Below are 144,179 nucleotides of genomic sequence, written 5' to 3'. Positions count from 1 at the left end.
CTTTTCAGGACCCTCGTGTCAAAGTGGATGTGGGTGAGACCTCCATGTCTGAAATCCCGCTCGAGATATTTGATCCTAATCATCCGATTGGGGCGATTATCAGTCCGTCTCATTTAGGTTACATAAGGCATGATGACATAGGCCGGAGCAGTCACAAGGAGTTACTGTGCGCCTTGGCAGAGAGATGGTGGGACACCACTAATACATTCCATTTTTCTTGGGGCGAGTTGACAATGACCCCTGCGGATTTTTCAGTGATCTTCGGAATCCCGTTTGGCACTCGTCCGATCGAATTATATGACGACTGGAGGACAGAGGTTTCTCCTGACCGGATGGTGGAGCTGATCGGGATAGACTTACCTCGGATCGTCGGGCTAAGCTCTGCTACTCCGGCTTTGAGCATCTCCAGACGCTGGCTATATCTCCAAGCCCCCAACACTTACGCTAAATACAGGCGAGGAGAGCTGACGGCTACTCAGGCAGCTAGGTTCACTTTTTTGCCGCTGTTTGCTTCGACCTTCTGGTCCAACAGGAAGGAGAGTTTTAACCCTTCTATCTTGAAGAGTTTAGAAAATCTGGCTCATCTCAAGGAGTACGATTGGGCCGGTGCTATTCTGAGCCGCATGTATGATGATATGTGTGATCTGAGTCGGGGCCACTGTAAACTCAGCGGGACTTGCTACTTCTGGGAGGTAATGTAAAGGACGTGTTTCCTTTCTATGCCTTTTTATTCCTTTTTCCATTGACTTTCGTTTCTTCCCTTTTACAGACTTGGGCATATGAGTACTTTGCTTTCACTCACCCCGAGCTGGTTCATGCTGATCTTGGATTGGGGCTGGTACCTTTGGCTTGGAGATGGTACCGATCAAACCTTCATACTGTTCAACACAAGAAATCGCTAAAGGATTTGAGAGCCTTTTTTGATACTTGTAGACTGGAGCAGGTATGTGCTTAGTAATTCTTGAATATGTTGAATAAAAAGGATTTATTAACATATTTGCATTTTTCATAGGTGGAGATCGGGGCAATGATTTCCCGCCTGCAGAACTGGATTCAAGTTAACCCCCAATTCCAGCGGTCGGATGCCTTGTGTCGGCGGAGGGTGGTCCTGTCGCACCCCGTCCTGAGACGATATTACTTAGGTGAGAGAGTAAACATTCAAATAAGAGGCTGTCGTTCTATTCCTTATTCCCCTCCAGAAGACATGTGAGTGGGCAAGCATATGACGCTGACCGACGCTCATACTGAGGGTGTTTCGCATGTGGAGTTCATCCTGGAGGGAGATTATGACGAGTTCTGTAGAATTTTCCTGATGCAACCCATCGGATCCCGGCTTGATAGTTTTCAGAGATTGGCACCTTCTCAGCCACTTGGCACCCGTTCTTCTCGGGCTTCGGGTCCCTCGACTAGGACTCCAAGGAGGAGGCCCATGACCGATCCCACTTTTTCCACTCCGGTTGAGGGTCCATCGCAGGCCGGGCCTAGCCGATCGGCCGGTCCTAGCCGATCGACCGGTCCTTCTAGGGCTCCCCGGGCTATCTTGGAGGCTACCGGGCCGCTTCACCTAGACCTGGCCAATCTACGTCTGCCATACAGTATTCCTTACTATGTTCCTGATAGTCCTCCATCTTTTCGAGAGGTCTCCCTGGAGAGTGTGGATCGCTCGGCTCTTCCTTCCGAGGACATCTTTGAGGTAAAACCTGACACATTTCTCACAACAGTGATTCATAAGTGTTTTCGCCGAAATCCCAAAAACCCCGGAAGGATTCTGAAAAACATCTTTTTATTATTCATTTTTTATTGTTTTGGAAAAAGGTGATAAAAAATCTTTTTGGATCGCGGTGCCGATAAATCGGTCTTATAAAATATTTGAGTCGCCACCCATTATTTCTGCAATGGGGTCGTTTCCAATTTTATTTTATAAAAGTGACTTCATTTAACCCAATTTTATTCAAGGCCGAATTATTTAAGAAAAACTGGTCAGGCGAACCAATGAGGTTCTAGGTAAGGGAATTGGGTACGTCGGCCCATTGGAAGCCGACGCCCGAAAAACCGGCCTCTTTTTGTAACACCCCTTCCCGGTCCACCCGTTAACCCAAATGAACCGAGCCGAGACGCTACAATCTGGTTGCACTTATATCTTGTCATGCTGATAGCATACTGTGTGCAAAATATGAATATAAACACTCCCAATTATACTCTAAACTTCCAACAAACCCTTTATATAAATATCTTTACATAATTATATAAATCCTCAAAAGCATTTAATATCTAGCAATTAATTTCATTCAGAATCTATATCAAGTTTTCATGACCTAATCATATCAACTATAGTAAACTATTTCATCTTCAATCATTTCATAAATATTATTCTTATCTCCAACTACTTACACCAAAATAATTACATGTTTCACTTATCTTTACAATCACATAAGCTCTAACAATAAAAGAATTATACATGCCATAAATCTTAATACATGCCATAATTCTTAATTATACATCTCTCAATCTATTATGACCAAATTAAGCACTTCTGCTTTGATAGGACTCCTCAAGTCTTCAAGTAGCAATCACGATCTTCAACCTGGGCGTGATGAAAATCGACGCGCTGAGTATAAAACTCAGTGGTTCTTATACGTCACATACTAAACAAAGTGCGATGGCAAGTAACTTCAAATACCAATTTCATAAAGCACTGATACTCATAGAATAAGTAAATTTTAACATGAATGTCTCTTTGTAGCAACGAATAAACTTCTAACTCATAAACATAATTAATCTACTTCTCTCATAACTCCTTTACATGAACCTTATATTACACCTTATGATACTATCATGGTCTTACCTGCTGTTCATTGTGTTGTCTGCATGAAATCAATAAATATGTATGAATACATAACATTATATTTCCATTTTCTTACTTGCTGTTCATTCTGTTGTATGACTGATGCACTTTAGTCACAGCATATAAGGTATGATTAACAACATTGCATAACTGTATGGCTCATTAAGAATTAAATAAATAAATTTGTAAGCATATATAACATGATACTTTCATAATCTTACCTGATGTTCTTTATGTTGTATGAACTCTGCAACTTTGATTAAACTCAGGGAATATCACAATGAATGAAGAAACATATAAGCACATACATATGTAGAACTAAACATTTACTTACATATGGAATGTAAGCACACATATCATGATACTTTCATTTTCCCTTAATGATCTTTCTTGCTGTTTAGTATACTGTATGATTATGCAATTTGTAGTCGATATAACTGTATAGCTCCATAAGGTTATAGTGAAACCTAAGTGATAAGATAAACTGTATGAATACTGTAGGCTATAGGCCCCGAACCGGATTCGCCTATGCCACTGTATGATCTAGTGAGATACTGTCCGCTTTGGTGCCCCTAACCGGATTTGCACCGCACGGTTTAATCATATTCACTCAACGGCCTGTAGCCGGAGTTCCAAACTGTATGGGGCGCAGATCTGCTATTCTATGTCGCGACATAGCCTTATCTACATGGTTTCTCCCTAACCTCAATGGAGCTTATTATGTACATGTCAATAATATAACATCATAATACATAAATGGTTGCATAACTTCATAGTTCATCATGTTGATTTGATTTCACATCATATGAATGCTTACATGTTGTTTTAATCCATGTTCTTATGTTGTATTTTTGTAGTAAACTGATTGGATGCATGCATGTTGAGCAAAGGAATGTAATTACATAGCAAATGAAAGGCAAAAGAGTGTCACAGCATCAGTCGCGAGCGCGTCTTCAAACCTCGCGAGCACGAGAAATGCATTTGAGAGTCAGAGGGTTTTCTGGCTCAAGTCGCGACCGCGTATGTGGAAGTCGCGAGCGCGACTTGTGCATCCTGAGAGTCAGTGTGTTTCTGGCTGAAGTCGCGACCGCGCAGCACAAGTCGCGAGCGCGAGATGAAGTCGCGAGCGCGCTTGTGTGATTTGCGAGCGCGAGATGCGCACACTGAGAGTCAAAGAGCTTCTGGCCAAAGTCGCGACCGCGCATGTGAAAGTCACGAGCGCGACTTGCTTTCCAGACCGCGCGAGCGTGCGACGTGTTTCCAGATTGTGCAGTCTGTGTTCTTTTGGCCATAACTCTCAATATACAACTCCAAATTGAATGATTCAAAAGCCCACGTAAAGATAACACATAGAGGAACAAATAATTCTTCTATGACAATTCCTAGTTCCATCATTAAATGGGGTCAAAATCAAGATAAAGTTGCTGGTAAAATTTCCAGCAAACTCTGGTTCAGCATAAACTCATTCCATCCCCTGTTTTCTCACCATTACCAGTCCTCCCACTCAACGTGAAGCAATATTATCTCATTAACAACACACCACACAATTTCTCATGCAAAGATATTGATTAAACTAAAAGAGATAGCACACCTTTACGCCAATAAGCTTAAGCTCTTCTTTTAGCTTCCTTCTACCTTTGGCTCACCTCTCCTATACAATAAAGTTCTTATAAATTATCTAACAGGATCACCAAATGAATCAAGTATGAAATTCAAGAAGGTTTACTTACTTGGATAGAATAGAAGTTGAATTAATGCTTAGCTCCCATTAAAATCTTCCCCACCATTAAACGTGATGGAGAAAAGAAAGTATAAGAGGAAAGTAGAGGAAGAAGATGAAGATAAGGATGAAGAAATGAAAATGAAATGGAATCCACGGGTAGTCTCTAGAATGTCATTGATTTATATATGAAAATTACCAAATGGTACCTCAAGTATCAAAATGATACAACTCAATACCTCAACTTTACACTTTAGTGAAATCAAGTCCTAATCCTTATACTTTGATCTTTTTGTTTCCTTCAAGTAGGTCCACTTCTTTTCCTTATTTCAATTACATCCCATTCTAGTCCACTCTAGAATCTAATGGATCGAACCGGGTTTTGGATCAGCCCGACTCGACTCTAAGCAACGACCCGATTCAATAGAAAATGGGACGTTACACTTTTAACCTACGATTTCTAATTGATTTTATTTTAGAAAAGCCAATTTATTTAATTAAACCTCAACCCGATTAAATCGAACCGAGTTCCTATGTGGAAAATTAATTAATCGTCCCAATCAAATCTAATTATCACATAGCAATTATTCAAATTAAAGCAATTAAATCAAAGCGATCAAACCAAATAAATAAAAAGACCCGCTCTTGCCTTATGGTTCAAGGCGGGCAACAAACCAAACCGAAAATATTAAATCAAATAAATAAATGACCCGCTCTTGCCTTATGGTTCAAGGCGGGCAACAAACCGAACCTAAAATACATTCTACCCGATTTAAATCCAACCCATAAACCCAAAATCATGCATATTTATTATTTAACACTAGAAATGCAAATTGTTAATAAACATGCAAATTAATCTTAAATATAAATAAATCAACAAACTTAATTTTATTTTTCATTTAAACATAAATTGCAAAATTCATATAAATAAACACATAAAATTACATTTTAGTGTTCTAAGTTTATTTAAACTGTGATCTGTTCATAATTGGGCATTTTCAAATTTATTGAAGAAATTAGATTTTACTTTCGTATAAAATTTATTATTATTTTTTTTATTTTTCTAGAAAAATCGATGAACAGTAGCGTGACGCAACTGTTCTTGGATGAACAGTCGTGTGACGCAACTGTTCTTGGATGAACAGTCGTGTGACACGACTGTTCTTCATGAGCCATGAATAGTGAATAGTGAATAGTGAATAGTGCACAGTCGCGTGACGCAACTGCACAGTCGCGTGACGCAACTATTCTCGGATGAACAGGTGCGTGACACCACTGTTCTTCCAGGAACAGTTGCGTGACGCAACTGTTCTTGGATGAACAGTTGCGTGACGCAGCTGTTCATCCAGGAACAGTTGCGTGATGCACTGTCCTAGCCCAGAATTCATTTTTAAATGTTTTATTTACATTATTTCTTACTTAAATACGATTTAAAGACATATAAAATGGCCAAATATGAACAGAACATAATTTAAAGAAACTTAGATTACTAAAACCACAAAAATATTACTAAAATCACAAAAATATATAAAAAAATACAAAGAATGTTAAGGAAATTACCTAATCCTCAGATTGATGCTTGCAAATGGATCAAATCTCTTAACAAATGATAGTTAAGATTTCCAGAAGCCTTTTTTTTCAAGGATTTAATTGTGGTTTCTTTATAGTGTGTTTTTTAGGGTTTCAAAATCGTGTTTTTCCTCTTTTTTTTTGTTCTGTTCTGTGTTTTTTTTATTCTCTTTTTCTGTTCTCCCTCAAAATTGTGAGAAAGAGATGTATTTATATGGTAGGTCAGGACACAACTGCGTCACGCTACTGTAGCTGCGTCACGCAGCTCATTTTCACAATCGCGTCACGCGACTGGCAGTGGGGTGACGCGACTAGCAATGGGGTGACGCGACTGGCAGTCGCGTGACGCGACTGGCAGTGGGGTGACGCGACTGGCAGTGGGGTGACGCGACTGGCAGTCGCGTGACGCGACTGGCAGTGGGGAGACGCGACTGGCAGTGGGGTGACGCGACTGGCAGTGGGGTGACGCGACTGGCAGTCGCGTGACGCGACTGGCAGTGGGGTGACACGACTGGCAGTGGGGTGACACGACTGGCAGTTGGGTGACACGACTGACAGTTGGGTGACACGACTGGCAGTGGGGTGACACGACTGACAGTTGGGTGACACGACTGGCAGTGGGGTGACACGACTGCCAGTTGGGTGACACGACTGACAGTTGGGTGACACGACTGACCCAACCAGAAACTTAAAATTGGTTTGATTTATCCTTGGATTAAAAGACTTCTAGATGGCATTAACCCATTCATTTTGCATCCTCGTATCATCATTGGATCAGGTGGGGCATAAAAAACACGCGTCAACAGTTTGCCCCCCCCACTTTATCATTAATTGTATAAACGATTAATGTTAAAGTGGTCCATTGACGCGCCTTTAATCTGGTAATCATCCTCGAAGCTCGGTTTGGTCGGTTCGAAAAATGTTGGATTGATTTGATCATCTGGCCACCTATTCAGCTCAGTTTGATCGGCTTTCATCGGCTCCAGTCGGATTTGTGAATAACTCCAAAGCTCGGTTTGATTGGCTTTGAAAACACCTTCGAGGCTCAGTTTGATCGGCCTGAAGGATTTGAATGCCATGGCCAACTTCGCAATACACCATCATTGACCGGGAAGAGAACCCAAACAGCTTCGTAATACACCATCACTGTTCGGTCACTGAAATTGTCCTGATCAGCTTCGCAATACACCATCACTAATCAGGATTTGAGTCAACTTTGAAATACACCATCATTGACTCGATTAAGGATTCCAAAGCTCAGTTTGATCGGCTTTGTTGTCCACCTCCTCAGCTCAGTTTGATCGGCTTTAGAGGATTTGAATAGAGATTGTCTTGATCAGCTTCGCAACACACCATCACTAATCAAGAAAAGGTCCAAGCAGCTTCGCAATACACCATCACGGCTTGGTGGGATTTGAGATTGTCCTGATCAGCTTCGCAATACATCATCACTAATCAGGAAAAGGATTGACTCGATCAGTTTCGCAATACATCATCACTAATCGAGAAAAGAACCCAAACAGCTTCGTAATACACCATCATTGCTTGGTGGGATTTGAGATTGTCCTGATCAGCTTCGCAATACATCATCACTAATCAGGAAAGGGATTGACTCAATCAGCTTCGCAATACATCATCACTAATCGAGAAAAGAACCCAAACATCTTCGCAATACATCATCACTGCTTGGTGGGATTTGAGATTGTCCTGATCAGCTTCGCAATACATCATCACTAATCAGGATTTGAGGATTGACTCGATCCGCTTCGCAATACATCATCACGAATCGAGAAAAGGATCCAAATAGCTTCGCAATACATCATCACTGCTTGGGGGGACTAATCGACTTCGAAAAAACCATCATCGGTTGACCTGAAAAATTGTTCAACAGAAAAAGAGCAATATCTGTGTACAAACAGACCTTGCCTTTGTGTTAGAAGAATGTTGGGACATCATAAGCCCCCATGCATTAATTATAAATTTCAAAAGTTTGCATCAGGGCAAAAGATTATACTTTTGCCCCCAGTCCGGAATTCCGACTTAGGACCAAAAGTATCATCTTCTTAGGCAGACCTTCAATGTTTATTGTCTAAATTTGGTTTGAAAGGTTTGCAAAAATTTAGTAAAAATTTTAGGCCAGAAGAATTTTAAGCCTGAATTTTCAGGTATACCCTTCCTGATGCAGTGTTTGAGAGAAAACTTACCTGAGGGTAATTTGGGCAATTTGATGCTTCTCCCCCCTGTGCGGTGAGTAGACAAAATCGCTGAAGTGTACGAACTGCATATCGATGTCAAATTGCTTGAACGGGTCACTATGGGCTTTTAGATGGGCCACACGGGCTTGTTGGGCTCGAAAGGAGATAATGGGCCCGTTGCTTTGGGCTTGAGGGTTGTTGATGGGCCCCTCCTTCTTTTGGACTTAGAGAGGTGGGGCTTGGGCCCAGCGCTTACTTATAAGTAAGTTTCTTCTAACCATTTCATTTAGCAATTGCACCAAATGTTCTTTTCTGTGCTTGTAGGTGCCTGCTCAGAGGTATCAGGAGGTTTGCCAGCGGTTCGGCTTCGCCCGGTCTTACATCGCTCGACTCTACGCTGACCGCGGCGAGAGGGTATGTATCTCATATGCGTTACTTTCTTCTTCTTTTGTCTGCATACCCTTCTTACATATTTCTGCTCTTACAGGATTTGGAGATTGGGAAGTTGCGGAGGCACCAGTCTCGCCAATCCAGCGCCGTTACCCGATTCCAGCTGGAGGTGGATCGACTTCGGACAAGGTTAAAGGTGGAGGGGATTCCGCTAGACTTCTCCGGAGAGGATGATGATGGTTCCTCATCCGATGACGCACCGCCATCTCCACCCCCTTGGGCAGCTGCTGGTCCGAGCCGGAGGCGTCGCTAGCCAGGCTCCTGTTTTTTGAACATTTTTGAAACATTTTTGTAGTTTGTAGGATTATATGTACAGTTTTATTAATTTTATGACATTATTTTACATTTTTATAGTATATTTGCTTTTATTACAGTATCGTTTATATGTGTATTTCTTACAACTTGTGAGATTTTATTCCTGCAAAAACAAAATATAAACACAAAAACACAAAATAGCAGGGTCCCACTTATTCACAAGAGTGGTCCACCTTGTTAGTGATCAATGAACCAATTTATTGTAAATGAATAAATGGAATGAAATGAAATAAAAGAGTAAATGAGGAACTTGAAGTGAAACACGACAAAAATCAATTAGAAACAGAAGTGGATCGTAGTACTTACCTGACAGGGCAGTCCACTCGGTAAATGCGGTCGTAATGGCTCAACCATCCTTATTGTACAAACCGTCCTTCTTATTGTTCAATGCGGGTTTAAGTGCTCACCAACCCAAGCAGTCCATACATGAATACCTTTCCAACTACCCTTGACAGCGGACATCAAGTCGAATAATGACAATGCTTCGCTCATCGGTCCCTTTACCCTTCTATAAATGAAGGCTTCCTTTTACGGCCTCTTCACACCTAGCATTCAAAACAAATCCATTCCTTAGATAATCCTTTTCCATGGCTTTCAGGAACCAAGTTTCATCCTTCGTCCAATCCATCCCTGACGACTTATGGCAGATTCCCCCTATGGACCAACTCGCCTGGTTGAAATATTTCAAAGACCTAAAACCCAACCCTGGCTTCTTGTCTTGGCTCGTTACGCACTTCAATCCTAACACCATGGTTTTTCGGTTTGAAGACGCTGAAATAACTCCGACCTATGAGGAAATGTGCGCCGTGATGGACCATCATCTTGCACAAAATGAAACTCCGGCCCTGCCCTCAGGACCCAGATATGATCTAGCCGAAATTGCGGCCCTGTGCCCGGTTTACCTTCCTGACGGCATAAACACGGATCAAGGTCTTCCTTTAGAGCCTTTTCTGAGTAAGGTTCTGGCCATGGATCTAGATCCCTCTTGGATTCAAGCTTGTTGCTTCTTGCTGTTAAATGTGTATGCCATGAAGAACCGTCAACCCAGAGTTGGAGACTTCTGTCTTCTGACGGTTGTTCGTGACATGCAACTGTATCATCGTACCGTATTCATGATGATCATGGGAGAAACGATGTGTTGGGTCAGGGATATTGCCCTTCACATCACCAACTTCAATGTTCATCATCGTGGTTGTCCAATGTTGCTGCAAGCCTGGGCTCTAGACAAGTTAAGCCTACTTCTTCCGATCCCAGCTCGTTTAATTCCAACCTACGGTCCTGCCAACTTTCAATCTCGGTCTCGGAGACACTTCGATTTTGGGGATAACCCGACAATTCGGTGGACTTGTCCTTGGTGGAGGATCAGGCTGGTCACTATTGGAAGCATGAATCTCAATTATGTGCTGTACGCTAGTCTAGACCGTTCCATGGCCTATTTTCCCGATAGGATCAGCCGTCAATATGGAACAATTCAACGTGTTCCCAGGGTCCATAACTTTGAGAGCGGTCCAATGACACTGCATCTGCTGACCAATTTGGCTAACCGTTGGCAAAGCCGAAACACCAGGTACTTAGGTGAAGGAGTGATGCAGGACACTGTGACACCCGAGTATGTGAACTGGTTTTTTACCCCATGATGATGTTAAGTTCTGCAAGGATCGGTGTCTGATGGTAGCCCTTACTGAAATAAATGTTATTATTACTTTCTCTGTCTTCTTTTGAGCTCAAGCTTTGAACTCCTATTTAATGTATCTACGTTCTTTGAATCAATAAATTTGCTGATTCTGCCTTTATTAATTCCTGCACACATGGATAACACCAGACAACAAAACTTTTCTTTCGAAATTATTTGTCGTATTAGTTATTCGGGCCTCCTGCCCTTGGGTTAATAAAGAAATGCTCATAAAAATGAATTATTTGATATAAATACAGAAGCTTACGCTTGGGGAGAACAAGAATGGTATGACTATTTATTACCTGCACAGATCAAACAAAAACAACATATGCAACTTCTTTATGTATGCATGAACCTACATGAGTACTAAGGTTTTATCCATGGTTTTATTGATCTTTCCAAGGAAATTGCCGAGAAAATGGCACTTGACCTTCTGATCACTGTCTAAGAGAATCCAATACCTGGGCAGGACCAACAGCTACACATCTTCAAAACAAATGAGCAGATGCTGACCACATAGGCAGAGAGGAATGTCTTGTAATCGACGATCATGCCCCAGAAACAAAAGGGAAGAAGAATTTGAGAATCAAGCTCTTTATTACTCTTACTTCTTTCAACATTATACAGAAGCGAAGAGAAATTATTTCAACGCAATGGTTATTCATTCTAACTACTCATTCGCCTATTCTCCTTCTAGTCAAGTTGATGACATTGAGCAACCAGTTACAAGCATGTCACAAATGCATGGCATAGATTTCGCATTTAAACTAAGCACCATGCGTTAATCTCGAAACTCTTTATTTCATTTTTTTTATTATTTTTATTATGCTCTAACTTTTGCCTAGGCCGCCCTTTCGGGTTTTCAACCTAGCGAGCTCATTTCTCGCCTAAGCCGCCGTTTCGGGTTTTCAACTTAGCCCTTTCTTTTCTTTTTCCTTTTCTTTTTTTTTTTATTTTTTTTAATCGAAATCATCATTTCAGACATTGAATCTCTTCATTTGATCCTGACTGACAATCCGATTGACAGGCTTCCCTTCTGAAGTGACCAATTCAGCGGCACCCTTATCCGACAGCTTCTGGATTTTGGATGGTCCATGCCAATTGGGTCTGAATTTCCCTCTAGGGTGACTCTGGGATTCGTGGTCTAACAGTATGATTAGCACTGAATCTCCACTTTTCGAAGTCCTTGGATGTACCCACTTACTGTAGAAACAAGCAATCATTCTCTTTTTTTTTTTTTTCATTTTTATTCATTTCATTACTATTATTATTATTATTATTATTTATTTTATTTTTTTTTGATAACATGCCATTCCTACAGTGCTGTTACTCAGGACATCCATATGTGGAAGAAGGAAGTCATCTTTGGGCGAGGCTGTAGTCGACACAGGTTGTTAGTCTCCCCCTTTCTTGAGCATAGGGACTATGTTCGCCGACCACTCAGGGTAATGCATTACCTTCCCAGAAACTTGCATCTAGCTCTTTCTGAACCACAGCCTTCATCTTGTTTTGCCACTTCTAGTTTGACCCATCTCCTTTTCCGCTTTACTGGCTTGATATTTGAATCGGTAGGGACGACATGTTCTGTAATCGGCTTATTGATCCCCCGGTATATCAGCATACTGTAGACGTTCTTGGAAATCGTTTTTGATCTCAAGCTTAAAGTCTGATCCGATTTCGATTATTTTTTTGAGATTTTGGATGGTGCTTAGGTTAAATGCAAAATGATACAATGCATTTATGCCAAATATGCGTGTGGTATAATCAATGCCATGAACATAACAATCAGGAGAAGTAAGAAAACAAGTAATCAAAATTCATTCCCATTGATTGAAATAGTAAATGAAGTTCATTCAAATTGTTCTTAAAGCAATATTCAGAAAACAAACAGAAAGATTAAAGAGCTTGTTCAATTCGCCCATCAGCTAACTTTAACGGTTTCCGGGCGCTGGCTCATTATGCTTAGGAGGCTTGGTGATCTTCCCGCTATCTATCAAATCTTGGATATCATGTTGGAGCTTGAGACAATTATCAGTAGAATGACCTTTACACTGATGATATTCACAGTCTTGATCAGCGAACCTACCCTGAATAGGCTTAAATGGATTAATTGGCAACTTTGACAATACGCCATTCTCAATGCAGGATCTCATGACTGCGCTTAAAGGCATGCCCAAATCAGTGAATTCCCTTTTCTTTTTCTCCTTAACAGCTCTAACTGTATTGCTACTCCCTAATTGGTTTGTAGCTGCATGACCAACATTTTTGTTATGATTATTGCTGGAAGACCGGTAGTTACCAAACCCTTGGCTCTTCTTTTTCTTTTTGTTGTACAGTTCTTCAAAATTCAATTCAGCCCTCCGTATCCCCAGATCCAGGCCTTCATATCTTTTCCTATAGTTCTTGTACGATGTCTGAGGAAATCCTCGCAACACATCCTCTTCGCCGTATTGGTTCATCTGAGCAACACGGATGGACTCCGACAAATGGGACCTCGGGTCATCATTCTCCGCGAACAGGGTATGCTTCGAAGAAGTAGAATTTGTGGGCTTCAAGACATACTCTGTCACATGAAAATTGATGACTTGATCTTTTTCTTTCGAAACAGATATCCTCTCCACCTTGTCCTTTAGTTCTGCTATTTGCTTAATCAGCTCATTCTCAGTCGGACTAGCATTATCAGCTAATGCTTGACTACCCAAGGTGTGTTCTGGAGCCTCTCTTCCCTCCACTATAGGCTGATTACTTGAAGTAGGCGGCACTTGGTTATGGGCTCTATCTTGAGCAAGAGCAGCAGCTATTATTTCAGAAATGGTCCTTATCTGGCCTGGAGAGAAACCCGTCTCATTCACAGTGTTATCAGCCATTCCAACCAAATATGAATCAGAAATTGAATCCGAAGAACTTGAATGAATCACAGGACTAAACGGAGCAGGCTCGGGGATTGGGATACTCTGACCAAACGTTGACCAGGGCGCCGGTGCCAAGCTCTCAAGGTGATTTCCCGGGAAGGATCAATTATGATTGATAGATATAAACACCTGAGTTAAAGTAGGTCCTGCATGTATGCATGAGAAATAGCAGCACATAGAATGAGAAATACAGTTCTAATGTGCTAATGACCGGTATGGAAATAAGATCTCGATTTCAACGACTGGACCCAAAATTTGGTGTGAATAACATGGCAATGACTTATTTTGTATTCAAACATTTTCAGCATTATCTGTCATCGACCGTCCCTTTTTGGAATTTACAGTCGACTATTTTCTCTCAAGTCCCTAACTTTTGCCTCGGAATGAAAGAATTTCCGAGCGGGATTTTATTATTTTTTGTGTCCTTAATTTTTGCCTTGGAATGGAAGAATCTCCAAGCGGGATTTTTCTTATTTTTACTTTTTTACTTCTTTTTTTTTTCTTTTTTTTTTTGTTTTTGTATCCTTACTTTTTGCCTTGGAACATATGGTCCCAAGCAGGATCTCGTTTTGTTTTGTTACAAATTTTGTAATCTCTTGTTCACTTATTTTCAGATAATGCGAGAAATGTGACAATACAAAGGAATCGCAACCCCCTTATAACTCCCTTTTCTTTTGGGTATTGATTCACTATAAGTGATTGCATTATATTATTCAAAACAAATTTGAGGTCCAGTCTCAAAATCAAGGTCAAACGTCTATACCGAAAATTAGCTCTTATTAATGCATGGCTGAAAAGAAAAATGTTACATGGTGCATGAATGTCACAACATATGCACAGTTTATATCAAACAGGGGAACGGGAGTTGGGAAATGCATGCCTTCCAACCTTATTTCTCCCACACACGGATTCCATTGGTATAAATTCCGACATCTGTTTCCTAGGAATTGGTCTAATCTCGACAACCAACAGGGGGTTTTGAGATTGACGATATCAACTCTCGGAAATGAATGCGGCATAACAACAGCAAATAGAACCGGGTATACCTTAGGGAAAGTAACTACGGTTTTTAACTACATGCATTGGCTTTAGTCTTATTGGGCTTAACAAAGTCTGGGTTCCGCAAACAGGATTCGGGCTTTGTTGGGCCTACTCCTTTTGACGCACCTTTGAGGTACTAGGCTTGCGGTTGGTAGTAATGTTAATTCTCGGATGGATGCACCTAAATCGCATGGTCTAGGCTAGACCCACCGTCAAACTTAACACCAGTACCGAAGGGTAATATGGGTAGAATGAGGTGAGAAGAGAGAAATGCGAATGAATGCAAAAATCCTAGAAAGAAAAAGGAAAGCATTTAAACATATACGGACGATTAAAAATTTTCCATCGGCTTTTCTAATCAATTTTATTTAAAAAGTAGGCTTTTTTTAGAGTCAATTCCTAATTGCAACCACTAAATTATTTATTAAAAACAACCGGGATTAGTGGGTGCAAAATCCCCAGTGAAGTCGCCAAACTGTTTTCGCCGAAATCCCAAAAACCCCGGAAGGATTCCGAAAAACATCTTTTTATTATTCATTTATTATTGTTTTGGAAAAAGGTGATAAAAAATCTTTTTGGATCGCGGTGCCGATAAATCGGTCTTATAAAATATTTGAGTCGCCACTCATTATTTCGGCAATGGGGCCGTTTCCAATTTTATTTTATAAAAGTGACTTCATTTAACCCAATTTTATTCAAGGCCGAATTATTTAAGAAAAACTGGTCAGGCGAACCAATGAGGTTCTAGGTAAGGGAATTGGGTACGTCGGCCCATTGGAAGCCGACGCCCGGAAAACCGGCCTCTTTTAACCTACGATTTCTAATTGATTTTATTTTAGAAAAGCCAATTTATTTAATTAAACCCCAACCCGATTAAATCGAACCGAGTTCCTATGTGGAAAATTAATTAATTGTCCCAATCAAATCTAATTATCACATAGCAATTATTCAAATTAAAGCAATTAAATTAAAGCGATCAAACCAAATAAATAAAAAGACCCGCTCTTGCCTTATGGTTCAAGGCGGGCAACAAACCGAACCGAAAATGTTAAATCAAATAAATAAATGACCCGCTCTTGCCTTATGGTTCAAGGCGGGCAACAAACCGAACCTAAAATACATTCTACTCGATTTAAATCCAACCCATAAACCCAAAATCATGCATATTTATTATTTAACACTAGAAATGCAAATTGTTAATAAACATGCAAATTAATCTTAAATATAAATAAATCAACAAACTTAATTTTATTTTTTATTTAAACATAAATTGCAAAATTCATATAAATAAACACATAAAATTACATTTTAGTGTTCTAAGTTTATTTAAACTGTGATCTGTTCATAATTGGGCATTTTTAAATTTATTGAAGAAATTAGATTTTACTTTCGTATAAAGTTTATTATTTTTTTTTTATTTTTCTGGAAAAATCGATGAACAGTCGCATGACGCAACTGTTCTTGGATGAACAGTCGTGTGACACGACTGTTCTTTATGAGCCATGAATAGTGAACAGTGAATAGTGAACAGTGAATAGTGCACAGTCGCGTGACGCAACTGCACAGTCGCGTGACACAACTGTTCTCGGATGAACAGTTGCGTGACACAACTGTTCTTCCAGGAACAGTTGCGTGACGCAACTGTTCTTGGATGAACAGTTGCATGACGCAGCTGTTCATCCAGGAACAGTTGCGTGATGCACTGTCCTAGCCCAGAATTCATTTTTAAATGTTTTATTTACATTATTTCTTACTTAAATACGATTTAAAGACATATAAAATGGCCAAATATGAACAGAACATAATTTAAAGAACCTTAGATTACTAAAACCACAAAAATATTACTAAAATCACAAAAATATATAAAAAAAATACAAAGAATGTTAAGGAAATTACCTAATCCTCAGATTGATGCTTGCAAATGGATCAAATCTCTTAACAAATGATAGTTAAGATTTCCAAAAGCCTTTTTTTTCAAGGATTTAATTGTGGTTTCTTTATAGTGTGTTTTTTTAGGGTTTCAAAATCGTGTTTTTCCTCTTTTTTTTGTTCTGTTCTGTGTTTTTTTTGTTCTCTTTTTCTGTTCTCCCTCAAAATTGTGAGAAAGAGATGTATTTATATGGTAGGTCAGGACACAGCTGCGTCACGCTACTGTAGCTGCGTCACGCAGCTCATTTTCACAGTCGCGTGACGCGACTGGCAGTGGGGTGATGCGACTGGTAGTGGGGTGACGCGACTGCCAGTCGTGTGACCCGACTGGCAGTGGGGAGAAACGACTGGCAGTTGGGTGACACGACTGGCAGTTGGGTGACACGACTGACAGTTGGGGTGACACGACTGGCAGTGGGGTGACACAACTGGCAGTTGGGTGACACGACTGACAGTTGGGTGACACGACTGGCAGTGGGGTGACACGACTGACAGTTGGGTGACACGACTGGCAGTTGGGTGACACGACTGACAGTTGGGTGACACGACTGACCCAACCAGAAACTTAAAATTGGTTTGATTTATCCTTGGATTAAAAGACTTCTAGATGGCATTAACCCATTCATTTTGCATCCTCGTATCATCATTGGATCAGGCGGGGCATAAAAAACACGCGTCAACAATAAGAGATTTGATATTGACTCATATTTTCCTTTGTATGATTTCCAGGTTCCTGTCGGGCTGGTCAATCAGATGATGGAGCTGGTTCTCGGGATGCAGCAAGAACTAACTACGGCCTGGACTCAGATAGCCTTCGATGATCAGAGGGGGAGGAGGCCCCGTCGTTGAAGCCATGGTTGCCAGTTTTTTTTTTTTTTTTTTTTTTTTGTACCGAATTCTGACTGTACTTCTGTACTGAATGTTATTTGTACCTGCAATCATTTAGCACTGAAAATATGTATGCATGCTTGAAATGAAAATGGGGTTTCACCATTTCGGGCGTACTTTATTGTTTTTTGTTTATTTATTTACCCTCCCTCTTTTTTTTTTTTTTTAGTGGCCCCCACCGTCGGCGGCCGCTGCCGCTGTTGTTTGGCGGCTGCTGCCGCCATCATTCGGCGGTAATTTGGCGGCTGCTGCCGACGTCGTTCGGCGCATTTTTCTATAAAAACTAGTTTTTTTGGTTTGGTCCTTCACTTATCCTTTCTTTTCTCTCTTCTTCTTCTTAATTTCAAAGAATGAATCCCTTTTTTACTCACAGCATGCACAGCTGGATTAGGAGTCTCTCCAAAGTCGAAAAGATCAACCTGGGGAGGTACGGTCTCTCTCCTATCGTTACCCTCAGGGGGGTAGTAATCGACTGGAACTTTTTATGGGCCTGTATCAGACTTTGGGACCCTGAGGCCCATGTGTTCCGGTTCGGAGCCATGATGGAGGAGATGTGTCCTCTTTTTGAGGAATTCTGTGCTATCATAGGGTGCAACCCCAATGCTCCTTTGGTCAGGCATGAGGTCAAGATTGGGTATGTTCGGTCGTTTGAAAGCCTGTTTCAGTTCAGCCGACCTCAAGCTAGGGCTATGATCGTTGGTGATCAGAAAGCAATTCTACTGCCCCTGATTGATGAGTTTTCGGAGGTCCGTTCAGACGATCCGGACCGGATGAGGCTGAGAATGCGGGCCCTAGTTTTCTGCTTATTAGCTGGTTTCTTGTTTAATAAGGATCCAGGCTTCGGGGATCTGCGACTCTGTCCCATGGTTCGGCAGATGGAGGATATGGGTTGCATTGGCGGCATTGTGCTGGCAGAAACTATCAGGAGTCTTGACAGAGCCGCTTTAGGCTTCGAGGACTGGACGGTTTCCCCGATTATTCTCCAGGTACTTCTCTCTTTTTTTTTCTTTATTTTTTCTTCTTTTGGCCTATCCCTTTGTAATAGAAAGGATCCATTACTCAGGTTTGGTTAAAGGACCACCTCCAAGTGGTTGCTGTTCCTACTTTACTGCCTTATAACCCCGTCCAGTACCGTATGCGGAGGATCTTGATCACACACCTGTCTGCTGATGCATGGACCTCATGGCTGATTGAGTTGGGTCCAAATGAGGTGTTGTGGTTCGTACCCTGGTATGACATTACCCGCTTTATCCAGGTTAGCTCTCGCCATACTCGGGTTTACCTTTTAGGCCTTACCCATTGTACTTGGTACTATGCTTCGCGTGTTATGAGGCAGATGGGGATAGATCAGACTGTACCGATCGTGGATGACTCTTTATCTGATTCGGCTATCACTCCGGGGGTTACCCGAGCCGTCCTTAGAGCTTGGGTTAGAGACCATCAGATGGTTAGGCCTTTACCTAATCCTAGTGATATTCAGACTTCTCCTGAGTATCGGGCCTGGTTCATGACCGTTGTCTGGCCGGTTGAAAGGCTGAGGAGGAATGCATTGCTGAGTGCACTTGAGGGTTGGACTCAGACTGACGCTGGTGATGGGGTTAGGACTGATGAGGAGATTGTGTTGCCTCCTCGGACAGGCGAGGCTGGAGGGAGTTCAGTAACGAGGGATGACTCGGAGGACATTGCCCCACGGAGGCGACGGGACACCTAGACTCTGATAGGCTTTTGAATTTGCTTTTCTTTGGCTTTGTATGTCTTCTCTTTTTTTTTTATTTTTTTTTTATGGACTTTGTTTTTCTTGGTTTCTTTGGCTTTCTACTTGTACTGTTTGACTTTATTGCTTTTCATTGGAGTGTCATTTGACTTTCAAGCTTTCCAAGCATGTTTCCACTTTATTCATTTAAGCTCTAATTTTTGCCTAAGCCGCCCTTTCGGGTTTTCAACTTAGCGAGCTACCCATTTTTGCCTGAGCCGCCCTTTTCGGGTTTTCAACTTAGCGGGTCCCGACTTTTGCCTAAGCCGCCCTTTTTGGGTTTTCGACTTAGCGGGTTTTTCTTTGTTTCTCTTTTTTTTTTTTTGTTGGCAAAGAAGAAAGAATGATGAAATGATGATTTTTTTTTTTTTATTAATGTTTAGACCGTGCCCAATGAGGGCTGCCTACATATCTCCGATACATAATTTCTTTTTTCCGAAGAGAATCAGGTCTAATGTAGTTCATTTTACATTATGTAATGCTTATTACACAAAATATCTTTTTAACTGATCTAAATAACATGGATTCGTGAATTCCAAACCATCCAAATCAGTCAAGATGACGGCTCCGCCGGACAATATTTTCTTCAACACATAGGCCCAGCCCAATGAGGGCGAAACTTTCCACGTGGATCTAGGATTGGCTGTCTAATTTCCTTCAGGACCAAACAGCCTTCTTCCAATTTTCGATCTTTGACCTTCTTATTAAAATGCCGTGCCATTCTTCTCTGATAGACTTGAGTTTGGTGAATTGCTTGCAACCGCCTTTCATCCATACCCAAGAGTTGCAAATGATAATTCTTAGTCCAGTCTGCTTCGCTGATCTGGCTTTCTTGGATAACCCTTGCCGACTGAACTTCCAGCTCGATAGGCAATACTGCTTCCATACCATATACCAAAGAATACGGGGTTGCTCCGGTGGGCGTTCTAATTGAAGTCCTATATCCCCATAAAGCATTCGATAGCTGTTCGTGCCAAGCTTTGTGCTTTTTAGCCGTCTTCTGCAGAATGACTTTTATAGCCTTATTCGCGGCCTCTACAGCCCCGTTTGTTTGTGGACGATAGGGCGAAGACTTATGATGTTGAATTCTTGTTTCCTTCAACAAGTTAGAAAATTCACTCTGAAAGTGAGACCCATTATCCGTGATGATCTCGAATGGCGTTCCGTACCGACAAAGGATGTTAGTACGAACGAACTGTGCTGCCTTCTTGGCATTTAAAACTGAATAGGAGGCTGCCTCGATCCATTTAGTGAAATAATCTACGGCAACCAGGATGAACTGATGACCGTTAGAAGCTTTCGGGTGGATTTTTCCGATCACGTCTATGCCCCAAGTTGCGAAGGGCCATGGTGAAGCAATGGGATTCAAATTGATCGGAGGCTGTCTTTGCAATTTAGCAAAAATTGACATTCGTGGCATTTCTGCGCGTGCCTCACGCAATCTGCATTCATGGTTGACCAGTAATAACCCAGGTTCACAATCTTCCGAACCAAGGCTATCCCGTGCATGTGTGGACCAGACTCCCCATTATGTAAGGAATCCATGATGGTTTGAGCTTCTCCCTCATCCACGCACCTTAGGTGCAGGCCATTCGAACTTCTCTTGTACAGAACTCCCCCAGTAAGGAAATATCCGGATGCTAACTGTCTCAATGTCCGTTGATCAGTCTTGGTGGACCCCTCCGGGTAAGCTTCATTCTGAAGATAATTCTGTATATCCCAGTACCAGGGCTTGTCATCGACCAAATTCATGACATATGCTGGCTGTTTCTGTAGCCGCACTGTCAAAGGTCGAATGACTCGATCTCCTTCTACATTGACCATGGAGGCTAAAGTAGCCAGAGCATCTGCAAACTGATTTTTGGCTCGTGGCAAGTAGTGGAAGGATAAATCCTCAAATTGCTTAGCCAATTCATCCAAGCGTTGTAGGTAAGGAACCAAACGCTCTTCTTTAATTCTCCATTTCCTTAAAGCTTGGGAGACTATTAAGTTGGAATCTCCGAAAACCTTGAGGACCTTTATCTCTTTTTCCAGGGCTGCTTCTAACCCTTTTATGCAAGCTTCATACTCGGCTTCATTGTTGGTGTAGTTGAAATCTAATTTGACTGCGATTGGGACATATTCTCCACAGGGAGTTTTGAATACGACACCAACCCCATTTCCATGGTAGTTTGAAGCTCCATCGAAGTACATCTCCTAGACTTCACTTTCCAAGCTCACCAAGTCTTCATCAGGAAATTCCACCTCCGGCATTTGGTCTTCGACTGGTAATTCTGCTAATTGATCGGCCAAGGCTCCGCCTTTCACTGCCTTCCGTTGTATAAATTTCAAATCATAAGCTGCGAGCACTGACACCCACTTAGCCATCTTACAGTCAAGAACCGGCCTCTCCATAAGGAATTTCAAGGGGTTTGATTCAGAAATAACGTAGGTGGTGTAGGACGAGAGATAGTGCTGCAGCTTTGTACATGCCCATACTAGAGCCAAACACAACTTCTCTATCTTATTGTATTTTAGCTCGTAGTCTAGCATCCGTTTGCTGAGATAATACGCAGCATTTTCTACCCTTGTATCTTCTGCTTGTTGAGCTAGCATTGCACCCATCGCTTCTTCTGTTACTGATAGATACAACAGCAAAGGCTTTCCTAGCCTTGGTGGCTGTAAAACTGGCGGGGATAACAGATACTGTTTGACTTGGTCGAAAGCTTTCTGACAATCCTCATTCCATTTGACGGCTATTCCTTTTCTGAGCAATTTGAAAATCGGGCCGCAAGTATCGGCCAATTGATTGATGAATCGACTGATGTATTGTAGCCTCCCCAGGAAACCCCGAACTTCTTTTTCCGTCCTCGGTGCTGGCATTCCCAGAATGGCTTTGGCTTTTGAAGGGTCGATCTCTATGCCCTTCTGGCTGACCATATGCCCCAGAAATACTCCAGATGTAGCTCCGAACAGACATTTTGCCGGGTTGAGCTTTAAATTGTACTTTCGAAGTCTAAGGAAGAACTTCTCAAGTGCTGTTGTATGTTCGCCAGCTGTTTTTGATTTAACAACCATGTCATCCACATACACTTCTACTTCTTAGTGAATCATGTCATGGAAGATGGTCGTTGCCATTCTTTGATAGGTTGCCCCGGCATTTTTGAGCCCAAAAGGCATGACCCTGTAGCAGTAGGTTCCCCATTCTGTGATGAATGCCGTCTTTTCTTTGTTTGGCAAATGCATCATTATCTGGTTGTACCCGACAGCAAGATCGGTCAAGGAGACCATCTCGTGTCCCGCCATTCGGTCTACCAACAAGTCAATATGCGGCAGGGGGAAGTCATCTTTCGGACATGCTTTATTCAAGTCCCGATAGTCTACACACATTCTGACTATGAATTTATTTTCCAGTTGCTTGGCCACTTCCTCCTTGATTTTCAAGGACCATTCGGTCTTCAGCCTTCTTAGCTTCTGTTTCACTGGCTTAGCCTCGGGATATACTGGAATCTTGTGTACCACTATTGCCGGGTCAATTCCCGTGATGTCACTCGCCTTCCACATGAAGCAATCGGCAAACTTCTTTAAGCATTCACTGATCTGCTCCCTGTTCACACAGTCAGATGCAATGTATGTATGTTCGTTTTCTTCTTTGCCAATTATTTTTTTTTCTTTTTCATTTTTCATTTCATTTATTTGATTTTCATTATTTTTGCTTGGAAATGCTTGGAAAGATAGACACGCGGGGTAGTCAATAACTTGCAAACCTTTATTGATCATGACAGAATCGTCTTCAAAGATGACATCAAATTTGAAATCTGGATTTTCAAAATCCGACACACACGACCCAGAACTGGGACTGGACTCTGACTCGGTTTCAGACTCGGGGTCAGACTCAGACTCAGTACAGGACTTAATTACAGATTTCGACTTTAGGTTTGACTCGGGAGGGGGGGTTGTCAGCAGCGCGCTCTTCCTCAGCGTACCAGTTGGTGAGAGGCCCTTCATCCGGTTTGATTAGGCTCAGCAGGTCTTGATTTTCTTCATTTCTTGTAATGACCGCAACCTCGTCAAAGAGACTTGGCAGCATGAAGTCTTCTACTTCCAGCTCAGCTATTGCTTCAGGCTTGTTACCCCAGACATCAGAAAATATTTCTAACCCCGGCAGCATTTTCTTAGCATTTGGGCAGTAAAATGGCTCTTGGAAGCCGTGATAAGGAACCGTCTCTCTCGATTTGCGGAAGTGGCTATTCAAAGTCAAAAGGTGTGATGGCATCTGCATCTTTCTACCTCTGTTCCTGGTCCCCGCGGCCAGGTCTTCCTCAGTGGGCTGATATCCTAGCCCAAAAGTCCCTTTATTTACTGGACATTCCCAGGCTTGCAGTGCGGGGTATGTCTTTCCGGACCTCGTCATAGCCATTCCCGGCAGGTAAGACATCCTCAACATCAAAGGAACTATGCAGTTTATTTGCACCGTCCCAAAATCAAAGAGAATTCGGGAGTTTGTAGTCTTTCCTTCTATGAACTGCACAGTGTCATACTGAAATCCCGAGAGGGGAAAATTGGCATTTTCAGGGTTGACCTCAAAGAGAGGCTGACCCTTTGGCTTTTTGAGCTGGCTGTAGTCATCTCCTTGAACTGTTATGATTTTACCTTCGTAGGGGAATTTGACCTTTTGGTGTAAAGAGGAAGGTACTGATTGGGTATGGTGTATCCATGGGCGTCCCAAAAGCAGGTTGAAACTAGTGGGCACGTCAATTACTTGGAATGGTACTTCTATTATGGCTGGCCCAATTGCTAATTTTAGTGTAGCAACCCCCAATACTTCCCTTCGGGTGCTGTCATATGCTTTCACTATCTGGTCAGATGGAATGAAATCTGTTTCCTCCAAAGCCAGACAGCTGGCTACCCTCAATGGACAGACGTTTAGTGCTGACCCATTATCAACGAGAACCATGGGCACAGTTTTGTCTCTGGTCTGAACAGTAATGTAAAGGGCATCATTGTGACTACCTCCTTCCGTGGGTAAGTCATCATCAGAAAACCCGATGCTTTGAGTTTTTGATGATTGGGTGAGGGTGGATACCAACACTTCAGGGCTAACCTCCACCGATGTTTGAAGTTGACTCAAAGCCTTGCAAAGAGCTTGGCGATGAGGAAAGGATGATGCTAGAAGTTCCCAAATCGATACCCTAGCTTGGGTCTTCTTTAACTGCGAAAGTATCGGGTCTTCCTTTGGTTCGTCTGTCCTCTCGTAAGGCTTATTTCGGATTTCGTCCAAGACCAATGGTTCATATTGTCTCCCGCTCCTGGTTATGGCATCGAGCTCCTAGTCAGGTCATTTAGATCTAGGACACAGATTTCGTTCTTTTCTAGGAATAGCTCGAAAGGATCGATCAATTCCTGGTCAGGAACAATAGTATTTACCCCGTGATTTGGTAAAGGATTAGTGCTAATGTTTGGGTTCCTTCTCGGAATAATAGAACCGTTGTCTACTAGATCTTGGATGCGGTTCTTAAGCGTCCAACACGCTTCAGTCTGGTGTCCATTACCCTGATGGAACTCACAGTATTCGTTGGCTCTGTAGTTCCTTGGTAAGGGGTTGGGTGGTGGCCTTGCTTCCAAAGGCTTGATGTAGTTTGCTTTGACAGCCTCTCGGAATACCAAAAGGATTGGCATGCCGAGATCAGTATATGTTCTTCTTGACTGGCCGCCATTTCTCATGTTTCCCATGTTTCCCACACGTAAAGGATTCGTGGGGGTGATGCTTGCCACTTCGTGGACTTTTCCGGGCTGGCTAGGTTTTTTGTATTTTGAGGTTCCCGAGTCTTCCTTCAGTTGCCCCATTTGAAGTAAATCCTCTACCTTCGTAGTAGTGGCAATGAGCGACTGAAACGTTGGTAGGTATTGTGTTTGAAGCTGTGACTGGTAGATAGGCAGTAAATTCTTGATTATTATGTCAACTTGTTCTTGTTCAGAGGGTCGGTTGATCATTTGAGCGGCCTTGGCCCTCCACCTCGTAAGGAACGAGGAAAAGGGTTCATTGTTTTTTTGTTTGGTGGTTTCCATCTCTCTTCGAGTAACATCCACCTCCATATTATAGCGGTACTGTGAATTAAATGCATTACAGATGTCTTCCCAGGTCTTCATCTTAGACCAATCTAGGCTGACAAACCACCTCAAAGCAGCACCGGTGAGTGATTGTTGGAATAACTGAGCAAGGAGCTCGCTGTTCAGTCCAAACCGGTTCAGGGCACCCACATACATTTTCAGATGCGTTTTAGGACAAGTGGTTCCATCAAATTTGTCCATGTTGGGCATCTTGAATTTTGTAGGTAATCTTGCTTCGGGGAACAAGGACAAAGAGTCCATGTCCACCACCTCTTTGTGTGTTTTAAAGGCAGTAATAGATCTTTCTAAGAGTTCTAGCTTTTCTCTCATTTTCTGAGCTTTGAGCTCAGATGCAGTTTTGGCGGGTATGTCATCCAAGTTATGGTTTGAAGATGATTGTGCAGCATTAGGTCTTTGGCTAGAGGCAGCAGGACCCTTTCCTCCAACCGAGGCCCCATTTTCATTACCATTACCCAGTTCAGCTATTAAGGCGGTCCTTTGGGCAGCCAATGCCTCATTCATCCTAACTTGCATTCTGACTTCTAATTGTTCCATAAGGGTTTGGATGTCAGCTAGTGATGCCATTGGTTTAGTTGAAGTTGATGAGATTGATGATAGCACTGTAGGTGTGGCTGGCACTAACGTCGGCACTTGAACAGTGGGTACCTGTAAGTATGAGGGTAGTTGTATTAGGGTACAGTAGGTGGTATTGTGTATCAGGGTAACTGATATGAGGTAGATCGTCTCTTTGTCCAACTGTGCATGCTTAGAACAAAAGAATGTTTCGTGTCCCTTTTGTGTTTATTTAGTGTTTATGATATGTCGTGAATGCGCACAACAACATGTCATAATCCGTTTCAATGAGATGATTCGCATTATTTGGTGCATACAGTCCTAAAGGATAGGTTCTATAGGCTATGACACAAATAGAGAATCGGTTTATTAAGGGACCCTTGAACCTTGAGCATGGATATACCTAACCACATGTGAAACAAAGAGTTTCGCGTGGGTCCAACGGTACGCATACTCATGGGCCACCCCCAAAAGGATTAGGGATGGTTTGCGGTAACAGGGAGGACGCTTTGGCTGTCTGTCGACATAATCAAAGAGACCTGCCGATCAGCGCTACTTGCTATCCAGACTTAGAAGTTTGAACAGAAGGAGAAGAAATTCATTTGAAATTCATTTTTTATGCAATGGAGAAAAAGATTCTCAATCGTGCAAATAAATTAGCAAGTTTTAATGTTTTAATCACATTTTATGATTAAGTCCAAATTTCCTTATCAAGTATTCTTAAAGAAAGAACACTTGATTCGTGCTAGGATATCCTGTAAAACAAGGCACAACAAGATAATACCCTAAAGAAGGGCAAGTTAGTTGATGCAGCAATTGTAGTCCACTTTATGCAAAATGATTACAAAATTCCCCAGCAGAGTCGCCAAACTGTGAACCCCTCCCCAAAACATCAATGCATGTGAATGCATGTGATTAAGGGCAGAAATGCACGTGAATGTATGAGTCGCCACCTCGTTTAATTATTTTCGGGTAAACTAGGAAAAACCCTAAGTGACTCCAATTTTAATTAACCTAATTACTAGATTAATTATCCCAATGTTAAGGCATGGTCTACGAACCCGAGGTGGATCCCGAGACTATGTCATGCTGATGAACTAACCAAATGAATGAATGCTTTGCAGGGTAAATGATGCAATTGGACCAAATGAAATGTTTAAGTGATTTCGACTTGCCACCCGGGGTTAAATCCCGAGCGTGCCTACGTACTTCCGTTTGAATGGAAGATCAAAGTCAATGTAGTTCGATAGGCCTTCTTTGAAGGGCTTTGAAGGTGTATGCTTAATGCATGAGTGTGTGTATGCTTTGTGCATATTTGTTTAGGCATTTTGCCAAAGGATCGATTGATTCGATTAGGCGTTCGTTGCCAAAAATGTTGGTTTTAAGGCATTTGTGCCAAAAATGGTTGTCGAGCGATTTGTCGCCAAAGTTGATATTTGGGCTTATTATTGCCAAAATTGATGTTCGGGCTTATTATTGCCGAAATTGATTTTGTCGAGCGATTTGTCGCCAAAATGATTGATTTTAAGGCATTTTGCCGAAATGAGTTGATTTAGGCAATTTGTTTGCCAAAAGTGTTGATTGGGCGATTGTCGCCGAAATTGATTGATTTTTAAGGCCTTTGGCCGAAATGTGTTGATTTAGGCAATTTGTTTGCCAAAAGTGTTGATTGGGCGATTGTCGCCAAAATGATTGATTTTAAGGCTTTTAGCCAAAATTGGTTGATTAATTCAAGGTATTATGTCAAAAAATTGATTTAAGCGATTGTCGCTGAAAATGGTTAATCTTATTTGTAGGCGATTTGTTTGCCAAAAATTGATTAAACCGTAGGCAATTTGTTGCCAAAGTGTAATTGATTAAACTGTAGGCAATTTGTTGCCAAAACGCGATTGATTAAAGCTTTTAGCCACAATTATCAATTAATTGGACTTAAGCCAGATTTGTTCGAAATAAGGAGATTGAACCGTAGTTATTAATTAACTAGATTCTTTAACCAAAATTGTCGGATTTAAGATCTAACGCCATGATTATTAATTAACCGGGCATTTAAATTTAATCGTGCTTAATTAAAGTAGTTTATTTACCTAAATAATGACATGAATGCATTTATGCAGTTGTAGAATTATTAAGAGTAGAAGAGAAATATGCATGAAGTGCTAAAATTAAATGAGCAGAGTTTCGTTTATGTACCTGATTTAATCGACGACCACTTCATAGCTCCAGATTAAGCTCCTCTTTCGGGGAATATCAATTAATTAATTAGAATTTGTTTAATTTTAGTGGCCAAGTATCACAACACATAAAAAAAAATAAAGACTGAATTAAAAATGCAAAAAGCGATAAAAGAATCGCAAAAGCGTGAGGGAGAAAGATCGTCCGTCAACACAGACAGGAGTGGCCAAAATGAAGACCCGGAGGCCATTTTTATAGGCAGAAATGGGCATCCGGCGGCAGGTGCCGCCGACGCCGGCGGCAGGTGTCACCGGAGGCCCGACGGCAGGCGCCGCCGTGTCCGGCGGCCGGAGCCGCCATGCTCGGCAGCAGCCCCTTGGGCCTTTCGCTTCAGAGGGGTTTTCAGGAGTTTCAGATCTCCGAAAAATATTCCGGGACCTGTTCCGCGATCCTCGCGACATTCCGGACGTTTTAAGTACCATATTGGCATACTTTCGGTGAACTTCCAAAATGGCCTTCGGTCCGGTCGGAGTGTCTGTAGTCTTAGAAAAACAGGCTTTTCAAGCCTCAAAATTTGAGTATTCACAGATAGCAATGTGCAGGCTAAGGGAAAAGAGATTGCTGTTGATGGAACGAAAAAGAAAACAACAGAAAAGGGCGGAGAAGAGCCAAAAGAAAAGAAAAAGGAGGAAGAAGTAGTGAAAGTGCAGAAGAAGACTGTCGAGGTGGGTGAGAGCAGTCAGAACCGAGCACCCAGCGGCGTAACTGCTAATTCAGTGTTAAGCCAATTGCAGAGGACAAGAGCAGATATTTCATTGTGGGATTTGCTGATAGCATCCAAAGAGCATAGGGAGTCTCTGTTGGAAGCCATGACTTTTGTCAGAGTGCCTGCTCGGATCCAGAGTGTGGACATGATCAATGTGCTGCAGCGCAGAATTGGCGAAATCACTTTCTTTGACTCAGATCTCCCGCCAGAAGGAAGAAACCACTTCAAGCCCTTATACATTTAGGTTGCCGTTAATGGGCGTAGCACCCGAAATGTGATGGTGGATAACGGGTCAGCCCTATGTGTGTGCCCATTGAAGATGCTATCCAAGTTTAAAATTGAGGAGTCAGAACTTGAACCATCAAACATGGTGGTTAAAGCTTATGACAACATCATGCGGAATGCAAAAGGAACTTTTAGAGCGAAGATCTCCACTGGGGCTGTAGAGAGCTGGGTAGATGTGGTTGTTCTTGATATCTTAGCCAACTATGCTCTTTTGTTAGGAAGGCCATGGCTCCATCCTCTAGGTGCAATTCCATCTACCCTGCACAGAAAAGTAAAGATTCCATGGGGTACGGATGTGGTGACCGTTAACGCGCAAGAAGACCTGAATGTGGCAACAGTGGAAGGCTTAGAGGTGGCAGTGCCGTTCTCTGATTTCCAAGTGGCAATGATTGATACGCCAGTTAAGGAGAGTAAGAATGCAGTAAACAGAATGAGTCCTTTTTCAAGGAAGATGATGAAAAAGATGCAGTGGCAGTCTGGCAAAGGGTTAGGCCGGGAGCTGCAAGGAAGGTTTGAACCTCTCTCATCTGCATATGGACAACAAGATAGACGTGGGCTAGGATATTCGGAGAACAGGAAGAAGGAAAAGTATGAGATCCGGTCTCCAGTTAAAGGACCAAATCTGAATCATATCTTCTTTGTCCCACAAGCTGCAGGGGAATTTCAGAGTAGGGGGAAGACTTACCCGGGGTTGGAAATTTTCATGACGGATTTTGAGGAGAAATTGATCAAGTCTCCTGAACCTTCCTTGACACAGCTGGTTGAAGGAACCGAGTTCATGGTGGGTATGATGCAACCAGATTCTGAATCTGAATGGTCGAAGAAGATATCCGAGTTTGCAGACTTTTTGGGGATTGGGGATGAAGCTTCCAAGATGGTGCAAGAGCAGAAAGCCAAGGCACGGATCCTCCAGTCAGTATTAGTTGCTGAAGACACCGAGGAGGCAGAGAGGAAGGTGCTGAAGATAAAGTTTGAAGAGGAGAAAGCAGAAGCTATCCCGGAAGAAGAAGAAGATGCAGATGCAGACGAAGTGATTCAGGCAATAAAGAATACTTGTAATGAATGTATTGACCAGGCAATCAATCCTATATTTTGCTTTTCTGATGTTTGTTTTGAGAACAATATGGATGGTTTTCCCTTTTTATTTTCATCAATGGAAGTGAACTTTGACTATTTGTTTTCTTGCTTTCCTGATTGTCACGTTCATGGCATTGATTATACCACGCGCATATGACATAAACGCATTGCATCATTTTGCATTTAATTTAAGCACCACTGAAGATCCTAAAATAATCGAAATCGAATCAGACATTAAACCCGAGCTTAGACAGGATCTTCAAGAATGCATCAGAAGAAATTCAGAGGTATTTGTCTAGAGCTATGCGGACATGCCAGGAATCGACAGATCAATAGCAGTGCACTTCATTCCTACTGATCCGAACATGAAGCCAGTGAAACAGAAAAGGAGATGGGTCAGACCAGAGTGGCAGGATAAGGTCAAAGCTGAAGTTCAGAAACAATTGGATGCGGGATTCTTGGAAGTAGTACACTATCCGGAATGGTTGGCCAATATAGTACCTGTACTGAAGAAAGATGGGAGGATAAGGGTCTGTGTCGACTACAGGGACCTGAACAAAGCCTCGCCTAAGGATGACTTTCCACTTTCGCACATAGATGTTTTGATCGACAGTGCTGCCGGAAGGGGATGTTATTCTATCATGGACGGATTCTTCGGATACAACCAAATACTAACGGCCTTAGTCAACAAGCACAAGACGGCTTTCACTATGGACTTCGGAACTTTTTGCTATAGAGTAATGCCATTTGGACTAAAGAACGCTGGGGCAACATATCAGAGAATGGCTACAACACTATTTCATGATATGATCCATAAAGGGCTAGAAGTATATGTAGATGACATGGTGATCATGACAAGAACACAGGAAGAGCACGCAGAAATGCTGGAGAAGTTCTTTGCACGGGTCAAGCAGTATAACTTGAGACTCAATCCCAAGAAGTGCGTATTCGGAGTAACAAAAGGGAAGTTGTTAGGTTTTGTTGTAGGACCTAACGGGATTGAGGTTGACCCCGACAAAATAAAAGCCATTCAGGATATGGAACCGCCAAGAACAGAACATCAGGTGAGAAGCTTCTTAGGTAAAATTCAGTACATCAGCAGGTTTATTTCGAGGTTATCCATCACTTGTGCTCCAATTTTCAAGCTACTTAAGAAGAATCAACCAGTTAAGTGGAATGAGGACTGCTAGAAAGCCTTTGATCACATAAAGAAGTATTTGATGAATCCACCAGTGCTGAGTTCGCCTAGACCAGGAGAACCTCTGATCCTGTATTTGTCTGTAGAGGATGCAGGAGTTGGAGCAATGTTAGTACAACCGGACGTCGCTGGAGTAGAAAAGGCAATTTACTACATTAGTAAGAAGCTACTGCCTATCGAGGAGAAGTACAATTTGGTGGAGAAAACATGTATGGCAGTAGTATGGTCGATAAAGAAGTTAAGGCCTTACTTTGATTCCTTCAGAGTTACTTTCGTTTCCAAAATTGATCCTATGAAGTATCTACAGAAAATGCCTACTCTAGAAGGACGGTTGTCTAAGTGGTTAATTTAGATGTCTAGTGTGGATGCAGAGTTTGTAACGAAGAAAATGGTCAAAGGTCGAGTTGTGGCAGAGTTCCTAGCCGAAAACCCAATTACAGATGACGAACCATGGGAATTGGAGTTTCCAGATGAGCACTTGCTATGTATCGAAACAGGGGCCTGGAAATTGTACTTTGATGGATCAGCAAACAGAAATGGAGCTGGAGCTGGTATTGTAATTGAAGCACCTAATGGCGAGGTCACCACAATATGCAAGAGATTGTTGTTTTCGGTCACTAACAATATGGCTGAATATGAAGCATGCATCATGGGAATGAAAGCTCTTCTTGCATCGGTGCTAAGGAAGTCAAGGTAATAGGAGATTCGTTATTGGTTATTGAACACGCCAACGAGAGATGGAAAGTAGAAGAAGAGAGATTGAAGCCCTATGTTGAGTATTTGTTGAAGAAGGCAGCACTTTTTGACAAGATCACCTTCACTCACATAGGAAGAACCTATAACAGAATCCCGGACGCCTTCGCAAATTTAGCATCGGCTTGGCAGGATTTGAGTAAAGTCCCGAAAAAGCCATTTATCATTACCGCAGCTAATATCCCGTGCTATCAAGAACATTTTTTGAACCAAGTGGAGTCGGAGGAAGAACCCTGGTTTACGGATGTTCTAAGGTATATGAAAGATGGTACTTTTTCTGATGATGCGACGAAAGAAGACCGTGCAGTTCTCAGAAAAATGGCTTTGAATTACGTCCTGGCTGATGGTGAACTTTATAGAAGAGGTTGGGACCGGATGCTGCTAAGATGCGTGAGCAAGAAAGAAGGAGAAGAAATAATGAAGAACGCCCATGAGGGAGTTTGCAGTACTCACTTAAGTGGCATGAGCTTAGCCAGACAAATCATGAGGCAAGGTTATTTTTGGGTGCAGATGGAAGGTGATTGCGTCAATTATGTGCGTCATTGCAAAGCTTGCCAATATCATGACAACAGAAGCCACTTGCCTGCTGTTGAGCTCCATCCGACAGCTCCTTCTTGGCCTTTTTCCACATGGGGCATAGATATTATCGAAAAAATCACGCCAACAGCATCGAATGGCCATCAGTATATATTGGTTGCAGTGGACTACTTCTCTAGGTGGATCGAGGCTCAATCTTACAAGACTTTAACCGCTAAGCATGTGGCTAGATTCATTGAACAGAACATTTTCTGTCGCTATGGTATTCCCCATCACATAGTTACAGACAATGGTTCTCATTTTCAAGCAGATGTTGGTAAGTTGCTTTATAGATATAAGGTTGAGCATCACCACTCTTCTCCTTATCGCCCTCAAGCTAATGGTGCAGTAGAAGCTGCGAATAAGGAGATTAAAAGAATCCTGTCGAAGATGTGTGAAAGATACAGAAGTTGGGCTGAGAAACTTCCTTTCGTGCTCTGGGGGCATCACACTACCTTCAAATCAGTAAATGGAGCCTCTCCTTTTGAACTTGTATACGGGATGGAGGCAGTGTTACCGATAGAGCTTGAAAAGAAGTCTCTCAGGGTTTTGGTAGAAGCTGGTCTGACCGAGGAAGAATGGGCCAAGAATAGGTATGAAGATTTGGCACTCTTAGATGGAAGAAGACTGAATGCTCGATTCCAGGACCAGATGAGAAAAAGAAGGATTGCTCGTTTCTACAACAAACGGGTACATCCGAGGGCTTTAAAGAACGGAGATTTGGTATTGATCAGATTATTGGATCACGAAGCCCAGAATCATCCTGGTGGGAAATTTAAACCCAACTGGCATGGACCGTTCAGAGTTCAGAAGTTATTAGCTAAAGGTGCCGCTAAATTAATTACCATGGAAGGGAAGCCTGTCAACCGGATTGTCAATCAGGACCAAATGAAAAGATTTTATGCCTGAAAGGATGATTTCGAAAAAAAAAAAAAAAAGGACGCTAAGTTGAAAACCCGAAAGGGCGGCTTAGGCAAGAAATAAGCTCGTTAGGTTGAAAACCCGAAAGGGCGGCCTAGGCAAAAGTTAGAGCATGAATAAAAATAATAATAAAAACAAAATTTTCGGGATCAACGTGTGGTGCTTAGTTTAAATGCAAAATCTATGCCATGCGTTCGTGACAGATTTGTGATTGGTTGCTCAATGCCATCAGCTTGACTTAAAGGAGAATAGGAAAATGAGTAGTTAGAATAAACGACCATTGTATTAAAATAAATTTTCTTTACTTCTGTATAATGTTGAAAAGAAGTAAGATTAATAAAGGATTTGAATTTCAGAATTTTTCTTCTTTTTGTTTTTGTTGTTCCGGGGTTACGGTCAAAGAATGCATGACCTTCCTTTCTGCTTATTTGATCAAGTTCGACGCATCTGGTTTAAAACGTTCCGACTGTTGGTCCTGCCTAAATAATGAATTCTTTTAAACATTGATCAGAAGGACGAACACCATTTTCTCAGTAATTTCCCTGGAAGGATCAATATAAAACCATGAATAAAACCTTAGTACTCATATAGGTTCATGCATACATAAAGAAGTTGCATATATTATTTTTGTTTGATCTGTGCAGGTAATAACCACCCCATTCTTTTGTTTCTCATTGTAAGTTATGTCTTTAAATAATAATTCATATTTCTATGAGCTTTCATTATTAACCCGAGGGCAGGAGGCCCAAATAACTAACACAACAAATAATTTCGAAAGAAAAGTTTTGTTGTCTGGTGTTGTCCATGTGTGCAGGAATTAATAAAGGCAGAACCAGCAAATTCATTGATTCAAAGAAAGCAGATACATTAAATAAAAGCTCATGGCCTGAGCATAGAAGAGACAAGAAAATCAACAAACAACATTTTATTCTAGCAGAACCTATCAGCAGAGGTCAAGCTTCACAGAATATGACATCATTAATAAGGAAAAGAACCAATTGACATATGCGGACGTCACAGTGTCCTGCATCGCTTCTTCATCTAAGTACCTGGTGTTTCGATTTCGCCGACGGTCAGCCAAATTGGTCAACAAATGCAGCGTCATGAGACCACTCTCAAAGTTGTGGATTCTGGGAACGCGCTGTATCATTCCATATTGACGGTTGATTCTATCGGGAAAATAGGCCATGAACGGTCTAGACTGGCGTACAACACGTAATTGAGGTTTATGCTTCCAGTTGTGACCAATCTGATCCGCCACCAAGGACAAGTCCACCGAATTGTCAGATTATCCCCAAAGTCAAAATATCCTCGAGACCGAGATCGAAAGTTGGCTGGGCCATAGATTGGAATTAAACGAGTTGGGACCGGAAGAATCAAACTTAACTTATCTAGTGCCCAGGCTTGCAATAACATTGGACAACCGCGATGATGAACATTGAAGTTGGTGATGTGAAGGGCAATATCTCTGACCCAACACATTGTCTCCCCCATGATCATCATGAAGACAGTACGATGATACAGTTGCATGTCACGAACAACTGTCAAAAGTCGAAAATCTCCAATCCCAGGTTGACGGTTCTTCATGGCATACACATTCAACAGCAAGAAACAGCGAGCTCGAATCCAAGAGGGATCCAGATTCATGGACAGAACCCTACTCAGAAAAGGCTCCAAAGGAAGACCTCGATCGGACACAAAGCTGCAATCTCGGCCAAATCATACCTAGGACCTAGGGGCAAAGCCAGAGTTTCATCCTGTTCAGGATGATGACCCATCTGTGAACCCCTACCCTAAATATCAAGCATGTGAATGCATGTGACTAATGGCAGAAATGCACGTGAATGTATGAGTCGCCACCTTGTTTAATTATTTTAGGGTAAACTAGGAAAAACCCTAAGTGACTCCGATTTTAATTAACCTAATTACTAGATTAATTAACCCAATGTTTAAAGCATGGTCTACGAACCCGAGGTGGATCCCGAGACTATGTCATGCTGATTAACTAACCTAAACAATGAATCCTTTGCAGGGTAAATGATGCAATTGGACCAATGAAAAAAATGTTTATGTGATTTCGACTTGCCGCTCGAGGTTAAATCCCTAACGTGCCAACGTACTTTCGTTTGAATGGAAGATCAAAGTCAACGTAGTTCGATAGGCCTCTTTTAGAGGGCTTTGAATGGGGATGCTTTATGCATGAGTGTGTGTATGCTTTGTGCATTTTGTTTAGGCATTTTGCCAAAGACTTGATTGATTTTTAGGCATTTGATGCCAAAAATGTTGATTTTAATGGCTTTTAGCCAAAAAGATTGATTTAGGCAATTGTTGCCAAAATTGATGTGATTTAGGCAATTTATTGCCAAAAATTGGTTAGGCGATTTGTCGCCAAAGTGATTAAGGCATTTGTGCCAAAGGTTGGTATTGGAAGGCGTTTAGCCAAAAGATTTAGGTAATTTGTTTGCCAAAAGTGATTATTCGGGCGTTTGTCGCCAAAATGACTGATTTAAGGCTTTTAGCCAAAATGAGTTGATTTAGGCAATTTGTTTGCCAAAAGTGTTGATTGGGCGATTGTCGCCAAAATTGATTGATTTTAAGGCTTTTAGCCAAAATGAGTTGATTTAGGCAATTTGTTTGCCAAAAGTTGATGTGATTTAGGCGATTGTCGCCAAAATGATTGTTTGAAGGCTTTTAGCCAAAAGATTGATTGATTCTCAGGCATTTTGCCAAAGCTTCTGATTTAAGCGATTTGTCGCTAAAAAGTGGTTAATCTAATTTATAAGCAATTTGTTTGCCAAAAATTGATTGAACCGTGGGCAATTCGTTGCCAAAATGTGGTTGATTTAATTGTAGGCAATTTGTTGCCAAAACGTGATTGATTAAGGCTTTTTAGCCACAATTATTGATTAATTGGACTTAAGCCGGACTGTTCGAAATAAAGGCAATTAAACCGTAGTTATTAATTAACTAGGCTTTTTAGCCAATATTGTCGGATTTAGCATTAATACCACGATTATTAATTAACCGGGTATTTAAGCTTAATCATATTTGATTGAGGCAGTTTATTTGCCTAATTGATGACATGAATGTGTTTATGCAGTTGTAGAGTTATTAGGAGTAGAAGAGAAATATGCATGAAGTGCTAAAATTAAATGAGCAGAGTTTTGTTTATGTACCTGATTTAATCGACGACCGCTTCTTGGCTCCAGATTAAGCTCCTCGTTTGGGGAATATTAATTAATTTTAATTTGTTCAATTTTAGTGGCCAAGTATCACAACAGAAATGCAATGAAAACTAAATTAAAATGCAAAAAGCGGTAAAAGAAATCGCAAGGAGCGTGGGGGGAGAAGGAGCGTCCGTCAACACAGACTGAGCAAGCCAAAATGTTTAGGTAAGTGGCCTATTTATAGGCAAAAAATGGGTCCAGGGCGGCAGCTGCCGCCGGGGCCAGGGCGGCAGCTGCCGCCACGGTGGGGCGGCCACCTAGGGCGGCCACCCAGGGCAGCCGCTGCCACCGCGGCGGGGCGGCCGGTGCCGCTGTGTGCGGCGGCTGGAGCCGCCGTGTGTGGCGGTGGCCATCGTGTCTCGTTCTGGGGGCTTTTTCGGGAGTTCTGGACCTCCGAAAATTATTCCAGGACCGGTACTGCGATCCTCGTAAATTTCCGGACGTTTCAAGTACCATATTGGCATACTTTTGGTGAGTTTCTAAAATGGCCTCAGGTCCGGCTGGACTGTAGCAAAGTCAAATTTACTGTAGCAAATTTTATTATAACTGTAGCAAATTTTATTGTTCGCAGTCCGGGAAAACTGGCTTTTTGAGCCTCAAAATTTGAGTATTCACAGTTGCCCCCCACTGGCTATCAGAAAAATGATTTATGAGAGCCAGTGGCTGTCTGAAGGAGCAAATTTTGAGGATAGGCAGAGGAGGACACCCCGCCGTTGGTTTTTTTTTTTTTTTTTTTTTTGAAATGAAATGATCAAATGCATGAATTTATGTTTGCAACTTAAAGATGTTTTTGCCTCTCTGAGGACTTAAAAAGAAATTTTGCCTCTTAGAGGACTTGAAAAAGATGTTTTCCCTTTAATGAGGGCTTGAAAAAGATGTTTTCCCCTTAATGAGGGCTTGAACAGAGATTTTGCCTCTTAGAGGACTTGAAAAGATGTTTTGCCTCTTAATGAGAGCTTGAAAAGATGTTTTGCCTCTTAATGAGAGCTTGAAAAGATGTTTTGCCTCTTAGAGGACTTGGAAAGATGTTTTGCCTCTTAATGAGGGCTTGGAAAGATGTTTTGCCTCTTGACGAGGGCTTGGAAAGATGTTTTGCCTCTTAATGAGGGCTTCAAAAGATGTTTGTTTTATTTTTGTTTTTTTTCTTTGAGAACCAAGGGTCCACCTAAAGTCGAAATGATCGAATGGCTTGGTTTGGATGAAAAACGGTTGGTTATTGGTTAGGGTTTCACCCTAGGTTTTATGTAGAAAAAGGTTAACCATTAACCGGGTTCTACCCTGGGTTTGTGTAAAAGAGATTGACGATGGTTGGGTTTCACCCTGGGTTGTGTATGTTTTTTTTTTTTTATAACACTTGCCCCTGAATCCGACTTGGAGGATTTTGCCCCCTGCTTGAGAGAATTGATGCCCTTATTAGCTGAAATAGAATTTCTTCTTAATGAAAGACTAAAAATTCCGTGATTACTTCTGTGATGGGAGAATGGTGAAGGTTCTTATCACTTCTTGCCCCCAGAATGGTGCTGACCATGGAATACTTCAAAACATTGGTGTTGTACTTGTCCAATCGATTGAGGAATCAAAGAGAACAAAGCCACTTATATGACTCGAGGAAACGGACAATGTGGATGACATCACTCGTCTGAAAGGATCGAAGAAACGATGGTCTGAGTGGAGACGAGGTATTAAAGGATTGCCTCTCAACGATTGTGTTTGACATTTTTTAGGGTTGTTTTGGAAACCTCGGGGATTGAATTGACATTTTCCTCTCTCTCTCTTTTTTTTTTTTTTTCGAGGAATGACTCAAAGAGTGATGCTTTCAAAACGAAGTTTTGAGAATGACTCGATTTTTGTGACTCGTTGTGGAATGACCACTGGTGATGGAGACTTGATTTTAGAGACTCATTGGAGACTCGATTTAGAGACTCAAATTTTTCTTATAGTGAATTTTGACTCGAAGGAACTCAGTGATTCCTGGAAAAAATGATTTATATACTCCCAAGGAGACCATTGAAAGGGATTTTTTTTTAAGGACATACTTTGTTGTTTATCCTACAAAAATGGACTCTCTACAGGAATTCATGAAAGCACTTTTTTATTTGTTTTGTTTTTTTGTTTTTTTTTTTTTTACCTTAACTTTTGCCTAGTAGCCGCCCTTTCGGGTTTTCGACTCTAGCAGGCTCTTTGCCCTAACTTTTGCCTAGACCGCCCTTTTGGGTTTTTAGCCTAGCGGGCTCAATTCTTGCCTGAAGCCGTCCTTTCGGATTTTCAACTCCAGCTTTTATTTTTCTTTTCTTCTCTTTTTTTTTTATTTTTTTTTATTATTATTTTTTTATATTGGCAAAGAGAAAATGCTATTTATGATGCAAACTTATGTTTGTGACCGTGCCTTTGCGGCTGCCTACGTATCTCCAAGAACTCTTTGGGGGATAGGGAGAATCAGGTCTTTCGTAGTTCCTTCCGGGATGCGAACTTTGTGCTCGGCTGGTGTGAAATTCATCTCCGACTTGATGTTAGTGCGGAATTCCTTTCCGTCTTGATGCGGAATTTATTTCCGACTTGCTGTTGGGGCAAAATTCAATTCCGCCTTAATGCTGATTGTGGAATTCATTTCCGATTTGATTTCTTCGGGATTCCTTCCCGACTTGATATTAATACAGAATTCATTTCTGACTTGATTTCTTCGCGGGATTTCTTCCCGGCTTGATGTCTTTACGAGATTCATTCCCGACTTGATGTTGATGCAGAATTCATTTTTGGCTTGATTTCATCGCGGGATTCCTTCCCGGCTTGATGTCTTTACGAGATTCATTCCCGACTTGATGTTGATGCAGAATTCATTTCTGGCTTGATTTCGTCTCGGGATTCCTTCCCGGCTTGATGTCTTTATGAGATTCATTCCCGACTTGATGTCTTTGCGGGATTCCTTCCCGACTTGATGTTGATGCAGAATTCATTTCTGACTTGATTTCTTCGCGGGATTCCTTCCCGGCTTGATGTTGATGCAAAATTCATTTCTGGCTTGATTTCGTCGCGGGATTCCTTCCCGGCTTGAGGTCTTTGCGGGATTCCTTCCCTACTGGATGTCTTTGTGGGATTCCTTCCCGAATTGATGTTGATGCGGAATTCATTTCTAGCTTGATTTCATCGCGGGATTCCTTCCTGGCTTGATGTCTTTACGAGATTCATTCCCGACTTTGATGATGTTGAATCAACTTATTGACTCAAGCTCTAGGCGAATCTGACTTTGTTGTTGTAGTGGTTTTACCACTGGTTGACTGAAATATGACTTGTATTCATCACAGAGAGTTTTGAATACCCACATTGTGGTGGTAACTTGAGTGTTGAGTGTTGAAGAAGCTTTTATGCTTTGAGTTTGTGGCTTCGCCATGTTTGAATTCTTGAGGTTAATTTGATTCCTTTTCTTGAACTTTATCTTCCTTTGAATTTGAAACTTATTTCCTCAATGGTTCTCCTCTCCATAAGGAATTTTGAGGAGACTCTTCCTTTTCCTTGTTTTGAGAAATGATCCTTGTTTATAAGGACACTTGTTTAAACTCAAAATTCAGACACCTCTCTGTTGGAGCATCTTCCATTCCTGGGTTTTCGGAGAAACATTCTGGCCCTAACCCCTTCAATCAGCTTTGCCTCGGTACTGTTTGAAGTTTAGCGTACCCTTTGCTGGATCCTTTCAATGATTACCCTTCAAAACTTTCCCTTTGATGGTGCTTCTTAGGATGCCCCCAGCTTTGATTGATGCAGAGCAAATGAATGCATTTTTCTTTGCCAATATTTATTATCTTTTTTTTTTATCATCATTTTTTTTCAATTTTTTTTATTTTTATTATTTTTTTTCAATTTTTTTTTGTTCTTTCACAGGAAAGGATGATTGGAACGTAAACTGATCCCTTTTTATTGATAAGACAAAATTTGTGTACAAAAGACACTTAGATTTACAAATTTGAATTGAATGAAAAACTTGAATGGAAATGAAAATGAAAAGAAAAAACTAGACCCTAAAAGATAGACTCTAGGTGCACTGTAATGGACTAGGATTGGATTGACTGTAGTGACTTTGTTCTTCTCGATGCTTAAATCGATCAGACAGGTTGTTGTTAGTCTTGAACAATTCCTTTGTTCTTTTGGAGGTTTGATCTCAACCTTCTCAGACACAAACTTCATTCATTTCTAAGAAAAAGTTCGAAAGGATCGAACGATTCTTGTTCAGCAAATTTTTTTTTTCTTGCATTAATCCCATGGTTAGGCAAGGGATTGGTTGATGTTCAGCTTGCTCTTGGAGATGATGGACCCATCGTCAACCAGGTCTTGTAGGCGGTTTTTCAAAGTCCAGCATGATTCGGTCTTATGCCCATGTCCTTGATGGTACTCACAGTATTCATTGGCTTTGAAATTCCGGGGCAGGGGGTTTGGTAATGGCCTTGCTTCTAAGGGCTTCAGTAAATTTGCTTTCACTGCTTCTCGGAACACCTAAAGGATTAGCATGCTGAAATCAGTATATTACCTCCTTGGCTGATTGTTTCCCAAATTCCCAACACGTAAAGGATTCGTGGGGATTATACTGGCTATTTCATTTGTCTCACTGGACCCAACATGATTCTGCTTCTTGTATGAGTCTTCTTTGAGTTGACCCAACTGGATTAAGTCTTCCACCTTAGTTGCAGTTGCAATGAGCAATTGGAACGTAGGCAAGTACTGTATTTGAAGCTATGACTGGTAGACAGGTAGTAAATTCTTGATTATTATGTCAACTTGTTCCTGTTCAGAGGGTCGGTTGATCATTTGAGCAGCTTTGGCTCTCCACCTCGAAAGGAATGAGGAGAAGTGCTCATTGTTCTTTTGTTTAGTGGTTTCCAGCTCCCTCCAGGTAACATCCACTTCGATATTATAATGGTACTGCGTGTTGAAAGCATTGCATATGTCCTCCCAATTCTTCATTTTGGAACGATCCAAGCTTACAAACCATCTTAATGCAGCACCAGTCAAAGATTGCTGAAACAACTGAGCAAGGAGCTCGCTGTTCAGGCCAAACGGGTTGAGGGCACCCACATACATTTTCAGGTGCGTTTTGGGACAAGTGGTTCCATCAAACTTGTCCATGTTGGGCATCTTGAACTTAGTTGGCAGTTTTGCTTTGGGGAACAAGGACAAGGAGTCCATGTCCACCACTTCCTTGTGTGTTTTAAGGGCAGTGATTGACCTATCCAAAAGTTCCAATTTTTCTCTCATTTTTTGAGCTTCCAGCTCAGAAGCAGCTCTGGAGGGCATGTCATCCAGGTTAAGGGTAGGGTTTGTCGGTTCAGCACCAGGTCCTTGATTGGAGGTAGCAGGTCCACTTCCCCCAGCTGAAGCCCCATTTCCATTACCACTACCTAGTTCAGCTATTAGTGTAGTCCTCTGGGCAGCTAATGCCTTATTCATTCTAGCCTCCATTCTGACCTCCAGTTATTCTATGAGATTTTGGATGTCAGAGATTGATGCCATTGGTGCAATCGGGGTTGTTGGACTTGTGGGTGAGAGCTCAGTTGGTGTTTCGGGTACAGGTGGTCTTTGGAGGGGTACCTGTAAAAGGACATAGTCAAAATGATTAGACTATCCTATATAAGGTGTTTTCATAGGGTATGTGAGATAGTGTGAGGTAGGGTAGTGTAAGGGTAAGGTATTTGGACTTGACCCTTATGATGTGGGGTAGTTGACCAAATAATGTAGGGTAGCATTGTTAGGGTAGGACACCTAGGATAGGACCCAATAGGATGTGATATGTAAGGTAGAGTGCTTAGGGCTAGACACCTCGACTTTTCGAAAGGCCCTAAGTTCTCGAAGAATTTTTTTTTTTTTGGGCCTTAGGGGCCAAAAATGTGAATTTTTGGGCCTTTGAGGCCAACATGTGAGTTTTTTGAGCCTTTGGGGCCAAATTGAGAATTTTTGGGCCTTTGGGGCCAAATTGAGAATTTTTTGGCCTCTGGGGCCAAAATGTGAATTTTTGGGCCTTTGGGGCCAAATTGAGAATTTTTGGGCCTTTGTGGCCAAATTGGGCATTTTTGGGCCTTTGTGGCCAAATTGTGAATTTCTGGGCCTTTGTGGGCAAATTGTGAATTTTGGGCCTTTGGGGCCAAGTTGGGAATTTTTGGGCCTTAGGGGCCAAAATGTGAACTTTCTGGGCCTTAGGCCAAATTGCACATTTTTGGGCCTTTGGGGCCAAGATGTGAACTTTTGGGCCTTAGGGGCCAAATTGGAAACTTTTGGGCCTTTGGGGCCAAGATGTGAATTTTTGGGCCTTTGGGGCCAAATTGGGAATTCTTGGGCCTTTGTGGCCAAATTGGGAACTTTTGGGCCTTTGTGGCCAAAATGGGAATTTTTGAGCCTTCGTGGCCAAATTGAGAATTTTTGGGCTTTTGGGGCCAAATTGAGAATTTTTGGGCCTTTGGGGCCAAAATGTGAATTTTTTGGCCTTTGGGGCCAAATTGAGAATTTTTGGGCCTTTGTGGCCAAATTGTGACTTTTTGGGCCTTATAGGCCAAAATGGGAATTTTTGGGCCTTTGAGGCGAAAATGGGAATTTTTGGGCCTTTGTGGCCAAATTGGGAATTTTTGGGCCTTTGTGGCCATATTGGGAATTTTTGGACTAAAATGTAATTTTTCAGGTCTCAAGGACCAAAAATGTGATTTTTCAGGTCTCAAGGACCAAAATGTGATTTTTTAGGTCTCAGGGACCAAAAATGTAATTTTTCAGGTCTCAGGGACCAAAAATGTGATTTTCCAGCTTTGAAATGGAATGTCTTTTTTATCATTTTCCATACCCTTTTTGTTTTGTGAAATATGGGATTAACGCGCACAACATCACAACATAATTCATTTTAATGGAATGATTCAGCATCATTGGGTGCATACAGCCCTAAAGGATAGGTACTATAGGTTATGACAAAAATAGAGAATTGGCTTATAAAGGGACCCTTGAACCTTGAGTAAGGATATACCTAACCACATGTGAAACAAAGAGTTTCGCGTGGGTCCAACGGTACGCATACTCATGGGCCACCCCCAAAAGGATTAGGGATGGTTTGCGGTAATAGGGAGGACGCTTTGGCTGTCCGTCGACATAATCAAAGAGACCTGCCGATCAGCGCTACTTGCTATCCAGACTCAGAAGTTTGAACAGAAGGAGAAGAAATTCATTTGAAATTCATTTTTTTTATACAATGGAGAAAAAGATTCTCAATCGTGCAAATAAATCAACAAGTTTTAATGTTTTAATCACATTTTATGATTAAGTCCAAATTTCCTTATCAAGTATTCTTAAAGAAAGAACACTTGATTCGTGTTATGATACCCTGCAAAACAAGGCACAACAAAATAATACCCTAAAGAAGGGCAGGTTAGTTGATACAGCAATTGTAGTCCACTTTATGCAAAATGATTACAATTAATAATCCCCAGCGGAGTCGCCAAACTGTGAACCCCTACCCCAAATATCATAGGCATGTGAATGCATGTGACTAAGGGCGGAAATGCACGTGAATGTATGAGTCGCCACCTTGTTTAATTATTTTAAGGTAAACTAGGAAAAACCCTAAGTGACTCCAATTTTAATTAACCTAATTACTAGATTAATTAACCCAATGTTTAAAGCATGGTCTACGAACCCGAGGTGGATCCCGAGACTATGTCATGCTGATTAACTAACCTAAACAATGAATGCTTTGCAGGGTAAATGATGCAATTGGACCAATGAAAAAAATGTTTATGTGATTTCGACTTGCCGCTCGGGGTTAAATCCCTAACGTGCCTACGTACTTCCGTTTGAATGGAAGATCAAAGTCAACGTAGTTCGATAGGCCTCTTTTAGAGGGCTTTGAATGGGGATGCTTTATGCATGAGTGTGTGTATGCTTTGTGCATTTTGTTTAGGCATTTTGCCAAAGACTTGATTGATTTTTAGGCAATTGTTGCCAAAATTGATGTGATTTAGGCAATTTATTGCCAAAAATTGGTTAGGCGATTTGTCGCCAAAGTGATTAAGGCATTTGTGCCAAAGGTTGGTATTGGAAGGCGTTTAGCCAAAAGATTTAGGCAATTTGTTTGCCAAAAGTGATTATTCGGGCGTTTGTCGCCAAAATGACTGATTTAAGGCTTTTAGCCAAAATGAGTTGATTTAGGCAATTTGTTTGCCAAAAGTGTTGATTGGGCGATTGTCGCCAAAATTGATTGATTTTAAGGCTTTTAGCCAAAATGAGTTGATTTAGGCAATTTTTGCCAAAAGTTGATGTGATTTAGGCGATTGTCGCCAAAATGATTGTTTGAAGGCTTTTAGCCAAAAGATTGATTGATTCTGAGGCATTTTGCCAAAGCTTCTGATTTAAGCGATTTGTCGCTAAAAAGTGGTTAATCTAATTTATAAGCAATTTGTTTGCCAAAAATTGATTGAACCGTGGGCAATTTGTTGCCAAAATGTGGTTGATTTAATTGTAAGCAATTTGTTGCCAAAACGTGATTGATTAAGGCTTTTTAGCCACAATTATTGATTAATTGGACTTAAGCCGGACTGTTCGAAATAAAGGCAATTAAACCGTAGTTATTAATTAACTAGGCTTTTTAGCCAATATTGTCGGATTTAACATTAATACCACGATTATTAATTAACCGGGTATTTAAGCTTAATCATATTTGATTGAGGCAGTTTATTTGCCTAATTGATGACATGAATGTGTTTATGCAGTTGTAGAGTTATTAGGAGTAGAAGAGAAATATGCATGAAGTGCTAAAATTAAATGAGCAAAGTTTTGTTTATGTACCTGATTTAATCGACGACCGCTTCTTGGCTCCAGATTAAGCTCCTCGTTTGGGGAATATTAATTAATTTTAATTTGTTCAATTTTAGTGGCCAAGTATCACAACAGAAATGCAATAAAAACTAAATTAAAATGCAAAAAGCAGTAAAAGAAATCGCAAGGAGCGTGGGGGGAAGAAGGAGCGTCCGTCAACACAAACCGAGCAAGCCAAAATGTTGAGGTAAGTGGCCTATTTATAGGCAAAAAATGGGTCCAGGGCGGCAGCTGCCGCCGCGGTGGGGTGGCCACCTAGGGCGGCCACCCAGGGCGGCAGCTGCCGCCTGGGCCGGCGGCCGCTGCTGCCGCGGTGGGGCGGCCACCCCGCCGCCGCGGCGGGGTGGCCACCTAGGGTAAATTTTACTGTAGCAAATTTTATTGTTCGCAGTCCGGGAAAACTGGCTTTTTGAGCCTCAAAATTTGAGTATTCACACCATCACAACACACATCTCCTCATAGGTCGGAGTTACTTCAGAGTGTTTTCCCTAGAAAAAACACTTTTTTTTTTTTGTTTTACTTGAATGTTTTATTGAAAAGAGTGATAAAACCTTTTTGGATACGCGATGCCGAATAAATCGGTCTTATAAAAAACATTTTAAGTCGCCACCCATTATTTCGGCAATGGGACCGTTTTTATTTTTGTAAAAGTGACTCCATTTTAAACCCATTTTATTCAAGGTTTTTTATTTCGGAAAACTGGTCAAGCGAACCAATGAGGTTCTAGGTAAGGGAATTGGGTACGTCGGCCCGTTGGAAGCCGACGCCAGGAAAAAACCGGCCTCTTTTAACCTACAATTTCTAGATTGATTTTATTTTAGAAAAAGCCAATTTATTTAAACCCACCCGAATGAATCGAACCGAGTTCCTATGTGGAAAATTACTTAACCGTCCCAATCAATTTTCATCCATTGCATTCATCACAAATAAGATATATCATCCACCATCCATTCATAACACATACTAAAAGTAAAAGAAAAGACCCGCTCTTGCCTTATGGTTAAAGGCGGGCCACAAACCGAATTTGATAATAAACAATGAATAATAATAAAAAAAATAAAATAAAATCTAACAACCTCAAGATCATTAAAAGTTAAATGGTTTGGTTTGATTAAAATTTAATTTGCCCATGATCGATCATTTTTGAATTAAGATTAAAGCCCACTTAATAATATAAAATTAAGGTGAAATAAGGAAAACACACTGAAATTTTTAGGACAGTCGCGTCACGCAGCTGTTCCATGAAGAACAGTCGCGTCACGCGGGTATCCTTATTCATAGGGGAACTTTAGAACAGTCGCATCACGCGGGTGATCTATGAAGAACACTCGCGTGGCGCAACTCTTATTGTATTACTGGAAATTGGAATAGTTGCGTCACGCGGCTGTTCTATGAAGAACAGTCGCGTGACGGAACTCCAAGCTGCGTGGCAGAACTATTCGCGATTTATTAATATTCTCAGTTTTATTGATTATCCATTCAAAATATCACATTAAATACAAAAGTATCCTGGGTCTGCGAATAGTTGCGTCACGCAGGTGGTCCGATCTAAATTAAAGACTTTTGGACATGAACAGTCGCGTTACGCAGGTAGGGGCTGCGTGACGCGGCTGCTCTGGTCCGCAACTACCATTCAAATCCCCTTTTTACGTGTCCTTTTTTATCAACAGAGGTTTAATATGATCCAGAAACGTTCAAAAATGGGCAAAATGTAATCTAACCCAAACCAAACTAACTAAAAACGTTAAGCAAATAAAGTTTTCACAAATAAATAACTAAAAATGCAAAAAGATGGATTAGATGATTACCTAACCCTCAGATTTGAGGATTGCATACGATATGATTGATCTAAGGATGAAACTTCACGATCCCAGAGATGTCCAACGTCCAAACTTAACAATAAAAGCCTTTCTTTTCTCTCTTTTTTGTGTTCTTTCTCCTTTTCTCTTCTTTTTTTTTTTTAGTTTTTTAACCTCTGTGCCTAATGGCTTAATCTTCCTCAAAGTTACTCACTGGAGTCTTTGAGGAAAGACCCTGGCCACAATTGTTTTCTTTGCCTTTAAAATGCCTTAGTCTTTTTTGAGAGAAAAATGAGAAGAGTTCCAAAAAGTCCCCTTTTTGCTGTGTAATGCAGTATTTATATGAATAGGGCGACAGGGCAGTCGCGTCACGCGGGTATGAGATGCGTGACGCACCCGTAAGCCTGCGTGACGCGACTTACTTTTCGTACAGCTGCCGCGTATCCATACAAACAGTGCAGGCCACTGCACGGGTGCGCGCCAAAGGTGTCAGACCCGTTAGAGCTGCGTGACACAGCTAGAAGTGGCGTCACGCAGGTGATAGCTGCGTGACGCAACCCTAACATGGGTCAGGCTCCTTTGGGCGGTTTGGTTCGATTTTTGATTCAGACACCTCTGGTTTATTGTGAAACCTCATCCTTTGTCCTCATATCATCATCGGGTCAGGTGGAGGCTTAAATCCACGCGTCAACAGTTTGCCCCCCCACTTTATCATTAATTGTATAAACGATTAATGTTAAAGTGGTCTATTGACGCGCCTTCTTTCAGGCAATCCTCTCGAAGCTCGGTTTGATCGGCTTGAAAAGATGCTGAGTCAATCATTTGGTCACCTCCTCAGCTCGGTTTGATCGGCTTTGTCAGCTTCCATGTAATCTGAAGAGACATCCTCGAAGCTCGGTTTGATCGGTTCGAGAAATGTTGATTTGATAGCAAAGTCTTCGAAGCTCGGTTTGATCGGCTTGAAGAACTTTGATCTAGTCACCCACTCAGCTCGGTTTGATCGGCTTTGTCGGCTCCAGTCAGACTTGAAAAGGTATCTTCGAGGCTCAGTTTGATCGGCTCGAGAGATATTGGTTTTACCCTGGTCAACTTCGCAACTCAACATCATTGACTGGGGAAGAAGATTTCAAACAGCTTCGCAATACATCATCACTGTCTTGAAATTGTTCTGACTAGCTTCGCAATGCACCATCACTAATCAGCAGGACCTATCGGCTTCGAAAAACCATCACCGGTTGGCCTGAAAGAAATTGTTCACAAGAAAAAGACGAGCACTGTCCGTGTACGAACAGACCTTGCTTTCTGTTAGAAAGGTATTGGAACATCACATGTTCCCATGCGAAAATTCTTATTAAGACAGAAGGTCATACATTTGCCCCCAGTCCGGAATCCCAGGCTAGAACCAAAAGTATTCACTTTTTATAAACGCATTATTATTGTTTTTGTGAGAACTCTACCAAAAATTTTGGCAGGAAATACTTAATCAAAAGCTGTTGCCTATATTTTCAGGTATATTCTTTATGATATAGTGTTTGAAACGGAACTTACCTGAGGGTAATCTGGACAATTCGATGCTCCTGACCCCGGTGCGGTGAGTTGGTGAAAGCTTGCAGCCGTATACGAGCCGTATGTCAACGTCATTTCGCCGGAATGGGTCGTCGTGAGCTTTCGGAATGGGCTGTGTGGGCCTGTTGGGCTCAAAAGGGTAAAGGGCCCAATGCTCTCGTCGGGCCCAGTTGAACGGGCTTCGGCCCAGCTGGTTTTACTATAAGTAGCTTCCTTCTCAATCGATTCAATTTCACTTATTCTCCAACCCTAAGCAATTGAAAATTCTCTGAACTGTTTAACTGAAAAGATGTCTCAAATCTCAGAAATCCCTGCTTCTGCCTACACTCCGGAGATGGAGGTTCTCGGGGCCCTGCCCGATATTCCCACGTTTGACGGTGAGCCGGTGCCGGTGAGCCGGAACCCGCTAACCCCCGGGACGCGACCATTGCAGCTCCTTCTGTTACCGGGTTCGGAATTTCCAGTCCGGTACGAAACGAGTCAGATGCGTGGCTTTCGATCCGAGGTAAGTACGAAATTTCTTCGATTTTCTGTTTTTACTGCTTTCGATCCATAATTGTAGCAATAGGATTATTTTTACTGTTTGTGCCTGCGTCGGCAGTCGCGTCACGCAGGTAGGAGTTGCGTGGCGCGGCTATTCTTCCATGAACAGTTGCGTGACGCAGCTGTTCGATATGCCAGAAACCCTAATCTTGCCTTGAACCTTAGGATTAGCCTCTTTTGACTGTGTTTAGACCTTGATTTGTCAATTTTTTACTGTTGATAACTCTAGACGGCCTGATTCAGCCCTGTAATTGCATAAAAATAGTATAAATGTAGTAGAACAAAATTTAAGTTAAACTGCTGCGTACCTTCGACAGTTGCGTCACGCAGCTGTTCTTAGGAGAACAGTTGTGTGACGCGACTGTTCGTCAATGAGTGAGGTCTTGAACAGTTGCGCGACGTGACTAGAAGGATGCGCGGCGCGGCTTCTTGGTCGCGGGACGCATCTGTTCTTGGGGTCGTATATGTTGAACAGTTGCGTGACGCGACTGTAGGCTGGCGTGACGCAACTGTTAAGATGCGCTACGCAGCTATGCTTCTGATTGTGCAACTTGGGTAAAGCTGCGTGGCGCAACTCCATAGACGCGTGACGCGACTGGGAGCTGCGTGACGCAGCTACGGCTCGAACCAGAACTCGAGTTTTTGCTCCTCCTGTCATAGAAGAAGATTAACGATTATTAGTCTTACATTTATTGAAATTAAAATTTACTTACAGGTTAATCTGGGCAAGGCCCGCTCAGGCGGATCGGCTACTGATGCTTTTGCCTTCTGGGATTTGCTGGACCCTCCCATGCGAGCTCGGGTTATCGCTGCAGGTTTGGAGAGATGACCCTCACTCCTGTAGACTACGCTGCTATTACCGGCTTACGCTTCACTGGCCCGGTTCCTCCGCTAGATGCTCGGTACCAGACTGCTGCTATCGGAGCCCAGCTTTTCCGTTCTCTCCTCTGTGTCACGACGCAGACCCGATATACCGTGCAGGGGTATATGTCTTACGAGACAGTTTATCGGTTCTGGGCCGAGAGGATTAGGACCCGGTTGGAGGCTTGGCGAGAGTTGCCAGAGGATGTTCGACCTGCTGCTCCTGCGTATACTCGCGAGGAGAGGGACCAGGCTGCTCGGTCTTTCTTGTTCTATATCATTTCCTCGCAGCTACTATGCACCTCCCAGAATAAGGGAGATCCTGCGGTGCTAGCGTGTCTTCAGGATCTGAGCCAGGTCGGGTCCTTCGACTGGGCTACGCTTAGTTTGGTTCATCTCTATCATGGTCTGGATGTCTGGACCCGTGGTAGTGGTGAGTCAAACTGGCTGTTTATCCGGCCTTTGGAGGTAATGCACTTTCATTCTTTACCCCTCTTCTTTTCTCTTTTTTTTTTTTGATCCGCTATTCTCAACTGTTCGACTGACTGATGTTATTTTCTGTCTCTATTACAGGTGTGGTCTTACGAGTATTGCATCTTCCCGGGCGGTCCGAGCGGCGATTCTCCCGTCGAGTCCAGGAGGATTCCTCGCTACCTGGCCCACTGCCACCACACTTATGCCAGTGGTAAGGATCCGGAGTACTGGCGGAGCTTCCTTAATGATCGGGACTTGTCTGATGTGAGTATAGAAAGAATCTCTTAATCTGTAACTTGTCTCTCTCTTTATTCTGACATACCATCGATGCTGATTTCTTATCATTTTGCAGCTATCTTTAGAGCCATGGGACTGCGAGGCCTGGAGGACCTATCCGGGCCGGGAAGTGGCTGAGCTGCACACCCGGTCGAGGCTGTTGATGCGCGGATACTGGGCCGACCGGTATTTACTTGGCGAGCGGGTTTTTGACACTCCGGTAGCTCCAGCACGACGGAGAGTGCCTCATGCCCCTCCCCGACATATGTGTCTACTGGAGGGTTTGACCCGAGAGGACCTGGAGGTAGAGTACAGAGGTTTCTCGGTGAACGATTTCTTGTCCGCCGGTGATTTTCCCGCTTACTTTGCCTCTCGGATGCAAGCTCGACTTCCTGAGGTTCTCGAGTACATCCAGGTAACTCATCTGACCTTCAACCTCATTCACTGTTACTACTCCTCTTTTTGTCTCAACTTACTGATAGTATTACCTTTTTTATAACTGAATGCAGGAGCGGAAGACGCACAAGACCGCAGCTCATTACCGGGCTGAGGCAGCAGCTGAGGCGGGTGGCGTGGCGGCTCCGACCGGACCAGTTGGTGTCGTTTTGGGCGATGTCCCGTTTTCGCCAATTATGGAGGTGGTGTTGGATCCTGGCCTTGGCTTAGGATCTGGCATCATCATTCCCGCAGACCTGCGGCAGGCTCCTCCTCCAGTACAGTTGGACCCGGAGCACACCACACATGTAAGTTATAAACCGAATATAAAAAGTTAGAAGTATCTTACCTGGATATCCCCTTTAATGGATTTTTTATTTGCAGGTGCCTGCCCAGCGATACCAGGAGATCTGCCAGCGGTTCGGCTTTGCCCGGTCCTACATCGGCCGGCTCTACTCCGAGCGACATGAGCTGGTAAGAATTTCTTATACATTTTTACCTATTCGCTCCTTATTATTTTGATGACCTTTCTTACACATGCTTGTCTTTGCAGGAGCTGGAGAACGGGAGGTTACGGAGGCATCAGTCCCGCCAGTCCAGTGCTGTGAGCCGGCTCCAGGCAGAGGTAGAGCGGCTTCGGACGAGGCTAGAGGTCGAGGGCATCCCGCTCGACTCTTCTGATGAGGATGAGGGTGGCTCTTCTTTCGATGACGGGCCACCGTCGCCACCTCCTCCGAGTGTCGCTGGTCCTAGTCGTAGGCGGCGGTAGTCTTGTTGCATGGCTCCTCCATTTTGAACACTTTGAACATTTTGAATTTTTTATTAATTTTCTGTTTATTTATTATTTTTTGTGATTGTACAGTTATATTAGCATGATATTATTTACATTTTTACAACACTTGGTTTTCTTCTTTTATTTTCTTTATCATGTGTGTTTATGTTTTGCAACTGTGAAGTCTTGTTCCTGTAAAAACAAAACGCAAACACAATACCAAATACAAAAATAGCGATGTACCATTTATTCACAGGAATGGTTCACCTCATTAGCGGTCAGTAAATCGACTTATTGTAAATGAATAAATGAAATGAAATAAAAATAAAAATAAAAATAAAGTAAGTAAAATAGTGAATTTAACGTGGAACATGATTAAGAATCACCTTCCACGCAGAGAGTATAGCGTAGTGCTTACCTGATAGGGCGTCCACTCAGTGAATGCGAACGTAATGGCTCAACTACCCTTTCTCGATTAATGCGATCATAAAAACTCAACTTCCTTATTGTACAGACCGTCCTTCGTCTTAATCAATGCAGGTTTGAATGCTCACCGACCCGAATAGACCCTTCAAGACCATCCTACCAACTACCTCTGACGATGACTGTTAGATTGAGTGATGATGATGTGTCGCCCATCGGTTTCTCCATTTTCCTATAAGTAAAAGTTTCGCTACGTACCTCCTTCCCATCCAGTGTTCAAAGCGCGTCGATTTCTTAAGTTACTTTCTTCCATGGCCTTCAGAAGGCAAGTCTCATCTTTCATCCAATCCATTTCCGACGACCTATGGCAAGTTTCTCCTTTGGATCAACTTGCCTGGTTAAGATATTTCAAAGACATGAAACCTAACCATGGCTTCCTGTCTTGGCTCATCACTCATTTCAATCCGAACACCATGGTTTTCCGGTTTGAAGACTCTGAGGTGACTCCGACCTATGAGGAAATGTGCGCCTTGATGGATCATCATCCTGAGCAAAACGAAACTTCGGCCTTACCCCCGGGTCCTAGGTATTATCTAGCTGAGATTGCGGCCTTGTGTCCGGTTTATCTCCCTGGTGGCATAAACACGGATCAAGGTCTACCTTTGGAGCCTTTTCTCAACAAGGTTCTGTCCATGAACGTGGATCCTTCTTGGATTCGAGCTTGTTGCTTCTTGTTGCTGAATGTGTATGCAATGAAGAACCGTCAGCCCGGAGTTGGAGACTTTCGTCTTCTGACAGTTGTTCGCGACATGCAATTCTATCATCGTACCGTCTTTATGATGATCATGGGAGAAACAATGTGTTGGGCCAGAGATATTGCCCTTCACATTGCTGACTTCAATGTTCATCATCGCAGTTGTCCGTTACTATTGCAAGCCTGGGCTCTGGATAAATTAAGCCTGATTCCTCCGGTTCCAACTCGCTTGATTCCAACTTATGGACCTGCTGTTTTTCAATCTCGGTCTCGGAGACGCTTCGATTTTGGTGATAACCCTACCATTCGGTGGACTTGTCCTTGGTGGAGGATCAGACTGGTCACTACTGGCAGCATGAACCTCAACTACGTATTGTATGCCAGTCTAGACCGTTCCATGGCCTATTTTCCTGACAGGATTAGCCGTCAATATGGAACAATTCAGCGTGTTCCCAGGATCCATAACTTTGAGAGCGGTCAAATAACACTGCATCTGCTGACCAATTTGGCTGACCGTTGGAGAAACCGAAATACCAGATACCTAGGTGAAGGAGTGATGCAGGACACTGTGACACCTGAGTATGTGAACTGGTTTTTTACTCCATGATGACGTTAAGTTCTTGCAGGGATCGATATCTGATGGTAGCCCTTACTGAAATAAATGTTGTTATTGCTTTCTCTGTCTTCTTTTGAGTTTGAGCTTTGAGCTGCTATTTAATGTATCTGCTTTCTTTGAATTAATGAATTCGCTGATTCTGTCTTTATTACTTCCTGCACACATGAACAATGAAAGACGACAAAACTTTTCTTTCAAAATTATTTGTCGTGTTAGCTATTCGGACCTCCTGCCCTTGGGTTGATAAATGAAAACTCAATAACGTAAAAATTATTCTGTAAACACAGGAACTTATGCTTGTGAACAATAAAGAATGAAGTGACTATTTTATAACCTGTACAAATCAACAATAACAAATGTAACTCCTCTATGTTTGCATGAACTAATACAAGTGCTAAGGTTTATTCATGGTTTTGTTGATCCTTCTAGGGAAATCGCTGAGAAAATGGTACTCGTTCCTCTGATCAATGTCTCTCTTTTTTTAAGATTCAATGTTTAGGCAGGACCAACGGCCAGGACACTTCACATCAAGTGAGTCGATCTTTGTTTAAATAAACAGAGAGGAAGGTCTTGCATTCTTCGACCGCAATACCAGGACAAAAACAAAGATTTTGAGAACACAAATTCTTTATTAATCTTACTTCTTTTCAACATTATACAGAAGTGAAGAAGGTTTATTCTAATACAATGGTCATTTGTTTTAACTACTTGATTTCCTATTCTCCTTCAAGTTAAGTTGATGGCATTGAGCAATCAGTTACTAATCTGTCACGAACGCATGGCATGAATTCTGCATTTAAGCTAAGCAGCACGTGTTAATCCCAAGATTTTACTATTATTTTGCATTTTTTTACATGCTCTAACTTTTGCCTAGGCCGCCCTTGCGGGTTTTCAACCTAGCGAGCTCATTTCTTGCCTAAGCCGCCCTTTTCGGGTTTTCAACTTAGCATTTTTTTTTTAAATCATCATTTCAGACATAGAATCTTTTCATTTGATCTTGATTGACAATTCGCTTGACAGGCTCTCCTTCCATAGTGACTAATTCAGCGGTGCCTTTAGGTAGCAATTTCTGAATTCTGAACGGCCCATGCCAGTTGGGTTTGAATTTTCCAGCAGGATGATGTTGGGCTTCATGATCCAATAACCTGATTAGTACCAAATCTCCATTCTTCAAAGCCCTTGGATGTACTCGCTTGTTGTAGAAACGAGCAATCCTCCTTTTTCTCATCTGATCCTGGAATCGAGCATTCACTCTTCTTCCGTCTAAGAGTGCCAGGTCTTCGTACCTCTTCTTGACCCATTCCTCTTCGGTCAGACCAGTTTCTACCAAAACCCTGAGAGACTTCTTTTCGAGCTCTACCGGTAACACTGCCTCCATCCCATATACTAATTCAAAGGGAGAAGCTCCATTTACTGCCTTGAAAATGAGTGATGAGCCAAGACAGGAAGCCATGGTTTTCCGGTTTGAAGACTCTGAGGTGACTCCGACCTATGAGGAAATGTGCACCTTGATGGATCATCATCCTGAGCAAAACGAAACTCCGGCCTTGCCCCCGGGTCCTAGGTATGATCTAGCTGAGATTGCGGCCTTGTGTCCGGTTTATCTCCCTGGTGGCATAAACACGGATCAAGGTCTACCTTTGGAGCCTTTTCTCAACAAGGTTCTGTCCATGAACGTGGATCCTTCTTGGATTCGAGCTTGTTGCTTCTTGTTGCTGAATGTGTATGCAATGAAGAACCGTCAGCCCGGAGTTGGAGACTTTCGTCTTCTGACAGTTGTTCGCGACATGCAATTGTATCATCGTACCGTCTTTATGATGATCATGGGAGAAACAATGTGTTGGGCCAGAGATATTGCCCTGCACATTGCTGACTTCAATGTTCATCATCGCGGTTGTCCGTTACTATTGCAAGCCTGGGCTCTGGATAAATTAAGCCTGATTCCTCCGGTTCCAACTCGCTTGATTCCAACTTATGGACCTGCTGTTTTTCAATCTCGGTCTCGGAGACGCTTCGATTTTGGTGATAACCCTACCATTCGGTGGACTTGTCCTTGGTGGAGGATCAGACTGGTCACTACTGGCAGCATGAACCTCAACTACGTATTGTATGCCAGTCTAGACCGTTCCATGGCCTATTTTCCTGACAGGATTAGCCGTCAATATGGAACAATTCAGCGTGTTCCCAGGATCCATAACTTTGAGAGCGGTCAAATAACACTGCATCTGCTGACCAATTTGGCTGACCGTTGGAGAAACCGAAATACCAGATACCTAGGTGAAGGAGTGATGCAGGACACTGTGACACCTGAGTATGTGAACTGGTTTTTTACTCCATGATGACGTTAAGTTCTTGCAGGGATCGGTATCTGATGGTAGCCCTTACTGAAATAAATGTTGTTATTGCTTTCTCTGTCTTCTTTTGAGTTTGAGCTTTGAGCTGCTATTTAATGTATCTGCTTTCTTTGAATTAATGAATTCGCTGATTCTGTCTTTATTACTTCCTGCACACATGAACAATGAAAGACGACAAAACTTTTCTTTCGAAATTATTTGTCGTGTTAGCTATTCGGACCTCCTGCCCTTGGGTTGATAAATGAAAACTCAATAACGTAAAAATTATTCTGTAAACACAGGAACTTATGCTTGTGAACAATAAAGAATGAAGTGACTATTTTATAACCTGTACAAATCAACAATAACAAATGTAACTCCTCTATGTATGCATGAACTAATACAAGTGCTAAGGTTTATTCATGGTTTTGTTGATCCTTCTAGGGAAATCGCTGAGAAAATGGTACTCGTTCCTCTGATCAATGTCTCTCTTTTTTTAAGATTCAATGTTTAGGCAGGACCAACGGCCAGGACACTTCACATCAAGTGAGTCGATCTTTGTTTAAATAAACAGAGAGGAAGGTCTTGCATTCTTCGACCGCAATACCAGGACAAAAACAAAGATTTTGAGAACACAAATTCTTTATTAATCTTACTTCTTTCAACATTATATAGAAGTGAAGAAGGTTTATTCTAATACAATGGTCATTTGTTTTAACTACTTGATTTCCTATTCTCCTTCAAGTTAAGTTGATGGCATTGAGCAATCAGTCACTAATCTGTCACGAACGCATGGCATGAATTCTGCATTTAAGCTAAGCAGCACGTGTTAATCCCAAGATTTTACTATTATTTTGCATTTTTTTTACATGCTCTAACTTTTGCCTAGGCCGCCCTTGCGGGTTTTCAACCTAGCGAGCTCATTTCTTGCCTAAGCCGCCCTTTTCGGGTTTTCAACTTAGCATTTTTTTTTTAAATCATCATTTCAGACATAGAATCTTTTCATTTGATCTTGATTGACAATTCGCTTGACAGGCTCTCCTTCCATAGTGACTAATTCAGCGGCGCCTTTAGGTAGCAATTTCTGAATTCTGAACGGCCCATGCCAGTTGGGTTTGAATTTTCCAGCAGGATGATGTTGGGCTTCATGATCCAATAACCTGATTAGTACCAAATCTCCATTCTTTAAAGCCCTTGGATGTACTCGCTTGTTGTAGAAACGAGCAATCCTCCTTTTTCTCATCTGATCCTGGAATCGAGCATTCAGTCTTCTTCCGTCTAAGAGTGCCAGGTCTTCGTACCTCTTCTTGACCCATTCCTCTTCGGTCAGACCAGTTTCTACCAAAACCCTGAGAGACTTCTTTTCGAGCTCTACCGGTAACACTGCCTCCATCCCATATACTAATTCAAAGGGAGAAGCTCCATTTACTGCCTTGAAGGTAGTGCGATGCCCCCAGAGCGCGAAAGGAAGTTTCTCAGCCCAGCTTCTATACCTTTCACACATCTTCGACAGGATTCTCTTGATCTCCTTATTTGCAGCTTCTACCGCACCATTAGCCTGAGGGCGATAAGGAGAAGAATGGTGATGCTCAACCTTGTATCTATAAAGCAATTGGCCAACTTCTGCTTGGAAATGAGAACCATTATCTGTAACTATGTGATGGGGAACACCATAGCAACAGAAAATGTTCTGTTCAATAAACTTTGCCACATGCTTAGCAGTTAAGATCCTGTAAGACTGAGCTTCGATCCATCTAGAGAAGTAGTCAACTGCAACCAATATATACTGATGACCATTGGATGCTGCAGGTGAAATTTTACCGATGACATCCATGCCCCATGCAGAAAAAGGCCATGAAGGAGTTGTTGGATGGAGTTCAACAGCAGGTAAGTGGCTTTTATTGTCATGATATTGGCAAGCTTTGCAACGGCGCACATACTGGACGCAATCGCCCTCCATCTTCATCCAAAAGCAACCTTGCCTCATGATCTTTCTCGCTAAACTCATACCGCTCAGATGAGTACCACAGACGCCTTCATGAACTTTTCTCATTATGTCCTTTCCTTCTGTCTCGCTCACGCATCGCAACAACATTCCATCCCAGGTTTTCTTATAGAGTTCGCCATCGGCTAGGACATAGTGTAGAGCCATTTTCCTTAAGACAGCACGGTCTTCTTTTGTCGCATCATCAGAAAAGGTACTGTCTTTCATATACCTCAGGATATCCGTAAACCAGGGTTCCTCCTCCGGCTCCACCTGATTCACATAATGTTCTTGATAGCACGGGATATTGGCTGTGGTAATGATAAATGGCTTCTTCGGAACTTTGCTTATATCCTGCCAAGCCGACGCTAAGTTTGCCAAGGCGTCTGGAATTCTATTATAGGTTCTTCCTATGTGAGTGAAAGTGATCTTGTCAAATAGCGCTGCCTTTTTCAACAAATACTCAACATATGGTTTCAATCTTTCTTCTTCTACCTTCCATCTCTCGTTGGCGTGCTCAATAACCAGTAAGGAATCTCCTATGACTTCGACCTCCTTAGCGCCAGTCGCAAGAAGAGCTTCCATTCCCATGATGCACGCTTCATATTCTGCCATGTTATTAGTGACCGGGAACAATAGTCTCCTGCACATGGTTGTGACTTCGCCATTAGGTGCTTCTATGACAATACCAGCCCCAGCTCCATTTATGTTGGCTGATCCATCAAAATACAATCTCCAAGCTCCTGTGTCAATATTCAGCAAGTGTTCATCCGGAAATTCCAATTCCCAAGGCTCGTCGTCTGCCACAGGGTTTTCTGCTAGGAATTCTGCCACAGCTCGACCTTTGACCGTCTTCTTCGTTACGAAGTCCGCATCCACACTAGACATTTGAATCAACCATTTAGACAATCGTCCCTCTAAAGTAGGCGTCCTCTGCAAATACTTCAGTGGATCAATCTTGGAGACAAAAGTGACCTTGAAGGAATCGAAATACGGCCTTAATTTCTTTATCGACCACACTACTGCCATGCATGTCTTCTCAATCAGATTGTATTTCTCTTCGATAGGCAACAGTTTCTTACTGATGTAGTAAATGGCTTTCTCTACTCCAGCGGCATCCGGCTGTACCAATATCGCTCCCACTCCTACATCTTCTACAGATAGGTACAAGACCAAAGGTTCTCCTGGTCTTGGTGAACTAAGCACCGGTGGATTCATCAAGTACTTCTTTATATGGTCAAAGGCTTTCTGGCAATCTTCATTCCACTTGACTGGCTGATTCTTTTTCAGTAATTTGAAAATCGGAGCACAAGTGATGGATAACCTTGAAATGAACCTGCTGATGTACTGAATCTTACCCAGGAAGCTTCTCACCTGCCGTTCTGTTCTTGGCGGCTCTATATCCTGAATGGCTTTTATTTTGTCCGGATCAACCTCAATCCCGTCAGGTCCTACCACAAAACCTAACAATTTTCCCTTTGTCACTCCAAATACACACTTCTTGGGATTAAGTCTCAAGTTGTACTGTTTGACTCGCGTGAAGAACTTTTCCAACATCTCTGCATGTTCTTCTTGTGTTTTTGTCATGATCACCATATCATCTACATACACTTCCAATCCTTTATGGATCATATCATGAAATAACGTAGTAGCCATCCTCTGATATGTTGCCCCGGCATTCTTCAGTCCGAACGGCATCACTTTGTAGCAAAATGTTCCGAAGTCTGTGGTGAACGCGGTCTTATGCTTATCCACTATGGCCATCAATATCTGATTGTACCCTGAAAACCCATCCATGATAGAATAACATCCCATTCCGGCAGCACTATCTATCAAAACATCTATGTGTGGAAGTGGAAAGTCATCCTTAGGCGAGGCTTTGTTCAGATCCCTGTAGTCAACACAGACCCTTATCCTGCCATCTTTCTTCAGCACTGGGACTATATTCGCCAACCATTCCGGATAGTGCACTACTTCCAAGAATCCTGCATCCAATTGCTTCTGGACTTCAGCTTTGATCTTGTCCTGCCATTCTGGTCTGACCCTTCGCCTTTTCTGCTTTACTGGCTTAATGCTCGGATCAGTAGGAATGAAGTGCTCTGCTATTGATCTGTCGATCCCCGGCATGTCCGCATAGCTCCAGGCAAATACCTCTGAGTTTCTTTTGATACATTCTTGAAGATCCTGTCTGAGCTCAGGTTTAAAGTCTGATCCGATTTCAATTATTTTAGGATCTTCGGTGGTGCTTAAATTAAATGCGAAATTATGCAATGCATTTATGTCAAATATGCGAGTGGTGTAATCAATGCCATGAACATAACAATCAGGGAAACAAGAAAACAAATAGTCAAAGTTCACTTCCATTGATTGAAATAAAAGAGGAAAACCATCCATATTGTTCTCAAAACAAGCATCAGAAAAACAAAATACAGGATTAACTGCCTGTTCAACACATTCATTACAAGTATCTTTTATTGCCTGGATCACTTCGTCGGCATCTGTGCCTTCTTCCTCCGCCGGGATAGCTTCTTTCTTGGCCTCTCCATGCTCTGTCACCTTCTTTGCCTTCCTCTCTACTTCTTCGGCATCTTCAGCAGCTAAAACAGACTGGAGGATTCGTGCCTTGGCCTTCTGCTCTTTCACTGACTTGGAAGCTTCATCCCCAATCCCCAAGAAGTCTTCAAACTCAGATATCTTCTTCGACCAATCAGATTCGATACTTGCTTCCATCATGCATACCATGAACTCGATTCCATCCACCAGTTGTTCTAAAGAAAGTTCGGGCGACTTGACCAATTTCTCCTCATAATCGGTCATAAATATCTCCAAACCGGGATAGGTCTTTCCTCTGCTCTGAAACTCCCCCTCAGCTTGTGGAACAAAGAAAATCTGATTCATGTTTGACCCCCTGACCGGAGATCGAATCTCATATCTTTCCTTCTTTCTATTTTCAGAATACCCCAGTCCACGTTTGTCTCATTGCCCGGATGCTGATGAAAGAGGTTCAAACCTTCCTTGCAACTCCCGGCCCAAACCTTTGCCGTATTGCCAATTCATCTTCTTCATCATCTTTCTAGAAAAAGGACTCATGCTGTTTACTGCACTCTTGCTCTTGGTGAGAGACGCATCAATCACTGCCACCTGAAAACCTGATAACGGCACCGCTAATTCTAGACCTTCCACTGCAGCCACATTCAGATCCTCCTGTGCGTTAACGGTTACCACGTCTGTACCCCACGGGATTTTCACTTTTCTATGCAGAGTGGATGGAACCGCACCTAGAGGATGGAGCCACGGCCTTCCTAACAAAAGAGCGTAGTTGGCCAGGATGTCAAGCACAACTACGTCTACCCAACTTTCAACTGCCCCTGTGGATATCTTTGCTTTGAAGGTCCCTTTTGCATTCCGCATGGTATTATCATAAGCCTTGACCACCATGTTTGATGGCTCAAGCTCTGACTCCTCGATCTTAAACTTGGACAGCATTTTCAACGGACAAACACACAGTGCAGACCCATTATCCACCATCACATTCCTAGTATCTCGTCCATTGACGGCAATTTGAATGTAGAGTGGCTTACAGTGGTTTCTTCCCTCTGGTGGGAGGTCTGAGTCAAAGAAAGTGACTTCTCCTATTCTCCGTTGTAGCACATTGATCATGTCGATGCTTTGAATTCGAGCTGGCACTCTGACGAAAGTCATAGCTTCAAGTAAAGCTTCTCTGTGCTCCTTAGATGCTATCAGCAAATCTCATATTGAAATGTCTGCCCTGGTCCTTTGTAATTGACTCAGTACTGAACTGGCAGTGACCCCATTAAGCGTCTTGTTCTGACTGGTTTCTCCCACTTCGACAGCCTTCTTTTGTCCTTTAGCTATCTCTTCTTCATTCTTTTTCTCTTTCGGATTCTCCCCACCTTTCTCCGTCACTTTCTTCTTTATTCCATCAACAGCAATCTCTTTTCCCTTAGCCTGCATACTGCTCTCGGGATTATATACTCGCCCACTGCGGGTCAAACTCTACACACCTACCTCGTTCACCTCTTCCTCACTACTGTAATACCATTGTTCTTCTTGGTCGGCTAAACTCTTTTGAATGGCAAGCTGGAGTTGCTCATCCTCATCTTCCGGCACGTCGCCTACCTTCACAGTAATACTTTTCTCAATTTCGATCTTCAGTGGCAGCTTCTCTTCCTCATCACTGCTACAGTCGTCCCATATGTTCAACATAGCGCACATCCGCTCTTCCCATTTTGCTTCGGCTAATACCACTTCTTCTGGTAATCCACTCCCGATCGCATTGACCGATCCACCCGACTGAGACTTACGAGGCGGGTAATTGTATTGATATTGAGGAAGCGAGTTGTTCTTGGTGCTTGGCTTGTTCTTTTTCGAAGGCTTGGTAATTTTTCCACTGTCGATCAGGTCTTGAATATCGTGCCTCAATTTGAAACATTCATTAGTCGAATGCCCTTTGCACTGATGGTAATCACAGTTTCGGTCCATATACCTCCCTCGCACGGGCTTAGTCGGGTCGACTGGCAGTTTTGACAACACCCCATTCTTGATGCAAGATCTCAATACTGTGCTCAAAGGCCTTCCTAAGTCGGTGAACTCTCTTCTAGTTCTCTCGTTAACTGCACCAATCACAGCATTACTGGCTCCTGACTGATTCTGATTACTGCTTCCGGCGCCTCTGTCACCATATGAAGTTCGGTAATTACCAAACCCTCTGTTCTTCTTCTTTTCTTCCTTATACAATTCTTCAATGTTTAAGCCGGCACTTTGAACCAAGGAAAAATCGGTGAGAGGTTGAGTCAACATCCTTTCCTTGAAAAAGGGTAACAAACTCCTGCTAAAGATTCTGATCAACTCTTTGTCCTTAGGCCTTGTCTGAACTCTATACAGCTTGGTCCTCCACCTTCTGTAGTAATCAGAGAAGCTTTCGTCTTTCCCTTGTCTCAAACTCTCCAAATCACGCAGACTGAACTCATCACTCTCTTCAGTCTTGAAATGTTTGAGAAAAGCTGTCTGCAGTTTGATCCAATCCTTTTGAACCTCCTCATCTAAAACGTCATACCACCTCCGGTAATCCTTATGTAGTGTTTGCGGGAATGCTCGCAAAACATCTTCCTCATTATACCGGTTCATTTGGGATACTCGGAGAAATTCAGACAAATGAGAACGAGGGTCATTGTCCCCTTCAAATATGGAATGCTTGAAGGTCTTGAAAGAGGTCGAGCTGGTCGGGTGCAGGACATACGCAGTTATGTGAAAATTGGTGGCCGGGTCTTTCTCTTTTACCGCCGCCATCTTGTCAAACCTTTCTTTCAGATCGGCGAGTTGCTTGAGCATATCATTTTCAACTGGGACAGTGTTTCCCGCGGAAGCCTGATTACTCGACACAGGTTCCGGGATTGGTCTCTCTTCCGCCACAGGTTGGCTACCCGAAGGGGGAGTATTCTGATTTTGAGCCCTGTCTTGAGCGAGAGCCGCAGCCACAATCTGGGCAATGGTCCTTATCTGAGCTTCAGAAAAGCCAGTCTCATTTTCTGTGTTATCCGCCATTTCTACTGGATCAGAGTCGGATTCTGAATCTGACGAACTGGACTGATTCACAGAGTTGACGGGAGCAAATTCGGGGATTGGGGATGTTCTGATTAAACGCTGACCGGGGTGCCGATTCCAAACTCTCAAAGTGGTTTCCCGGGAAGGATCAATTCTGACAAGAAAAATTCTGAGTTACAGGGGGTCCTGCATGTATGCATGTGAAAATGAGAGCACATAGGATGGAGAATGCATTTCTAATGTGCTAAAACCGATAAGGAAATAAGGTCTCGATTTCAACGACCGGATCAAAAATTCGATGTGAATAATGCATCAATAACTTATTTTGTATTTGAACATTTCAAGCATTATCTGTCGTCAATCGTTCCTTTTGGATTTACGGTTGACTATTTTCTCTCGAATCCCTAACTTTTGCCTCGGAATGAAAGAATTTCCGAGCGGGATTTTATTTTTGTTGTTTATTATTTTATATCCTTACTTTTTGCCTTGGAACATATGGTCCCAAGCAGGATTTTCGGTTATTTTGTTACAGAATTTTATAATCTCTCACTTATTTTCAGATAATGCGAGAAATGTTGGAATACAAAGAAACTGCAACCCCCTTATAACTCCCTTTTCTTCTGGGTATTAGTTTACTGTAAGTGATTGCATTATATTATTCATAGCGAATTCGAGATCCGGTCTCAAAATCAAAATCAAATGTCCATACCGAACATTAGCTCTTATTAATGCATGGCTGAAAAGGAAAGTGTTACATGGTGCATGAATGTCACAGCATATGCACAATTTATATCATACAGGGGAACGGGAGTTGGGAAATGCATGCCTTCCAACCTTATTTCTCCCACACACGGATTCCATTGGTATAAATTCCGACATCTGTTTCCTAGGTATTGGTCTAATCTCGACAACCAACAGGGGGTTTTGAGACTGACGATATAAACTCTCGGGAATGAATGCGGCATTACAATAGCATATAGCACCGGGTGCACCCTAGGGGAAGTAACTAAGGCTTTCAACTATATGCATTGGCTTCGGTCTTATTGGGTTTAACAAAGCCTGGGTTCCGCAAACAGGATTCGGGCTTTGTTGGGCCTACTCCTTTTGACGCACCTTTAAGGTACTAGGCTTGCGGTTGGTAGTAATGTTAATTCTCGGATGGATGCACCTAAAACGCGAGGTTTAGGCTAGATCCACCGTCAAACTTAACACCAGTACCGAAGGGTGATACGGGTAGAATGAGGCGAGAAGAGAGAAATGCGAGTGAATGCAAGGATCCTAAGAAAAATCAAAGCATTTAAACACAGACGGACGGTTAATAATTTTCCATCGGCTTTTTCTAACCAATTTTTATTTTAGAAATAGTAGGCCTTTAGAGTCAATTCCTAACTGCAACCACTACATCGTTTATTAAAAACAACCGGGGATAGTGGGTGCAAAATCCCCAGTGAAGTCGCCAAACTGTTTTCCCCGGAAAAAACACATTTTTTTTTTGTTTTACTTGAATGTTTTATTGAAAAGAGTGATAAAACCTTTTTGGATACGCGATGCCGAATAAATCGGTCTTATAAAAAACATTTTAAGTCGCCACCCATTATTTCGGCAATGGGACCGTTTTTATTTTTGTAAAAGTGACTCCATTTTAAACCCATTTTATTCAAGGCTTTTTATTTCGGAAAACTGGTCAAGCGAACCAATGAGGTTCTAGGTAAGGGAATTGGGTACGTCGGCCCGTTGGAAGCCGACGCCCGGAAAAAACCGGCCTCTTTTAACCTACAATTTCTAGATTGATTTTATTTTAGAAAAACCCAATTTATTTAAACCCACCCGAATGAATCGAACCGAGTTCCTATGTGGAAAATTACTTAACCGTCCCAATCAATTTTCATCCATTGCATTCATCACCAATAAGATATATCATCCACCATCCATTCATAACACATACTAAAAGTAAAAGAAAAGACCCGCTCTTGCCTTATGGTTAAAGGCGGGCCATAAACTGAATTTGATAATAAACAATGAATAATAATAAAAAAAATAAAATAAAATCTAACAACCTCAAGATCATTAAAAGTTAAATGGTTTGGTTTGATTAAAATTTAATTTGCCCATGATCGATCATTTTTGAATTAAGATTAAAGCCCACTTAATAATATAAAATTAAGGTGAAATAAGGAAAACACACTGAAATTTTTAGGACAGTCGCGTCACGCAGCTGTTCCATGAAGAACAGTCGCGTCACGCGGGTATCCTTATTCATAGGGGAACTTTAGAACAGTCGCATCACGCGGGTGATCTATGAAGAACACTCGCGTGGCGCAACTCTTATTGTATTACTGGAAATTGGAATAGTTACGTCACGCGGCTATTCTATGAAGAACAGTCGCGTGACGGAACTCCAAGCTGCGTGGCAGAACTATTCGCGATTTATTAATATTCTCAGTTTTATTGATTATCCATTCAAAATATCACATTAAATACAAAAGTATCCTGGGTCTGCGAATAGCTGCGTCACGCAGGTGGTCCGATCTAAATTAAAGACTTTTGGACATGAACAGTCGCGTTACGCAGGTAGGGGCTGCGTGACGCGGCTGCTCTGGTCTGCAACTACCATTCAAATCCCCTTTTTACGTGTCCTTTTTTATCAACAGAGGTTTAATATGATCTAGAAACGTTCAAAAATGGGCAAAATGTAATCTAACCCAAACCAAACTAACTAAAAACGTTAAGCAAATAAAGTTTTCACAAATAAATAACTAAAAATGCAAAAAGATGGATTAGATGATTACCTAACCCTCAGATTTGAGGATTGCATACGATATGATTGATCTAAGGATGAAACTTCACGATCCCAGAGATGTCTAACGTCCAAACTTAACAATAAAAGCCTTTCTTTTCTCTCTTTTTTGTGTTCTTTCTCCTTTTCTCTTCTTTTTTTTTTAGTTTTTTAACCTCTGTGCCTAATGGCTTAATCTTCCTCAAAGTTACTCACTGGAGTCTTTGAGGAAAGACCCTGGCCGCAATTGTTTTCTTTGCCTTTAAAATGCCTTAGTCTTTTTTGAGAGAAAAATGAGAAGAGTTCCAAAAAGTCCCCTTTTTGCTGTGTAATGCAGTATTTATATGAATAGGGCGACAGGGCAGTCGCGTCACGCGGGTATAAGATGCGTGACGCACCCGTAAGCTTGCGTGATGCGACTTACTTTTCGTACAGCTGCCGCGTATCCATACAAACAGTGCAGGCCACTGCACGGGCGCGCGCCAAAGGTGTCAGACCCGTTAGAGCTGCGTGACGCAGCTAGAAGTGGCGTCACGCAGGTGATAGCTGCGTGACGCGGCCCTAACATGGGTCAGGCTCCTTTGGGCGGTTTGGTTCGATTTTTGATTCAGACACCTCTGGTTTATTGTGAAACCTCATCCTTTGTCCTCATATCATCATCGGGTCAGGTGGAGGCTTAAATCCACGCGTCAACACAGAGTCTTCAAACCGGAAAACCATGGTTTTAGGATTGAAATGTGTGACTAGCCAAGACAAGAAGCCATGGTCGGGTTTTAAGTATTTGAAATATTTCAGCCAGGCAAGCTGGTCCATAGGGGGAATCTGCCATAGGTCGTCAGGGATGGATTGGACGAAGGATGAAACTTGGTTTCTGACGGCCATAAAAAAGGATTATCTAAGAAATGGAAGTGCTTCGAGTGCTGGATGTGAAGAAAATGTAAAAGAAAGCCTCAATTTATAGAAGTGTAAATAGGCCTAATGAACGAAGCACCATCATTATTTGACCTGATGTTTACTGTCCATGGTGATTGAATGGGCATTTATGTATGGATCGCTCCGTTTGATAGACATTTAAGCATGCATTAATAAGACGGACAGTTTGTACAATAAGGAGGTTGAGCAATTATGACTGCATTAATCGCCTCTCAGGTAAGTACTACGATCCGCTGCTATTCATGAATTGATTTTTGTCGTATTTCATTTTAAGTTCATTATTTTATTTATTTCATTTCATTTATCCATTTACAATAAAATTAGTTCATTGACTGCTAACGAGGTGGACCATTTTCGTAAATAAATGGGACATCGCTATTTTGTGTTTTTGTGTTCGTGTTTTGTTTTTGCAGGAATAAGACATCACAGTTGTAAAATATAAGCATGTAAATGACACTGTAAATAAAATCAAAATACTAAAAAAAAAATGTAAATAATACCATAGAATTAATAAAATTGTACAGCCATCATAAAAAAAAGAAGAAAAAAAAAAAGAAAAACTACATAATGTCCAAAAATGTTCAAAAATGGCTGAAACGGGGAGGCAGGGCTACCGTCACCTCCGGCTCGAACCAGCAGAAGCCTGCGGGGGTGGAGACGGTGGCACGTCATCGGAAGAGGGGCCATCACCATCCTCCTCGGAAGAGTCTAGCGGGATACCCTCCACCTCTAATCTCGTCCGGAGCCGATCCAACTCCGCCTGGAGCCGGCTCACAGCGCTGGACTAGCGAGACTGGTGCCTCCGCAGCCTCCCGATCTCCAGATCCTGTAAAAACAGAGATGTGTAAGAAAAGGGTCTAGCTGCACTGGTGGAGGAGCCTGCCTGAGATCAGCAGGAATAATAATGCCCGATCCCAGACCTAGATCAAGATCCAGCACCACCTCCATGCCAGGTGGGAAGGGGACATCGCCTAATACTACCCTAGCCGATCCGGCCGGAGCGACCACTGCCCTTGCCTCAGCTGTAGCCTCCGCTTTATAATGGGCCGCCGTCTTGTGTGTCTTCCGCTCCTGCAACAAGTCACAGAGAAAGAAATTTAATCGGTTGGTTAAATAGTGAAAAAATGATGAAGATAAATGAGATTGAAGATAAGAAAGTCACCTGGGTATACTCGAGGATCTCGGGAAGCCGCGCCTGCATCCGAGAGGAAAAGTAGGCGGGGAAGTCGCCAGCAGACAGAAAATCATTAGCTGAGAAGCCCCTATACTCTACCTCCAGATCCTCCCGGGTCATGCCCTCCAGCAGGCACATATGGCGAGGAGGAGCATGAGGCACTCGCCGCTGCGCTGGGGCCACCAGAGTGTCATAAACTCTCTCCCCGAGGTAATACCGATCAGCCCAGTACCCCCACATCAAGAGCCTCGACCGGGTATGCAGCTCTGCCACCTCGCGGCCCAGATAGGTCCTCCAGGCGTCAGAATCCCATGGAGTCAGAAACAGCTGCAGAAATAAAAGAATTAGTGGTTATACAGCGTGAAAGAAGGAAGAAAGCTAAGCTAAGTTGTTCAGAGATTTTTGTACTTACATCAGACAGCTCCCTATCGTTAAGGAAGCTCCTCCAGTACTCGGGATCCTCGGCACTGGCATAGGTATGGTGACAGTGGGCCAGATACCGAGGGATCCGCCTAGACTCAGTAGGAGTGTCGCTGCTCGGACCACCTGGGTAGATACGGTACTCATAAGCCCATACCTACAGTAAAGATTACAGTGATGTCAGTGTACAGTTGAACAGTTGAAAATAAAATGACAAAGAAAAAGGTGAAGAGAATAAAGAGTTTTACCTCCAGTGGCCGGATAAACTGCCAGTTTGACTCACCGCTACCACGGGTCCAAACATCCAGACCGTGATAGAGATGAGCCAAAGCTAGAGTGGCCCAGTCGAAGGACCCGACCTGGCTTAAGTCCCTCAGGCATACTAGCACCGCTAGATCTCCCTTATTCTGGGAGGTGCATAGCAGCTGAGACGATATGATGTAGAAGAGAAAGGACCGAGCAGCCTAGTCCCTCTCCTCCCGAGTATATGCAGGTGCAGCAGGTCGAGCCCCCATTGGCAACTCCCTCCAAGCTGCCAGCCTGGTCCTGATCCTCTCGGCCTAGAACCGATAGACTACCTCGTACGACACACATCCCTGCGCGGTGTACTTGGTCTGTGTGGTCACACCGAGCAGAGAGCGGACTAGCTGAGCTCCTAAGGTAGCCGTCTGGTATCGAGTGTCCAGGGGAGCGACTGGACCGGTAAAGCGAAGGCCGGTGATGGCAGCATAATCCACCGGCGTAAGGGTCATCTCGTCGAACCCAAAAATGAATGTATACGTGCAGTCGTTCCACCACTCCATCAGCGCGTACCGCATGGCAGGTGGAAAACGAGGTTGTGTGCTGCGGAGCCCTGCAGCATAATCACCGAAGCCGGCAGCAATAACCCGAGCTCGCATGGGCAGGTCTAGCAGGTCCCAAAATGCAAAGGCGTCAGTGGATGATCCACCCGAGCGGGCCTTGCCCAGATCAACCTGTGTAAAAAAATTTCAATTTAAATAAATAGTATACTAACAATTATTCATTTTTTATTATATGGCATGAAAATTAAAAATCCAAGTTTCGGGTTGAACCGTAGCTGCGTCACGCAACTACATAGCTGAGTCACGCGTCTACATGGTTACGTCATGTAGCTTGCCCAAGTCGCGCACCCTGAACAACAGCTGCGTCACGCACCTCAGAACCTGCGTCACGCAACTCCACAGGTGCGTCATGCAACTGTTTAAAGTTTGGCTTCTTAAGAACAGATGTGCCACGCATCTCCACAGCTGCGCCACGCATCTCAACAGCTGCGTCACGCAACTGCTCAAGGCTTTGCTTCGTTGATGAACAGTCGTGTCACGGAACTATTCTTCCAAAGAACAGTTGCGTTGAAGGTACGCAGAAGTTAAATCATGTTTAATTTCATTGTGTTTATGTTATTTTTATGCAAATTTCAGGCCAAGACCAAGTCGTATAAAGATAGCAACAAATAATCATCAACAAATCAAGCTTCTAACTCGTCAAAAGGGGTAAAATCCTAAGTTCAGGAAAGCTAGGGTTCTCTGGCGCCTCGAATAGTTGCGTCACGCAACTGTTCGCTTAGAAAAGCTGCGTCACGCAACTGTTCACGCAGAAACAGTTGCCTCACGAAACTCCTTCCTGCGTGGCGCAGCTACTGGCGCATGCACAGACTGAAAATTTCAACATAATCGACAAAAAACGGATCAAAAGCAAGAAAATTACAAAAAATTTTTACTTACCTCGACCTGAAAGCCGAGCATCCGGCTAGTCTCGTATCGCACCGGGAACTCGGTACCCGGCAACAGGAGAAGCTACAGAGGTCGCGTCCCCAAGGTCAGTGGGTTCCGGCTCACCGGCACCGGCTCGCCGTCGAACGTCGGGATATCCAGTAGAGCCCATAAAGTTTCCATTTCTAGAGTGTAGGCGGAAGCAGGGATTTCAGAGATTTGAGACATTATTTTCGGTTGAAAGTTCAGAGAATTCTCAATTGCTTAGGGTTTGTGATAAGTGAAAACGAATTGGTTAAGAAGAAAGTTACTTATAGTAAGTAGCTGGGCCCAAGCCCAGTTCTCCAAGCCCAAAGCAACGGGCCCATTATCTCTTATTAAGCCCGCAGGGCCCGTTTGGCCCAGCTAAAGCCCGTAATGGCTCACTTTAGCAATTTGATGTCGGTATGCAGCTCGTACACTTCAGCAATTTTGTCTACTCACCGCACAAGGGGCAGAAACACCAAATTGCCCAGTCTACCCTCAGGTAAGTTCTCTTCTAACCACTGCATCAGGAAAGGTATACCTGAAAAATCAGACTTAAAACTTTTATGCCTAAATTTTTGCTAAGATTTCTGCAAAATTATTAAACCAAACTTTGACAATAAAATATTGAAAAGTATTCCTAAAAAAGTGAATATTTTTTGTCCTAGGTCAGAATTCCGGACTGGGGGCAAAACTATAATCTTTTGCCCTGATGCAAATCCTTTATTTTATGATTAATGTATGGGGGCATGTGAGGTCCCAATTATCTTTCTAACAAAAGGCAAGGTCTGCTTGTACACAGATATTGCTCTTTTTCTTGTGAACAATTTTTCAAGCCAACCGGTGATGGTCTTTCAAAGCCGATAGGTCCTACTGATTAGTGATGGTATATTGCGAAACTAATCAGAACAATTTCAATCTCCAAATAGTGATGGTGTATTACGAAGCTGCTTGAACTCTCTTTCCCGGTCAATGATGATGAATTACGAAGTTGACTAGGGCAACCCAAAATCCTTCAGGCCGATCAAACTGAGTCTCGGAGGTGTCTTCAAAACCAATCAAACCGAGTTTTGGAGTCATTCACTGATCCGACTGGAGCCAACCAAAGCCGATCAAACCGAGCTGAGGAGGTAGCCAGATGATTAAATCAACCCAAAATCCTTCAGTCCGATCAAACTGAGCCTCAGAGGTGTCTTCAAAGCCAATCAAACCGAGTTTTGGAGTCATTCACTAATCCGACTGGAGCCAACCAAAGCCGATCAAACCGAGCTGAGGAGGTAGCCAAATGATTAAATCAACCCAAAATCCTTCAGGCCGATCAAACTGAGCCTCGGAGGTGTCTTCAAAGCCAATCAAACCGAGTCTCGAGGATGTCTCTACTGATCTGACTGGAGCCGACGAAAGCCGATCAAACCGGGTTGAGTAGGTGGCCAGATGATCAAATCAAAACCCTTCAAGCCGATCAAACCGAGCTTCGAAGGCGTTTTCATCAAAATCAATGTCTTTTCGGGCCGATCAAACCGAGTCTCGAGGATGTCTCTACTGATCCGACTGGAGCCGACGAAAGCCGATCAAACTGAGCTGAGTAGGTAGCCAGATGATCAAATCAAAACCCTTCAAGCCGATCAAACTGAGCTTCGAAGGCATTTTCATCAAAATCAACGTCTTTCGGGCTGATCAAACCGAGTCTCGAGGATGCCTCTACTGATCCGACTGGAGCCGACGAAAGCCGATCAAACCGAGCTGAGTAGGTGGCCAAATGATCAAACCAAAACCCTTCAAGCCGATCAAACCGAGCTTCGAAGGTGTTTTCATCAAAATCAACGTCTTTCGGGCCGATCAAACTGAGTCTCGAGGATGTCTCTACTGATCCGACTGGAGCCGACGAAAGCCGATCAAACCGAGCTGAGTAGGTGGCCAGATGATCAAATCAAAACCGTTCAAGCCGATCAAACCAAGCTTCGAAGGTATCTTCATCAAACCAATGATGTTACTAATCCGACTGGAGTCGAAAAAAGCCGATCAAACCGAGCTGAGTAGGTGGCCAGATGATTAACTCAACATCTTTCCAAGCCAATCAAACCGAGCTTTGAGGACGAGTGCCAGATGGAAGGCGCGTCAATGGACCACTTTAACATTAACTGTTTATACAATTAATGATAAAGTGGGGGGGCAAACTGTTGACGCGTAATTTCATGCCCCCACCTAACCCGGTGATGATATGAGGATAAGGGATAAAGAATCACGATCAACCAGAAGTGTTTTTATAAACCAAAATTGAATCAAACCAGTCAAGACGGTCTGACCCGCTTTAGGGTTGCGTCACGCAGCTATCACCTGCGTGACAACACTCATAGTTGCGTCACGCAACTCTAACCAGGCTGACACCTCTGGCACACGCCCGTGTAACGGTCTGCACTGTTTGTATGGATACGCGGCAACTGTACGAAAAGTAGGCTGCATCACGCAGCTCGCGGCTCCGTCACGCAGCTAATACCTACATGATGAAGCTTTGTTCTGTTGCCCTACCCATATAAATACAACATTTTGTGTTTTAAACGGGACTTTTCTCTCATTCTCTCTAGACTTTGGTATTTTAGGCAGAGACATTTGATTTACAGCTAGGGTTTCTTCCCCAAGAACTCAAGTGAGTAACCTTGAGGAAGATCAAGCCATTAGATATATAGATTGAAAATTAAAAAGAAACACAAAAAAGAGAAACATAAAAAGAGAAAAAGAGAGAAAAGGAAAAAGAAACGTTTATTTTGCAAAAACTTGGTAACAAACACCTCTGGGATCGTGAAGCAGTATCCCTAAGTCAACTAAAACGCATGCAATCCTCGAATCTGAGGGTTAGGTAATCATTTAAACCTTCCTCTTTCATTTTTAGTTATTTATTTGGTAAAAATCTCATTTTCTTAGTATTTAGTTAGTTTGGTATTGGTTAAACAACATTTTGCCCATTTCTGAGTATTTCTGAGTTATATTAAACCTTTGTTAACAAAAAGAACACGTAAAAAGAGTAGTTTGAAAGCTAGTTACGGACCAGAGCAGCTGCGTCACGCAGCTACTACCTGCGTGACGCAACTGTTCATGTCCAAAAGACCTTGACTTTTGCTTGGACCACCTGCGTGATGGAACTGTTCGTGGGAATAATTTTCATTTCATTTTTTTTGTGTTTTTCGTTTAATGTTATGTTTTTAATAAATAATTAATAAAACTGGGAATTTTAATAAGCTCACGAACAGTCGCGCCACGCAGCTATGAGTTCCGTCACGCAACTGTTCTTCATAGAACAGCTGCGTGACGCAACTATTCTAGGGTTCCAAGACATTTTTTATTTTATTTTAATTTTGTGTCATTAAATAAAAGTTTAATCTTATTTCGGAAAATGATCAATAATGGGCAAATGGTATTATAATCAAATCAAACAAACTCGTTTACTATGATTATAAGATTTTAGGATTTATTATTTATTGTTTAATTATACTATTAAATCTGGTTTGTGGCCCGCCTTTAACCATAAGGCAAGAGCGGGTCTTTTAATTATATTTGCTATGGATGAATGGTGAATGTGATGATGATTTATTATGAATGCAATGAATGAATCTAGTTGGGACGATTAATTAATTTTCCACACAGGAACTCGATTCGATTTATTCGGGTTGGGTTTAATTAAATAATTTGGCTTTTCTAAAATAAAATCAATTAGAAATTGTCGGTTAAAAGAGGCCGATTTTCCGGGCATCGGCTTCCAACGGGCCGACGTACCTAATTCCCTTACCTAGAATCGCATATGGTGCGCTTGACCAGTTTTTTTTTTCAAATAAAGGGCCTTTAGTAAAAATGGGTTAAATGGAGTCATTTTATAAATTAAAATTGGAAACGGTCCCATTGCCGAAATAATGGGTGGCGACTAAAAAAACCATTTATAAGACCTATTTATCGGCACCGCGTATATCCAAAAAGGGTTCTTATCACCATTTTCCAAATAAAACAACACCAAATTAAACAATAAATGATGTTTTCGGGTCCTTCCGGGGGTTGGGGCTTGGACGAAAACATTACTGTTCATCGATTTCTGGAAAAATTGAAGAACAGTTACTGTTCATCGATTTCTGAAAGAATTGAAGAATAGTTACTGTTTATTGATGAACAGTTACTGTTCATTTACTGTTCATTGATGAACAGCTGCGTGATTTTTGCCTAGAATTCATTCTTAAGTATTTTTTACATCATTTCTTATTTAAATGTGATTTAAGGACATATAAAATGGTCAAATATGAACAGAATACAATTTAAAGAAGATTAAATTACTAAAACCACAAAAATCTGTAAAGCACACAAAAATATGTAAAAATACAAAAATGTTAAAGAAATTACTTGATCCTCAGATTGAGGATTGTAAATGGATCAAATGTCTTAACAAATGATAGTTAAGATCTCCAGAAGCTTTGTTTCCAAGGATTGAAGTGTTCTTTTTTATCTTTTGATTTTTTTCTCTCTTTTTATGGTTTGATTCACCTAAAATTGATATCTAATGCCAATTTCTCTTCAAATCAACTCATAAGAATTTTTTGGAGAGAAATGTGGCAGCACAATATATTTTTTAGGGTTTTTGCCGTTTGTGGAGTTGTGAAGTTGTGTAAAAATTGTGAGAAAGAGATGTATTTATAGAGCTAGGTCAGGACACTGTAGCACAGCCACTGTAGCACAACTACTGTAGCATGCAACTCCCTCCTCTTTTTTTTTTTTTTTTTTAAATCCTTGGATTGAAAGGCTTCTGGATAGCATTAACCCATTCATCCTCGTGTCCTCATCGAATCAGGCAAGGCATAAAAAACACGCGTCAACACGTGGTAATTAAAAGAAGTGAAACACGAGCTTTTTACATTATATTTTCCCCGAGAATAAAAACAAAGTAAGGTGGCTACTCTAAACAAAACTAAAGTGCTCCAAAGAGAAAAATCCAATCAATCTAAGCATTGTAAGAGCCAAAACATAAAGGAACTGTAAGGAGTCCCTGCTAGTCTATGAGAAACAGACCAATAAGCCCGTCTGGATCGACTCACTAACCCATTTACTTTACTGTCAAATACATTATTGCAATTTAAATGCTATGCACCTTTAATCTTTTATTTATTTATGTTTCAACTAAAATCTAACCTTTGATTTCGATTATAATTTATCTAATGCTTATGCTTGTTTAATTATCTTTCATGCTTTTATTTCATTAGTTATCATTGTTATTATTTTGTGGCTTCGATTATGATGCTTTATATTATATTAATTATGTCTATTGTTGATGTATGATTTATTTCATTCTTTATACTATTATTATTATTATTATTATTATTATTATTATTATTATAATAATAATATTTGGGCAATGTAAAGAGTTCCTAATGAACTCTATATTATTGCAAATGTAATAATTTAGGGGGTTTGGGTTATCAATGGGGCTAATGGTTAGATTGTATTCTAGATTCATGGGTTATAATTCTTTTATGAGATGTATGCATGTGTTAATATTTTAAGCCTGATAATAATGTGCTTCTTGAACAGCAATGCCTCCGTGGGAACATCAAGATCCAATCTCCTCCCTCTTTTTATTTATGGTTTTGGTTTTATGCTTTGTTATTTTGGTGATTGATTATAATGCTTATGAATATCATGTTTTATAAAAATGCATTGAAATATTTTTAGCATCTCAATTAAAGTCAATTTTATTACTTCGTTGTGAATAACGGGAAAAACTATGGAGGCCGATCCTATTAATTGGGTGATCAAAGTGTTTAACACCTTCTCGAGATTGTACCCAACTTCTTAACTAGACTCTGGTTAAAACCGAGTTGATCATTTTCAAAGAAGTGATCGGCACGATATTTTTTCTCTAAAAGAGGGTGGTGACTCCCAAAAATTACTCCTTCCAATGTAAAAACATATTCTTAAAAAAATTCCTTTTCCAAAATTCACCTCTCTGAAAGTGAAACGGGTTTAATAAAAAGAAAACCACTTTTATAAATTTTTTAAAAAAAAATCTAAGCCCTTACATATCAAAAATCATGTTTAAGATCCATGAGAACTCACAAATCCCAAATGAGCCTTAAAGCCACATAACATCCTACATAGGCGCAAATCCAACATGAGACCTATGAGAATTCACAAATCTCAAATGAGCCATAAAGTCACATAACAACCTACTGTGAACCCCTACCCCGAATATCATAGGCATGTGAATGCATGTGACTAAGGGCAGAAATGCACGTGGATGTATGAGTCGCCACCTTGTTTAATTATTTCAGGGTAAACTAGGAAAAAACCCTAAGTGACTCCATTCTTAATTAACCTAATTACTAGATTAATTATCCCAATGTTTAAGGCATGGTCTACGAACCCGAGGTGAATCCCGAGACCATGTCATGCTGATCAACTAACCAAAAGAATGAATGCTTTGCAAGGTAATTGGACCAATGAAAATGTTCATGTGATTTCGACTTGCCGCTCGGGGTTAAATCCCGAACGTGCCTACGTACTTCCGTTTGAATGGAAGATCAAAGTCAACGTAGTTCGATAGGCCTTCTTTGAAGGGCTTTGAGGGTGTATGCTTAATGCATGAGTGTGTATATGCTTTGTGCATGTTTGTTTAGGCATTTTGCCAAAGGATCGATTGATTCGATTAGGCGTTCGTCGCCAAAAATGTTGGTTTTAAGGCATTTGTGCCAAAAACGGTCGTCGGGCGATTTGTCGCCAAAATTGATATTTGGGCTTATTATTGCCAAGATTGATGTTCGGGCTTATTATTGCCGAAATGATTGATTTTAAGGCTTTTAGCCAAAATGTGTTGATTTAGGCAATCTGTTTGCCAAAATGATGTGATTGGACGATTGTCGCCAGAATGATTGATTTTAAGGCCTTTGGCCAAAAAGTGTTGATTTAAGCAATTCGTTTGCTAAAATGTGTAATTTAGGCGATTGTCGCCAAAATGGTTGATTTTAGGGCCTTTGGCCGAAATGAGTTGATTTAGGCAATTTGTTTGCCAAAATGATGTGATTGGGCGATTGTCGCCAAAATGATTGATTTTAAGGCCTTTGGCCAAAAGATTGATTAATTTAAGGCATTTTGCCAAAAAGTTCGATTTAAGCTATTTGTTGCTAGACAATGGTTAATCTAATTTATAGGCAATTTGTTTACCAAAATTGATTAAACCGTAGGCAATTTGTTGCCAAAATGTGATTGATTAAGCTGTAGGTAATTTGTTGCCAAAACGCGATTGATTAAGGCTTTTAGCCACAATTATTGATTAATTGGACTTTTAGCCAGATTTGTTCGAAATAAGGCGATTGAACCATAGTTATTAATTAACTAGATTCTTTTAGCCAATATTGTCGGATTTAAGCTTTAACACCACGATTATTAATTAACCGGGCATTTAAACTTAATCGTGTTTAATTGAGACAGTTTATTTGTCTAAATGATGACGTGAATGCATTTATGCAGTTGTAGAATTATTAAGAGTAGAAGAGAAATATGCATGAAGTGCTAAAATTAAATGAGCAGAGTTTCGTTTGTGTACCTAATTTAATCGACGGCCGCTTCTTAGCTCCAGATTAAGCTCCTCGTTTAGGAAATATTAATTAATTTTATTTTGTTTAATTTTAGTGTCCAAGTATCACAATAAAAATGCAATAAAAATTAAATTAAATGCAAAAAGCGGTAAAGAAATCGCAAGGAGCGTGGGAGGGAGGAAGATCGTCCGTCAACACAGACAGGGGTGTCAAAATTGAAGAGGTAAGTGGCCTTTTATAGGCAAAAAATGGGTCGCCGGCGGCAGGTGCCGCCGGCGGTCCGGCGGCGGGTGCCGCCGGCGGTCCGGCTGCAGGTGCCGCGGTGCTGGCGGCAGGTGCCGCCGGCGCCGGTGGCAGGTGCCACGGTGGCCGGAGCCACCGTGCTCGGCCGCGGTTACTTGGGCTTTTTCACTCCGGAGGAGTTTTCGGGAGTTCCGGGTCTCCGAAAAATATTTCGGGACCTGTTCCGTGATCGTTGCGACATTCCGGACGTTTTAAGTACCATATTGGCATACTTTCGGTGAGTTTTCAAAATGGCCTCCGGTCCGGCCGGACTGTTTACAGTCCGGCAAAACTGGCTCTTTGAGCCATGTAAGTCAAAGTTACTGTAGCAAAGTCAAACTAATTGGCATGGCACTGTTGCAGGCCGGACTGTTTGCAGTCTGGGAAAACTGGCTTTTTGAGCCTCAAAATTTGAGTATTCACACCTACATAGGCGTAAAACTCAAGTCCAACATGCATATTTCATATACCATCACAATATACATTATTCATCTACACAAACTAAAGTTAACTTCTAAGGCTTTTATCAAAAATCTCATTTTCATGAAAAACATATTATTTTGAAAGTTTTTTTTCCTCATAAGTAAGCAGTTTTTAACTCATGTTTTAAACCAAAATTTCAATCATTCAATTATAAAATCATAGTACGCAGCATCATGCAAGTTAAATAACTCATAGGAAATGGTCATATGGTTTCTATGGCAAAGATATGATTTTTATCAAATCAAGCTTTCTTTTTCATTTAACCTAACTAAAACCTTAATTTGACACTTGTAAATATAAGCAAACTCAAATCATGCGTAGTTCATTAAAAATTTTCCAAAATCTCAAATTTTGCTTATAGAAAAATACTCATTTCCAAGGATTCTTTAAAGATATTTTCTTTAAATTTAAACCTCACATTTTAAATTTTATATAAATTACTTAACTCAATTTCAAGTAAAGTCATAAGGCACATAGAGATTATTCATATTTCAAATCATAGGAAAAGCACATAGCATATATGTGATTTTTATTATATAAGTCTCTCTTTTCTCATTTAACTTATTCAAAATACTCATCATACTTAAAGAGCATAATTTAATATGAAGCATGCCAAGACTCATACAATTCCTTTTAGGCAAGCCAAGCTCCTAATATATTATTCATACCATCAAACAAATCTTTACTTTATGTAAATACTCAAATTTTCAACTTCTTTGTATAGAAAAACTCATATACTCATGTAGGGACGAAACCAGAATCCAAAAATAGAGGGACCAAAAGAAAATTTTCAAAATTAAGGAGGCCAAATTAAAGAATAAAAAATCTTTTTGCACTACTTATGGGTGAATTTTTCAAATTATTTTGAGTTTGGGGAAGGCTGGGCTCCCCCAGTCCCCTCTCTCTCCGCTCCTATACGCATGAATTTAAGCAAAAGATAGTCACCAACATATAAATACATACTTAATATCAAAATTAAAAGAGAAAAAGTAAGTTAAATAGCAAAATAAACCTAGGTATCGTATCTTCCTAGGTTCAGCTATACTGAGGACATGAAAGAAAATTTGCTTTTGTAGTCTAAATATTTAACATCCTTAATTAGATCTCAATATCACATAAATATCATCCAAATATCCAATTACACAATTTACGTGCAAAAACCTCCAATTTTTCATACCTAAAGTCATAGGAAATTTTGGCAAATCATTAAATTTATACAAAGATTTTTCAACATTTAAAACATGTTATTATCATCATTTAAGAAGCATTATCACTAATTAAAATTAAGAGAAACCAAGTCTTACCACCCTAGGGTGGTTCAGCCACTCTTAGAAACAAGAGAAAGGGGAGACTTCTCATCAAATAAATCACACACAAAACTTTACTTAACACATATCAATTTGGTCAATTTACACAAAATCTCCAAAATCCAATATATAATCAAAGAAATGAAAAATAACAAAACTAGAAAATTCATGAGAAATCAAAGAGCACTATAACCTTCAAAGCATGCTTATAAAGCTCAACACTTAAACTTGAATTTGTGAACCCCTTCCCAAAAGCACATAGGCATGTGATGCATATGATGAATGAGAAGAAATGCACGTGATGTGTGTGAGTCGCCACCTTGTTTAATTATTTAAGGGTAAACTAGGAAAAAACCTTGAGTGACTCCAATTTTAATTAACCTAGTTACTAGATTAATTATCCCACTGATTAAGGCACAATCTACGAACCCGAGGTGGATCCCGAGACTATGTCATGTTGATGAACTAACCGATGGATGAATGCTTTGCAAGGTAAGTGATGGATTAATGAAATGTTTATGTGATTTTGACTTGCCACCCGGGGTGAAATCCTGAACGTGCCTACGTACTTCCGTTTGAATGGAAGATCAAAGTCAACGTAGTTCGATAGGCCTTCTTTGAAGGGCTTTGAATGGGTATGCTTTATGCATGAGTGTGTATGCTTTGTGCATAAGTGTGTATGCTTTGTGCATAAGTGTGTACGCTTTTTGCGTGTGTATGCTTTGTGCATAAGTGTGTATGCTTTGTGCATGATTTTGTGTATGCTTTGTGCATTTTTGTGTGTATGCTTTATGCATGATTGTGTGTATGCTTCGTGCATGAGTGTGTATGCTTTATGCATGATTGTTTAGGCATTTTGCCAAAGATTGATTGATTTTTAGGCATGTTGCCAAAATGGTTCATTTAAACGATTTGTCGCTCAAAATTGTTGATTTTAAGGCATTTGTGCCAAAATGGTTCATTTTAAGGCCTTTTGCCAAAAATGTCGATTTTACAGCTTTGAGCCGAAAATGGTTGATTTTAAAGGCATTTTGCCGAAAGATTGATTTTAAGCGATTTGTTGCTAAAAATGGTGATTTTAATGGCTTTTAGCCAAAAGGTGTTGTTTTAGGCAATTAGTTTGCCAAAATGTGCGATTTAGGCTTTAATGCCACGATTATCAATTAATCGGGCGTTCGAGCTTAATCACAATTTATTGTCGAAACGTGATTGATTAAGGCTTTTAGCCACAATTATTGATTAATTGGACTTAAGCCGGATTTGTTCGAAATAAGGCAATTGAACCGTAGTTATTAATTAACTAGGCTCTTTTAGCCAATGTTGTCGGATTTAAACTTTAATACCACGATTATTGATTAACCGGGCATTTAAGCTTAATCAAATTAATTAAGGCAGTTTATTTACCAAAAATAATGACGTGGATGCATTTATGCAATTGTAGAATTATTAAGAGTAGAAGAGAAATATGCATGAAGTGCCAAAATTAAATAGGCAGAGTTTTGTTTACATACCTGATTTAATCGACGACCGCTTCTTAAATCCGGATTAGGCTCCTCGCTTAGGAAATATTAATTAATTTTAATGTCCAAATATCACAATAAAAATGCAATAAAAATTAAATTAAAATGCAAAAAGCGGTAAAAAAAACGCAAGGAGCGTGAGAGGGAGAGGGTTTCGTCCGTTAAAACAGACAGAGGTGTCAAAATTGGACTGAAAATGGCCTATTTATAGGCCATTTTCGGGTCCCGGGCGGCAGGTGCCGCCGGGAGGGCGGCAGCTGCCGCCCGGGGGGCTGGGCGGCAGGTGCCACCCAGGAGGGCGGCAGCTGCCGCCCTGTCGGTGGGGCGGCAGGCCCCGCCCACGCTGGGCGGGGGGTGCTGCCTGGGAGGGCGGTAGCTGCCGCCAAGTCGGTGGGGCGGCAGGCCCCGCCTGGTCTAGGCGGCAGGTGTCGCCCAAGCTGGGCGGCAGGTGCCGCCCAGGGGAGTAGGGGGACCAGGCCCCGCCCGCGCGCGCTGGGCGGCACACCTCGCCCGCGCGGGGCGACAGGCCTCGCGCGCGCTAGGCGGCTGGCCCAGCCCACGCGGGGCGACAGGCCTCGCCCGCGCGCGCTGGGCGTCAAGCCTCGCGCGCGCTGGGCGGCAGGCCTCGCCCGCGCGGGGCGACAGGCCTCGCCCGCGCTGGGCGGCAGGCCTCGCCCGCGCTGGGCGACAGGCCTCGTCTCGCCCGCGCGGGGCAACGGGCCTCGCCCGCGCTGGGCGGCTGCTGCCGCCGTTCCCGACGGCTGCTGCCGCCGTGCCCGGCGGCCGGCGGCGCCATGGCCGGTGTGGACACCGTGCCTCGTTCCGAGGGCCTTTTTGGGAGTTCCGGACCTCCGAAAAATATTCAGGGACCTGTTCCGCGATCCTCGCGATATTCCGGACGTTTTAAGTACCATATTGACATATTTCCAGTAAATGTCCAAAATGGCCTCCGGTCTGGCCGGACTGTTTGCACAGTTGCTGCAGCAAAGTCAAAGTTACTGTAGCAAAGACAAACTAATTGGCATGGCACTGTAGCAGCGTGTTTTCCTCCATTTAAAGAGTTTCACATGCCACCAACAACATGAGAAGCCTCAAAATTTGAGTATTCACAGTTGCCCCCCACTGGCTATCATAAAAATGATTTATGAGAGCCAGTGGTTGTCTGATGGAGCAAATTTTGAAGGCGAAAACTCGAACCTTGGGCCAAATTGGGATTGTGGGGCCTTGGTCTGAGTTGTGAATTTTCTGACCCTAGGCCGAGTTTTGAATTTCGGGCCTCTGTGGCCTGAATGTGAATTTTCGGGCCTCTGGGGCCTGAATTGTGATCTTTCGGGCCTCTGGGGCCTGATTGTGATTTTTCGGGCCACTTTGGCCTGACTGTGATTTTTCGGGCCACTTTGGCCTGAATGTGATTTTTCGGGCCACTTTGGCCTGAATGTGATTCTTCGGGCCACTTTGGCCTGAATGTGATTTTTTGGGCCTCTGGGGCCTAAATGTGATTTTTCGGGCCTCTGGGGCCTGAATGTGAATTTTCGGGCCTCTGTGGCCTGAATTGTGATTTTTCGGGCCTCTGGGGCCTGATTGTGATTTTTCGGGCCTTTGGGGCCTAAATGTGATTTTTCGGGCCACTTTGGCCTGAATGTTTTTTCGGGCCACTTTGGCCTGAATGTGATTTTTCGGGCCTCTAGGGCCTGAATTGTGATTTTTCGGGCCTCTGGGGCCTAAATGTGATTTTTCGGGCCTCTGGGGCCTGAATGTGATTTTTCGGGCCTCTGCGGCCTGAATGTGATTTTTCGGGCCTCTGCGGCCTGAATTGTGATTTTTCGGGCCACTGCGGCCTGAATGTGATTTTTCGGGCCTCTGGGGCCTGAATTGTGATTTTTCGGGCCTCTGGGGCCTGATTGTGATTTTTCGGGCCTCTGGGGCCTGAATGTGATTTTTCGGGCCTCTGGGGCCTGATTGTGAATCTTGTGGGGGCCGTTGCTATCATTATTCGGCGGCTGCTGCCGCCGTTATTCGGTGGCAATTCGGCGGCTGCTGCCGCCATCATTTCGGCGGCTGCTGCCGCCCTTATTCGGTGCATTTTCTCCTATAAAAGCTTGTTCTTTGTTTTGGTTCTTCACTCATTCCTTATCTTCTCTCTTCTTCTTTTCTCTCTGTGTTTATCTTTTCCAAAGAATGAATCCTTCTTTCAATCATAGCATGCACAGCTGGGCTAGGAGTCTCTCCAAAGTTGAAAAGATCAACTTGAAGAGGTATGGCCTCTCTCCTATCATTACCCTTAGGGGGGTAGTGATCGACTGGAACTTTTTATGGGCCTGTATCAGATTCTGGGACCCTGAGGCCAACGTTTTTCGGTTCGGGGCCATGATGGAGGAGATGTGTCCTCTTTTCGAGGAGTTTTGTGCTATCATAGGGTGTGACCCTAATGCCCCTTTAGTCAGGCATGAGGTTAAAGTTGGGTATGTTCGGTCATTTGAAATTTTATTTCAATTCAGCCGGCCACAAGCTAAGGCCATGATTGTTGACGACCAGAAGGCAATTCTGCTGCCCCTGATTGATGAATTTTCAGAGGTTCTTTCAGATGACCCAGACCGGATGAGGCTGAGGATGCGGGCTTTTGTATTTTGCTTATTATCTGGTTTCTTGTTTAACAAGGACCCAGGCTTCGGGGATCTGCGATTTTGCCCTATGATTCGACAGATGGAGGACATGAGCTGCATTGGCGGCATTGTGCTGGCAGAAACCATCAGGAGCCTTGACAGAGCTGCTCTAGGCTTCGAGGACTGGACAGTTTCCCCGATTATACTCCAGGTATTTTCCTCTCATTTTTTTTTTTTTTTTTTTTGGTTCTTGCCTTTGTAATAGAAAGGATCCATTACTCAGGTTTGGTTGAAGGACCACCTTCAAGTGGTTGCTGCTCCTACCCGTTTGCCTTACAACCCTTCTCAGTATCGTATGCGGAGGATTCTGATCACATACCCGTCTGCTGATGCATGGACTTCATGGCTAATGGAATTGGGTCCAAATGAGGTGCAGTGGTTTGTACCCTGGTATGACATCATCCGCTTTATCCAGGTTAGCTTTCGTCATACTCGGGTTTACCTTTTAGGTCTTGCATATTGCACTTGGTACTATGCTTCGCGCGTTATGAGGCAGATGGGAATAGATCAGACTGTACCGATCGTGGATGACTCGTTATCTGATTCAACCATTACTCCGGGAGTTACCCGTGCTGTCCTTAGAGCTTGGGTTAGAGACCATCAGATGGTTAGGCCTTTACCTAATCCTGCTGGTGTTCAGACTTCTTCTGAGTATCGGGCCTGGTTCATGACCGTTGTCTGGCCAGTTGAAAAGCTAAGGAGGAACACATTGCTGAGTGCACTCGAGGGTTGGACTCAGGCTGACGCTGGTGATGGGATTAGGACTGATGAGGAGATCATGTTGGCTCCTCGGACAGGCGAGGCTGGAGGGAGTTCAACAACTGGGGATGACTCGGAGGACGTTGCCCCAAGGAGGCGACGGGGTACCTAGACTCTAATAGGCTTTTGGACCCTTTTTTTTTTTTTTTTTGGTGTTTTGGCTTTGTTTGAACTCTTTTGTCTTTTTGTTGGGGACTTTGGCTTTGGATTTTGGGTGTTATTTGAAATTTTGGATGTATGTTCCTTTGGATTTGGACTTTATTATTTATTTTTCTTGGTCTCTTTAGTTTTCCGCTTGCCTTTGGACTGTTTGACTTTATTGCTTTCAATTGGGCATGTCATTAAGCTTTCCAAGCATTTTCCAACTTCATTTATTCAAGCTCTGATTTTTGCCTAAATCGCCCTCTCGGGTTTTCAACTTAGCGAGCTACCCATTTTTGCCTAAGCCGCCCTTTTCGGGTTTTCAACTTAGCGGGCCCCGACTTTTGCCTAAGCCGCCCTTTCGGGTTTTCGACTTAGCGGGTTTTTTTTTTTTTTTTTTTTAATTTTATTTTTCATTTTTTTTATTATTTTTTTATTATTAGCAAAGAAGAAAGAACGATGAAATGATGATTTTTATTAATGTTTAGACCGTGCCCAAACAGGGCTGCCTACACATCTCCGATATATAATTTCTTTTTTTTTTTCGAAGAGAATCAGGTCTAATGTAGTTCGTTTTACATTATGCAATGCTTATACAAAATATCTCTTTAACTGATCTAAATTACATGGATTTGCAAATTCTAAACCATCCAAATCAGTCAAGATGACGGCTCCGCCGAACAATGCTTTCTTCAACACATAGGGGCCAGCCCAATGAGGACGAAACTTCCCACGTGGATCTTGAATTGGCTGTCTAGTTTCCTTCAGAACCAAACAACCTTCTTCGAGTTTTCGGTCTTTGACCTTCTTGTTAAAATGCCGTGCCATTCTTCTCTGGTAGACTTGAGTTTGGTGGATTGCTTGCAACCGCTTTTCATCCATACCCAAAAGTTGCAAATGATAATTCTTAGCCCAATCTGCTTCGTTGATCTGGCTTTCCTGAATAATCCTTGCCGACTGAACTTCCAGCTCAATAGGCAACATTGCTTCCATACCATGTACCAAAGAATACGGAGTTGCTCCGGTGGGCGTTCTGATTGAAGTCCTATATCCCCATAGGGCATTCGGTAACTGTTCGTGCCAAGCTTTGTGCTTTTTAACAGTCTCCTGCAAAATGACTTTTATAGCCTTATTCGCAGCTTCTACAGCCCCGTTTGCTTGTGGACGATAGGGTGAGGACTTATGATGTTGAATTTTCTTTTGCTTCAGCAGGTCAGAAAATTCACTTTGAAAGTGAGACCCATTATCCGTGATGATCTCGAACGGTGTTCCATACCGACAAAGGATGTTAGTACGGACAAACTGTGCTGCCTTCTTGGCATTTAAAACTGAATAAGAGGCTGCCTCGATCCACTTAGTGAAATAATCTACAGCAACCAGGATGAATTGATGGCCGTTAGAGGCCTTCGGGTGGATTTTTCCGATCACGTCTATGCCCCAAGTTGCGAAAGGCCATGGTGAAGCAATAGGATTCAAATTGACCGGAGGTTGTCTTTGCAGCTTAGCAAAAATTTGACATTCGTGACACTTCTGCGTGTGCCTCACGCAATCTGCATTCATGGTTGACCAGTAATAACCCAGGTTCATGATTTTCCGAGCCAAGGCTATCCCGTGCATGTATGGACCAGACTCCCCATTATGTAGGGAATCCATGATGGTTTGAGCTTCTCCCTCATCAACGCATCTTAGGTGCAGGCCGTTCCAACTTCTCTTATACAGAACTCCCTCAGTGAGGAAATATCCGGATGCTAACTGTCTCAATGTCCGTTGATCAGTTTTGGTAGATCCCTCCGGGTAGGCTTCATTCTGAAGATAATTCTGTATATCCCAATACCAGGGCTTGTCATCGACCAAATTCATGATATGTGTTGGCTATTTCTGTAGCCGCACTGTCAGAGGTCGAACGACTCGGTCTCCTTCTACATTGACCATGGAGGCTAAAGTAGCCAGAGCATCTGCGAACTGATTTTTGGCTCGCGGCAAGTAGTGGAAGGATAAATCCTCAAATTGCTGAGCCAATTCGTCCAAGCGTCGTAGGTAAGGAACCAAACGCTCTTCTTTAATTTTCCATTTCCTTAAAGCTTGGGAGACTATTAAGTTAGAATCTTCGAAAACCTTGAGGACTTTTATCTCTTTTCCTAGGGCTGCTTCTAACCCCTTTATGCAAGCTTCATACTCGGCTTCATTGTTGGTGCAGTCGAAATCTAATTTGACGGTGATAGGAATGTATTCTCCACAAGGAGTTTTGAATACAACTCCAACCCCATTTCCATGGTAGTTCGAAGCTCCATCAAAGTACATTTCCCAGACTTCACTTTCCAAGTTCACCAAGTCTTCATCAGGAAATTCTACCTCCGGCATTTGTTCTTCGACCGGTAATTCTGCTAGTTGATCAGCCAAGGCTCCGCCTTTCATTGCCTTTCGTTGTACAAATTTTAAATCATAAGCTGCGAGCACCGACACCCACTTAGCCATTTTACAGTCAAGAACCGGCCTCTCCATAAGGAATTTCAAGGGGTTCAATTCAGAAAAGACGTAGGTGGTGTAAGACGAGAGGTAGTGCTGCAGTTTTGTACAGGCCCTTACCAGAGCAAAACACAACTTCTCTATCTTATTGTATTTTAGCTCAGATTCTAGCATCCTCTTGCTAAGGTAATACACGGCATTTTCTACCCTTGTATCTTCTGCTTGTTGAGCTAGCATTGCACCCATCGCTTCTTCTGTCACTGATAGGTACAACAGCAAAGGCTTTCCTAGCCTTGGTGGCTGTAAGACTGGTGGGGATAACAGATATTGCTTGACTTGGTCGAAAGCTTTCTGACAATCCTCATTCCATTTTACGGCTACTCCTTTCCTGAGCAATTTGAAGATCGGACCACAAGTATTAGCCAATTGATTGATGAACCGGCTGATGTGCTGTAGCCTTCCTAGGAAACCCCGAACTTCCTTTTTCGTCCTCGGTGCTGGTATTTCCATAACGGCTTTGGCTTTTGAAGGATCAATTTCTATGCCCTTCCGACTGACCATATGCCCCAGAAATACTCCGGATGTAGCTCCAAACAGACATTTTGCCGGGTTGAGTTTTAAATTGTACTTTCGAAGTCTAAGGAAGAACTTCTCAAGCGCTGTTGTATGTTCTTCAGCTGTTTTTTTGATTTAACAACCATATCGTCCACGTACACTTCTACTTCTTCGTGAATCATGTCATGGAAGATGGTCGTCGCCATTCTTTGATAGGTTGCCCCGGCATTTTTGAGCCCAAAAGGCATGACCCTGTAGCAGTAGGTTCCCCACTCCGTGATGAATGCCGTTTTCTCTTTGTCTGGCACATGCATCATTATTTGGTTGTACCCGACAGCAAGATCGGTCAAGGAGACCATCTCGTGTCCCGCCATTCGGTCTACCAACAAGTCGATATGTGGCAGGGGGAAGTCGTCCTTCGGACATGCTCTATTCAAATCCCGATAGCCCACACACATTCTGACTTTGCCATCTTTCTTTGGCACTGGCACAATATTTGCTAACCATGTCGGGTAGGCAATGGGTTCTATGAATCTGTTCTCCAGTTGCTTGGCTACCTCCTCCTTGATTTTCAAGGACCATTAGGTCTTCAGCCTTCTTAGCCTCTGCTTCACTGGCTTAGCCTCGGGATATACTGGAATCTTGTGCACCACTATTGCTGGGTCAATTCCCGTGATGTCACTTGCCTTCCACATGAAACAATTGGCAAACTTCCTCAAGCATTCACTGACCTGTCCCTTGTTCACACAGTCAAATGCAATGTATGTATGTTCATTTTCTTCTTTGCCAATTATTACTTTTTTCTTTTTCATTTTTTATTTCATTTATATGATTATTTTTGCTTGGAAATGCTTGGAAAGATAGACACGCGGGGTAGTCAATAATTTGCAAGCCTTTATTGATCATGACAGAATTGTCTTCAAAGATTACATCAAATTTGAAATCTGGATTTTCAAAATCCGACACAGATGACTCAAGACTGGAACTGGACTCTGACTCGGTTTCAGACTCGGGGTCAGACTCAGACTCAATACAAGACCTGATTACAGATTTTGACTCTAGGTTTGACTCGGGAGGGGGTTTATCAGCAGCGCGCTCCTCCTCGGCGTACCAATTGGTGAGAGGGCCTTCGTTCGGCTTGATCAGGCTCAGCAGATCTTGGTCCCCATCATTTCCTGTGACAACTGCAATTTCGTCAAGGAGACTAGGTTGCATGAAGTCTTCCACTTCGAGTTCCGGTGTTACCTCTTCGGATAAGTCATTCAAGTCCAGGACACAGGTGTCATTCATTTCTAGGAATAGCTCGAAAGGATCGATCAATTCCTGGTCAGAAATAATAGCATTTACCCCGTGATTTGGTAAGGGATTAGTGCTAATGTTTGACTCACTTCTTGGGATGATTGAACCATCGTCTACCAGGTCTTGGATGCGGTTCTTAAGCGTCCAGCACGCTTCAGTCTCGTGCCCATGACCTTGATGATATTCACAGTATTCATTGGTTCGGTAGTTTCTTGGTAAAGGGTAGGGTGGCGGCCTTGCTTCCAAGGGCTTGATGTAGTTGGCCTTGACAGCCTCTCGGAAAACCAAAAGGATTCGCATCCCGAGATCAGTATATGTCCTTCTTGACCGATTGCCATTTCTCATATTGCCCACACGTAAAGGATTCGTGGGGGTGATGCTTGCCATTTCATGGACTTCGCCAGCTTGGCTAGGCTTCTCGTATTTTGAGGAACCCGAGTCTTCTTTCAGTTGCCCCATTTGAATTAAATCCTCTACCTTTGTAGCAGCGGCAATGAGCGACTGGAAGGTTGGTAAGTATTGGGTTTGTAACTGTTGTTGGTAGACAGATTGCAGGTTCTTTATGATTATGTCTACCTGTTCTTGTTCAAAAGGCCGGTTGATCATTTGAGCGACCTTGGTCCTTTTCCTTGTAAGGAACGAGGGAAAAGGTTCATTGTTTTTCTGTTTGGTGGTGTCCAGTTTTTTTCTCATTTTCTGAGCTTCTGGCTCAGAAGCAGGCATGTCATCCAGGTTAAGGGTAGGATTTGTCGGTTCTGCGGCAGGTCCTTGATTGGAAGCAGCAGGTCCACTTCCCTCACCGGAAGCCCCACTTCCCTCACCGGAAGCCCCACTTCCATTACCATTACCCAATTCAGCTATCAGGGCAATCCTTTGGGCAGCCAATGCCTCATTCATTCTGGCCTCCATTCTGGCCTCCATTCTGGCCTCGAGTTGTTCTATAAGGTTTTTGATGTCAGAAAGTGATGCCATTGGTGCAGTTGAGATTGGTGAGTTCGGTGATAGCACAGTAGGTGTGGTTGGCACTAATGTTGGCACTTGAACAGGGGGTACCTGTAAGTATGAGGGTAACTGGATTAAGGGTATAGTAGTATCAGGGTAGCTGATATGAGAGAGAATGACTCTTTGTCCAACTGTGCATGACTGACAAACAGAAGGATATTTTTGTGTCCCTCCACTCTCTTCTCTCTTTTTTTTTTTAATGCTTATGGTATGTCATGAATGCGCATAACAACACGTCATAATTTATTTTAATGAGATGATTCGTACCATTGGGTGCATATAGTCCTAAAGGATAGGTTCTATAGGCTATGACACAAATAGAGAATCGGCTTATTAAGGGACCCTTGAACCTTGAGTATGGATATACCTAACCACATGTGAAACAAGGAGTTTCGCATGGGTCCAACGGTACGCATACCCATGTGCCACCTCCAAAAGGATTAGAGATGGTTTGCGGTAACAGGGAGGACGCTTTGGCTGTCCGTCGGCATAATCAAAGAGACCTGCCGATCAGCGCTACTTGCTATCCAGACTCAGAAGTTTGAACAGAAGAGAAGAAATTCATTTGAAGTTCATTTTTTATGCAATGGAGAAAAAGATTCTCAATCGTGCAAATAAATCAACAAGTTTTAATGTCTTAATTAAATTTTTCAATTAAGTTCAAATTTCTTCATCAAGTATTCTTAAAGAAAGAACACTTGATTCGTGCTAGGATACCCTGCAAAACAAAGCATTGTAAAATAATACCCTAAAGAAGGGCGGATTAGTTTACACAACAATCGTAGTCCACTTTATGCAAAATGATTACATAGTGTCCCCAGCAAAGTCGCCAAACTGTGAACCCCTTCCCCAAAAGCACATAGGCATGTGATGCATATGATGAATGAGAAGAAATGCACGTGATGTGTGTGAGTCGCCACCTTGTTTAATTATTTAAGGGTAAACTAGGAAAAAACCTTGAGTGACTCCAATTTTAATTAACCTAGTTACTAGATTAATTATCCCAGTGATTAAGGCACAATCTACGAACCCGAGGTGGATCCCGAGACTATGTCATGTTGATGAACTAACCGATGGATGAATGCTTTGCAAGGTAAGTGATGGATTAATGAAATGTTTATGTGATTTTGACTTGCCACCCGGGGTGAAATCCCGAACGTGCCTACGTACTTCCGTTTGAATGGAAGATCAAAGTCAACGTAGTTCGATAGGCCTTCTTTGAAGGGCTTTGAATGGGTATGCTTTATGCATGAGTGTGTATGCTTTGTGCATAAGTGTGTATGCTTTGTGCATAAGTGTGTACGCTTTGTGCGTGTGTATGCTTTGTGCATAAGTGTGTATGCTTTGTGCATGATTTTGTGTATGCTTTGTGCATTTTTGTGTGTATGCTTTATGCATGATTGTGTGTATGCTTCGTGCATGAGTGTGTATGCTTTATGCATGATTGTTTAGGCATTTTGCCAAAGATTGATTGATTTTTAGGCATGTTGCCAAAATGGTTCATTTAAACGATTTGTTGCTCAAAATTGTTGATTTTAAGGCATTTGTGCCAAAATGGTTCATTTTAAGGCCTTTTGCCAAAAATGTCGATTTTACAGCTTTGAGCCGAAAATGGTTGATTTTAAAGGCATTTTGCCGAAAGATTGATTTTAAGCGATTTGTTGCTAAAAATGGTGATTTTAATGGCTTTTAGCCAAAAGGTGTTGTTTTAGGCAATTAGTTTGCCAAAATGTGCGATTTAGGCTTTAATGCCACGATTATCAATTAATCGAGCGTTCGAGCTTAATCACAATTTATTGTCGAAACGTGATTGATTAAGGCTTTTAGCCACAATTATTGATTAATTGGACTTAAGCCGGATTTGTTCGAAATAAGGCAATTGAACCGTAGTTATTAATTAACTAGGCTCTTTTAGCCAATGTTGTCGGATTTAAACTTTAATACCACGATTATTGATTAACCGGGCATTTAAGCTTAATCAAATTAATTAAGGCAGTTTATTTACCAAAAATAATGACGTGGATGCATTTATGCAATTGTAGAATTATTAAGAGTAGAAGAGAAATATGCATGAAGTGCCAAAATTAAATAGGCAGAGTTTTGTTTACATACCTGATTTAATCGACGACCGCTTCTTAACTCCGGATTAGGCTCCTCGCTTAGGAAATATTAATTAATTTTAATTTGTTTAATTTTAATGTCCAAATATCACAATAAAAATGCAATAAAAATTAAATTAAAATGCAAAAAGCGGTAAAGAAAACGCAAGGAGCGTGAGAGGGAGAGGGTTTCGTCCGTTAAAACAGACAGAGGTGTCAAAATTGGACTGAAAATGGCCTATTTATAGGCCATTTTCGGGTCCCGGGCGGCAGGTGCCGCCGGGAGGGCGGCAGCTGCCGCCCGGGTCCCGGCGGCACCTGCCGAGAGGGGCTGGGCGGCAGGTGCCGCCTGGCTCGGCGGCAGCTGCCGCCCTGTCGGTGGGGCGGCAGGCCCCGCCCACGACTGGGCGGGGGGTGCCCTGGGGAGGGCGGCAGCTGCCGCCCAGTCGGTGGGGCGGCAGGCCCCGCCTGGTCGGGGAGGATGGTGTACGTCCCCAAGCTGGGGCGGCAGGTGCCGCCCAGGGGCGTAGGGGGGCCAGGCCCAGCCCTGCGCGCGCTTTGCACACGCCTCGCCCGCGCGGGGTGACAGGCCTCGCGCGCGCTGGCGGGCCTCGCCCGCGCGCGCGGCAGGCCCCGCCCGCACGGGGCGACAGGCCTCCGCTCGCGGCGCTGCTGCGTCAAGCCTCGCCCCGCGGCGGCGGCCTCTCCCGCGCGTGGTCGTCAGGCCTCGCCCCCTCGGGGCGTCTGCTCCTGTCCGTTGCTCCGTTCTCCCGCCTGCTGCCGCCGTGCCCGACGGCCGGCGCCGCCGTGGCCGGTGTGGACACCGTGCCTCGTTCCGAGGGCCTTTTTGGGAGTTCCGGACGTCCGAAAAATATTCCGGGACCTGTTCCGCGATCCTCGCGATATTCCGGACGTTTTAAGTACCATATTGACATATTTCCAGTAAATGTCCAAAATGGCCTCCGGTCTGGCATGGCACTGTAGCAGCGTGTTTTCCTCCATTTAAAGAGTTTCACATGCCACCAACAACATGAGAAGCCTCAAAATTTGAGTATTCACAGAATTCCCTTTTATCCAACTTTGTTACCTCACTCATCTTGAACCAAGTGATTAGCTAAAAGCAACACACACCTTAAATCAAGAAAGCATAGAAATTATGCTAAGACTTGTGGCTTAATCTCCCAAAATTTTAAATTCTACAAATTAATATCGAAAAAATAACATTTAATCTTCAAGGAGGAGGTCTTGAATTTAATTAATTTGAGTTGCTTTCTGCGATTTCTCTATAGAAATGAAAAAGAAAAAAGGGAGGAGGAGGGGAGGATATGGTTAGGCCAAGGTGGTGGAGAAGACCTTGGGTGGAGAAGAGGAGATAAGAAAATGTTTTTAAGGGAGAAAGGGAAAGAATGGAAACATGTTATAGTGTAGTCAAATGATATTTTGGTAAATATTAACAACTTCCTCATGTAGTTGTTAGATCAACAACTATTATAAATACACATCAATCTCATCAAATAGCTATAATTCACTTCTACTATAACTTCTAAAAATTATATTTTCCTCCACATAACTCATCAAACTTATTTAATAATTTTAATTTTCCAATTTTCTAATTTCTAAAAGTACCCCGAAAAACTATTCATTCATTATTTAATTAATCATGAGAAATTTATATCTTAAATTAATTAAGATTAACCATATAAAGTCTAATAAACTCCATAAATATTAATTATATCTAATATCCTTCCGGTGGTACCATTTATAACTCGATAAAATTAATACTATTATAAGATTCAAAATTTTGAGGCGTTACAACCTTAAGGTCTAAATGGTGTTCAAGGGTTAAAAGAATCATCTAAATCAATAAGAGGCATGAATTAAATAGTGATAATGATTTTGTTCAATCTTCAAAGAAAGAACATTAAAGGCTTGAATCTTGATTCATGCTTTTTTTTAGATTTAACTCAAATATATTTTCTATCATTCTTACATTTACTATCCTTTATTTTTCATTTCTACAAAGTTATTTATTTTTAATGCTTTTATGCTTTATTTTTTATTCATTTATGTTACATTTATGCTTTATATTTGCTTTGTTCTATGCTTTCTTTTATTTTGTTCTAACCTTCTCTCTATCTATTTTTTATTATTCTAAGCTTCTTTATTTTTTTACTAAACTTTAAACACCAAATCACTTAGCCTTTGGCCGGACACATGAAATTATCCAAACTTGGATATACCAAGCTACCGATCAATTTTATCAGCGTCCTAATATTTTAACAAAGCCCTCAACGATTCCATCAAGCGTGTCAAAAAATGTTGTTCAATCTGAAATAGTGGTTAGAATTTGTTGGACCTGCATATATCAGGAGTGCTTTCAGATAAGGTGGATTAATAGACAATGGACCTATTAGTCTAAAAAAAAAAAAAAAAAAAAAAAAAACAGATGACAATAAGAAGAGTTCAGAAAAATGAGAAACATAAGAAATTAAGAGATGAAAAAAAAATGGGTTAAGGATGAATTGAATAGATGAGGCAATTCGATTTATTTGTATTGCAGTAAATTCGCTCCCCACATATAAGAATTCTAGTATTGCACGCCAAATAATATAGAATTTGCAATCTTATCAACCTATACAAAATCTAAAATTCCATGTTTGTATAATAATTTACAAAAATGCGTTTTAAGCCTAAACGGCCTTGGTAGTTTTCAAACTATATTATGTCTTTCCAAACTTTGCCAATTCAGACATTGTCTAGACCTGATATTGGACCGGCGTCAACACAAGCATTTTCTATTTTATTTTACTTTTAATATATAACTAGTAAATTTTCTTTCAAATCGACTGAATTGAGTCTTCTTTCGTCCAAAACTGCGTCCCGCGTGCGTATCTTGTGTATTTGATCGTTACTTGTCCACCGTCGTTCATCCTCATACAGGCAATTGGAAGTATTGAACAATTTAACCAAGAACATAAATATTTTTGTTGCACCTTGATATATATATATATATATATGCACACTGAATATAGATTCGTCACGTGTATATTCCTAATAAAATGACTGCACACTGAATGTAGATTCATCACGTAGATATTCAAGTTGACATTGTCAAACGTTTCCTTTGTTCACAAAAAATCCCCACCAGCTAAGAAAATAGTTAAGGAAAAAATAATAAATTCAATAAAATAAACCGATGCCCAAGTTACCCACTGAATCACCAGATCAAATCAATGCAGATTATGCACATGTTATGCAAGGGCTTGGTCATCCTGCTCTTCCATTTAGATATACATACACATCAGTCACACCAAAGAGTTCCTAACCACGAATGGATGCCCGGGGGACAGCAGGTAAACCTAGTTCATCCTCAGCCTGTCGAGCACCGAAATTCCCAGGTAGGAAAATTAGACAGGGAATAGCAAATTGCTAAGAATAATAATATATCTCATGCACTACGCAGACTTCATATCAGTAAGATTTTTACACGAACAAAGTTCAACTATGAAATCCATACGTCATGTATACTTTGACACATGCCTTGCAAGTAATAACAGGAATGGTATCTGGCAGGCACTCCAACCAAAGAGTGCCCTATTCATTCTTGAAACAAAAATATGAACACAAGGTGATAAACTAAATATGAGGATTTACTAGAGCATTATTTCTACCAGCCGGAGCTGCTGCATTTCCTGTGGGTGCTGATGGCAAGTTGAGTTCTGCATCCAGATCAGGTTCCTTATCAGGTTGCAGATAAGAAGGAACACCATCAGCCTCGGTTTCCATTCCCATGTCTGCCTCCAGAGCATCAAGTTCTGCATTGCAAAATTTAATCAGCATTAAATAACATGTATATAAACACATGGAACATTCTCTTCCAATTTAATGCATGGATGTCCATTTAAATTGATCCCATAGGGGAGAAGAAGAAGAAGAAGAAGAAGAAGAAGAAGAAGAATAAGGAAAAGAAACTATTAAATGCTACTGACTGATGGCATGACATACTTTGTCTACCAATGCGATATAATTCAATAATTACAGATTATTTGAATAAGAAGTTTACTCTGGCTTCTCACAAGAACATTAAATAAATAGGTAAAGATCAAAATATTAATTTTCTACATGCTCAAAACAAATTATGCAAAATGACCTTTAGATGAAATTTGAGCTTACCTCCCATGAGTTCTTCCTCATCAATATCATCAGGCACATTGTAGCTTCTACCGAGGGTCTCTTGGATTTCATTACTCATATCCATTAGGTCCATCATCTCATCTTGCAAGTTCTACAAATGGCAAAAAGTAACCTATTTAGCACCATAAATTCCCAAAGGTAACTTAACATGAAAGTAGAGGGAGTAAGGGGAAGTCATGAGATCACATACATCTATGTCTTGAATCTTCACAATTTTCATCATTCCTTTCAACTCTTTGTTGGCGGATTTCAAAGCTGACATCTAAGGAGGAACAGGAGAAATTTAATTTAATAAATTTATAGATAGTCTGTGAACCCCTCCCCCAAATATCATAGGCATATGGATGCATGTGACTAAGGAAGAAATGCACGTGATGTGTGAGTCGCCACCTTGTTTAATTATTTTAGGGTAAACTAGGAAAAAACCCTAAGTTGACTCCAATTTTAATTAACCTAATTACTAGATTAATTAACCCAATGTTTAAGGCATGGTCTACGAACCCGAGATGGATCCCGAGACTATGTCATGCTGAAGAACTAACCTATGAATGAATGCTTTGCAGGGTGATTAATGTGATTTAGACCAATGAAATGTGATTTTGACTTGCCGCTCGGGGTTAAATCCCAAACGTGCCTACGTACTTCCGTTTGAATGGAAGATCAAAGTCAACGTAGTTCGATAGGCCTTCTTTGAAGGGCTTTGAATGGGTATGCTTAATGCATGAGTGTGTGTATGCTTTGTGCATTTTGTTTAGGCATTTTGCCTGAAAATTGATTGGTTTGATTTTAGGCATTTGATGCCAAAAATGTTGATTTTAATGGCTTTTAGCCAAAAGGATTGATTTAGGCAATTAGTTTGCCAAAAATTGATGTTTGGGCTTATTATTACCAAAAGATGTTTTGTTGGGCGATTGTCGCCAAAATGATTAAGGCATTTGTGCCAAAAGTTGGTATTTGAAGGCTTCTAGCCAAAAGCTTGATTTAGGCAATTTGTTGCCAAAAGTTTGATTGATTTGGGCGTTTGTCGCCAAAATGACTGATTTAAGGCTTTTAGCCAAAATGAATGGATTTAGGCAATTTTTGCCAAAAGTTGATGTGATTTAGGCGATTGTCGCCAAAATGATTGTTTGAAGGCTTTTAGCCAAAAGATTGATTAATTCTAAGGCATTTTGCCAAAGCTTCTGATTTAAGCGATTTGTCTCTAAAAAGTGGTTAATCTAATTTATAGGCAATTTGTTTGCCAAAAATTGATTGAACCGTGGGCAATTTGTTGCCAAAATGTGGTTGATTTAATTATAGGCAATTTGTTGCCAAATTCATGACGTGAATGCATTTATGCAGTTGTAGAATTTAGGAGTAGAAGAGAAATATGCATGAAGTGCTAAAATTAAATAGACAGGGTTTAATTATTACCTGGGTCAGTTGTCGGCCACTTCTTAGCTCAAGATTAAGCTCCTCGTTTGGGGAATATTAATTAAAATTAATTTAATTTAAGTGACCAAGTATCATAACAAGAAAGCAATAAAAACTAAATTAAAAATGCAGAAAAAGCAGTAAAAGAATCGCAAGGAGCGTAGGGGAGAAGGAGCGTCCGTCAACACAGACTGAGTGTCTCAAAACGGAGGTCCCGGGGCCAATTTTATAGAGAAAAGGTGACCCGAGGGCGGTTCTGTCCGCCCTTGAGGGCGGGCGTGCTGCCCCTTGAGGGCGATCATGCCCGCCCCCAAGGGCGGACGTGCCCGCCCTCCAGGGTGGGCGTGCCCGCCCTTAAGGGCGGGCTAGACCGCCCTTTGAGGGCGGTCATGCCCACCCTCCAGGGCGGGCTGGACCGCCCTCTTAGGGCGGGCGTGCCCGCCCTAGCGGGGCGAGCGTGCCCGCCCTTGAGGGCGGGCATGCCTGCCCCATGGGGCGGGCACGCTGACCCGTGCTGTTTTTCTCGCTCCAGAGGCTTTTTCGGGAGTTTCGGACCTCTAAAAAATATTCCGGGACCAGTTCTGTGATCCTCGTGACGTCCTGGACGTTTTAAGTACCATATTGGCATACTTCCGGTAAACTTCCAAAATGGCCTTTGGTCCGGTCGGACTGTTTGCAGTCCGGGAAAATTGGCTCTTCGAGCCTCAAAATTTGGGTATTCACAGGCGACTGCAGCCACTGTCGTCGGTGGCTACCGCCACCGGCGACAGCGGCTACCGCCGCCTTTAAGAGCGGCCGCCACCGCCGCCTTTAAGAGCGGCCGCCACCGCCGCGGCCGGGAAAACTGGCTTTTTGAGCCTCAAAATTTGAGTATTCACAGTTGCCCCCCACTGGCTATCATAAAAATGATTTATGAGAGCCAGTGGTTGAAGGAGCAAATTTTGAGGATGGGCAGAGGAGGAAACCCGGCCGTGGTCTTTTTCTTTGAAATGAAATGATCAAATGCATGGATTTATGTTTGTAACTTAAAGATGTTTTTGCCTCTTTGAGGACTTAAAAAGAAGTTTTGCCTCTTAGAGGACTTGAAAAGATGTTTTGCCTCTTAATGAGGGCTTGAAAAGATATTTTGCCTCTTAATGAGGGCTTGAAAAGAGATTTTGCCTCTTAGAGGACTTGAAAAGAGATTTTGCCTCTTAATGAGGGCTTGAAAAGAGATTTTGCCTCTTAATGAGGGCTTGAAAAGAGATTTGTTTTATTTTTATTTTTTCTTTGAGAACCAAGGGTCCACCTAAATTCGAAATGATCAAATGGCTTGGTTTTGGGTGAAAAATGGTTGGTTATTGGTTAGGGTTTCACCCTAGGTTTTATGTAAAACAAAAGGTTAACCATTAATCGGGTTCTATCCTGGGTTTGTGTAAAAGAGATTGACGATGGTTGAGTTCCACCTTGGGTTGTGTATGTTTTTTTTTTATAACACTTGCCCCTAAATCCGACTTGGAGGATTTTGCCCCCTGCTTGAGAGAATTGACGCCCTTATTAGCTGAAATAGAATTTCTTCTTAATGAAAGACGTGATTGCTTCTGCGATGGGAGAATGGTGAAGGTTCTTATCACTTCTTGCCCCCAGAATGGTGCTGACCATGGAATACTTCACAACATTGGTGTTGTAGTTGTCCAATCGATTGAGGAATCAAAGAGAACAAAGCCACTTATATGACTCGAGGAAACGGACAATGTGGATGACATCGCTCGTCTGAAAGGATCGAAGAAACGATGGCCCAAGTGGAGACGAGGTATTAAAGGATTACCTCTCAACGATTATGTTTGACATTTTTTAGGGTCTTTTGGAAACCCCGGGGATTGAATTGACATTTTCCTCTCTCTCTTTTTTTTTCGAGGAATGACTCAAAGAATGACGCTTTCGAGGAATAACTCGATTTTTGTGACTCGTTGTGGAATGACCACTGGTGATGGAGACTTGATTTTAAAGACTCGATTTAGAGACTCAAATTTTTCTTGTAGTGAATTTTGACTCGAAGGAACACCCGAGAAGACCTTTGAAAGGGATTTTTTTTTAAGGACATACTTTGCTGTTTATCCTACAAAAAATGGACTCTCTAAAAGAATTCATAAAAGCACCTTTTGTTTTTTTTTTTTTTATTTATTTTTATTTTATTTATTTATTTTTATTTTATTTATTTATTTTTATTTTTATTTTTTTGCCTTAACTTTTGCCTAGTAGCCGCCCTTACAGGTTTTCGACTCTAGCAGGCTCTTTGCCCTAACTTTTGCCTAGACCGCCCTTTCGGGTTTTCAGCCTAGCGGGCTCAATTCTTGCCTGAAGCCGCCCTTTCGGGTCTTCAACTCCAGCTTTTATTTTTCTTTTCTTCTCTTTTTTTATTTATTTATTTTTTATTTTGGCAAAGAAAAAATGCAAACTCATGTTTGTGACCGTGCCTTTACGGCTGCCTACGTATCTCCAAGAACTCTTCGGGGGATGGGGAGAATCAGGTCTTTCGTAGTTCCTTCCGGGATGCGAACTTCGTGCTCGGCTGGTGCGGAATTCATCTCCGACTTGATGTTGGTGCGGAATTCCTTTCCGACTTGGTGCAGATTTTATTTTCGACTTGCTGTTGGGGCAAAAGTCAATTCCGACTTAATGCTGATTGTGGAATTCATTTCCGATTTGATTTCTTCGGGATTCTTTCCCAACTTGATATTAATACAGAATTCATTTCTGACGTGATTTCTTCGCAGAATTTCTTCCCGGCTTGATGTCTTTGCGGGATTCCTTCCTGGCTTGATGTCTTTGCGGGATTCCTTCTCGACTTGATGTTGATGCAGAATTCATTTCTGGCTTGATTTCTTCGCGGGATTCCTTCCCGGCTTGATGTCTTTGCGGGATTCCTTCCCGACTTGATGTCTTTGCGGGATTCCTTCCCAACTTGATGTCTTTACGGGATTCATTCCCGACTTTGATGATGTTGAATCAACTTATTGACTCGAGCTCGTATGATAGTGATGTCCCTAGGTGAATCTGACTTTGTTGTTGTAGTGGTTTTACCACTGGTTGACTGAAATATGACTTGTATTCATCACAAAGAGTTTTGAATACCCACATTGTGGTGGTAACTTGAGTGGCTTGAGTGTTGAAGAAGCTTTTATGCTTTGAGTTTGTGGCTTCGCCATGTTTGAATTCTTGAGGTTAATTTGATCCATTTTCTTGAACTTTATCTTCCTCTGAATTTGAAACTTATTTCCTCAATGGTTCTCCTCTCCATAAGGAATTTTGAGGAGACTCTTCCTTTTCCTTATTTTGAGAAATGATCCTTGTTTATAAGGACACTTGTACTTGTGCTATGCTTGGCATTTGATTTTCAAGGTGTTTGTTGTCATCCAATTTGTGGAAATGACTGCTTCTTTTAACTTGCTTTTTCAAAATGTAAGCAGCCGCTTGGTCTTTGTCCTTATGGCTGAAATGACTTGTCATCTACCCTTGATGGGCTTGAATTTAACGGAGAGCTTGCAGTTGACCCGTTTTTGACAACTTGATTTCCTGTAGCTTTGTCCTTGATTTTTTTTTCTTTTGTGTAAAAGTTCCTTTTGACCCATTTTTTTCTTTTGCTTCTTTGGAAGCAGCCTCTCCATAAAGAATTTCGAGGCAACTTGATTCTGAGATGACTTGAGTAGTGTATGGATAGCATTGCAACTTCGTGCAGACCCAACCCAATTCCAAACATAACTTCTTTATTCTGTCGCTTTTAAGCTCGAAATTCAGACACCTCTCTGTCGGAGCATCTTCCATTCCTGGGTTCTCGGAGAAACCATTCTGGCCCTAACCCCTTCAATCGGCTTTGCCTTGGTACTGTTTGAAGTCTTGCATACCCTTTGCTGGATCTTTTCCATGATTACCCTTCAAAACTTCCCCTTTGAAGGTGCTTCTTAGGATGCCCCCAGCTTTGATTGATGCAGAGCAAATGAATGCATTTTTCTTTGCCAATTTTTATTATCTTTTTTTTTTCATCATTTTTTTTTGATTTTTTTTATTATTCTTTTCGATTTTTTTTGCTTTCACAAGAAAGGATAGGGAAAGAGTGTAAACATAATTGGAACGTAAACTGATCCCTTTTTATTGATAAGACAAAATTTGTGTACAAAAGACACTTAGATTTACAAATGAAAACTTGAATGGAAATGAAAATGAAAAAAAAAGAAAAAAAAAACTAGACCCTAAAAGATAGACTCTAGGTGGACTGTGATGGACTAGGATTGGATCGACTGTAGTGACTTTGTTCTTCTCGATGCTTCAATCGATCAGACATGTTGTTGTTGGTCTTGAACAATTCCTTTGTTCTTTTGGAGGCTTTATCTCAACCTTTTCAGACACAAACTTCATTCATTTCTAAGAAAAGTTCGAAAAGATCGAATGATTCTTGTTCAGCAATTTTTTTTTTTGCATTAATCCCATGGTTAGGCAAGGGATCGGTTGATGTTCAGCTTGCTCTTGGGGATGATGGACCCATTGTCAACCAGGTCTTGTAGACGGTTTTTCAAAGTCCAGCATAATTCGGTCTTATGCCCATGTCCTTGATGGTACTCACAGTATTGATCGGCTTTGAAATTCCGGGGCAGGGGGTTTGGTAATGGCCTTGCTTCTAAGGGCTTCAGTACATTTGCTTTCACTGCTTCTCGGAACACCAAAAGGATTGGCATGCCGAGATCAGTATATTGCCTCCTTGGCTGATTGTTTCCCAAATTCCCAACACGTAAAGGATTCGTGGGGATTATACTGGCTATTTCATTTGTCTCACTGGACCCAGCATGATTTTGCTTCTTGTATGAGTCTACTTTGAGTTGACCCAACTGGATTAAGTCTTCCTGTAACACCCGCCACCCAGTCCCGAGAGACCCGACGGCGGATGCCACATTCGGTGCCGGAGACACCGTCTTAACTTAACATATAAATCATAAAACTAAAATTATGAATTAGAAGTAACTGAGTATTCACAAGTTTAGCGAGTAAATTTTTTTTTCTTTTTATAATAGCGATTTCATTTCATTTTCCTTGCATTTTTTTTTATATACATTGGGAAAATTCCTACAGAAATATTGTAAGAATATCCCTTTAAAAACTGAGCTCGCCAAACATGTGAATCCAAAATACTCCCAATTAAACTCTAAACTTCCAACATCTCCAAATAATCTTTATAATATAACAACACTTTTATATTTTCATAATTGAATAAATCCTCAATAGTATTTTAGATCCATCAATTAATTGCATTCATTATATCTATCAAGTCTTAATGAACTAATCATATCAACTGACTTCAAATATTTCATATTCAATCATTTAATAAATCTTATTCTTCTCTCCAAATATATACATCAAAATACTTTATAATTACATACTTCAATTATATTTCAAATAACATAATATCTGGAAATGTAACAATTATACATGCCATAATTCTTCATTATATAAATCTCAATCGACTACTCCCAAATTAGTCACTTTTGCTTTGATACTATTCTTCTAATCTTCAAGTAGCAACAACATCTTCAACCTACGCGTGATAAAAATCGACGCGCTGAGTATAAAACTCAGTGGTGCTCATAACTCACATACTTACCAAGTTGCGATAGCAACTTACTTTAAAACAAATTTCATAAAATTTTTTACAATCATAAATGCATTAAAATTCAACATACATTTCCATTTATAGCAAAACAAATAGCACATATACTAGTAATTTAGTCTTCTTAAATTCATAATGCAAGCTTACTTTAGAATCATACTTAAACATAATTACTTAACATAGACAATTTCTTATCATATGAAATCATACATGTAAGCTTACTTTAGAACTTAAGTAACTCATATACTTAAACATAATTACTCAATATAGGAAATTTATCATAAATTCCTTTTCTTTTAAAACTTTCTTATTCAAAATTCAAAGCACATGCACCTTAAATACCCATTTCTTTGTTAAAACTCTAAATATATAAAAGTTATCAAATAATCATATTTATATCATATATATAAAATAATTAAGTAAGCTTTACTACACTAAGGTGGTACCAAGGGGAGGAATTTCCTTCTCCAATCAAGCATGCTAACACAACTCTTATGCACAAAAGTATCAATTTCAACCCTCATCATGCATTATCTAAACCAATTCCACACTTTTTCAATTTATATCCATTTCAACATATCCACTACAACACTTGTCAAACTTATTGTCAAGTAAATGCTAAACCACACAAATAATCAAGAGAACTTCATCACACATGATTTATACATACTTTTATCCAAATAAACCTATGATTTAAGACATAGAAAATTTCCAGCATTAATATAATCTTGACCTTTGCTGGGTTTTTAAGACATAACTTAAGTTCTGTGTCTCCAAATTGAGTGATGTTTGATTCATTAGAAAGCGAAGACAAAATACTACAAATGTTATGAAGGGACCATAGCCCAGATTAATCTTTAAGATGGCAAACAAAAGCTAGGAACATAGACCAACAGTCTAGACCTGATTCAGCCGAACTAATTTCAATGTTTATCAAATTCCTACTTATCCAAACACTCAAATCAAACCAATCCAAAACCAGAGAAGTCTCAAGACACAGGGAAACAACTGTTATGAAGAACTCAGAACATAATATTACCATTATAGTGGTCAAAATGGGCACTCAATTCAGTAATGCATGTGGCCCGTCATAACAGAGTTAGTTTAGGTGTTTTAGCCATAAGTTGAGCTATATATATCCAAATTGGACACAAGAGGATGGGTTGGAAAGCTAAGAAGTAGACCTAAAACTTTCATGAAGGACTTAGACACCAATGGAAAATCAAAAGGATCGAAAAATAGTCCTTAATCACACCCAATAACACTTTGTCCTAATTTCAGCTTACTTAAATCATATACAAGGTAGAGATTTCTACCACATACTCAATACTCATCAAATATCATCTTAAGATCACAAATCCTCAAAGAATAACAAGAAAACTTAAGGTCTTATTCATCAATAGGTTCTGCCACTCTTGGAGGATGAAGAAGAAAATGTTTTCCTCATCAATTCAACATATAAGCATGCTTAGAAATCTCCCAAGAACACATGTATACCACCAAAATTCAATAATCAAATTATTTCATATAAAATTTCCAATTTTCACAAAATAGTATAAACTTCACAAAATCAAAAATTTAAACAAGGTAAGAGGATTTATGAACACTTACCTTAAACATAAGCTCTAACAAGCTTAAATAAGACTCTTGATGCCTTAGTTTTCCCTTGTCTTTGGTAGGAAGTTATCCACCCTTTGTCCTCCAAATTACTTGAAATTATTCACCAAATATCATTTCTCAAGCTTTAATCTCAAAGATTGATTAATTAGATCAAGTTGAATGGTGTCAAATTGGTGGATTTAGTGAGTATAAGTGAAGAAAACAAAGAGAAGAGAAAGAGAGGCTCAAGTTAAAATGGAGGAGAAGAAGAAAGAAGTTCACGTTAGATGGATAGGAAGAGGAAGAAAACATGTTGCTCAAATAATGGAGTTGACTAAAGGGTAATTTGGTCCTTTCACCAAAATTGGATGGCTAGGATTGAGCAATGTAATTCAATCTAATGGCTACAAATATTCTCCAAATTAAATTCCTTCAAAATATTATTTATCTCCATAAAAATTCTTAAATTTAATCCTTAAAAATAATTCCTCTAATTTCCTTAATTAATATAACACCATCTCAAATTTACTCCATAAAAATAATTTCTCTAATTTCTTTAATTAATATAACAACATAATTCACTATTCACTAATTCTCTAATTTCTCCAAAAAATATTCATTACTTACTTTCTACCCATAAAAATAATGTATACATACTCCAAAAATATTAAAGAAAATATTAAACATACATAGTAATTTTTCCGGACAAAAATAATATTTATTCTCGGACCGATGATACTATTCACAGACCGGTAACTTACTATTTCAGACACAGAAAAAATGGGGCGTTACACTTCCACCTTAGTTGCAGTCGCAATGAGCGATTGGAACGTAGGCAAGTACTGTGTCTGAAGCTGTGACTGGTAGACAGGCAGTAAATTCTTGATTATTATGTCAACTTGTTCCTGTTCAGAGGGTCGGTTGATCATTTGAGCAGCTTTGGCTCTCCACCTCAAAAGGAACGAGGAGAAGGGCTCATTGTTCTTTTGTTTAGTGGTTTCCAGCTCCCTCCGGGTAACATCCACTTCGATATTATAATGGTACTGCGTGTTGAAAGCGTTGCATATGTCCTCCCAATTCTTCATTTTGGAACGATCCAAGCTTACAAACCATCTTAATGCAGCACCAGTCAAAGATTGTTGAAACAACTGAGCAAGGAGCTCGCTGTTCAGGCCAAATGGGTTGAGAGCACCCACATACATTTTTAGGTGTGTTTTGGGACAAGTGGTTCCATCAAACTTATCCATGTTGGGCATTTTAAACTTGGTTGGCAGTCTTGCTTCAGGGAACAAGGACAAGGAGTCCATGTCCACCACTTCCTTGTGTGTCTTAAGGGCAGTAATAGACCTTTCCAACAATTCCAGCTTCTCTCTCATTTTCTGAGCTTCCAGCTCAGAAGCAGTTCCAGAGGGCATGTCATCCAGGGCAGGGTTTAAGGACGTTGGTGCAGCACCGGGTCCCTGATTGGAGGTAGCAGGATCATTTCCCCCAGCTGAAGCCCCATTTCCATTACCACTACCTAGTTCAGCTATTAGGGCAGTTCTCTGGGTAGCTAATGCCTCATTCATTCTAGCCTCCATTCTGGCTTCCAATTGGTTCATGAGGTTTTGGATGTCAGACAGTGATGCCATTGGTGCAGTCGGGGTCGTTGGACTTGTGGGTGAGAGCTCAATTGGTGTTTCGGGTACAGGTGGTCTTTGGAGGGGTACCTGTGAAAGGACATAGTCAAAACGATTAGACTATCCTATATAAGGTGTTTTCATAGGGTATGTGAGATAGTGTGAGGTAGGGTAGTGTTGGTATGCTAGGACACCTCGACTTTTCGAATGGCCCTAAGTTCTCAAAGAAAAAATTTTTTTTTTTGGGCCTTAGGGGCCAAATTGAGAATTTTTGGGCTTTCGGGGCCAAACTGAGAATTTTTTGGGCCTTCAGGGCCAAATTGGGAATTTTTGGGCCTTCGGGGCCTAATTGTGAATTTTTGGGCCTCAGGGGCCAGATTGAGAATTTTTGGGCCTCAGGGGCCAAATTGTGAATTTTTGGGCCTTAGGGGCCAAATTGTGAATTTTTGAGCCTTCGGGGCCAAATTGAGATTTTTTGGGCCTTCGGGGCCAAATTGAGATTTTTTGGGCCTTAGGGGCCAAATTGGGAATTTCTGGGCCTTCGGGGCCAAATTGAGATTTTTTGGGCCTCAGGGGCCAAAATGTGAACTTCTGGGCCTTTGTGGCCAAATTGGAAATTTTTTGGGCCTTGGGGGCCAAATTGGGAATTTCTGGGCCTTCGGGGCCAAATTGAGACTTTTTGGGCCTTAGGGGCCAAATTGGGAATTTCTGGGCCTTCGGGCCCAAATTGGGAATTTTTAGGCCTCTGTGGCCAAATCGAGATTTTTTGGGCCTTCGGGGCCAAATTGAGAATTTTTTTTGGGCCTTAGGGGCCAAATTGAGAATTTTTGGGCCTTCGGGGCCAAATTGAGAATTTTTGGGCCTAAAGACCAAAATGTAATTTTCCAGGTCTTAGGGACCAAAATGCGATTTTCCAGCTTTTGAAATGGAATGTTCTTTTTAATGAGATGATATGTCATGAATGCGCTCAACATCACGTCATACTTCGTTTAATGATATGATTCGTATCATTGGGTGCATACAGTCCTAAAGGATAGGTTCTATAGGCTATGACACAAATAGAGAATAGGCTTATAAAGGGACCCTTGAACCTTGAGCATGGATATACCTAACCACATGTGAAACAAAGAGTTTCGCGTGGGTCCAACAGTACGCATGCCTATGGGCCACCCCCAAAACGATTAGGAGTGGTTTGTGGTAACAGGGAGGACGCTTTGGCTATCCGTCGACATAATCAAAGAGACCTGCCGATCAGCGCTACTTGCTATCCAGACTCAGAAGTTTGAACAGAGAGAGAAGAAATTCATTTGAAATTCATTTTTTATGTAATGGAGAAAAGGATTCTCAATCGTGCAAATAAATCAACAAATTTAAATGTCTTAATCAAATTTGTCAATTAAGTTCAAATTTCCTCTCATCGAGTATTCTTAAAGAAAGAGCACTCGATTTATGTCAAGGTACCCTGCAAAACAAAGCATAGTAAAATAATGCCCTAAAGAAGGGCAGGTTAGTTTATTCAACAATTGTAGTCCACTTTATGCAAAAAGATTACATTCATAATTCCCCAGCAGAGTCGCCAAACTGTGAACCCCTCCCCCAAATATCATAGGCATATGGATGCATGTGACTAAGGAAGAAATGCACGTGATGTGTGAGTCGCCACCTTGTTTAATTATTTTAGGGTAAACTAGGAAAAAACCCTAAGTTGACTCCAATTTTAATTAACCTAATTACTAGATTAATTAACCCAATGTTTAAGGCATGGTCTACGAACCCGAGATGGATCCCGAGACTATGTCATGCTGAAGAACTAACCTATGAATGAATGCTTTGTAGGGTGATTAATGTGATTTAGACCAATGAAATGTGATTTTGACTTGCCGCTCGGGGTTAAATCCCAAACGTGCCTACGTACTTCCGTTTGAATGGAAGATCAAAGTCAACGTAGTTCGATAGGCCTTCTTTGAAGGGCTTTGAATGGGTATGCTTAATGCATGAGTGTGTGTATGCTTTGTGCATTTTGTTTAGGCATTTTGCCTGAAAATTGATTGGTTTGATTTTAGGCATTTGATGCCAAAAATGTTGATTTTAATGGCTTTTAGCCAAAAGGATTGATTTAGGCAATTAGTTTGCCAAAAATTGATGTTTGGGCTTATTATTGCCAAAAGATGTTTTGTTGGGCGATTGTCGCCAAAATGATTAAGGCATTTGTGCCAAAAGTTGGTATTTGAAGGCTTCTAGCCAAAAGCTTGATTTAGGCAATTTGTTGCCAAAAGTTTGATTGATTTGGGCGTTTGTCGCCAAAATGACTGATTTAAGGCTTTTAGCCAAAATGAATGGATTTAGGCAATTTTTGCCAAAAGTTGATGTGATTTAGGCGATTGTCGCCAAAATGATTGTTTGAAGGCTTTTAGCCAAAAGATTGATTAATTCTAAGGCATTTTGCCAAAGCTTCTGATTTAAGCGATTTGTCGCTAAAAAGTGGTTAATCTAATTTATAGGCAATTTGTTTGCCAAAAATTGATTGAACCGTGGGCAATTTGTTGCCAAAATGTGGTTGATTTAATTGTAGGCAATTTGTTGCCAAATTCATGACGTGAATGCATTTATGCAGTTGTAGAATTTAGGAGTAGAAGAGAAATATGCATGAAGTGCTAAAATTAAATAGACAGGATTTAATTATTACCTGGGTCAGTCGTCGGCCACTTCTTAGCTCCAGATTAAGCTCCTCGTTTGGGGAATATTTATTAAAATTAATTTAATTTAAGTGACCAAGTATCATAACAAGAAAGCAATAAAAACTAAATTAAAAATGCAGAAAAAGCAGTAAAAGAATCACAAGGAGCGTAGGGGAGAAGGAGCGTCCGTCAACACAGACTGAGTGTCTCAAAACGGAGGCCCCGGGGCCAATTTTATAGAGAAAAGGTGACCCGAGGGCGGTTCTGCCCGCCCTTGAGGGCGGGCGTGCTGCCCCTTGAGGGCGATCATGCCCGCCCCCAAGGGCGGACGTGCCCGCCCTCCAGGGCGGGCTAGACCGCCCTTTGAGGGCGGTCATGCCCACCCTCCAGGGCGGGCTGGACCGCCCTCTTAGGGCGGGCGTGCCCGTGATGGCGGGCATGCCTGCCCCATGGGGGCGGGCACGCTGACCCGTGCCGTTTTTCTCGCTCCAGAGGCTTTTTCGGGAGTTTCGGACCTCTAAAAAATATTCTGGGACCAGTTCCGTGATCCTCGTGACGTCCCGGACGTTTTAAGTACCATATTGGCATACTTCCGGTAAACTTCCAAAATGGCCTTTGGTCCGGTCGGACTGTTTGCAGTCCGGGAAAATTGGCTATTCGAGCCTCAAAATTTGGGTATTCACAGGCGACTGCAGCCGCTGTCGTCGGCGGCTGCCGCCACCGGCGACAGCGGCTACCGCCGCCTCTAAGAGCGGCCGCCACCACCGCGGCCGGGAAAACTGGCTTTTTGAGCCTCAAAATTTGAGTATTCACATAGTCAAGTGGTACCATTAATTACTCCAGGACTTACATAAATTTTTAATTAAAAATGGACATATACACACCAAGAAAACCTCACAAAATTTATTGGATATTTTATAAAGGGTTCACTTCCCAGTCAGATGTTTATGCACGTTCCAGCCAATGTACAAATACACTCACTCCACTTTAACATCCATGAGTGATGAACCATGCCCCTTTAGTCAGTACCAGGAAAACATTTCAAGGTGTATACCCCATAGCCCAATGCAACATGGTTGATCTAGCATGTATTGAATTTTCAATGACGAATGCCAAAATGTTCCTATTACTTGCTGTGAGTACCTTCTTTATTGAGGCACTCACAACAATTACAGTCGTTGCTACAGTCGAAGGCTAGCTGTTGGTAGTTAGAGGTGGTAATTATGATAAAGTGTTTAGCTACAGAGTAGTTGGAATTCCAATTAGAATACAAAATTTATAAACAAAGACATACATGTTTTCCTAATTATAATGCAACACAATCTACTATAATACAAATGCCTCTCAACTGAAACAATTTCAATAATAGAAAAAATATATACTCCAAAATACTTTCCTAAAACTGTCTGATTAGAATATATTTACAAAGAAGAATAATAAATTTCATCATATTGTTTCCCAATGTGATTGAAACTTTGTAAGGTTTATTGTCAAGAAACTTGGAATAAACAGATGACTTCTATTTGAATGTTTATTAGATTAGAAGCTTAGTACAAGACTTCCTACATTAAGGGCTTTAGGGAGGGATAGATTATGCAGTCTCCCTCGTGTGTTGCAAAAAAGAAAAAGAAAAGAACCATTTCCATAAATTAAATTAAATTACTAGATTAACATTGGCATGATATAAATTCAAAAGCTAATAAGCATTGTATATAATTCATATCAAGGTGCATATTTTTAAAAAAATTGAAAAAATTCAATTGGTTCCTGAAGTCGTGGTATAGCAAAACAATCCTGCACCTAAATTAGATTAAACTTGACAAGAGAATATTGAAATGAGAGGACAGATACCAAAATAGGCTGCAACTTCTGCCTGCAGAATTGAGAAAACATTCTGCCGATATAATGAGAACCAGTTTTTATCATTGCTCAAAAATCTGAAATCTACTTCAAAACCGAACATTATAACCCTAATTTATAATAAGCACACAATCCCGCTAAAGTAAGATCTTTATTACAAATCATAATAGAAAAAGGAATTAAATATAACCAGAACAAAGTTTTATAATAAATCCTAATACAAAGGATTCAACTATTCTAAATAAAGACTTGACTTGATTAAAATATTCCTAATTTGAAAATTCATATAGTATCATGAACAGTGATCCATCACATTAACATGAAGTGCAACTTTCTAAAAATTCTGAAACTTTTTGTAATACCCTGAATTTTTATTTTCAAACATTATCCAATTAAATTTAATGAACCGACAGCTTGGAAATTAATATTAATATTTTAGTGCGAATACTGTGAGAAACCGAACCGAAAATCGATTGAAAAAGCCGAAAACCAGTTGAAAACCAAAGATTTGGGCCGAATCGAATCGAATCGAACCGGTTCGACCCAAAACATCTAGAAACTTCCTCCTCTCTATATTCAACGCTTATCTCCCTCACTCATTGAGTCCTGCGCCTCCAGTTCACCGACAACCTCCCCAGCCACTGCTCCTCCCTTCTTCTTCTTCTTCTTTTTCTTCTTCTTCTTCTTCTTCCTTTTTTTCTTTCCTTCTTTTCCCTTCACTGCGTCTGTGTTCTTGACGAGGCAAAACAGCAGCAGCGTCGCGCGACACCCCCAGCTGATCGGACCTCCTCGCGCGCCACCGCTGCTCCCCGCGACAGCTCGACCTCGGCAAGCTTGCCGTTCCGCCCCTCCCTCCGCTCGAACCAAGCGGAGACAGCAGTCTAGAGAGGACTGCATCGCGCCTCAACAGATCTGTCGCGCCACCGCCCTGCCGCCGCTCCAGTGTGCCTCCGACCACCAGGAACGAGCCTGTCCAGCTTCTTCGCGCCGTCTCCGCCTCTCTCCGGCACTGTCAGTCGGATCCGGCCACTGGCAGCTACTGCTCTTCGATCTGGCATGTGTAAAAATCTCCGATCTAGCGAAAATTCGACAAATTTATATTTTGAGAAACGTATAAAGTCTCGGACTGTGAAGACAAAGGCTGGGAGCGCACAATAGGAAAGGCAGTCCTTTTAAGGACAACAAAAACAGTGAGTAGTGTTAGATAACTAGTATCATCCGCCTGCATTCATGCATTCACGGCTAAATGTTATCATGCATTATTTTATTGAATTGCCATATTATGATGCACCATTTGTTGATATTAAAAATTGTTTGATTACTTGTGCTGTGAATACACTATGCCTTGTTTGTGTGGAATTGGGATGACGTGGACCACCATGGGTTTGTGAGGACGGTCTGTGATATGGATCCTGAATATGATATGATATGAAATTTGACCGTCGGCCGGGAAAATGGGAGATCGGCTCCCCCGTGTGCACCTGATGATATGGATTGTATGGAAAACCACAGGATGGCTTCTTGTTGTTGCGCACCTGATAATCTAGATTTGATTGTAGCCCGCAGGGTGGCCTCCTGTTGTGAGCACTTGATGATCTAGATTGGATGGAGACCACCGGGTTGCCTCCTGTGGGTATGGAAAAGAAAAGAGAGAATGGAAAAACAATGAGAGGACTGGTCAGTGAGGATTAGACCAGTTGGCCGTATGGGGGATCGGCTCCCCGGTGCACATGTATGAGAGGGCGAGCCATGTGTGAGGACGGCTCGTTGGGGTTTCAGGTGGTGCCACTGACTAATTTCCACGTGATGTGATTATATGAAGGTGATGATACTTGTGATTGCTGTTGTACTGCCATTTGTGTGACAAACTGCATGATCATATAATTAAACGGTAACTAGATAAAAATATTTAGCATCTGTGTGATTGTGTGGGGTGAGAGGGTTATCTAACCCTACTCATTGAGTTTGGCGCTCACCCCTGCCTACTATTTTTTTTTTCAGGTAATAGAAAGAAAGAAAAGCCTTGTAGAGTTGAGACACTTATTGTAGAAGACTGTTAAGGATAGAAATAACGATGTAAATATAAAGGTAGAGTTCCGCAATTGTATTCCAGTTGGGTTGTAAATAAATAATAAAGTCCATATTAAATATATGAATTGTATTTTGAATGCATATGTATAATAAGTTAATGGGCCTGAATCCATAATTATGAATAGACTGTGAGATTTAAATAAGTTAGGCTTACTACGGGCTTCGGGGGCCTTAAGCCCACCCAGGTCCTAGTGCCGGTCCGACCCACGGAAATGGGTCGTGACAAAGTTGGTATCAGAGCATAAGTTGGGCCTTAGGAATCAATTGCGGAACATAGGAAATTAAATAGAGAACTCCTATGTTGGGATCGGCCGTAACCAACAAAGGAGCTGTAGTCGGGATTGAATTCCATTTTAGTGCCGATGGACGCATCGTGCATGAGGATGGAAGGAAATCTATATGAAACTTAGGACGAGAATTAAAATTACAGAAATAATAGTGAATTATAAAAAGAGTCCGGGTAACTGACGTTTATAAAATAAATACTTTGAGTTTTGCTAAATCCCCTCTATTTATTTTGAAGCAGAAGATCAGTTGGATATTGGTGTAATGGCCTGATCACCCAGTACACCATGATTCGACAGGAGACACTGCTTCGAAAATTATTTGAAATTATTTAGAAAAGGAGTCGGAGTTTTAAAGACAATAAGAAAGTAAATTTATTTGAACTATGATTTGAGAAGCATGTTTTATTATTTGCTTATTGGAAATTGTTTTGAAGTTGCAATTAATTGTTTGGTTTTATTATTTTGTCGGCATGTCAAAAATTTATCTGATTTTAAAATTTAAATTATTTACAATGATTGCATGTTTGATTAAATTTTTATCATATTGTCTATCCCGAGGACTAAATTAGGCCTATAGAAATTAATACTGATAAGTTAATAAATCGTATAGAATAGGAATCTGAAAGAAAATGTCAATTCAGATATAGATTACATTCTAGAAATGTTACTGTTAGGGATTAAAAAGTGAAAATGGTAATTTAAATTAAATCAAGGGTTAGAAAAGGAGGATCTAAGACAAATAATCATAATAGACAAGAAATCCTCAATTATTCAAGGCGAAACTTAAGAATATAAAAGAAAATGTTAAATGAATTATGTGCTTGAATGTGAAGAACATAATGTTAACCGAATAGGTCAAATTAATTATAGCAATATAAAATAATGTAAACATGATAAAGAAGCAGGTAAAACTTCCTCTGAACAATTAGTATGAAGGATAAAAGAAAGATGAAAATGAATCAAAAGGCTAAAGAATTAGGATAAGACTAGGGGATGTTAAATCATAGAAAAGCCGATGATGATAATATGGTCAATTAATTTATCTACTGTGGAATACTAGAATAAATAATTACAAACAAATTGGAAAAGAAGTAAAATTCAGATGTAAGAAATATACATATAAAAAAAAAAAAGATGATAAAATAAATAACTAAATAAATAAAGATAAAATAATAATAAAAATATAAATCACTACTGAAAATAACTTTTGGGAAAATTTAAGGTGTGGACCAATCTACTTGAGAGGCCAGTAATAGCGAAAGGAATAGTAATGATGGAGATTAGTATATTCTTGGTTTAAGAGGATCATTTAGGAGGAAATATGTAACAATAGACTGGAACTAGATGATTTCAGGATTGTCCTCGTGGAGATAGACAATTCATTTTTGTTAAATACCAAAAGGTTTTAGAAAATACAATGAGTATTGATTTTCAAACTGCATGAAAATATTTTTACACGATTGAGATTGGTTTAAAATAAAAGTAAATGCAATTTTCTATTAAAAGAATTTCAAGATTTTGTGTGAGTGACATGCCGATGTTTTTAAAAGTGGAAAAGGAAAATTATTTTAAAAAGTTTTTAAATAGCCAGTTACCTATAGGATGGTCAACCTAAGCTGCAGTTGATAACTCATTAGTTGAATTTTTGAATAGACAATTAATCTAAGGATTTATATCAGCGAAATAATGTATATTAGAACTATTAGTAAATAAAGACTTTTAAATTGCTCAAAAAAAAAAAAAAAAAAAAAAAAAAAAATCTTTAGTAGACAATTGATGAAATGTCTGATATGAGATAACTAGTGTTGCAAACTATTATTATAAATGAAACCATTGAAATAGAAACTTTCTTAAGAAAAAGAGATTTGACATCAGTAACAGAAATGAACTGTAGAATTAACTTGGGAATAAGAGATATAAAGCAGTGAAACTTAGAAATAGATATATTAAAAATAGAAATTTTGAGTACTATGCCTTTTTAACTGTAGTAAATTGTGACTACAGAAGTAAAAAGACTTGATGTGGAAACTTAAATTGTCAAGTAATTTACGAAATCATAAGAAAACTATTCCCCATTAGAGGATGTTTTGGAGTAAAAGATATGTTAATACAATACAATGTAAGTATGTGACAAAGTTGATAAATATTACAATTTATAAATTTAAATCCTGACAGGATGGCTGGCAGCAAAGAAAAAGAATATTCGAAGTTGATCCTTCTGTGAGACAATGCTTAAATTGATTAGGGGGCTATCTGAAAATGATAACAGTAGTAGATGTAAACAGCCCATAAATTTAGTAAACAATTAAATTTCAAGAGGAAAGTCTGAGAATAGTTATTAAAGTAGTGAAATGTACAGTTATTAATTGATATTAGTTGAGGATGAGATAAATAAATTGATACTATATTTTGAAACTTGGATGGAAAAAATTAAACGATTAGCTTAAGTATTATAAAGGCTAATTAGGGCCTTGCTAGTATTTCATAATTAAGGCATAAACTGAAGTTCCATATAGAAACGAATAAATTCTTTAGCTGACAGCAGAATTTGATTAATATATATATATATATATATATATATATATATATATATATATATATAGAAATTAAGTGGATGGAATATTTAATAAGTATGCTTCAATATCCTTAGGATAAATTAATAAGCAACATAAGTGAAATGAAATGTTATTATGAAAGTCAACTTTTAATGATACATGTTAAGATAATTAAAGGAATAAGTGTTAGAAGTAAGTACGGCAATTAAATAGAAGGTGTGGAGATCCCTATAGAGAAAGATAACCAATAGTGCAGGGATGTTCTTAGTAAATGAACTATTTAAATAATTCCGCTAGCGTACGATAAGGATAGAGGACGTGTATAAAAGGAACTGATAGAGTGAGCTCGAGTAACCATATGATAATATAGACAACGAGAGTTATAAGAAAATTTTTCTTAAAATTTTGGATTAAGGTAACATTTTTTTCAGTTTTGAGTAAGAAAAGATTTAGTCATAACATATGTACGTTAAATAACTCTATTTTGATTATAAATAAATTAAATTTCAAATTGTTTTGCTTTTTGCAAATTATATTTGGTTTTCATAAAGAAATGTGTAATAAAATTTAATTTTGGAAAAATATATGTATTAAGCCTTTTATTATAAAACTCGTTTAATTGCAAGATTTTTATTTAAAGAAAGATTTTCTAGCAACTGTCTGTATGATAGTTTGGAGATTAAGTAATAAAGCTTCCTATAGCGGTAGACGTACAATCAGAATACCCCACTCACTTTATTCCCTTGACCTGTATTTTCGTTTTTGAGCTGTCTCCTTGGTATTGGAAGCAATTCCTTATAACTTTACAATTTTCTATGCGTCCATTCTTATTCTTTCCCATTAGATTCAATTCGAGGACGAATTGTCTTAAGGGGGGGAGATTGTAATACCCTGAATTTTTATTTTCAAACATTATCCAATTAAATTTAATGAACCGACAGCTTGGAAATTAATATTAATATTTTAGTGCGAATACTGTGAGAAACCGAACCGAAAATCGATTGAAAAAGCCGAAAACCAGTTGAAAACCAAAGATTTGGGCCGAATCGAATCGAATCGAACCGGTTCGACCCAAAACATCTAGAAACTTCCTCCTCTCTATATTCAACGCTTATCTCCCTCACTCATTGAGTCCTGCGCCTCCAGTTCACCGACAACCTCCCCAGCCACTGCTCCTCCCTTCTTCTTCTTCTTCTTTTTCTTCTTCTTCTTCTTCTTCCTTTTTTTCTTTCCTTCTTTTCCCTTCACTGCGTCTGTGTTCTTGACGAGGCAAAACAGCAGCAGCGTCGCGCGACACCCCCAGCTGATCGGACCTCCTCGCGCGCCACCGCTGCTCCCCGCGACAGCTCGACCTCGGCAAGCTTGCCGTTCCGCCCCTCCCTCCGCTCGAACCAAGCGGAGACAGCAGTCTAGAGAGGACTGCATCGCGCCTCAACAGATCTGTCGCGCCACCGCCCTGCCGCCGCTCCAGTGTGCCTCCGACCACCAGGAACGAGCCTGTCCAGCTTCTTCGCGCCGTCTCCGCCTCTCTCCGGCACTGTCAGTCGGATCCGGCCACTGGCAGCTACTGCTCTTCGATCTGGCATGTGTAAAAATCTCCGATCTAGCGAAAATTCGACAAATTTATATTTTGAGAAACGTATAAAGTCTCGGACTGTGAAGACAAAGGCTGGGAGCGCACAATAGGAAAGGCAGTCCTTTTAAGGACAACAAAAACAGTGAGTAGTGTTAGATAACTAGTATCATCCGCCTGCATTCATGCATTCACGGCTAAATGTTATCATGCATTATTTTATTGAATTGCCATATTATGATGCACCATTTGTTGATATTAAAAATTGTTTGATTACTTGTGCTGTGAATACACTATGCCTTGTTTGTGTGGAATTGGGATGACGTGGACCACCATGGGTTTGTGAGGACGGTCTGTGATATGGATCCTGAATATGATATGATATGAAATTTGACCGTCGGCCGGGAAAATGGGAGATCGGCTCCCCCGTGTGCACCTGATGATATGGATTGTATGGAAAACCACAGGATGGCTTCTTGTTGTTGCGCACCTGATAATCTAGATTTGATTGTAGCCCGCAGGGTGGCCTCCTGTTGTGAGCACTTGATGATCTAGATTGGATGGAGACCACCGGGTTGCCTCCTGTGGGTATGGAAAAGAAAAGAGAGAATGGAAAAACAATGAGAGGACTGGTCAGTGAGGATTAGACCAGTTGGCCGTATGGGGGATCGGCTCCCCGGTGCACATGTATGAGAGGGCGAGCCATGTGTGAGGACGGCTCGTTGGGGTTTCAGGTGGTGCCACTGACTAATTTCCACGTGATGTGATTATATGAAGGTGATGATACTTGTGATTGCTGTTGTACTGCCATTTGTGTGACAAACTGCATGATCATATAATTAAACGGTAACTAGATAAAAATATTTAGCATCTGTGTGATTGTGTGGGGTGAGAGGGTTATCTAACCCTACTCATTGAGTTTGGCGCTCACCCCTGCCTACTATTTTTTTTTTCAGGTAATAGAAAGAAAGAAAAGCCTTGTAGAGTTGAGACACTTATTGTAGAAGACTGTTAAGGATAGAAATAACGATGTAAATATAAAGGTAGAGTTCCGCAATTGTATTCCAGTTGGGTTGTAAATAAATAATAAAGTCCATATTAAATATATGAATTGTATTTTGAATGCATATGTATAATAAGTTAATGGGCCTGAATCCATAATTATGAATAGACTGTGAGATTTAAATAAGTTAGGCTTACTACGGGCTTCGGGGGCCTTAAGCCCACCCAGGTCCTAGTGCCGGTCCGACCCACGGAAATGGGTCGTGACACTTTTGCTCTTGCATCAACCAAAAAAAATGAAAAAGAAAAAAACCATTGGTATTAAATGTCATCTAATTAGAAATCAATGCAATCTCATGGATCCTCAAATCAGATCATTAGCTGTACTTCTAATACTGTTTAAAGTTATGTCTCAGTCAATACCCCAAACCCAGGTCATATTACAACAAGCAGTAAATCATGTTTAAACTGAAATTCATGAAATTTAAACCAAGCATGGCAATGAATACTGATGGTTTTTGAGAAGGGTAGATTACATAAAAATGTAGAGCCCTGAACCAGACTAGTCTTTTTGTCCATATTTATCTCCTTTATTCATATTCAAATTCTGGCATTAGTTCTACTTCCGCGTTTCTGATGCCTCTGTTACACTAATGAGCTATAAGAGAAGGAATTTAAAGAATAAAAACAGAATCTAGTTCTTTTTCATTGAAAATGGAACAAAAATCCCATCCTTCATTCAAATAGAAGTTTATCCTTGCTCTATACAGAGAGAGATACACAAAGGGAAGAGAGGGAGAAAGAGAGCAATTTAGGGTGACTGTTGGCATCCATTCATTAGAGCATATGCTTACCTATAATATTATCAGTTCGGGGTAGCTGATTAAAAAAGCTCTATCCATTTACTCGCATGTTTGTTTGTATTGTTTATTTAAACAATCAATTCATCTAGGGCGAAGACAAATCAAAATGAAAGGATTGATACACAATGATGACCAAACATTCAAGTTGATAAAGAGGTATAAAAGATTCCCACGTCCATTAGATGTAAATCAAGGGACAAAAGTTTATGATAATAAAATTTTAGGTTGGAAAAGAGATGGCTACCAGATGCAGGGTGGACCGTCCCAAACCATTAAATTTCAAGCGTGCAAGTGGACAAGGGTAGTGACATTAACCAATGGTAAATTGCATTTACCCTTCTATCAATCACACTTAAGAAGCGGCTTGTGTTTATAAATAGCTCCTTGCTTCTTCCTTTCTTTAAAAAAATAAAAATAAAAATAAAAAATTGCTCCCTGCCATAATTTCACATTAGATGTAAATCATGGGACATAAGTTTGTGATCATAAAATTTAAGGTTGGAAGTGCTAGAGTTGGACTGTCCCACACCATTTTCAAGTGTGCAAGAGGACAAGGGTAGTGTCATTAACCAAATGATAAATTGCATTTACCCTTCTATAAATTACACTTAAGAGCAGCAAGTGTTTATAAATAGCTTCTTGCCATACTCTCATCACATTATCCCATCTTTTGCCATTAAATCAGTCCAGTAAGCAAACACATTATGAGACCCTTTCAATTAGCTTTTCTGAAATTAAAAATCTTTGAAAATGTTGAAAGGGCTTTAGGACATACAGTTTGTTGAGCATCTTTAATACCCTCTGCAGCAAATACAACTTGATCATGGTTGAATGTCTGGTTGTGAAGCATGTCCCTTTGTCCTTCATACCTGTCCAAGAGATACATGGATTTTAGAAATAGGGAACGAATAATACAGAACAGAAAGCTACATAATATAATCCCAACAGTAAAATATAAGAAATTAATTACTTATATTCCAAAACAAGAAGATAGCATAGATCACATATTGATGGACTAACAATAGGGAAAAATATTAAATAGAAACTGAATATAACTGAAAACAAGTCCACAGTGGTCATGGAAGCTCCATTGTTCCAATTGATCACTGACATCAGTGTTGGACGAACAAGCTAATGAAAAGATGATTGGAGAAACCGTCTTAAACATTAAAATAGGTCTTGTACTTTTCCCACTCTTCCTTTTTTTCAGGCAAGTGTTCCCAAAGCTCCTTTTATGTCTTCATTATCATTGTCATAATCAATGCATCATCATCTTTTGCCTTCCTTTCTTAACAAAAATTTCAGCCCCTAATTTCAATGTTTAAAAACATTCCTCTTCAAATAATAAAAAATCAAACAAGCAAGCAACAAAAGAAAACGATAAATAAACAATGAAATCAAATGTCTAAATACACGGTTCTCCATCTGAAAAATCCAATTCAATCTATCTCATACATTTCTAGCTCACCAAATTTTCCACCCAATTTTTTAAGATGATTCTTTTTGGTGGAAGAAATTGGGCAATTGTTTGGATAACCTTCATTCTGGAATTTCATAAGGCAAGGGTCAAATGAGAAATGATGAGAGGTAGACAAGAACATCCTCTATGCATATAAATAGTGTTCCAACATACAAGGCTCCCCCAAGACAAGGTTAAAATGGGAGGTCAACTATTGTACACAACCTTCTCCTTAACCTTTTTTCACACAGGAGTAACTTCTATACTCAAGCCCTTGAGCTTTTAATCAGAAAAGAGGATCAAAAAATATATCCTGTATTGAACTCAAATACAAGAGGAGACTTTGTATGAACTTAGAAAGCACTTTCTGTTAAGGAATTCTCATCTACAGGAGGTGGTGGTTATTATAAAATAAAAATTAAAGTTAAATTTGGCAAGTGGCCAGCAATGGGAATATGCCATCCGCGAGGCCAGTGCTAAACATCCTTCAAGCTTGATGGTTTACTTTGCAAAAGAATTGACTTGAAGTACTTCATACATGAATGTAGGTAAAGATATTTCATTAAGTAAAAGTTCCCTGAAATTGAAACAGAAGTTGCAGAAGGTACTCACCAAAGACTGATGATGAATGCTAAAATACAGTAGTCTATAATTTAAGAAGTGATTACTTAAAAGTTGTGCAATGTTATTGATTTGTAAAGAGCATGCGAAGCTTGAGAGACTTTTCAATGTTGTATGCACCACCCAATAAGTACATTGGCAACTTCAATTCGCATATGATTAACAATAGATGGATGGAGAGAGTTGGAATTTTAAGATTCCATGAGCAGTTATCTAGTCAATTTTGCATGTGGTAGAAGCGCAAGGATGTAAGAAGCAGAAGTCAAAGGAGACCTTGAAGCAACACTGTAACATCCCTTCCCGGTCCACCCGTTAACCCAAATGAACCGAGTTGAAACGCTACAATCTGGTTGACTTTATGACCTGTCATGCTGATATCATAATGTATGCTGAATATAATATCATGTGATGCTGTTTACATTAATAATGTACCTAATATTTACAAGACATTTTACTAGTTTCCAAAATGAAATGGGCCTAACTGTGCGCCCTGTACATGCCATGATAAGGATATACAGAATCAAAATATCAAAATGAGTAGCTACCCTGAAGACTGGGTCTTCCAAAGATGAACTCCAGCAGTTGTAAGCTGACTCTCTACTGTCCAGTCTCGAAACCTACGAGTTAAATAAATAACTCGCTGAGCAAATAAAGCTTAGTGGATATCTCAACTTATTAAGAAACAAGTAAGCACATACATATGTAGCAATAAACACGTAAACACATATGGATAACTAAGCATGTAAGCACACATATCATGATACTTCCATTGACGTACTTGCTGCTCATTATACTGTATGAATATGCAATTTGTAATCAATGTAACTGTATAACTCCAAAAGGTTATAGTGAAACCAAAGTGATAAGAAGAACTGTATGAAATAGGATGAATATTGTATGAAACTGGTTGAAATTTCAGAGAGTTGAGACATCTTTTTGGTTGAAAGTTCAGAGAATTCTCAATTGCTTAGGGTTTGTGATAAGTGAAATTGAATCGATTAAGAAGGAAGTTACTTATAGTAAACAATTTGGGCCGAAGCCCATTCGACCAAGCCTAAGAAGAGCTTTGGGCCTGTCACCTCCTTCCGAGATCAACAGGCCCGTGCGGCTTACTTCGAAGGCCCACAACGGTCCATTCTGGCAACCTGATGTCGATGTGCGCCTCGTACACGTCAGCAATTTTTGTCTACTCATCGCAAAGGGGGCAGGACATCAAATTGCCCTGATTACCCTCAGGTGAGTTTTTCTTTCGACTACTATATCATAAAAGGTATATCTGAAAATGCAGATAACAAATTGTCTGTTAAATCGTTTATGCCAAAATTTTTGCAAAATTTTCCATAAGTAATGTATGGGAACATGTGATGTTCCAATATTTTTCTAACAAAAGGCAAAGTCTGTTCGTACACGGACATTGCTCTCTTTCTTCTGGTGAACAATTTTTCAGGCCAACCGATGATGGTTTTTCGAAGCTGATAGGTCCTTCCGATCAGTGATGATGTATTGCGAAGCTGTTCGGGACTTCTCCCCCAGTCAATGATGTTGAGTTGCGAAGTTGACCAGGGTAAAATCAACGTCTCTCGAGCCGATCAAACCGAGCCTCGAGGATGCCTTTTCTAAACTGACTGGAGCCGACAAAGCAGACCAAACCGAGCTGAGTAGGTGGCTAGATCAAAGCTCTTCAAGCCGATCAAACCGAGCTTCGAAGACTTTGTTATCAAATCAACATCTTTCGCGCCGATCAAATCGAGCTTAGAGGATGCTTCTTCAGATCCCAGGGAAATCGACAAAGCCGACCAAACCGAGCTGAGAAGGTGACCAAATCTTCAAAACCCTTCAGGCCGATCAAACCGAGCCCCGAAGGTGTCTTCCAAGCCGATTAAACCGAGCTTTGAAGTCATTCACATGTTGGAGGGAAACTGACGAAGCCGATCAAACCGAGCTTAGGAGGTGACCAGTTGATTGATTCAGCATCTTCCCAAGCCGATCAAACCGAGCTTCGAGAGGATTGCCTGATAGAAGGCGCGTCAATGGACCACTTTAACATTAATCGTTTATACAATTAATGATAAAGTGGGGGGGCAAACTGTTGACGCGTGATTTTATGCCTCCACCTGACCCAATGATGATATGAGGACAAGGGATAAGGTATCACGATAAACCAGAAGTGTTTGAACCAAAAATTGAATCAAACCGCCCAAAGGAGCCTGACCCGCGTTAGGGTTGCGTCACGCAGCTATTACCTGCGTGACGGCACTATTAGCTGCGTCACGCAGCTCTAACAGGGCTGACACCTCTGGCGCGCGCCCGTGCAACGGCCTACACTGTATGTATGGATACGCGGCAACTGTATGAAAAGTAAGTCGCGTCACGCAGGTTTACGGGTGCATCACGCAGCTTATACCCGCGTGACGCGACTGCCCTGTTGCCCTAGCCATATAAATACAACATTCCGCAGCAAAAACGGGACTTTTGACACTTTCTCTCATTTTCTCTAAGGATTCTAAGACTTTAACCTAAGTTTTTCGATTAAACGGCCAGGGTCTCTTCCCTAAGAACTCAAGTGAGTAAACTTGAGGAAGATCAAGCCCTTAACAGTTTAGTTTTTTAAATCAAAAAGTATAAAAATATTAGAAGAGAAAAAGAGAGAAAAGAAAAAAAAGGAAAAACATTGGTTCTGTGAAAAACGTGGTAACTACATTTCTGGGATCGTGAAACAACGTCTCTAAGCTAATCTCAGTGCATGCAATCCTCAAATCTGAGGGCTAGGTAACTATTTTTACTTGTCTTTTTCATTTCTAGTCTCTTGTTTCTTAAAAATCTCATTTTCGTAATAGTTAGTTAATTTGTTATTGGTAAAACGTAAGTTTGCCCACTGTTGGACTTTTCTGAGCTGTGTTTAATCATCTTTAACAAAAAGAACACATAAAAAAGGTAGTTTGAAAGGTAGTTGCGGACCAGAGCAGTCGCGTCACGCAGCTACTACCCGCGTGACGTGGCTGTTCATGTCCAAAAGTCTTTGATTCGGACTGGACCACCTGCGTGACGCAGCTATTTGTACACCCAGTATACTTTTATTCTCATATTTGTATTTAATGTGATATCTTGAGTAAATAATCAACAAAGTAGAGAATTTTAATAAGTTACGAATAGTTCCGTCACGTAGCTAGGAGTTCCGTCACGCAACTGTTCTTCATAGAACAGCTGCGTGACGCAACTGTTCCTATTTCTGATAATATGATAAGAGTTCCGTCACGCGACTGTTCTTCATAGAACACCCGCGTGACGCGACTGTTCTAAAGTTCCAGAATGAATAATGGGAGTTGCGCCACGCGACTGTTCTTCATAGAACAGCTGCGTGACGCGACTGTCTTAAGATTCCAGAATGGTTTCTTTACTTTATTTTAATTTCATTTCATTAAGTAGATTTTAATCCTAACCCGGAAAATGTTCAATTATGGGCAAACTGAGTCTTAATCAAATTAAATTAATTAATTATTGATGATTATGAGATTTTTTTTAGGATTTATTTCTTATTGTTTATCATTAATTATATTATTAAGCTCGGTTTGTGGCCCGCCTTTAACCATAAGGCAAGAGCGGGTCTTTTTATCTTTATTTGATATGTATTATGGGTGGATGATGCATCTATCTGATTTATTTGTGATGAATGCAATGAATGAACCTAATTGGGACGGTTAACTAATTTTCCACATAGAAACTCGGTTCGATTTATTCGGGTTGGGTTTAAATAAATGGCTTTTCTAAAATAAAATCAAATTAGAAATCGTAGGTTAAAAGAGGCCGGTTTTCCGGGCGTCGGCTTCCAACAGGCCGACGTACCTAACTCCCTTACCTAGAATCGTACTTGGTACGCCTGACCAGTTTTCTTTCAAATAATTTGGCCTTAAATAAAATTGGGTTAAAAGAAGTCACTTTTATAAAATAAAATTGGAAACGGTCCCATTGCCGAAATAATGGGTGGCGACTAAAATAATTTATAAGACCGATTTATCGGCATCGTACATCCAAAATGATTTTTATCACCCTTTTTAAAAAAAATAATAAGAAAAATATAAATAAAAAAAGATGTTTTCCGAGGTCCTTCCGAGGTTTTAAAGGATCTCAAATGGGGCGAAAACAGTTTGGCGACTTCACTGGGGATTTTGCACCCACTAATCCCCGGTTGTTTCTAATAAACAATGTAGTAGGTTGCAATTAGGAGTTGACTCTAAAAAAGGCCTACCTTTTTAAATAAAATTGGTTAGAAAAGCCGATGGAAAATTATTAATCGTCCGTATGTGTTTAACTGCTTTCCTTTTTCTTTCTAGGACTTTTGCATTCATTCGCATTTCTTTCTTCTCACCTCATTCTACCCGTACTACCCTTCGGTACTGGTGTTAAGTTTGATGGTGGATCTAGCCTAAACCTCGCGTTTTAGGTGCATCCATCCGAAAATTAACATTACTACCAACCGCAAGCCTAGTACCTCAAAGGTGCGTCAAAAGGAGTAGGCCTAACAAAGCCCGAATCCTGTTTGCGGAACCCAGACTTTGTTAAGCCCAATAAGACTAAAGCCAATGCACTTAGTTAAAAGCCTTAGTTACTTCCCCTAAGGTGCACCCGATTCTGTTTGCTGTTGATATGCCACATTCATTTCCGAGAGTTAATATCGTCAATCTCAAAACCCCCTGCTGGTTGTCGAGATTAGACCAATTCCTAGGAAACAGATGTCGGAATTTTATATCAACGGAATTCGTGTGTGGGAGACATAAGGTTGGAAGGCATGCATTTCCCCAACTCCCGTTACCCTGTTTGATATAAACTGTACATATGTTGTGACATTCATGCACCATGTAACGTTTTTCTTTTTCAGCTATGCATTAATAAGAGCTAATGTTCAGCATGGACATTTGACCTTGATTTTGAGACTGGATTTCAACTTCATTCTGAATAATACTATGCAATCACTTATTGTAAATCAAAACCCGAAAGAAAAGGGAGATATAAGGGGGTTGCGATTTAATTGTATTTCTACATTCCTCGCATTATCTGAAAATAAGTGAGAGATTAGAAAATTTGTAACAGAATAAAATGAAAATCCTGCTTGGGGCCATATGTTCCAAGGCAAAAAGTAAGGATACAAAATAAAATACGTAATAAAAAAAATAAATAACAAAATAATAAAATCCCGCTCGGAGATTCTTTCATTCCGAGGCAAAAGTTAGGGATTTGAGAGAAAATAGTCGATCGTAAATCCAAAAGGAACGGTCGACGACAGATAATGCCCGAAATGTTTAAATACAAAATAAGTTATTGTCATATTATTCACACCGAATTTTTGGTCCAGTCGTTGAACTCGAGATCTTATTTCCATGCTGGCTTTAGCACATTAGAAATGCATTTCTCATCCTATGTGCTTTCATTTTCGCATGCATACATGCAGGACCCTTTTTAACTCAGAAATTTTTTGCCAGAATTGATCCTTCTCGGGAAACTACTTCGAGAGCTTGGCACCGACATCCTGGTTAGCGTCTACTCAGAATATCCCCAATCCCTGAATTTGTCCCGGTCAGTTCAGTAAACTATTCAAGTTCTTCAGATTCAGAGCCCGACTCAGATTCAGTAGAGATGGCAGACGATATAGGGGGTGAATCAGGGTTTTCACAAGCTCAGATGAGGACCATAGCTCAGATTGTGGCTGCAGCTCTCGCTCAAGACAGGGCTCAAAACCAAAATACTCCCCCTTCTAGCAGCCAGCCTGTGGTTGAAGAGAGGCAAGTGCCCGACCCTGTGTCAGATAATCAGACTTCTGTGGGAAACGCCACACCTGTTGAGAATGATGTGCTCAAGCAACTTGCTGAACTAAAGGAAAAATTTGACAAAATGGCTGCAATGAAAGAAAAAGACCCGATCACCAACTTTCACATAACCGAGTATGTTTTGCACCCGACCAGTTCAGCCTCGTTTAAAACATTCAAGCATTCTATATTTGAAGGAGACAATGATCCTCGTTCTCACCTGTCTGAATTTCTCCGAGTATCACAGATGAACCGGTATAATGAGGAAGATGTCTTGCGTGCATTCCCGCAAACACTGCATAAAGACTATCGAAGGTGGTACGATGGTCTAGATGAGGAGGTTCAGAAGAATTGGATCAAGCTGCAGACCGCTTTTCTTAAGCATTTCAAGACCGACGAGAGTGATGAGTTCAATCTGCGTGATATGGAAAGTTTAGGACAGGGAAAAGATGAAAGCTTTTCTGATTACTACAGGAGATGGAGAACGAAGCTGTATAGAGTTCAGACAAGACCGAAGGATAAAGAATTGATCCGTATCTTCAGTAGGAGCCTGTTGCCCTTCTTCAAGGAAAGGATGTTGACCCAACCTCTCACCGATTTTGCTCTAGTTAAAAGCGCTGGCCTGAACATAGAAGAGCTGTATAAGGAAGAAAAGAAAAAGAACAGAGGGTTTGGCAACTACCGGACTTCTTATGGTGACAGAGGTGCCGGGGGCAGTAATCAAAACCAGTCGGGGAACAATAATGCCATAGTGGGGGCAGTTAATGAGAGAGCCAGAAGAGAATTCACAGATTTAGGCAGACCCTTGAGCACAGTGCTAAGGTCATGCATCAAGAACGGAGTGTTGTTGAAGCTGCCAGTCGATCCAACTAAGCCCATGCGAGGGAGGTACATGGACAGAAATTGTGATTATCATCAGTGCAAAGGGCATTCAACTGATGAATGTTTCAAATTGAGGCATGATATTCAAGATTTGATTGACAGTGGGAAGATTACCAAGCCTTCAGACAAGAACAAGCCCAGCACCAAGAACAACCCGCTTCCCCAATATCAATACAATTATCCGTCCCGTAAGACTCAGTCAGGTGGATCGGTCAATGCGATCGGGAGTGGATTGCCGGAAGAGGTGGTATTAGCAGAAGCAGAATGGGAAGAGCGGATGTGTTCCATGTTGAACATATGGGATGACTGTAGTAGTGATGAGGAGGAAAAGATGCATGTGAAGATCGAGATCGAGAAAAGCATCACGGTACAGGTGGGTGAAGTACCAGAGGATGAAGATGAACAACTACAGCTTGCCATTCATAAGAGCTTAGCTAATCAAGAAGAACAGTGGTACTATAGCAGTGAGGAGGAAGTGAACGAGGTAGGTATTTAGAGTCTGACCCGGAGTGGGCGAGTATACGATCCCGAAAGCAGTATGCAGACCAAGGGGAAAGAGGTTGCTGTTGAGGGAATGAAGAAGAGAATGACAGAGAAAGGCGGAGAGGAGCCGAAGGAAAAGAAGAAAGAGGAAGAGGTAGTAAAGGGACAGAAGAAGACTGTTGAGATTGGAGAAAGTAGTCAGAACAAGGCTCCTCATGGGGTGACTGCCAGTTCGGTGCTGAGTCAATTACAAAGAACAAGAGCTGATATTTCGATATGGGATTTGCTGATAGCATCTAAGGAGCACAGAGAAGCTTTACTGGAAGCTATGACTTTTGTCAGAGTGCCGGCTCGAATTCAAAGTGTCGACATGATCAATGTGCTACAGCAGAGAATAGGCGAAGTCACTTTCTTTGACTCAGACCTTCCACCAGAAGGAAGGAACCACTGTAAGCCACTATATATTCAGATTGCCGTCAATGGACGAGACACCCGGAATGTGATGGTCGATAATGGGTCAACATTGTGTGTATGCCCGTTGAAAATGCTGTCCAAGTTTAAGATCGAAGAATCAGAGCTTGAGCCGTCAAACATGGTGGTCAAGGCTTATGACAATACTATGCGAAATGCGAAAGGGACCTTTAAAGCGAAGATATCCACAGGCGCAGTGGAAAGCTGGATAGATGTAGTTGTGCTTGATATCTTAACCAACTATGCTCTTTTGTTAGGAAGACCATGGCTCCATCCCTTAGGCGCAGTTCCGTCCACTCTGCACAGAAAAGTGAAAATTCCGTGGGGTACAGATGTGGTGACAGTCAATGCACAGGAAGATCTGAGTGTAGCAACAGTAGAGGGCTTAGAGCTGGTAGTACCGTTATCGGGCTTTCAAGTGGCAGTAATTGATGCATCCACCGCCAAGAGCAAAAGTGCAGTAAATAGCATGAGTCCTTTTTCGAGAAAGATGATGAAGAAGATGAATTGGCAGTACGACAAAGGTTTGGGCCGGGAGCTACAAGGAATGTTTGAACCACTCTCATCGGCATTGGGGCAGCAAGACAAGCGCGGACTGGGATATTCTGAAAATAGAAAAAAGGAAAGATATGAGATCCGATCTCCGGTCAGAGGGCCAAACTTGAATCAGATCTTCTTTGTTCCACAAGCTGAAGGGGAATTTCAGAGTAGGGGAAAGACCTATCCCGGCTTGGAGATATTTATGACTAATTATGAGGAGAAGCTGATCAAATCGCCCGAACCTTCCTTGGAACAGCTGCTAGATGGGACTGAATTCATGATATGCATGACAGAAGCGAGCATTGAATCTGAGTGGTTGAAGAAGATATCCAAGTTTGAAGACTTTCTGGGGATTGGGGATGAAGCTTCCAAGTTGATGCAAGAGCAAAAGGCCAAGGCGCGCATCCTCCAGTCGGTTCTAGCTGCTGAAGACACCGAAGAGGCGGAGAGGAAGGCATCGAAGGTGAAGCTAGTTGATGAGAAGATAGAAGCCACCCCGGAGGAAGGAGAAGGAGTTGCAGATGCCAATGAAGTGATCCAGGCAATAAAAGATACCTGTAATGAATGTATTGAACAGGCAGTTAATCTTGTATTTTGTTTTTCTGACGCTTGTTTTGAGAACAATATGGATGGTTTTCCTCTTTTATTTCAATCAATGGAAGTGAACTTTGACTATTTGTTTTCTTATTTCCCTGATTGTCACGTTCATGGCATTGATTACACCACTCGCATATTTGACATAAATGCATTGCATCATTTTGCATTTAATTTAAGCACCACCGAAGATCCTAAAATAATCGAAATCGAATCAGACTTTAAACATGAGCTCAGACAGGACCTTCAAGAATGTATTAAAAGAAATTCAGAGGTATTTGCCTGGAGCTATGCGGACATGCCAGGGATCGACAGATCAATAGTAGAGCACTTCATTCCTACTGATCCGAGTATTAAGCCAGTAAAACAGAAAAGGAGAAGGGTCAGACCAGAATGGCAGGACAAGATCAAAGCTGAAGTCCAGAAACAGTTGGATGCAGGATTCTTAGAAGTAGTACATTATCCAGAATGGTTGGCTAATATAGTCCCGGTGCTCAAAAAAGATGGGAGGATAAGGGTCTGTGTCGACTACAGAGATTTGAATAAAGCCTCACCTAAAGATGACTTTCCACTTCCGCACATAGATGTTTTAATCGACAGCGCTGCCGAAATGGGATGTTATTCTATTATGGACGAATTTTCCGGATACAATCAAATATTGATGGCTTTAGTGGACAAGCACAAGACGGCCTTCACCACGGACTTCGGAACGTTTTGCTACAAAGTAATGCCGTTTGGACTGAAGAATGCCGGGGCAACATACTAGAGAATGGCTACCACTCTGTTCATGATATGATCCATAAAGGGTTGGAAGTATATGTAGATGACATGGTGATCATGACAAAGACACAGGAAGAACATGCAGAGATGTTGGAAAAATTCTTCGCACGGGTCAAGCAGTACAATTTGAGACTCAATCCCAAGAAGTGCGTATTCGGAGTAACAAAGGGGAAGTTGTTAGGTTTTGTTGTAGGGCCTAACGGGATTGAGGTTGACCCCGACTAGATAAAAGCCATTCAGGACATGGAACCGCCAAGAACAGAACGTCAGGTGAGAAGCTTCCTCGGTAAGATTCAGTATATCAGCAGGTTCATTTCGAGGTTATCCATCACCTGTGCTCCGATTTTCAAGCTACTGAAGAAGAATCAACCAGTCAGGTGGAACGAAGACTGCTAGAAGGCCTTTGACCACATAAAGAAATACTTGATGAATCCACCGGTGCTCAGCTCACCAAGACCAGGAGAACCTCTAATCTTGTATCTATCTGTAGAAGATGCAGGAGTTGGGGCAATTTTGGTACAACCGGACACAGCTGGAGTAGAAAAGGCTATCTATTACATTAGTAAGAAACTATTGCCTACAGAGGAGAAGTACAATCTGATTGAGAAAACGTGCATGGCAGTGGTGTGGGCGATAAAGAAATTGAGACCGTATTTTGATTCCTTCAAGGTCACTGTTGTCTCCAAAATTGATCCTCTGAAGTATTTGCAGAAAATGCCTACTCTAGAGGGACGGTTGTCTAAATGGTTGGTTCAGATGTCTAGTGCGGATGCGGACTTTGTAACGAAGAAGACGGTCAAAGGTCGGGCCATAGCAGAATTCTTGGCAGAAAATCCAATTGCAAGTGATGAACCTTGGGAATTGGAATTTCCGGATGAATACTTACTATGCATCGAAAACAGAAATGGAGATTATACTTTGATGGATCAGCCAACAGAAATGGAGCCGGGGCTGGTATCGTAATTGAAGCACCTAATGGCGAGGTTACCACGATGTGCAAAAAGGTTGTTGTTCCCGGTTACTAATAACATGGCGGAGTATGAAGCATGCATCATGGGGATGGAAGCTCTCCTTGCATCCGGTACTAAGGAGGTCGAAGTAATAGGAGATTCGTTATTGGTTATTGAACATGCTAACGAGAGATGGAAGGCGGAAGAAGAAAGATTAAAGCCCTATGTCGAGTACTTGTTGAAGAAGGCAGCACTATTCGACAAGATCACTTTCACTCATATAGGAAGAACCTATAACAGAATTCCAGACGCCTTGGCAAACTTAGCATCGGCTTGGCAGGATTTGAGTAAAGTTCCGAAGAAGCCATTTATCATTACCGCAGCCAATATCCCGTGTTGTAAAGATCATTTTGTGAACCAGATAGAACCGAAGGAAGAACCATGGTTCACGGATATTCTGAGGTACATGAAAGACGGTACTTTTTCTGATGATGCTACGAAAGAAGACCGTGCAATTCTCAGAAAAATGGCTCTGAATTATGTTCTAGCTGATGGTGAACTCTACAGAAGAGCTTGGGATGGGATGTTGCTAAGATGTGTGAGCAAGAAAGAAGGAGAAGACATAATGAGGAAGGTGCATGAAGGAGTTTGCGGTACTCACCTAAGCGGCATGAGCCTAGCAAGAAAAATCATGAGGCAGGGTTATTTCTGGGTGCAGATGGAAGGTGACTGTGTTCAGTATGTGCATCGTTGCAAAGCTTGCCAATACCATGATAATAAAAGCCACTTACCTGCTGTTGAACTCCACTCGACAACTCCTTCTTGGCCTTTTACTGGATGGGGCATAGACGTCATCGGCAAAATATCACCAGCAGCATCAAACGGCCATCAGTACATATTGGTTGCAGTTGACTACTTCTCTAGATGGATTGAGGCTCAATCTTACAAAACCTTAACCGCCAAACATGTGGCTAGATTCATTGAACAGAACATTTTCTATCGCTATGGTGTTCCCCATCACATAGTTACAGATAATGGATCTCACTTTCAGGCAGATGTTGGCCAATTGCTTTATAGATACAAGATTGAGCATCACCATTCTTCTCCTTATCGCCCTCAGGCTAATGGTACAGTAGAAGCTGCGAATAAGGAGATCAAAAGAATCCTGTCAAAGATGTGTGAAAGGTACATAAGCTGGGCTGAGAAACTTCCTTTCGCGCTCTGGGGGCATCGCACTACATTCAAATCAGTAAACGGAGCTTCTCCTTTCAAACTTGTATACGGAATGGAGGCAGTGTTACCGATAGAGCTCGAAAAGAAGTCTCTCAGGGTTTTGGTAGAAGCTGGTCTGACCGAAGAGGAATGGGTTAAGAAGAGATATGAAGATCTGACGCTCTTAGACGGGAAAAGACTGAATGCTCGATTCCAGGATCAAATGAGAAAAAGAAGAATTGCTCGTTTCTACAATAAACGAGTACATCCAAGGCCTTAAAGAATGAAGATTTGGTATTGATCAGATTATTGGATCACGAAGCTCAACATCATCCTGGTGGGAAATTTAAACCCAACTGGCATGGACCGTTCAGAATCCACAAACTATTAGCAAAAGGCGCCGCTGAATTGGTCACTATGGAAGGAGAACCTGTCAATCGAATCGTCAATCAAGACCAAATGAAGAAATTCTATATCTGAAATGATGATTTCGATTAAAAAAATGCTAAGTTGAAAACCCGAAAGGGCGGCTTAGGTAAAAATTAAGCTCGCTAGGTTGAAAACCCGAAAGGGCGGCCTAGGCAAAAGTTAGAGTATGAATAAAAATATATAAAAATAAAATTTTCAGGATCAACGCGTGGTGCTTAGTTTAAATGCAAAATTCATGCCATGCGTTCGTGATAAATGTGTGATTGGTTGCTCAACACCATCAATTTGACTCGAAGGAGAATAGGAAATCGAGTAGTTATGGCAAATGACCATTGTATTAAAATAAATTCTTTTTACTTCTGTATAAGGTTGAAAAGAAGTGAGATCAATAAAGGATTTGAATTTCAAAGTTTTCTTACTGTTCCGGGGTTACGGTCAAAGGATGCAAAACCTTCCTTTCCGCTTACTTGATTCAAGATCGACTCATTTGATCTAAGATGTTCCAACTGACGGCCCTGCTTAAACAATGAACCCTTTTAAGACACTGATCAGAGGAACGAACACCATTTTCTCAGTGATTTCCCTGGAAATATCAATATAAAACCATAAATAAACCTTAGCACTTGCATAGGTTCATGCATACATGAAGGAGTTACATTTATTATTTTTGTTTGATTTGTGCAAGTAATAAAATAATCACTCCATTCTTTGTTGTTTCCAAGCATAAGCTTTTATTTTATTTTTGCAAAATAACCTTTACTTTACGAACTTTCATTTGTTAACCCAAGGGCAGGAGGCCCAAATAACTAACGCAACAAATAATTCCAAAGGAAAAAGTTTGTTGTATGTTGTTGATTCATGTGTGCAGGAAGTAGAAACTAATAAAGGCAGAGCCATCAAGGTCATTCATTGAAAGAAAAGCAGATACATTTAAATAAAAGCTCATGGCCCGGGTACAAAAGGAAAAGAAAAGACAATAATTTATTCTAGTAGGGCCTATCAGTAGAGGCCAACCTTCACAGGGCACGACATCATTGTGGGGTAAAGAACCAGTTGACATATGCGGGTGTCACAGCATCCTGCATCGTTCCTTCATCTAAAAACACAGTGTTTCGATTTCGCCAACGGTCAACCAAACTGGTCAATAGATGTGATGTTATTAGACCGCTTTCGAAGTTATGGATTCGGGGAACACGCTGTATCATCCCATACTGACGGCTGATCCTGTCAGGAAAATAGGCCATGGAACGGTCTAGACTAGCATACAACACATAGTTGAGATTCATACTTCCAGTCGTGACCAATCTAATTCTCCACCAGGGACAAATCCAGCGAATTGTTGGGTTATCCCCAAAGTCGAAATGTCCTCGAGTCCGAGACCGAAAGTTGGCGAGACCATAAGTTGGGATCAAACGAGCAGGGACCGAAAGAAGCAGACTTAACTTGTCTAAAGCCCAGGCCTGCAGCAATATTGGACAACCGCGATGATGAATATTGAAATTGGTGATATGAAGGGCAATATCCCTTACCCAACACATCGTTTCTCCCATGATCATCATGAAGACAGTACGACGGTACAGCTGCATGTCATGAACTACTGTCAAAAGTTGAAAATCTCCAATCCCGGGCTAACGGTTCTTTATGGCATACACATTCAGCAGCAAGAAGCAGCAAGCTCGAATCCAAGAAGGATCCACGTTCATGGACAAAACCTTGTTGAGAAAAGGCTCCAAAGGTAGACCCTGATCCGTGTTTATGCCATCAGGGAGATAAACCGGACATAAGGTCGCAATCTCAACTAGATTATACCTAGGACCTGGGGGTAAGGCCGGAGTTTCGTTTTGTTCAGGATGATGATCCATCACGGCGCACATTTCCTCGTAGGTCGGAGTCACCTCAGAGTCTTCAAACCGGAAAACCATGGTGTTCGGATTAAAATGGGTAACGAGCCAAGACAAGAAGCCGTGGTTATGTTTTAGGTCTTTGAAATACCTTAACCAGGCAAGTTGATCCATAGGGGGAATCTGCCATAGGTCATCGGAGATAGATTGGACGAAGGAGGAGACTTGGCTTCTGAAGGCCATGAAAAAGGGATTATCTAAGAAATGATCTGCTTTGACTGATTGGATGTGAAGGAAAAGTGAAATGAAACGCCCATTTATAGTAGGGTAAAGGGACCGGTGAGTGAAACATTGTTATCACTCGACTTAATGCCCACTGTCAAGAGTAGTTGAAAAGACATTCATGTGTGGACTACTTGGGTCGGTGACCATTTAAAGCCGCACTAATCAATAAGAAAGATGATTTGTACAATAAAGAGGTTGAACCTTTATGACCGCGTTAATCACCCTGTCAGGTAAGTGATGCGATCCACTGTTGTTTGGTGATTAATTTTTATAGTATTTCGTTTTAAGTCCATTATTTCATTCTTTATTTATTTCATTCATTTTATCTATAATAAATTAGTCTTTGGACCACTAACGAGGTGGACCGCTTTTGTAAATAAACAGGACACCGTTTTCTTTCTCGTGTTTGTGTTTGTGTTTTATTTTGCAGGAACAGGACTTCACAATTGTAAAATACAAACACATGCCACAATATAATAAAAGCAAGATATAATAAAAATGTAAATAATACCAAAAGAAATACAAATAGTGACTATGGTATAACTGTACAACCATCCAAAAAAATAAACAATAAAGAAAAAAAACTAATAAATGTTCAAAAATGTTCAAAAATGAATGAGACGTGCAGCAGGACTACCGCCGCCTACGGCTAGGGCCAGCAACAGTCGGAGGGGGTGGAGATGGTGGTGCGCCATCGGAAGAAGAGCCATCCTCATCCTCATCAGAAGAGTCGAGTGGGATGCCCTCGACCTCTAGTCTCGTCCGAAGTCGCTCCACCTCTGCCTGAAGCCGGCTCACGGCACTAGACTGACGGGACTGATGCCTCCGCAGTCTCCCGTCCTCCAGCTCCTATAAAGGCAAGCATGTGTAAGAAAATTTACCAAAATAATAAGAAGCAAAAAGGTAAATATGTGTAAAGTTCATACCAGCTCGTGCCCCTCGGAGTAGAGCCGACCAATGTAAGATCGAGCAAACCCGAACCGCTGGTAGACCTCCTGATATCTCTGGGCCGGCACCTGCAAATAAGGAACATCCATTAAAAGATTACTCAGGTACAATGCTTCTAACTTCGTAAATTCGGTTTATAACTTACATGTGTAGTGTGCTCAGGGTCCAACTGCACCGGAGGAGGAGCCTGCCGAAGATCAGCAGGGATGATGATGCCAGACCCAAGGCCTAGACCAGGATCCAGCACTACCTCCATACCAGGTGGAAACGGTACGTCACCCAGCACTACACCGGCCGGTCCAGCCGGAGCAGCCGCGCCACCGGCCTCAGCCGTTGCCTCAGCTCGGTAGTGAGCCAGTCTTGTGCGTCTTCTGCTCCTGCATTAAGTTACAGAGAAAATAATGGCATCAATGATTTGAAACAGTGAGAATAGTAATAACAGTAAATAAGGCAGAAGATCAGATGAGTTACCTGGGTGTACTCGAGGACCTCGGGGAGCCGCGCCTGCATCCGAGAGGCAAAGTAAGAGGGGAAGTCGCTGGTGGACAGGAAATCGTTCGCCGAGAAGCCTCTGTACTCTACCTCCAGGTCCTCCCGGGTCAAGCCCTCCAGCAGACACATATGTCGAGGAGGGGCATGCGGTACCCTCCGCTGTGATGGAGCTGTCGGAGTGTCAAAGACTCTCTCTCCAAGAAAATAGCGGTCAACCCAGTATCCTCGCATCAGCAGCCTCGACCAGGTATGCAACTCAGCCACCTCCCGGCCTGGGTAGGTCCTCCAGGCCTCGCAGTCCCATGTAGTCAGGGACAACTACAAAAGAATAAGAAATCAGTATTCGTTGTACGTTGAAAAAGAAGATAAGCTAAATGTTCAGAGTATCTGCGTGTACTTACATCGGACAGCTCCCGGTCATTAAGCAAGCTCTGCCAGTACTCAGGATCCTCGCCACTGGCATAAGTGTGATGGCAGTGGGCCAGATAGCGAGGAATCCTCCTAGACTCAACCGAAGAGTCGCCACTCGGACCACCCGGATAGATACAATACTCATAGGACCATACCTGCAACAGAGACAAAAATAACATCAGTTAGTTGAACAGTTGAGAATCATGAATAAAAAGGTGAAGAGCGAAAGAATGTTACCTCTAGAGGTCGGATGAACAGCCAGTTCGACTCACCGCTACCACGGGTCCAGACGTCCAGACCGTGATAGAGATGAGCCAAACCGAGTGTGGCCCAGTCCAAGGACCCGACCTGGCTCAGATCTTGAAGACATGCCAGCACCGCCGGATCTCCCTTATTCTGGGAGGTGCACAGCAACTGGGATGAAATAATGTAGAACAAGAAGGACCGAGCAGCCTGGTCCCTCTCTTCCCGAGTGTAAGCAGGAGCAACATGTCGGGCCTCCTCCGGCAACTCCCTCCAAGCCTCCAACCGGGTCCTGATCCTCTCGGCCCAGAGCCAGAAGACCATCTCGTAAGACATGCACCCCTAGACGGTGTACCGGGTCTGAGTAGTGACACCGAGCAAGGAACAGACTAGCTGGGCCCCGAGAGTGGCCGTCTGATACCGAGCATCCAGTGGAGGAACCGGGCCAGTGAAGCGCAGGCCAGTAATCGCAGCATAGTCCATGGGTGTGAGAGTCATCTCGCCGAACCCGAACACGAAAGTATGTGTGCAATCGTTCCACCGCTCCATCAATGCATATCGCATAGCGGGCGGGAAACGAGGCTGCGTGCGGCGCAATCCTGCAGCGTAATCTCTAAAGCCTGCAGCGACAACCCGAGCTCGCATAGGTGGGTCCAGCAGATCCCAGAAAGCAGAAGCATCAGTAGCCGATCCGCCCGAGCGGGCCTTGCCCAGATTAACCTGTAAGAAAAATTTCAATTTCAATAAATATAAGACTAAGAATTGTTCATCTTCTTCTATGGCAAGAAAAATAAAAACCAAAGTTCGGTTTGAACCGTAGCTGCGTCACGCAACTACAAAGCCGCGTCACGCGTCTAAGGAGTCTCGTCACGCAGCTTTGCCTAAGTTGCGCACTCAGAAACATAGCTGTGTAGCGCACCTCAGCACTCGCGCTATGCCACCCCACAGCTGCATCACGCAACTGTTTGAAATATGTGGCCCTAAGAACAGATGTGTCCCATAACCACGAAGTCGCACCACGCATCTCGCGAGCTGCGTCACGCAACTATCCGAGACTCTTACACATTGACGAACAGTCGCGTCACGCAACTGTTCTTCCAAAGAACAGCTGCGTGACGCAACTGTCGAAGGTATACAGTAGTTCAATTTCAACCTAATTCCACTATGTTTGTATTGTTTTCGTGTAATTTTCAGGGCAAAATCAAGTCGCCTAGAGCTATCAACAATCGAACATCAACAAATCAAGGTCTAACACATTTAAAAGGGGGTCGATTCAAAGGTTCAAGGCAAGCTAGGGTTTCTGGCGCCTCGAACAGTTGCGTCACGCAACTATTCATTTAAGAACAGCTGCGTCACGCAACTGTTCATGGAAGAACAGCCGCACCACGCAACTACTACATGCGGGACACGACTGTTGACGCAGGCCTAAACGCAAAAACATAGTCCTATTGCTACAGTTATGGATCAAAAGCAATAAAAAACAAAAAAAAAAGAGAAAGGAATTTTCTACTTACCTCGGACTAAAAGCCGCGCATCCGACTCGTCTCGTACCGGATCGGGAACTCCGTACCTGGCGATGGAAGAAGCTGCAACGGCCGCGTCCCGGGGGTCAGCAGATTTCGGCTTACCGACACTGGCTCACCATCGAACGTCGGGATATCGGGTAGGGCCCCGAGGGTCTCCATCTCCCGAGTGTAGGCAGAGGCAGGAATTTCAGAGAGTTGAGACATCTTTTTGGTTGAAAGTTCAGAGAATTCTCAATTGCTTAGGGTTTGTGATAAGTGAAATTGAATCGATTAAGAAGGAAGTTACTTATAGTAAACAATTTGGGCCGAAGCCCATTCGACCAAGCCTAAGAAGAGCTTTGGGCCCGTCACCTCCTTCCGAGATCAACAGGCCCGTGCGGCTTACTTTGAAGGCCCACAACGGTCCATTCCGGCAACCTGATGTCGATGTGCGCCTCGTACACGTCAGCAATTTTTGTCTACTCATCGCACAGGGGGCGGGACATCAAATTGCCCAGATTACCCTCAGGTGAGTTTTTCTTTCGACTACTATATCATAAAAGGTATATCTGAAAATGCAGATAACAAATTGTCTGTTAAATCATTTACGCCAAAATTTTTGCAAAATTTTCCATAAGTAATGTATGGGAACATGTGATGTTCCAATATTTTTCTAACAGAAGGCAAAGTCTGTTCGTACAGGGACATTGCTCTCTTTCTTCTGGTGAACAATTTTTCAGGCCAACCGGTGATGGTTTTTCGAAGCCGATAGGTCCTTCCGATCAGTGATGATGTATTGCGAAGCTGTTCGGGACTTCTCCCCCAGTCAATGATGTTGAGTTGCGAAGTTGACCAGGGTAAAATCAACGGCTCTCGAGCCGATCAAACCGATCCTCGAGGATGCCTTTTCTAAACTGACTAGAGCCGACAAAGCTGACCAAACCGAGCTGAGTAGGTGGCCAGATCAAAGCTCTTCAAGCCGATCAAACCGAGCTTTGAAGACTTTGTTATCAAATCAACATCTTTCGAGCCGATCAAACCGAGCTTCGAGGATGCTTCTTCAGATCCGAGGGAAACCGACAAAGCTGACCAAACCGAGCTGAGAAGGTGACCAAATCTTCAAAACCCTTCAGGCCGATCAAACCGAGCCCCGAAGGTGTCTTCCAAGCCGATTAAACCGAGCTTTGAAGTCATTCACATGTTGGAGGGAAACCGATGAAGCCGATCAAACCGAGCTTAGGAGGTGACCAGTTGATTGATTCAGCATCTTCCCAAGCCGATCAAACCGAGCTTCGAGAGGATTGCCTGATAGAAGGCGCGTCAATGGACCACTTTAACATTAATCGTTTATACAATTAATGATAAAGTGGGGGGGCAAACTGTTGACGCGTGATTTTATGCCTCCACCTGACCCAATGATGCTATTACCTGCGTGACGGCACTATTAGTTGCGTCACGCAGCTCTAACAGGGCTGACACCTCTGGCGCGCGCCCGTGCAACGGCCTGCACTGTATGTATGGATACGCGGCAACTGTACGAAAAGTAAGTCGCGTCACGCAGGTTTACGGGTGCGTCACGCAGCTTATACCCGCGTGACGCAACTGCCCTGTTGCCCTAGCCATATAAATACAACATTCCGCAGCAAAAACGGGACTTTTGACACTTTCTCTCATTTTTCTCTAAGGATTCTAAGACTTTAACCTAAGTTTTTCGATTAAACGGCCAGGGTCTCTTCCCCAAGAACTCAAGTGAGTAAACTTCAGGAAGATCAAGCCCTTAACAGTTTAGTTTTTTAAATCAAAAAGTATAAAAATATTAGAAGAGAAAAAGAGAGAAAAGAAAAAAAAGGAAAAACATTGGTTCTGTGAAAAACGTGGTAACTACATTTCTGGGATCGTGAAACAACGTCTCTAAGCTAATCTCAGTGCATGCAATCCTCAAATCTGAGGGCTAGGTAACTATTTTTACTTGTCTTTTTCATTTCTAGTCTCTTGTTTCTTAAAAATCTCATTTTCGTAATAGTTAGTTGATTTGTTATTGGTAAAACGTAAGTTTGCCCACTGTTGGACTTTTCTGAGCTGTGTTTAATCATCTTTAACAAAAAGAACACATAAAAAAGGTAGTTTGAAAGGTAGTTGCGGACCAAAGCAGTCGCGTCACGCAGCTACTACCCACGTGACGCGGCTGTTCATGTCCAAAAGTCTTTGATTCGGACTGGACCACCTGCGTGACACAGCTATTTGTACACCCAGTATACTTTTATTCTCATATTTGTATTTAATGTGATATCTTGAGTAAATAATCAACAAAGTAGAGAATTTTAATAAGTTACGAATAGTTTCGTCACGTAGCTAGGAGTTCCGTCACGCAGCTGTTCTTCATAGAACAGCTGCGTGACGCAACTATTCCTATTTCCGGTAATATGATAAGAGTTCCGTCACGCGACTGTTCTTCATAGAACACCCGCGTGACGCGACTGTTCTAAAGTTCCAGAATGAATAATAGGAGTTGCGCCATGCGACTGTTCTTCATAGAACAGCTGCGTGACGCGACTGTCTTAAGATTCCAGAATGGTTTCTTTACTTTATTTTAATTTCATTTCATTAAGTAGATTTTAATCCTAACCCGGAAAATGTTCAATTATGGGCAAACTGAGTCTTAATCAAATTAAATTAATTAATTATTGATGATTATGAGATTTTTTTTAGGATTTATTTCTTATTGTTTATCATTAATTATATTATTAAGCTCGGTTTGTGGCCCGCCTTTAACCATAAGGCAAGAGCGGGTCTTTTTATCTTTATTTGATATGTATTATGGGTGGATGATGCATCTATCTGATTTATTTGTGATGAATGCAATGAATGAACCTAATTGGGACGGTTAACTAATTTTCCACATAGGAACTCGGTTCGATTTATTCGGGTTGGGTTTAAATAAATGGCTTTTCTAAAATAAAATCAAATTAGAAATCGTAGGTTAAAAGAGGCCGGTTTTCCGGGCGTCGGCTTCCAACGGGCCGACGTACCTAACTCCCTTACCTAGAATCGTACTTGGTACGCCTGACCAGTTTTCTTTCAAATAATTTGGCCTTAAATAAAATTGGGTTAAAAGAAGTCACTTTTATAAAATAAAATTGGAAACGGTCCCATTGCCGAAATAATGGGTGGCAACTAAAATAATTTATAAGACCGATTTATCGGCATCGTACATCCAAAATGATTTTTATCACCCTTTTTAAAAAAAAATAATAAGAAAAATATAAATAAAAAAGAAGTTTTCCGAGGTCCTTCCAGGGTTTTAAGGGATCTCAAATGGGGCAAAAACACTTATAAAATAATTAGCATGGAATCGAATTGGTACACCCGCGATGCAACTTGTACCTCTCATTAGATAACTTAATTTCTACCGGCCAGATTAAGCAAATTATTTCTGTTAACTTAACTCATTTCAAAAGATTAAAATTCAGTAATAATCTTAGGTTACATGACG

The 144,179-nt window shown here is 41.5% G+C and overlaps 1 protein-coding gene and 2 long non-coding RNA genes across 3 annotated transcripts; 2 read left to right on the top strand and 1 right to left on the bottom strand.

Annotated features, from left to right (window-relative positions):
• Window positions 1–96,396: 96,396 nt before the first annotated feature.
• On the bottom strand, window positions 96,397–140,911 carry LOC149492582 (vacuolar protein sorting-associated protein 60.2-like). Its single transcript, XM_089715878.1, has 8 exons — window positions 140,733–140,911; window positions 139,040–139,093; window positions 138,227–138,412; window positions 121,515–121,608; window positions 97,752–97,823; window positions 97,541–97,652; window positions 97,022–97,182; window positions 96,397–96,742 (listed from the first exon to the last, which is right to left on the bottom strand). The coding sequence occupies exons 1-8, from the start codon at window positions 140,909–140,911 to the stop codon at window positions 96,689–96,691; spliced, it is 912 nt and encodes a 303-aa protein (XP_089572004.1). The 3' UTR covers window positions 96,397–96,688.
• Window positions 112,730–114,540, top strand: LOC149492584 (uncharacterized). The gene is made up of 2 exons (XR_016318757.1): window positions 112,730–113,558; window positions 114,370–114,540. It is a non-coding gene; the product is annotated as an uncharacterized LOC149492584 (long non-coding RNA).
• Window positions 118,130–120,001, top strand: LOC149492583 (uncharacterized). The gene is made up of 2 exons (XR_016318756.1): window positions 118,130–119,019; window positions 119,831–120,001. It is a non-coding gene; the product is annotated as an uncharacterized LOC149492583 (long non-coding RNA).
• Window positions 140,912–144,179: the final 3,268 nt, after the last annotated feature.

Source organism: Jatropha curcas, chromosome 11, assembly GCF_041381405.1.
Source record: "Jatropha curcas cultivar XTBG-Jc1 chromosome 11, XTBG_Jcur_1.0, whole genome shotgun sequence".
Lineage (NCBI taxonomy): Eukaryota > Viridiplantae > Streptophyta > Magnoliopsida > Malpighiales > Euphorbiaceae > Jatropha > Jatropha curcas.
The sequence above is the reverse complement of the archived record's forward strand: the minus strand, read 5'-3'. Positions and strand labels throughout refer to the sequence as shown.

Bases quoted from the DNA above. Each gene is read 5' to 3' on its own strand.
- LOC149492582 (XM_089715878.1), bottom strand. From the start codon at position 140,911: ATGTCTCAACTCTCTGAAATTCCTGCCTCTGCCTACACTCGGGAGATG. The intron at 138,413-139,039 runs GTTGAGTCTAGG...AACTTAATGCAG, and splicing joins GTCCGAGTGGCGACTCTTCG to GAGCAGAAGACGCACAAGAC. The intron at 97,824-121,514 runs GTATGTCCTAAA...GTTCCTCCTTAG, and splicing joins TTAAAGATGCTCAACAAACT to ATGTCAGCTTTGAAATCCGC.